Consider the following 124,332-nt stretch of genomic DNA (forward strand, 5'->3'; position numbering starts at 1 on the left):
GAAGGCCACCAAGATAAGTAGTTCGGATAACATTTTGAACACAAGAAATCTTAGAATAATTTATATGAAACAGTAGCAACAGCAGAAGAGCGTGCAAGATCAGGGGGAGAAAGCAGGTCTCAAACGAAGGGTACTGCCACGATTCAAAAGGAGAAAATAACCTTCTTAGGGGAGGAACAGTCATCTCAGAAGATCCTGCTAATGGCAGGATCTAACCCTTAAAATCTAGAAAACTGGGGGTCTCCAATATAAGTATTTATTCACAGGCTTTCTGCTTATTTTCTGATGTGCTGCTAACCTCGGGGCCAATGTAAAAAGGCTTTCTGAAACGCATAACTGGAATGATGCACACTTTTTTGCAATATCTACAGTAAAGATACCTTAGCTACTCGTGGCTAAACTCACATCAAGACCACGCCCAGCTGATCAGGAGCCTCAGGTGCTCAACTTGTCTGAGGATCACCCTCTGACTCGTCTATAACAAGACTTCCTCTCCTTCCAGGTGAAGCAAGACATCAGTCCTACTTTCAGGAAAAGAGATGCCACAGCAGAAGGATTGCTCAAACGCTTACCTAGCAGCTAGAGAGACCTCACCCAGGACATTTGTCCTGGTTTGGGCCAGGATAAAGGTGATTTTCTGTCTTGTACTTTTGCTTTCAGCTAAGTCTCTTGTAAGTAGCTGCACTTGCTGAAATTAACAGCAAGTTTCTCAGACAGTGTCTACTTCTGGGACTGGTAACACTCGATGTTTATAGTTACTGCTAGAGACTGGTGTGCAGAGTCAAGGACACTGCTCAGCTCTGAGGAAAACTTTTACCCTCCAAAAGGAAGAAAGAGGTCCCACCTGCAGCCCTCCTTTGGGGAGGAACGGACAAGAGAGATGCCAGAATTGACCAAACAGAGTATTCCATCCCATACACGTCATACTCAGGATAAATTTGAGGCATCACAAGGGCCAAGTCAGATTTCCTGCTTCCGGCTGCCTGCTCTTCCTGCCTTTCCTGCTTCCCTTCCTTCACCCAGCATCCTGGGAGGATTCCATCCGTTCCTCTGCCTGTGGTCCTGATCCGTGCCAGCCCATATCTGTGTGTTCCTGCCTCCAGTTCCCAACTGCTGCCGACTCCAGGAGTCCAGCCTGGACTTTCCCAGGGCTGCCCTGCAGCCTCCGGGGTGACATGAGAGTTATTGGGGGAAAAGGAGGGAAGGAATGTGGTTTCTATTTTCCTGTATATTTGTCTATATTTAGTAATTTTTCCTATTTATCATTACTGTTTCATTAAAGTTGTGTAGTTTAGTTCCCAACCCATAAGTCTCTCTCCCTTATTCTCTCTGCTTTCTTTATCAGGGAGGAGAGAGAGATTAATAGAGAGCATCTGTCACTCGGTTTAATTTCCAGGCCAGTGTTAAACTGTGACAACACTGCATCCAGTTCTGGCATCCCCTGTTCCATGGGGACAAGGAAATCCTTGACAGAGTACAACAGAGGGCTACAAGGATGATCAAGGGACTGCAACACCTGCCTTAGAGAGGCTGAGAGACCTGGGGCTTTTTAGTATGGAGAGGAGAAGACAGAGGGGATCTAATTAATGTGTATAAGTACGGGGGCTGGGCATCAAACAGGAAGGGACAACCTCTTCTCACTTGTGCCCTGTGATAGGACAAGGGGCAACAGATTCAAGATAGAGCACAGGAAGTTCCACCTCAACACAAGGAGGAATTTTTTCTTTACTGTAAGGGTTACAGGGTTTACTGTAAGGGAACAGGCTCCCCAGAGAGGCTGTGGAGTCTCCTCTCTGGAGACTTTCAGGACCCATCTGGATGCATTTCTGAGTGACCTGCCCCAGTTTTGGTCCTGCTCTGCCAGAGGGGTTGGACTCTGATCGTCAGAGGTCTTTTCCAGCCCCTGACATTCTACGATTCTCGGGCACTACATCAAAGCAGATACAGACACATCCATGTGCAGAACCCTCTGGGTGAGATAAGCTCTCTGTTGCAAGCCACTCCTGATGTAAGGATGCTATGAAGGAATTAACAGGTATTCACACCTCCCAGAGATTCTGCTTGCAGCTGCCTTAAACTGAAACAGACAATGGGTTCACCCAAATAACCCAAATTTATAAATAACTATGCAGTCTAGAGCTTTGTTTCCATTTAAAAAAACATAAAAATAAAAATAATTCAAGTCTCCTGACTGGAAACAGTTTTGAGGTTTAAAAAGGGATTGAGTTTATAAATCAGCATTTGGAGCCAAAAATCTTAACCCTGTTCTTAGCACACTCTGGTGAGCTGCCAAATCACAGCTTGTCACACAGCTGGTGAACACCATCCTGCCCTCCAGCTGTGAAGCCCAGTGCCACACTGCAGGACAACCACAGGCTTCACCTTCATTCCTAGAGGAATTCCAAAGCCATCTTTGCCATATCCCTGTGATCCAGCAGGTTATTTATAAGCACAGCCGCTAATGTGGGCACCACCTACATGGAGACCAAGTTGGACTTCGGTTTTGAGATGAGCACAGCGTCCACTAGATGGAGATAAAAGAAAGAAAAGGCCACAGCTCGGGTGCCAAGACGGGAGAGGGGAGACAAAATGAGGGACTTGGAGAAAATGAGAGGCTAACAAGACAATTTTACACTTTCTTGGTTTCTTTTTTCTGTGACACCTCTGTAACAGAAGCTGGCAGCATACTGCGTGCTGTACTTATCCAGTCCTTCCCTGGAGGCCACCTCAAAAACCCCCTCTGCCATCAGTCCTGAGGGCAACAGCAAGAATTGGGAAACTAAGCAGGGTTTGCTGGTTGGGCACTATTTTGAAGAGTGACTCTTTGCTTTCACTCACTGACACTTAACATTTGGCAACTTCATTTTTGAATGAGGATCAGTGAAACAAAAGAAATTGCTGAAGTGAGAAAAAAAAATGAAATCACAAGCATATTTCTTCCACATTGCTACTTATTGTCTCAAATTTTCATAGAATCATAGAATTGGCTGGGTTGGAAGGGACCTCAGAGATCATCGAGTCCAACCCTTGAACCACTACTGCTGCAGTTACCAGACCATGGCACTGAGTGCCACATCCAGTCTCTTTTTAAATATCTCCAGGGATGGAGAATCCACTACTTCCCTGGGCAGCCCATTCCAATGCCTGATCACCCTCTCCGTAAAGAAATTCTTTCTAATGTCCAACCTAAACCTCCTCTGGCACAACTTAAGACCATGCCCTCTTGTCTTGTTGAAAGTCGTCTGGCAAAAGAGACCAGAAGATTTGTTAGAAGACTTATTTGGACGGCCAAAAAGTAACTCTAACCTTTTAGGTACTGCCTCCACAGTTTATCCATGTAAATCTTACTTCCATACACTAGCAAGACTAAGATTGCTTTGGTCAGTATTTGTCCTTGTCAAGATGGCAGCTTTCTGTTTTTTATATAGGACTTACAACAATTAGAGGGCAGACGTGTAGAATTGAACACTTCAGACCTTTGCCCAATCCAGAACATACATAGCAAGGTGGGCTGGTTGGAGGACATTGCAGGAGTACAACATAATCCTGATGATTCAGGATTCACCCTGTCTGGGTGACTGATCACTAAGATTTCACTGCTAAATGACAGCAATACTCCAGGTAATGTGCTAGCAATGTCCCCATTAGCTAGAAATCATCCTGATTTGGGTAATCATTTATAAACATCATTCTAGCTTCAAACTAAAGCAGAATATCTATGACCCATTTGTAGGACTACATTTCTTATTCCTATTTAGAAAAGAGTAATGGCTCTCATCAGTTTTATACAATTGTATTTGGTCTGGCTGTGATAGAGTTAATTTTCTCACAGCAGCTTTTGTGGTGCTGTGTTTCACAAAAGTGACCAAAAAACAACACTGATAACACACTTGGTTTAGCTGTGGCTGATAAGTGCTTTCACAGCATTGGGGCCTTCTCTGTTTCTCACTCTGCACCCCCCAGTGAACAGACTGGGGGTACACAAAATGTTGGAAGGGAACAGTATGGGCAGATAACCCAAACTGGCAAATAAGCTATTCCATGCCACATAGCACCATGCTCACCAATGGAGAGGGGGGTTCTAGGGTAGGTTAGTCATCTTTTGGTCAGTAACAGGCTGGGAACCAGTTTGCCCATGGGAGGTGATGAGTGATTGGCTTTGATTTACTTTTCCTTACTTTGTTGAGGGAAGCAAGCAAACAGATGTGTGCTACTTTACTGCCTTCTGGGGTTAACCTACAACAAAGACAAAAAGCTAACAGAGTCAGAAAAGGTTAAAAAGTGACACAGTAATTTTTACCTCCTTACTCATAAGGCCCAACAAGCACAGAGCCACGTGTTTCACTTTGGGATTCAGACAGAATTGCCAATTCTCACAATACCTGTGAGAAAAACCCCTGCCTGGGCTTTGAAACAGCCCCCAAAGGCCTTCAGTAGTCATGACAGGGCTGACAGCAGGTTACAGCAGCATCTAGAACCTTGACACTAGAGCCATGAGAAACCCCAAGATGCAGTTACCGGTAGAGCAAGGCAAGACAAAGGATACAGAAAACATTACTGTCAGTGCCCTTTGGTATGTGCAATACTTGTGTGGCAGATCCTGTAGAGACACAGAGGACTCCAAAATGCTCCCTCTACTAGAGCACACATTCTAGTCTCACCTGTTCAGACCCACAACCAGTACCAAGGGTCCCACCAAGTTTTAAGACAGACCCCAACATTAAGGACTATCCCAGGTTCCTTGTCAAGTTCCTGCTATGTAGGTACACCTGCAATTCCCTAAACCATTCTTGATGAACAGGACAACAGCTATAACATTCAAATAAAGCCGAAGTGTGAAAGTTTGTAAGCAACTGGACACAGCCATCATAAAACTACCACAGACATGGACACAACTGGCAGATATCATACAAAATTGTCTCAAAAGAGGAAGGGGCAGGAATTACCACAGAAATTGGCTTTGCATGGAAATGGACAATTACAAGCTACCTCCTGACACAAATTTTGCTAGACTCAAGTTAATTCTGGCTGTGGATGCTGGCTGCTTTTTATTCATATTTCTTTTAGGAATACTGGATAAAAATTATTCAGTTGAAAAAATTTTCTTCCTAGAAAAATTTTCAGTGGAACTATAACTTTATTTTTCAAAATACCTCAAGGTATTTTGCTCTGAAGTCTTTGACAACAACTTTCGTGCTTCAAACAGAGTCAGTAAAGTTAGACTAAACCAGAGGATTTTAGAATTTGAGCCTGCTGTGAAAACGTGCTACGTACCTGCAAATTAATATCAGCTCTTTATAGCAAAAATATAGAAAACCAAAGCCATGACATACATCAGATTTAGGTCTCATCTTAGAATCATAGAACAGCCAGGGTTAGAAGGGACCCTAAAGATCATCTAGTTCCATCTCCCCTGCCATGGATAGGCACACCTTCCACTAGATCAGGTTTGAACTTGAACACTTCTACTTAGGAGGCAACCACAACTTCCTTGGTCAACCTGTTCCACTGTCTCACAAGCCTCTAAGAAGTACAACACCAAGAAAAGGCTGAATGCTGCATTAGGTACCTCACACTGATGCTACTGGGGCTGCACAGATTATGTTGCAAAATATTTTTTTTTTAATGGGGCAGATCCTTGGCCCATGCAAAACATACATTTCCAGCAGCTTTGCTTCTCCTCTAGGTAGTTGGAATAGCCTAAAAGGGACATCAGAAACATCTGGGTGATTATATGCAAGGCACAGGAGAACATACACTGAAGCATGCAATTCTATACCCAAATTATGAAAAGCGTGGGAGGGAAGAAAACTGAGGGAGGATTCACCTTTGTAGCTGTTCCATTACTGCTAATGGAACATAGCTGTTTGTTGCAGCTATATGTATTTACACTTAGAGCTAATAATAACTAATAAGTTCCCTTGAAGACCAACTGCAACTTAATAACAGCTCAAAACAATAATCTCTAGTCATGTTGTAAAAAAAAAACAGTGTCAGGCTTTAAATGTAATTAAGCCCTTGATAAGCAAACATGAGTCACAAGTGATGACAGCAGCTACAGAAAAGCAGGTTCCTCTCCCTGATGGTAAGGGCAAGCAGACCAGAAAGACCTCCATAATTTAGAGGAAAAAAACAGAAACCAATGAGAAAATTCAGACACAGAAGTATATCCATAACATTCCTCTTACATTTTAATAAATATCACATAAACACATTAACCCTATACAGAAAGAAGACCTTCATCCTTTACTATAATAATAAGGGAATATCTTATTCCCAGCAGCAAAAGCCCACAAAGTAACAGGTGGGCTGTTCTGGTACATGGTATTGATGGCATCCAGTCTCATCACCTGCTTCCCCTTCCCCAGCAGACCAAAAGAGAGATTTTCCTGAGCTGCAACACAAGAAAATCACTGTAGTAAGTCACCCCACTGTCCTTTCAGCCCAGGACACTGCCTGGAACCATGGAAAAGCCCTCCCAAAATGAGTAGTATCAGCAGAGGTGCATAGCTATAATTTCCTCAGAATAGGTTCTTACCTGCCACAAACTAATTTGAAAACAATCACAGAAATTAAACAAAATAGGATGAGCCTTTTTTACTCAGGAAGGAGACTGAAACTTTCACTTAGAAAACTGCAGATGTGCAAACACTACTTTTTTATTTACATTACTCATACACCATCTATGGACCTGCCTGCTCTCCAAAACAATCACAATACAGCTAGATTTTCTACCCCAGGAACTCAGTGTACAGTAGTCTGGAGCTGCTGAAGCTTGGATAATTACACTATGCATCCAGCCCAGCCAGGTCTTTTTGTGATCCTTAGGCCTTCAAAGGAATCATTTGAATATCAACAAGCCATGAATGGAACTCTGCTGCACAGATAATAACCAAAGTGCTATTTGCACATTTACTAGAGCGAAATACTCTTAAGTTTGCAGCTTTGGCTCACCAAAAAGAAAAAACATTAACACAGAACTGCCAAATGCATTGGCAGGGATTTTATTATTCCTTTTCTCTGGACTTTTAAATTCAAAGTTTAACTAGACTCCAAATTTCGCCAATGAAGAGCTGGGTGAGCCTCGTGGTCTTAGTGTCTTTTCAGAATGCACTAGGCAACTAAATACAGATCTCATGAAAAAGGAAAACACATCACAAAATACGTAGTGAAATGAGGCAACCAGGTGCCACTAATTGCCAGGGAGTGAGCATGAGCTTGTGTCAAGCCCACCTGTGCCTGATTAGGGTGGGCCCCCACGGCGCATGAGCAGGACCAGGGGGCCAATAGAAGGCCCCAATAAAAGGCCCACCCTAATCAGGCACAGGTGGGCTTGACACAAGCTCATGCTCACTCCCTGGCAATTAGTGGCACCTGGTTGCCTCATTTCACTACAAAATACATAATCAAAGCCTCTGAAATGCTTCATTCCACACATGATATGTTCTCAGTAGTCACTGGGAGTGTCTGAGTAGGTTCTGCAAGCTTGAATTCACCACCAAGAAAGAAGCCTTGTGTTTTGCACATAAAGCACTGGAGTTATTGCTCATAAGCAATCAATAGACACTCCTCACTGTATTTCTGCTCAGGGCTTAGCAAGAACATGAAGGGCATTTTCACTGCAGGTCAGGGGCATCCCATTATCCATATGCAGATCTGCCATAATATCCCAGCTTCCATAAAGGGTTATATGATCTGGTAGATACAGTATCTTAATAAAAGAGGAAAGAACCAATTTCTGTGCCCATTGGCCACAAACCTTGGCCAAGTTGCCCCAGTCCTGAAGCCCAGGACATGTATATCTGCTACTGTCCAGCTGCAGATGGTAGATCCTTAAGATACAATTCCCGTTCCCTTTCAACCAGGTGCTACACTTTGATGTCCCCATCCTTCAAAAAGATGCAATGATATTTACTTTCCTTAGAAAGCATTACAGTCTAGCTATTGCTTAAAATGAGGATCTTTGCTTCTATTCAGGCTACAGAAAAAGGCATTTCATTCCTTAAAGCACTACTCTGGGATCAAAACGAGGTCACAGCTTCACCCTAGGGCTGCATGACAGGCAGCAGTGTACTGCAGCACAATTGCTCCTTGCCCCCGACCCCATCCTGCCCTTACAGCAAATGTTTCCAAGCACTCTATCTCAAAAACTAAAGACAAGGAAAAAGATGCCATGAAACAAAGAACACCCTGAAGTGCTGCTCAGCCCTAGGAACACCTGGTCATCCCCTACAGAAGGCACTTTTATGCCATGTGGCCTAAGCAAGGTAGACCATGGTGTGAGACTATGAACCGTGCTGACTCCACAAGCCTGTATCAAAATGGCGCAACTGCATTTGGGTGAAGCCACGCCCAGAGTAATCAGTCCAATTTAAGATAATTAGCCAAGCATGGTTGGTTCTGGAGTTGCTACTGCATAGGGAACTAGCTCAAACCTCCCAAGACTCAGAAGACAGACTTCCCTTAAATATCCTCAGGCTCCAACCTGTCCAACTCCGGTAATGCCAGTACCCTCAATAAGTTTCATGATTCAGCTATTGTCAGAGCTTTGTCCTACTCTAGAGACCTTGGTTTTTCAAAATATTATTAAAAAAAAAAACAAACAAAAAAAACAATAAACATCTTTCAACTGCCCAAAAAACCCACACCAAAACAAAGTAAAAAAAAAAAAAAAAAAAAAAAAAGAAAAGAAAGAAAAAAAAAGTTCCACCAAACCAAAAACTTTCTGCTACCATATCGACACACCAGGGCTGATCTAAACTGCACTGCCTCATCTCTAGAAGCAGGCTGAAAGAGAACTTACCCGTCCAGGCACAGCAAGAGCTGGCTTCTTCTCAAGCCCTGTGGATCTCCAATCCAGCAGAGCCTGTCTGACATCTCCAGTGAGACAGTGGAACAGCCCCAAAGGTGGCTACAAGTCCAGGTCACCAGGCAAGCACCTGGTGACAACACAGATCCGATACCAAGCCAGGAAGTTAAATGGGAAACGCGTCCTGCCAGCGAAGCCAAAGTTGGACGCGGTCCCACGGTGGCCAAGCGGGTCCACACAGCGACAAGAAAGCCGATAAACAGCGGGCTGGGGTCTGAAGAAACCCCAGGACTCCTGGAGAAGAGCCCAGGGAAGAAGGGATAGCCCTAGGCTGAGTTTTAAAATGGAGCTTTTGTGCTGTGGGGGCAGGGGTGGGTGGAGGCCCCAGGAGAAGCTAATGAGGGTAATTAAGGCTGTTAGCGCCCTCGGGGCCTCGGCGCTGAAGGCTCCCCGCAGAGGCAAAAAAAAAAAGTGTTTTAAAAGATAGAACAAATACTCATATGTAACGATGAGGAAGGCAGTCCTACTTCGTCTAACAGGCACTGGATACCTTTCACTGAGCTAAGATTAAATGTATAACAAGAAAGCTCCCTCCTACTAATCCTGAGGCCCTGGCTTGCCCAGTGTGGATCTGCCGTGACTGGAGTGTCCCACATGAGGAAAGGCTGAGGGAGCTGGGACTGGGACTCCTGGGGAAGAGAAGGCTCAGAGAGATCCCATCAGTGCACACAAACACCTGAAAGGAGGGGGGGAAGATGACAGAGCCATCCCCTTTTCAGTGGTGCTATGAAGGACAAGGGGCAATGGGCACACACTCAAACACAGGAGGTGTCCTTGTAATATCGAGAAACACTTTTTTACTCTGAAGGTGACCAAGGTTGCTCAGGGAGGTCGTGGAGCCTTCATCCTTGGAGATATTCTAAAGCCTTCTGGAGTTGGGCTCTGGGCAACCAGCTCCAGACAGACCATTTAGAGAGCAGGAGCATTTGAGCAGGATGACTTCCAGAGGTCTTTTCTAACCTCAACCGTTCAGTGAGTCTAAACACTACCTGAACTGACAAGGTCCCCATCCTTGGAATGCAAGAAACAACAGCACCCAGGTTTGTCCATGTGCTGTTGGATGTAGTAACTGGGCTTTCTAGAGTGATCAGAGTTGTGCCCTAGAGGGGTCTGTGCATTGCAACCGCTAAATTATAAGGTCTGTCTCCAAGCATGAACAGCAGAGTTCTTAGAAAAGGAGAGCAGTTCCCTATCCAAGTATTTTTTGTTCAAAGAGAAGCAGTGCTGACCTGAAACTCTTGGACTAGGACTTCATATCCTCCACTAGAAGGTTGTATTTCTTTTCATTCACAGTCTTTACTACTAGGAAAATAACTATATTCACAGGGATTGTAAGTATCAGGGGATTTCAAATGAGACACTAAGAACAAGGAGAGTCTAATATTTAAACATAAAACTAATCTATTTTAATCCTGTCTTTTACACTACATGCTTTCTCAAACTATGATTCTAACCACATTTTCCACCATCAAGATAAAATGCAAGCTTCCTGCTATCCACTGTTATATCTTCTATAATCTTGTCTAATATGTTGTTATACATAAATTATTGATCTAAAAAAATGCATTGTGCACATTATAAGCTCAGAAGGTAATAAAGTATTGACTGCTGCATTATTTGTTTCATTAGCTAAATATTGGAGATCTGTGTTTTGGACTAGAAGGCTGTGGGCACACCAACCATTGACTAAATGGTATGTTTTCTGGAAATCCTGTATTAGCATTTTGGCAACATGCCCCCACTACTCTGAGAGCCAGACATCACCACTTTGAAATAACGTCAGCCATTCAGTTTTCCACAGCAATAACTCAGCCACATAATTAGCAAAAGCCTTCAGATAAAAGCAGTGTTTAACTGGGTTTGCTCATTTTCAGCTAGTTGATGGACTGGATTCTGATCTTCCATATTTTGTAGCAGTAACCACATTGCTAGCCAGTAATTAACAAGTTTTATCAGCACTGCATGGTCTTATCCTGAAACAGTCCCCAAGAGCCCAATTTAGAGACACACATCTCACTTGTTTAATACAAATTTAGCCTCCTAAATTATTCTTCTTTTTCCATAAACAACCAGCAGTAGAGCCTTGAGGCACTGTAAGTAAGTAATTAATATAGATGCATTTTTAAACTATTTTTGTATGCACATATTGCCAGAAGTCAAATGCTTTCTGTAGATTTGCGTTCATTCTGGGATATAGTTCTGGATGCCTTACAAAATTATCTACTGGAGTCAGTAGAGAAGTAGACAAAAATAGAAAAAAAAACCTAATAAAAATCCATGAAAAGAACATAGCATGTAAAGAATGGAAGGTGCCTGGGGAAATGTCTGTTAACAGCAAAAGGGCTTCAAAGTTCTCAACTCAAAGAATACTGTTTCCATAAAAATCAAATTAAAACTTCCAGGTATTTTTGTTGATATTAGGAAGCTTTTTTCATACTTGTGCTTGTAGATCAGATCCCTGGAAGTCAAAATGCCCTGCCAACCCCACCTCATTCCTCCCTCCCCCTCCTATTTTCTCAGTGGAATTGTATATAAATCACTCCTTGATTTGATAGAGATAACAATGCAGCTAACAAATAGTGCCACAGAGTCCAACGGATGAAAACTTGACAACAAAACTATCTCCAGCTTTCATGAAACTGCACTCTAGGCCTTTAGGACTTTGAAGTGCTGCCCATTTTTCTAAAGTATGTGAGCACAACTCCAGCCTAATAATGTGCTCCACATATTAGATGAAATGTTTTACAGATGTAAAAAAAAAAAAAAAAAATCCAGAATAAATGTATTGCATTTCAACCATAGACTAACCACGGATAACAGACTCCCAAGAATACTAATATTCCTACATAACCTTTTTCACTCAGGTGAAATCACCCAAATCAGAACCTCACTAATGAATGAGTTCTTTGACTGTAAGGACTGGGATTGTTTGGAACCTGGGCAGAGAAACAAAGCAACTCACTAAGCCCTCTCACCCTTCATATTCATTGTGGATAATGTGTTGGGTTCTCCTCATTTTATGGATGAGGTGGGAAGTGTAACGTTTGTGATTAAACATGAAAAAGCAATTTAACATCTGAGGGCTCTATCAAGGATGGTGAGGTTGCTAGGAGACAACATGGGATGTTTGTTTGCATGCTAAACATGGGAACTTTTCAGGTCCTTGTCTGAGAGCCAGGAAAAGGCTCTGAAAGTATCAGGGAAACCCATGGCTGGAGTTTGGTTAATAGAAACAGCAGTAAATTCAACAGAACAAAGCTGGAGGCCAAGCAGTCATTGATAGTGATATATGAATCAGTTTTTCAGTAAAAAAAAAAGAGATCCTGTGCTTGAAATGCAGAAGAATGAAGGAGTTCATTCATAATTTTTAGCAGTAATTAATAAATGAGGGCTGGACTATTTTCCTACATTTATTTTGTGTGATGAAAAGTGGATGGTAGCTCCTGTGATAATTTTTTTTTCCTCTGCTGTCTGATTGATATGTCTCTTCAAAAAATCATTAGAGCTAAGCTAAGAGCCCATTACTTTATGCTTTTTGTATTATTCATTTACCACACTCTAAACATAAAGTGTGCCAGCCATCATAGCATCCTGATGCAATCATATGCAGTCATGTAGTATGCATAGGATTGCATTATGCTTCTGTGACTTAAAGGCTAGGCCTTAAGATCCATAAAACCATCAGAAGGTACTTTGCAATATATTGAAACATATTTTGCTCTTGAGTAGATGAAAACATTTCTAAGTGGAAAGGCCAGATGCTGGCACTTGTGAAAATCCAGGATGAATTGTGTCAGGTCCTTGCTTTGACATATATGATGGGAACTGAGCAAAAAATTCATTTCCCACCAGTCCTCTCCCCATGCTTCCCAGACCTTGGGAAGCTACCAGAGAAGTCCCTGGAGTGGCTGGAGAGCTGCCCAGCAGAAAGAGACCTGGGAGTCTGGATTGACAGGAAGCTGAACATGAGCCAGCAGTGTGCCCAGGTGGCCAAGAGGACCAATGGCATCCTGGCCTGTATCAGGAACAGCGTGGCCAGCAGGTCCAGGGAGGTGATCTTACCCCTGTACTGGGCACTGGTGAGACCACACCTCAAGTACTGTGTTCAGTTTTGGGCCCCTCGCTACAGAAAAGACATTGAGCTACTAAAGCTTGTCTAAAGAAGGGCAACAAAGCTGTTGAAGGGTTTGGAGGACCATCTGAGGGAGCTGGGGTTGTTTAGTCTAGAGAAGAGGAGGCTGAAGACCTTATCACTCTCTACAACTACCTTAGAGGAGGTTGTAAAGAAGTAGGGATTGGTCTGTTTAGTGAAGTTACAAATGATAGGATAAGAGGTAATGGGCTCAAGTTGTACCAGGGAAGTTTTATATTGGATGTTACGAAGAATTCCTTCAATGAAAGGGTTATCAGGCATTGGAACAGGCTGCCAGGGCAGTGGTTGAGTCACCATCCCTGGAGGTATTTAAAGAGTCAAGTGGATTGCACTTGGAGACATAACTACAGGACATGAAGTGAAAAGACCAGTGAGTCAGTAACTTATAAAAAAATGATGGGACATAAAAACAGTTGCTCCAACTCATCTAATGTCAGAAAGAGGAAATACTAAAAGAGGTAGAAAGGAGGGATGGTGTGAATGATGAGAAAGTCACCGTGGTCAAGCCTTCTTATTATAGATCTTGCATTTAAAAGTGAAGAGCCACACCTTGCTTTTAGTGGGATTAGTATACTTAAACTTTGTTGGACTATTGATTGCAAACTGTTACATGCCTGGTCTAAAGAGAAGACACAACAAGAGAGAGCTATGAAACAAGCCTCAATGAAAAATTACAGTCACCATCTAATGTAATTGGAGGCATAGGAACAAGTGAGAGCTGAAGGTAAGCCACATAAAAATCAGGTTATTTACTTCCCCTGAGTATGTAACTTTGTTTTCATATGAGATTACATGCCTTTCATATGAGATTACATGCCTGCCTTCGTTTGCAATTTATTAAAGATTTTTTTAACGGAAACATCTGCATCCAGACTTTCTCTCTCTCTCTCTTTTTTTTTTTTTTTTTTTTTTTTTTTTTTTGTGTGTGTGTGTGTGTGTGTGTGAATAAAACACACTAATCATTTCAAACATTTCAAATCACCCAAAAAATATGTCATAATGTTTTGAAATTGAAGGACAGCAATGGGAAAAATTTTGTGCAGGCCTGCACATTGAGACCAGAAGCCTAGATGAGCAAGTTTTGACACAGGGAGCGACTTCAAACAGCGTCCCGGGAGGAAACTCATGATACTGACCAAGGTCGTTCCTCATCCTACAGCATTACCCAGGCGTAACACAAATTCCAGCGATCTGCCTCCTCACAATTAACCAGGTGCCCTCCCCACCTTATAAGGATCTGGGACACTTTGTCCATAAATCTTCCTGCTCCCCGCCGCACGCAGTTACAGCAAGTGGCGCTCGGTTTCTAAACAAGCCCCGTGCAGGAGGGCGATAACCGAGGGTGGTGGGCTTTGCTCTCCGCGTTCCCTCGGGGAACCCCCTGCCCTCTCCCGCGGGGCTCCCTGCCACCGCCGAAACAGCGGTAGCAGCAGCGGGGTGCCGGTACCGGGGACCCCCGTCGGTTCCGCGTCCCCCCCGCTCCCCCGCCCCGCAGACACTCACGGGCGCCGGGGTTGCTGCGGGGCGCCGGGGACTCTGCCGGGCGGCCCGCCTCCGCCTCCTCCGCGCCGCGGGGGTTCAGCACCGCGGACAGCGGCGGCTGCGGGGCTGGCGGGGCCCGGCGGGGAGCGGCGGGGGTGGGCTCGGCGCCCACCCGCACCAGGGCTCTCCGCGGGCGGCCCAGCGCCGAGGCGACGGAGCCCATGGTCTGCGCCCCTCTGAGCGGGCAGCGGACCCCGGGCACGGCCGGTGAGCCGATGGCCTGGCCCCACCTCCCTTGCAGGAAGAAAAGCCCCGCTCCCGGCGCGGCCGGGCTCCGCCTTGGTTTCCCCTTCCCTTCCTCCCCCCTCCTTCCCGCCGGCAAAAAGTGTGGAGAGACGGGAGTGAGAACTAACCCCGAGCACCTCCGGACCTGCGCGCACTCCTCCCGCCTGCCTCCCCGGGAGCAAGTCCGCTGCGGGGTGACAGCCTCGCTGCCACCGAGCAGCCCCCGTCCCCCCGCGGGTACGGGCTGCGGCGTGAGGGCGGTCGGCACCAGGGAGCTCAAGGCACCCGGGCAGCAGCTGCGCCTTGGGGGAGTCTGAAATGATAGTCATGGTGCTCTTCATAAGGGAACGGGAGTAAACTTAACACTTTTTACTGCTTCTTAATACCCTCATTTTTTTAATTTAGCATTCTCTCTCGCTACCAATAAAAGGGTCGCCTTGTCACAGACAGAGGGAAAGTTTAGTGTACTCAACACTGTGCACCCTGCTCCCGCTGACCCAGCCTTGGGCAGGTGTTTGGATGAGACCATCTCAGAAGCACCTTCTGACCTCAGTTATTCTCTTAACCGTGACGGCATCACTGACCATGCTGTATTGACAGCATCTAACTGTAGAGCTGGCTGTGGAGATAGTCACCAACTATAACAGCACCACAAGAACGGGTCTTGTACCATCTGAACGCAGCTCTCCACTGCTGGAGGATTCCAAAGTTGATTTTAATTTCGGATGTGTAAAATATGTCATAATACGTCACCAGGGGACTGCCAGTTGCAAAGGTACCTTTGTAATATGGGACTGAGATACAGATTTCCTTAGGTGTTTAAAATGGCAGTAAAATATAGATACACACTACAATATGTGACAGCATATTGGTTTTACTTCACGTCACCCTTCAGCAACAACAGTTAGCAACACGAAAGTAACAACTGGATACATCTCTACCAAGCACAGAAACCAATTAGCTGCAGCCTGCTACCCCACTTCTCTCTCATGCAAGGAAAGAATCTGCCTATCCCAAGCAGCTCTGTTCCTCGGAGCTCACTGTGGCTGGCTGCTTCACTCCCTTCTTGTTATGCTCTTAAAGTGAGATCCCAAGGCAACTCAACACTGACGTAATAAACTGTGAATGGGAATTCCCTTTGCTAGGGCAGTCTTCCTTTTCTGGATGAACACAGTGCCACTGTTCCATCGAAAAGCAAGAAATTAAAGACACATGCTGCCTGCTCATCTTACCCATCAGCAATTATTTCTTTTTTGTCTCCATGTGGCTTCCTGTATTTTCTTTTTGCTTCTCCTTGCAGGGAAGACAGCTTCAGCACAAAGTAGCATGTCAGGAAGAGAACACATCTTGCTCCCTGGGGATGTTGCTTAATCAGGAAGAACTTTTCAAAAGCAAGAAAAGATGGGACTGAAAATAAAAAGTATTTGCCTACCTTCTCGAACAGCCCCATCTCTCCATTTTCCTTGGTTTTGGGGTGTGGTAAAGGAAAGCTTGTTTTACTCAAATATTCATTTTCTAAAAGATTAATAAGTTGAAGGAGTAAAAGTATTAATGACATGCTGCATTGCAGAATCATATGCAGGCAAACAAATTTAACAAATGTGAAAATAAAGCTTGACAGCCCAACATAAAATCAAATTGCACACAAGCATCACACTTCCTATGCATCTGGTTTTTCTCACAGCATCACCAGCAAGCTGTAAATACAGGAATTCCATACAGTTCCTTCAGACACAGTACACAGGACCTGCACATACAGCTTAAAAAGTCACAGGTAATTTATTCTTTAGTTGGGCCATCTCAGATTTTAAAGGGGTACATGACAAATAACTTGGTTTTGGTGACTCAACAGCTAAAAGTTGCCTTCCAGTCATGATACCATCATAATGGCAGGAGCAGCTGTTGCAGAGTTAAGGACTGATAGTATTTTTTTCTGCAGCACCAAGCAGGTGAAATTGGGGTCTGCCACAATGCAAGATCTGAGTTCTCCTTCCAGCTCTGCCTGAAACAATCTACTGTTGCTGTATTTCAGCTTAAGGGAAAACTTATAGGATCCCTGACTTCCTCATGATTGTTTAACTCTGAGATTTGCCTGAATCCACAAGTGGATTCAGTTGCACTTCTGCATTCAGAACTGTTGCACTCCAACATGGACAACTAATGCAAGTTTCATGAAAAGATTTGTAGAATTAAGTGACAAAACCTTCTCTCTGCTGTGGGAGAAGACTGCAGCCTTAAATTTTTTTTTTTTTTTTTTTTAATCAGGCATCAGCTTCTAAATTCAAGACCCAAACTGACAGGAAATGAGGCTACACAAGTTCATAGAACAGTTAACATCAGGGATACCTGCTTCCCTCTTATCAGCTGTCAGGGCTGCGCCCAGTCTGTGAGCAGAAACATTTACCAGCAGAGTTAGAGAGATGCACCTGCCAACAGATGCCCTTCCTGTCAGCCAAGTGACAAGTCTTTTGTCAGGAGCTATGACATTTCATCTGTGGTGCAGGGAGACAGAGCAGGACCAGCAGATATATGACACCAAAGCCTGCCCTGGTACAAAGACAGAAAGAAGAGCATTGCTCAGCAACCAAAGAACAATTGTGGGGGAGGAAGACTAATGGGGAAAGGGAAGTGCACTCATTCTGATCTACCAGCAGCCCAACCATTTTAACTACAGCTATGTGGAGAAGTACTAAAACATACACAGTGTGTATGTGTGTGTATATGTGTAATATATATATATATCATAGTGGCTGCATTTCAAAGCCAGGCCCACAACACAGGGTGGATTGTGCCTTTGTATTCTTCCTCCATTTGCTGGTTTTCTCTCTCCTCAAGAGCACAAACCACATCTTCCACCTTTAGCTTGGTCTTCCTCTCTCCTCCCACCGCCCCCTCAACCTTGAGAGGCTCAGCAGCAAACCTACAATTGCACCATTCAACAGATACAAATCCTCCTGACTGTGCTACTCCCCTGGACTGTACATCTTTGTAGCATTTCTATGCCACAGCTAGCAGCCTTTCAACACTCACAAGTTACACAATGGACTAGTCTAAGTTTTCAAGCAAATGGAACCCACTTACATGGATTAAATTTTAATTTTATTTACACTGAAAACTCATTAATCCTTATTTCTAGCCTTTGACCAGCATTTTAGGAGGATTCCTTTGTCAGATTTGAATGACTTGGAAGACAACAAACATCCAGTCACAGATCAAGAGGTTTAATGTATTTATTTAGAAAATTTATTGCCGTTGAAGCTTCTTAAGTATCTGATTTTAACAAGCTGTGGGCCTTCCCTCATCTACTGAAAAATAAGTTTCAAAGTGAAAATTTAATTCCATCTCCAAAGTTGAAGCTTATTTAAAAAAAAATTAAAATCTAGTTGAGATCAAGAATTTTTTAGCTCTGGGTAGTTTTTCCAGGAGAATGCAAGCCAGGCTCCAAGCCTCTCTTGCCCTCTCAAGACAACCATTCCTCATTTCCTTTGTGCCCAGTGAAGGTATGAAATGCCAGGAGAAGGCAGCAGGAACTCACTTAGTACTTTCTCAGCAGGACACAAAACAAGCTGAGGAAGTTCTGGGGTATTAAAAATAAATAAATAAACAAACAAACAAATAAATAAATAAGTCCTTAGCTACTTATGCAAACAAGTGGGATTAAGTGGGGTTAAATAACCACCAGGACTTTTAAAAAGGCATGTTCTGATCCATCAGTCTGACATTCAGTTTCTAACGTAACAGGCTGTAAACTATGATTTATTCTGCCTACTTGTTGTCCAGAGAGATTTAATCCAAATGTGAGTTACTACTGTGTTTTCCACAGGCAGATTGAATTCAGAAGCACTGGTTACCTCAAATGTTAAGAATGAACTGTCACTTCCCCTACTGCAAATAACTGTGAACTATTTACCTAGATGCATATCATACTTAGGAGATCAGAGGCTGTTAACCTGTGACAGACTCATAATGCCTAAGAACACTGCTGTGTCAGATAAATGATAAATTTCTGCTAATAAACTGTCTATATTGCAGTTCTCAGACCTGACATATTCCTTTATGTGTTTAGCTACAGGAAATTCAAGTAAGACAAAACAACTCTGTGGAATTCTGGACAGAACACGCAAACCAATATACACACAGAGCAGAAAACTAAACTGCCTGGAAGATTCTGGAGAACTGACAAGAGGCATAAACAAAGAGTAGAGATATATTGCAAATATTTTTTTTCATTGGATGTTACCCTACTGCTTTCTTATATATATTATTTTAAAATAAAGCTTTTGTATTTTTGTCTTCCTGAGCTTCCCACTCTTTGTGCACTGTGAAAAACTGACACCATCATTTTAATTTTACACTCTGATATTAAAAGAAAATGCCATAAAATTTTGATTAACAACATTTGTTGTATTAGTGGTTGTCTTTCCTCTGAGAAAAATAAATCTTCCAAGGTGGTGGCTCTCTTCTGCAAGTTTAAAATTTCAGCACTGATTTCTCCAGATATTTACAGTATATAGCACCAAGCCATTGAAACTCTGTACACAAAGGTGTACAAACACTACTAAGTATGTGAATTTTCGTTATACATTACATACTGCGTGTTCAGTACAAAGGAAAAGGAGAAATTCAACCACTTTTTTTTTCCATTTATACAGCCATGATGTAGTTTTGGTTCATCCCTAGTAGTTACCATAATAAACAACAATCATACTAAGTTGGGCACAAACCTCTTTCATGGTATACTGGAGTGCAGACTAACAGCTCCCCTTGCCTTGAAACCCATTAATGTTCCCATTTTGAGCCTGCCTTGTTATTTGATTTTTGATATAAGCTTGACAGGAAATGGGATGGGGAAAGCAGCAATGCAAGAGAGATTTAATTAAACCAACAGACCCATCCGCTTTGTCTCTTGGGACTATTGCCATAGTGAAATGCTTTTTATAGGCAGCAGCCTAAGAAACACATGCCAATTATTTGAACTGAAGTGGTTATGTTGTGCCTGAGTACTCATGACACCATTCCATCCTCTGGGAGACTCCAGCATGTCAGAAAAGCAAAAAGAAAGATGGAGAAAAAAAACCATAATCAACATCAGTAGCAAGTAGAGTATCATCTCTTATTTGTTGGGCAAAAATCTGGATTAAATTATAACAGCTCTCCCCTAAGAGCTTCACTTTCAGAGCTCTGACCAAGGTTCCAGAACCAGGCAGTTTTCACCCTCAGACCCACTGTTAAGGGCAGAGGACTAATTTATCAGAGAATAGCTTTCCTTCAGCTAGATATTTAATGTTTAATGAGAAAACATACCTACAGCTAGCTGAGAAATTTTATTTTTGCAAAATTACTCTTTGACATCAGTTTGGCATGTAGAAAAAAACTCACTGAATTTGTTTGCTTTTCTTTAGATTAGCACGAGTCCTACAGCTAGCATGTAAGGCAGGTAAGTTTATAGTATACATAGCTATTCTCTGTAGGAACAATTCCCTTTTAATCTCACAGGGTAGCAACTTTCCCCCAAGGTACAGTTAAACCTTTGCAAGAGGAAACTATTCGTTTTAAATTTGGTGTAGCTTTCAACTATTTACAGGTCTTAACAGTATTGATGACTTCAGCAGGAAATAATGAAGGGTTTCACTTTTAAAACCGCCCCTGCTGTTTGCATAAACTGCTAATTTAATCTTGGAGCAAGAATTATATGCCCCTTTTGGCACACAGGTTAGAAAATTACTCAACTTAATTTGACATTTTTTTTTATATCCAATCTGAAACGTCCAGAACAAACACAGTGAAATTTTATGTGAAAACTTGAATTCAGCTTAATATTAGTTCCTTCATGTTCAATAATACATTCTTCTTTGCTTATGTGTTTCAATTAGCTACTGAAAATTCACATCTTCACAAGTGAAGGAAACTGTAGATTTGGCAGCATCTTGGGCTTCTTCCTGACAAAATTCTCCTGCCATGGTTTTGAGGTAAATTATAATGCCCTGCAACGTGCCATTTGGTTCTTCTGTTGTAATGAAACTTTCATTTCAACTTAGTAGCCATAGGGCACCATGGAATACACATAGCATAGCACCCACAGGAAGTTTGAAACTGAACATAGGATTAAAAAAAATACCTACCATATGGTATGTCCTGGTTTGGGCCAGGATAAAGGTGATTTTCTGTCTTGTACTTCTGCTTTCAGCTAAGTCTCTTGTAAGGAGTTGCACTTGCTGAAATTAACAGCAAGGTTCTCAGACAGTGTCTGCTTCTGGGACTGATAACACTCGATGTTTATAGTTACTGCTAGAGACTGGTGTGCAGAGCCAAGGACACTGCTCAGCTCTGAGGAAAACTTTTACCCTCCAAAAGGAAGAAAGAGGTCCCACCTGCAGCCCTCCTTTGGGGAGGAACGGACAAGACAGATGCCAGAATTGACCAAACAGAGTATTCCATCCCATACACGTCATACTCAGTGTAAATTCGAGGGATCACAAGGGCCAAGTCAGATTTCCCGCTTCCAGCTTCCAGCTGCCTGCCTTTCCTGCTTCCCTTCCTTCACCCGGCATCCTGGAAGGATTCCGTCCATTCCTCTGCCTGTGGTCCTGATCCATGCCAGCCCACATCTGCACGTTCCTGCCTCCAGCTCCCGACTGCTGCCGACTCCAGGAGTCCAGCCTGGACTTTCCCAGGGCTGCCCTGCAGCCTTGGTGGTGACGTGAGAGTTATTGGGGGGGAGGGGGGAGGAATGTGGTATCCATTTTCCTGTATATTTGTATATATTTAGCAATTTTTCCTATTTATCATTACTGTTTCATTAAAGTTGTGTAGTTTAGTTTCCAACCCATAAGTCTCTCTCCCTTATTCTCTCTCCTTTCTTTATCAGGGAGGAGAGAGAGATTAATAGAGAGCGTCTGTCACTCAGTTTAATTGCCAGGCCAGTGTTAAACTGTGACATGGTAAAAGCAGCTGGTTACAGCTAAGCTTGCAACCTGTAAGGTACTGTTCATTCCGACTTCAGTCCAACAAAGTGTAGAAACTGTAGTTCACTTCTCATTATTATTAGATCTGTGCACTAGTGGATCAACTAGAAGTTGAAATTTCCTCTTAATGTGGCATAAGCAAATTTCTTTTGATTGAGACAGAACTTAATGAGACTTTTTATGTTTTATGTGGGAGGAAACGGTGCATGACCCATCACAGAACCTGTAAGGAGAAATTGCTCATTCAAAATTTATTAATTAAAAAAAACAAAAAACCATAAGAGCAACTTCACATGATTTCACTACTTTGCATCATGTGGGCACAGTATTTCTAAACTAGTGTTGAGTGTACTAGAACCAGATGTGCCATTTCACAAAAGCGTGGTCCCACTTAAATTCATTAGGGTTTCTTCTGCTCTTAAACATGAATCAGGCACTTAAAAGCTTCAGAAGACTTGTAAACTCTCTTGTTGTCCATCCCATAAAATAAGAAATAGATTATTATGGAAGAGCTCATAAGAGAAGAACTTAATACTTTGGACTAGCTGTGATACAAAAGTTATTTGTGATGCATTTATGTTTGAACTTCTGATGAATTACCTAGTTGTTTACAACTTCTCTCAGTAGTAAAATGCTGGCAATGTGCATGAACACAAGAAATTATTGATGGACAAACGGGACACATTTATCCTTTATACAGTAAAAGGAGTTTTTAAAGCACAAAAAAACAGTGAGATTTTTTGCCTCTCTTTAAAGTGGTATGAAAATTACTTTCTCTAAAACTATGTTCCATTTATTACTAAGTTTTCTTTCCTGAAAACAATAATAATTTTTTTCAAGTTTTTTCTTCTAATGAGCATCAACACAGAAAAATTCAAAATTGTTTAAGCAAAATTATTTCCTAGAGTTGCTCTTGATCAACATCCCCTTTTTTTCCAACAAGTGAATGAGTGCAACCACGTTCCTTTCAAGAGCCAGACAAAAGGATAAAGTAGAGATTCTGCTTTGTATGCTAACCAGTGTGTGAAGGAGCTGCTACCACTTTGAAAATTATGTAGGCTCTGCTGTGCCAGTTTTGAAATGAGGAAGAAAATCATCCTTCATTGGTACAATATTTATGTCCATATTTTCACATTAGCAAAGCAGATCAATTGTTTAAAGATGCTGACTAGGATTACCTGGTGCAAATATTACTTTAGAATTCAATCTGTTTGTTAGCTAATAGTACTATTGATGTGTCTTCATTACTGATACGACATGATTTCATCAACAAATTTCTCTCTGAAGGGGCCCAGCTATATTTTATTTTCCAGTAACACATCTGTACCCAATTCTTATCTCTCACTTAGAGATGAGCAGTGTGCTATTTCTTCAGTGCCTACTTATCATATGAGCAAGTCAACAAATCTCTTTTGCAAACAGTTTGCAAAGATATGGCAGCTCATTCCAGTCATGAACTGACCCTGAACAACAAGAATACAAAAGGATCAATGCGAGAAAGACCTTTGGAATTACAGAATCCAGACAAACTGGTACAACTTTCTTAATTTGAAAAGAATTCCGTTTGACAGCTGCTTATACTGCTAATCCACAAATTATTTTCTACTCTTTTTAAACAAAGGGCTAAGGCGGTGCCATTGGCAACTTCAGAACAAACACCGAAACAAAAATCAGGTCAAAGTCTGATGAAGCAGCACCAGTGATTAAGACAGCTGTAACATGGAAGGCATAGCAAGCAACAGTTGTGTAAGTCATTAATAATTTACCATGACTCTGTTTCAAATACTGACACTTTCCATTACCTCAATTATGCCTATTATGAGATGATTACATCAGCTACCACACAAGTGTAACCTTGTTAGCTTTGAAGTAAAATCTGACAGACAACACAAAACACAAAGTTACACAAACAAGGCTAGTACACAGTGATGTCTCAGACCATTTGGAATTGGGCACTGGGCTTTAATTTCTGGCTTTGGAAACCCCTCCCCACATCCTTTACTATCTTTCACTAAGTCTGTCAGCAGTTCCCTCGTGTGCCTCATGCTTTTAATTTAGCCATCCAGAGCCCATGGATCTGCACTGCAACCTGGGAGACCAGTATGCTAGCCTCCTGTCTCAAGTCACCCAGTTTTTATGTACCATTTCTCACAAAGGCCGAGTGATTCTCTGTCACACATCACACTTGAGTTACTACACCCACACATTATTTTTGCAGCGTTTTATCTGCATGGATTAGCTGCTGAACCCCTCAGATGATGTACTACATTTCAGGAAGGGTGTAGTATGACTGCTGAGTCCACTGGAAGTCCAAGAGGGTGCTCAATGATCTACCAAAATCTGACTTCAAAGTACGATTTGAAAAACAGCTGCCTAACCTGGAAAAGGAAGCACTGAAAAGAAACAACTATGTTTAATCATCTCAAAAAGTAGCTATAAAGAAAAATTCGTGAACATCCACTGCACAATATGCAGAAATGGTAAGAAAAGGAACCTGGAACACATTACTTGCAATCCACTGAAACTACACCTACAACAACAGAACATTGGCACACTAGCTTTTCTATTCCAAATCAATACACATTGCCTGTTGTCATTTGCAAACCAACACATTACAATCAGTAGAAGCATGTAGGGCACCAAAAATGAAACTTAAATATGTTACAGGTAAGATGCTTGTTCTCAGTACAGTTTACAAGGTTATACAATTGTAAAACAGCTTGTGAGAATGAGAATCCTGGTATCTGCCTTGAGTTAAATTTCAAATTGTGTGTAGATTCAAATTGTTTGGTTATTTCCAAATGTTTTAGAAATAAAAACCTTGGCAAAGTGACTGTCTCACACACTGCAGAAACACAAGTGTTTCTCCCACTGTGAAAGGAGTATAAAAATACTCTTATCTATATGCTAAGCAGCATGGCTGAGGTCACAGGAGAATTTGTACTTTTCCACTGAGTAAAAGGAAGGGACCAGGTGCTTTGTGCCTCCTATGTAGCCAGAGCATGCAGTTGCCTGGTAACTTGCTTTGAGCTATTGCATATTAATCACACACACATGTAGAGAGACAAAGGTGACCCCTCAGGCTGATCTGCCAAAATAGCTTAGAGCAACACAACAGCTCATAGCAATTCAGGTATTTTAACAGTAAATTTCATGGAATTTATGTGTGTGCTGATACTGCTTGATGCACAGAGCTTTTATAAATAAAAAAAACAGTAAAAGTTATCTGTGTGTGACTTTACAGCATACAAAAGGCATAGTTTACAAACAGAGTATCTATTACTAGCAGTATTTACCTGCTCACCAGGCATCATGTAATGAATGCCTCAGGCTCAACAAGCATGAACTGACAGACCCTTATGATTTGAAAAATTTACATAAATTCTAGTAGGGTACCCAAAACTGAGGTGTTTCAGTGTTTGGGCTAGACTCATTGTAAATATGAGAAAATATGTAAATAACTTAATTCTAACACAGGATAAAACTGATCTATACATGTCCTCTTCTAAAACTGAAACTGCTCCAATTATACTGTTCACTCACTTTTAAGATACTAAATTGTGGTAATAAGCAACTTAAATCAATCTCTCTCACCCAGCTACAAACCATAACCATATACAGTATTTGCATCAAACTACACAAGATCTTGTTTTGTATCCAGCCACATAACCTGTGCAAATCCATTAAATAAACAAGTTTTTAAGTAATAAAAGCAGAGTCCGACAGCATCCACACCATGTCTTACAACTGAAAAAGTTAATACTTCCATCACTGATGACAGTACCCTAAGGAAAAAAGATTGGGTCTTCATTGTCCTCAATCAACTTGAGGGGCTGCAAGAAATTAGTGAAGTCGTGGACATGGATTCTAAAGCATCACTATCAGTATAATTTACAGATCAAAGATGATTCAGCCTCCAGTTAAGATGATCAAAGACAACTTTCATTTCAGATGACAAGTCATCACAATACAGGAGAGTATAAAATCTTATTACCAGGTTCTTAGCTAGCTTAAGTAAGTGTATTCTGATGAAGTAAATGAAACCAAACACGCCATCATATGAAAGAAATCTCTTGGTGTGTCTTAGACCTCGAAAAGTTTAACTTTAAAACCGAATTCTCTATTTCCCACATTCTCACAACACCAAGCAGTAGTAGTACCATAATATTTACTTCCAATTTATTTTAGTTTTTACTTTAAATTAAAAAGGGACCACAGATAAACAAGATTTTCATAGCTCCTCAGAAACAGAATAGCTTACCTTTCCCTTTGAGAAGCTGCTTTTGAGTAAAGGTCTGATCTTTCTTTCTCCCAAGCATGAAACCTCTCTTCAGTTTAAGATCGTTTTCAAAATACTGAGTAAAGCAGAAATTAAGTGCACATACTGGAATGTTTAATAGCATCTTACAAAAAAAAAAAAACAACAAAACACAACAACAACAACATAATAAACTGTCCTGATATCCTCTAAGTGTTCTGATGAAAAGACTTGACTTATGGCTAGGAAATACAGTGTTTGGGGCCCAAACCAAGAGATGATGTTCCAATCAAATTTAAGTTGTTGGTTGGTTTGTTGGGTGTTTTTTTCGTTTTTTTGGTTTTTTTTAACAAAAACAAAAACAAAAAACCAAACAAACAACTTAATGTATTAAAAAAAGCTGGAGAAGGAAACTGCGACAGAAATGAGAAACTATTCCAGGAGTCAATTGTACAGATTGTAACCCTGCAATTTAAAAATTACATTTACAGATCATATGTTTGGAACAAGTGAGTGAAAACTAAGATGCTTCAAGGGAAAGATGAGGGAGTCGTCTCCTCCTTTAACAAGCTAAATAAGTTCTCACTGTATTTTGGGCTAAAAGCCAGCTAGCAGAAATCAGCATTTCTGTCTGATAAAGCAAGGCAAAAGAATCTTGCAACTTCCTTGCAGTTTCTTGCTCCCAAGACCCCTTCTCCAACTCTTCTTTCTTCTTCTGGTGATGGGAAGGCAAAGCATGTCCTGTCCCTGTGAGCCCATACGTACTATACTGTACCCTCCTTCTCTACAGTTACAGCAGGCACCTGGGATTCCTCTCCTCCAAAGATATTTACACATAGAAATGAGCTGAGTGGTGTATTATGAAAGCATCATCTGCAGTAGTTGTGACTAAGAAACAGCTGGGTTTTGTCTGTCACCACAAAATAGAAACTCTTCTAAAGCAGTAGTTGCACACAAAATCTGCCAGGCTTTTGTATCACAGAACAGATGCAGCTGAATGAAGGAACACTTACTCTAAAACGACTTCTTCCAACTCTACAAGCAGGCACGGGCAGTCTGCCTTAATTATTTGCACAGCACCACTCAGTGGTGAAAGCGGAGTCACCACTGACATGAATGAGATGTTTTAACACCACTTTTTTTTTTCTTTTTGTTTATTTCCCCCACACCCCAAGAACAAACTAGGTCTGGGTTGTCTGTCCCTGCTTGCCAAGTACCCTTACAGCACCTTGACTATAAAAAAGTACATCTACCAAGCAAAAGACCAAGAGAGCTGAACCAGGCCAGCAGAACATCAAAGAAGTGCATACACTTTGAAGCACTTTCAGGATTCTACAGCACTCAAAATAGATGGCTTGAAGCTGTGCCCAAAAAACAATCCAGCTTAACACCTGCCTGTACACCAACAGTGAGCAACACCAGCTCACAACTTGTGTTTTATACAGACTTGGGCCCTAAACAAATGCAGCGGATGTAGAAAAACTGAAAACTGTCAGCAACTGAAGCATAACCATTATTTTTCCATTCCATCAACCAGTTATAAAACTATCAATAATTTGTGCACTTCCAAAACAGAACACGGTAACTAACAAAAAGTCTTTTATTCAGAACAGACTAGTGCATCTTTACAAGAAAGTCATTATTTCAAATAACAAAAATCAGCATTATCATTAGCAATGCACCTTTCCTGCAGAGGAAATCCTTGTATCAAATGTCAACTGCAAGAGTGTGTAAACACAAAAAAACCAAAATCAAAACCAACCCGTACAAAAACCTACCCAGATCCATACCCCAATAGCTCTCTTTAGATTATTTATATAAAAAACATGTCTTCAGAGATGAAAAGTATCTCAATTTACACTTCAGGTCCTTCTCCTCCAGGAACCAGCTATAAAAGAACAAGACAATTTTGTGTTAGTGCTATAGGTTTGAGTTTTACAAGCCTTTCTGTGACAGCTCTTGCTTTACATTTTAGAAGATGGAAGCTTCATGATAGAACACAAAAGTGTTTATAGATTCAATATTATCTTCATCTACCAACAGAAGTGGTCAGTTATTGCCAGAAAAGTACATGCCAGAAAATGGTCCCAAAACATAGACAACGTTTAACAAAACACAAAGGGGATCCTGGATAACACACTAGCACTCATTTTGAGTTTTGTCTTTGTTATTCACTTCAAGGAGATTATTCCGTCTAGAAACACTACAGCTGGTTTTTAAAAGCACAAAGAACAGACTTCCTTCCATGAAGCATTTCTACAGTTGCTGTTTCTTCTCTAGACCATCACTATACTGGGGAGGTGGTTCCCTTTTTCCACTTCTATTGCTATGCTAAGCAGCATAGCATTTTCCTTTGAAGAAAGAACAATTGAAAAAGAAAACCCAAAGAAAAATAAGAATATGGGAAAAAAAAAGGGGGAAAACCATTCATTTTACTGATACATTCTTAGTAATTTGCTGAGCACTTCCAGAGACAAAGAGCTGTCTTGCTTTGGGGACTGAAGTAAGAAAAAGTCTAAAGCATGGTCTTCCTGACATGGGAAGACACAAGATACAGAAACATGTCTATGTTTTGCAGAAAATTTGCACTCTAAGAACCCCCAGCTTCTGCTTCAAGAGCACTTTACCACCAGCTTAACTGTACAGCAGTAATTTTATCCCATGTAAGTCAAAACATGCATTATTCTTTAAGGACACAGAACAATAAGCAAAGCAGAAAAAGGCTTTAAAATCAGGTCAATCATAGAATCATAGGGGTTAGAAGGGACCTCGAAAGATCATCTAGTCCAACCCCCTCTGCCAGAGCAGGGCCACCTAGAGTACATCGTGCAGGAACGTGTCCAAGCGGGTTTTGAATGTCTCCAGTGAAGGAGACTCCACGACCCCCCTGGGCAGCCTGTTCCAGGGCTCTGTCACCCTTACAGTAAAAAAATTTTTTCGAATATTCAACTTGAACCTCCTGTGCTCCAATTTACACCCATTACCCCTTGTCCTATCACTGGTCATCACTGAGAAAAGCCTAACTCCATCTCCCTGACACTCACTCCTTACATATTTGAAAACATTGATGAGGTCACCCCTCAGTCTCCTTTTCTCCAAACTAAAGAGACCCAACTCCCTCAGCCTTTCCTCATAAGGGAGATGTTCCACTCCCTTAATCATCTTAGCAGCTCTGCGCTGGACTCTTTCAAGCACTTCCCTGTCCTTCTTGAACTGAGGGGCCCAGAACTGGACACAATACTCCAGGTGCGGCCTCACCAATACAGAATAGAGGGGGAGGAGAACCTCTCTTGACCTACTAACCACACCCTTTCTAATGCACCCCAGGATGCCATTGGCCTTCTTGGCCACAAGGGCACATTGCTGGCTCATGGTCATCCTCTTGTCTACCAGGACCCCCAGGTCTCTTTCACCTACACTGCTCTCCAGCAGGTCAGCCCCCAACCTATACTGGGACATCGTGTTGTTCTTCCCCAAATGCAAAACTCTACACTTCCCCTTGTTGAACTTCATCATGTTTCTCTCTGCCCAACTCTCCAGCCTGTCTAAGTCTCTCTGAATGGCAGCACGGCCTTCCGGTGTGTCAGCCACTCCTCCCAGCTTAGTGTCATCAGCAAACTTGCTGAGGGTACACTCTATACCCTCATCCAAGTCGTTGATGAAGATATTGAACAACACCGGTCCCAGTACCGACCCCTGAGGGACTCCACTAGTCATACACCTCCAACCAGATTCAGCCCCATTGACTACAACTCTCTGACTCCTTCCTTTCAACCAGTTCCTGATCCACCTCACTACCTGATCACCAAACCCATACTTGGTCAACTTATCTACAAGGATGCTGTGAGAGACGGTGTCAAATGCTTTACTGAAATCAAGATAAACCACATCTACCGCTCTTCCATCATCTATCCACCTAGTAATTTCCTCATAGAAGGCTATGAGGTTAGTCAAACATGATTTACCCTTGATAAAACCATGCTGACTGCTCTTGATGACCCCCATGTCCTTGATATGCCTGGAGATAGTGACAAGAACAAGTTGTTCCATCACCTTTCCAGGGATGGAGGTGAGGCTGACCGGTCTATAGTTACCCGGGTCCTCCTTCTTGCCCTTCTTGTAGACTGGGGTGACATTTGCTATTCTCCAGTCCTCAGGCACCTCTCCTGTTACCCATGACTTACTGAAGATGATGGAGAGTGGCCTAGCAATGACCTCCGCCAGCTCCCTCAGCACCCTTGGATGCATTCCATCGGGACCCATCGACTTATGGATGTCCAGATTACTCAGCTGATCCCTAACCCAATCCTCATCTACTACGTCAAATTCCTTATCTATCTTGACTACTTCTGGGGCTAAATGAATCTGGGGCTCATGTGGAAACCCTGCAGGAGTAAAGACAGAGGCAAAGAAGACGTTCAGCACCTCTGCCTTCTTTATATCCTCTGTCACCAGGGCTCCCATCTCATCCCTTAGTGGGCCAAGATGGCACTTGCTCAGATACATAGTAAGGAGGTGCAAGGTAGGTAAGGCAGACACAAAATGGAGATTCTTCCTCATTGACACAGAGCCAATTTAGATCAGTCCTCCTCCTCTCTTCCCACAAAATTAGCTGTACCCTTATGTAGGAAGTCTAGGTCCTGTTGCCATTTATGCAGACAAAATAACTACTGTGGATCTGCTTTTGTGGTATTTAGGAAGTTGAACAATTCAGCCTAGGGATGCATAACCACAGTATTTAATGACTATTTCAGTACTGATCTACATACATTAGCACAAACTAAACTAAACTAAAAATCATGGTGCTACTGATTTGATGTAGTCCAACAGCACTCACTCCAGAGTTTTTTTTTCCAGAGTACATCAAGGTACAGCTTTCCAGGTATCACACAGAATCAGAATTACCAAATGACTTGACAAGCTTGTAAGCATCCAAACTGCTGCAAACAGATCTATACACACGATAATGGATGAAATGCAGATGTATCCATCCCTAAACATTTACCCAGGCAAACACTCATGAGTTAAAAGCCAGTGTATGAACCAGCCTACAGAGTAGGCAACAATGCCAGGGATACCTTTGCACACATGAAGACCAGAAAAGCATTCACCAAAATAAAACTAGGGTTATACTCTTTTCATGCTTGTTTCTATAATGCTTTTTTTTTTGTATGAGTTGTTGTTGTGTTTGTTTGGTTGGTCTTTTTGGTTTTTAACTATAAAATGTACCAAGTAAGGTTATAAGACCATTTTTCCAGCAGCATTCATACACACATATGCTGAGGAAGCTACTTGACAGTAGCTTACGCAATGGAACAGTCTGGAAAGCTCAGCTTCAAAGTAGTTATACTCAATTACTGAGCAATTCACAGACACAGAATGTAAATGCATGCAGCCTTTTAACAGCTATGACTTACCATTGTTATGTTATTCCCATTTAGCAAAATCTGGTCTAGCTTTGTGATTCTTCTGCCCTCAGGTGTAATCTCACTGGAGTACCAACAAAAAAAGTAAGAAAGAACACATAATCAGGAACAGTGATTACAGTTTTGACCACAGAACTGACATAAAACCCTGGATGAAGATGACATTTGTTGGAAATAACAAATGAATTACTGCAGAGTGGTCTTGATAAACTCACCATGTGGGCAAAGAAAGCTACCTGGCAACTAAGATCCATTGTACTTTTCTGCTCAGTACAAAAAGATACAGATTCAACCTCTAAATCTTGGCCACTTCTTGAATACCACCTATCATGTACTGAATACCACCCCAAAAGAGGATCAAATAGCAACACATCATTGCAAAGTAGTAAATACTTAGGTCTGCAAACTTTGTAAAACTGCCTAGACCTTAAGGAAATGTAAAAGCAAACAAACTTCTGGAAATTTCAACACACAACCCATGCAAAATTAAGGCTACAGTTTAGGAGTCTGATTAATAATAAAAGTCATGCAACTGCTACTGTATGACATAGCTGTCCTGAATAAGTCACCCTCTATTGTTAATCAATGGTATAAACTGTACAGCTGGCAAATACTCCAAAAATATAAAAAAAATCTTCGCTTATAGTTTTTATACAATTCCTTCCCTCAGGAAAACAAACTATCAACAGGAGGCAAAAACAGCACTTACAATTCTGTAACATCTTCTAACACCATATCTGAAAATCCAGTTTCAAGGAAAATAAGGCCCAGAAATACTTAATGCTATTCTAATTTCATAATGAACTGACATTTTATATACATAATAAAAGTATGAAAATAACACAACTGTTCATACACAAGAGGTCTATCCCATGAACTCGGGAGTTCTCAAAAGCAGCAAAGAAATCCAGCCGAAGCATAAAGGGGACGGCTTTAAGCACCCCAGTCAAAGGATACTGACAAAGTCATCAAACCCTAGCAGCGTTCCGACAATCTCTTTATCACTCTTCATCACAATATGAATGCGCGAACCTATGCACTTGTCCACGAGCTCTGTAAATAAAAACAAAACAAAACAAAAAACCCGAAAGGTACAAGAGATGGTTTTACAGGATTCTTCGAACAAAATCCCTGACATTGGGAAGGTAAAAAAAAAAAAACCACAAAACCCATATAAATTTTTAAAAGCATCCTTGCACCTGGCCCACCCCCTTCAAGCTTCCCGCCATGTGACCGCGCTGGCACCACCCAGAGGCTCCACCAAATGGCGCCTCCCTGCCCCTCGCCGCTCGGTCGGACACTAGACGGGTTCCCCCATCCACCCTCGCCCCCCGGCCCTGTCCCGGAGAGCGCGGAGGCCCCGGGGCCGCGGTTACCGAGGGGCAGCAGCTGGGAGGGGTTGGTGGTCGCGTTGGCCGCCATGATGGACCCAGACCTCACCAATCGCTGTCCCTCACCACAGATGGGAAGTGCTGCCTGCAGCCCCGACCAGCGGATGGCAGAGCAGTCGCCCCGCCCCGGCCTCGGCTCCGCCCTCCTACAATTTTTTTCCTTTTTTTTTTTTTTTTTTCCCCGCACTTCCCTCCCCAAGGCCGGGCAGCACCGCCTTATGCAGTCACCCGTGCAGCCGACCCGGCGCAGCCCGGCGCAGCCCGGCGGCCCCCAGGTGCCGCTCCACCCTTCACCGAAGCCTTCTTCTGGTGTGAGGTGTGGGTTTTATGCGCTGGGTGACATCGCTGGTTTATGTGCTTTTTGGTTTTTTCCTCCCAGATCTGCTTGTTATTCTCAAGAGGGCTGTTGCAGGAGGGGCTTTTGGAAGCCCCTTTTTCACGTGTGCTCAATTGGCTTAAAGCTGCAAACCCTTAAAGCTGTTTAATCACAGTTTGGTTGCTTGCTTAATGACACGGCACCAAATAAACCTGGTACTTCAGCTTCTAGAGCCATGGTGTATATGGTGACAGGATTCTTCGACAGAAGAATTGTAATGTATGTTGATGAATTTGTATTCCTAACCAGTAAAATTCAGGAAAAGAATTCAACTGAGTAAGAAGTGAATGTGGGGCTAAGCAAAGCAGTTGAGACATGTAATTTTTCCACTGAAACAGTGTGAACAAAACAAGGCCCTAACGAGACTAACTTCTGTCTCGAAGATAATTAAAAATGTAGGTCCTGTTCTTAAAACAAGACACTGCCAAGGCCAACTAGGCACCAAAGGAATGTGAACGTCTGCATAAGAAGAACATAAAGATGTCATAACCAGCAGATAAGGGGAAAATTATGACTAGGTAGGGTCTGATATCACCTTGTAACAATATAATGAAGTCAGCAAAATCAAGAAAGGTAAAAAGTTCAAGCTGGAGGAAGACCTCTTACTTCATCCAAAGACCCCCTGACAACCCCTGTATATGTCCCCAAAAGAAGACTCTGCCCAGACTCCGCCTATCATGAATAATGAATGATATAAACCTATGAATATGTATGTAAACCCACCTTCTTTTGAATATGCATAGAATTGTAATCAATAAAAGGTAACTCCAGAGCTTTAAGTGCGTGCATGTGAGTGGAGCGGAGACTCCCCACGCACCCAGCGCTGTTTTGCTTATTGCAATTTTATTTAATTAAACTATTAACAGAATATTGAGTCTTGGTCATTTGTAACAAGAATCAAGCTTGAATATGCTCCCCCCTCTGCCCTGCAAGGCAGTGGTGCCTCCAGAAACACAGACACCTTCCAAAGGATGAAGAGCTGCTGGCATCAAAGGGCTACTTGCTGGGTTCCTACAGGCACTCAGTTAATTCCCTGGTGACTCCAAACACTTGGTCCTGTTCCTGAAGTGAAATACAACCTCTGACATCTGGAGATGTCACTGCCCCGCTGGGGTCCGTGCAGGAGCACTGCACTGTGACTGGGACAGAGATGGAACACTGGGCTGGAGTAGATGGAACACTGGGCTGGTGTGAATCGGTGTGTCCCCAGTGAACTGGTGTGTCCCCAGTGAGCTGGTGTGATCCCAGTGAGCGGGTGTGTCCCCAGTGAGCTGGTGTGTCCCCAGTGAGCTGGTGTGATCCCAGTGAGCAGGGGCTGTGTGAAGTGCCAGCTGGGACAGGACAATGCCTGGGTGCAACAGCACAGGCAGAACATGGGAACCACTGCAAAAACGTGGATCAGACGTGAAGAGTAAAGTTATTTCTTTTTGTTACCTCAGACGGGATGCCCAAAGCAGCACCAGGTAAAGGGACACTAAGGTGGGAATGCACACACTGTGGAGCTCAGAGAGGACCACAGACCCTTCTGGTTTTGCCTGGAAATTTCAGGGAATCAACAGACAAGGTCTATGCCTGTGCTTTGATCTTCTCCATAGCAGGGCAAGAATCTCAAGCATGTTTGACAGGGTCCCTCTGAGTCCATCACAGGCCTATGTTATCTGAACACACATGTTCTACTTGTCAAGTGCACATGGATAAACAGTTTGTATAGTATACATATTTTTCTACACCCCAGCTGCAAGTAACTTGAGCATGTTTATAATTTTCCTCAACAATCTTCCATTAGTAACTCACATTCCACCCCCTTGCTCAAGAAACCACTTCTGCTGGGGCTGGCAAAGCTAGAAGTGTCCACTTGGATTTGTGGGATGTAGAGCAGGGTAATTTGGGGGCATGTCTATAAACATGTATAGAAAAAGGAATAAACTTATCCCTACAATAATGCTTTGAAACAGGTGTCACATCCATCCTGTCAGGGAATTAAACCACTCAGCCAGCCAGGCACCACCAGCAGATTGTTTCATTTAATGCATTAAATCCTGGAGGTGTTGAATGTTGTCCTCTCTGCTGGCTGATTCATCTGTTGTGTTGGAGCAACACACGCCTTCAAAACTGGAGCAGCATTTATGGTGCTGGAGAAGGAGCTAGTCCACTGCCAATCGATTTTGTAAGGTTCCTTGGCACACAGCTCTTATGGGGAAAGAATAACTATGAGGAACATGATTATCAAAAGCATTTAACATAGTATAATTCTGTAATGCAGCTACTGGGGTTGGCATGCCAATAAAACATTGTCAAAAGATCTGCAGTTATTAATCAGTAAAATACAAAATCCAGATGATTTAGTTACAGCAGAGGCCAACCAAATTCAACTACTCACAGGCTGATCTTCAGAAATGTATTCAGGGCATGTGCTTGTTGTACAGAACTACAAAGCACAATGAGCCAGCCTGTGGTAAGGGAGGAAAAGAGAAATGTCATCTCCCCCCAGTCATACATACATCATTGCTCCAGCTCCTTCTGCTAATATTACTTCAGGTTTGATAGTGCAGTGTAGGTTAATTGCCCACACAGACTGAAGTGCCGCAGCTTGCATTTTTCCAGATTCAATGTTGTATTCAATTCAGTCTTAGTTTTTTGATAGCTATTGCACCATTCCAGTGCTATATCCTCTAGGTAAGGCACAGGTATTCAAAGATACCTGAAATACTAAAACTTGAGATTCTGGTAGCAACAAAGGATGTAAAATAAGAGAAGTTGAGCTACAGAACCATACAGCGTTCTCAGGGGGTTTCATATGAATCATCATGTCTAGATTAACAGGTCCTAGTCCCACCATACTATCTCTTGGTATAAACAATTCCATTTGCCCTGTAGTTACTATTTTGGGAGATATTTACTGGAAGAATTGCAATCCTCAGCATGTTTTGTACTGGACCTGATGTAATATGATCATAGGGTGCTTCATTTCAATAGTATTCCCCAAAAAAAAGGGGGTTTGATACCTGTTTGCTATTGATAAGAGAAGTAGTCTAAGAAGAAAGGAACAGCAAACACAGCCCTTCATCATATGTTTATTACATGTTGTTTTGTTGTTTCTATTGCTCTTTCCTCTCCCAGGGGGAGGACTCCTCACACTCTTCCCCTGCTCTAGCATGGGGTCCCTCCAACATGAGACAGTCCTACATTAAGTTCTTCGTGAGCCCTTCCCACAGTTCTTGATGAAATACTCCAGTACAGGAATACCTACTGAGTGTAAGATAAAGGCAACTCAAAGAAATGTATGATTGGTGTGGGAACAGACTGACCAGAGAGGTGGTGGAGTCACCAGCCCTGAAATATTTAAAAAACATGTAGATATGAGGCAGTTTAGCACATGCTATAACGGGCAGGGTGATACAGATGTTGATATATTCATATTAGTTATTTGACTGGGGGGGGGGATGTTGACAGTTGGACGTGGTGATAACTTAGAGGTCTTTTCCAACTGTGACAATTCTGTGAGTCTGTATTACAAACAGTTCATTTCAGGTTGTAGCCCTAAGCATCACTTTTAAAAATGGTGTTTTGATGTTTTTCTAATTGCATGCTTAGCATTACTTTTAGAAAACAGCTCACATTTGATTTAGTAGCCTTTACTTCACTGTTTTGTGTTACAAAATGGGACTCACACACTTGAACTCCCCCACATATACACAGTTTTCCTGCAGAAATCAGAGCCCCATGAGCAGAGCTGGCTGTTTCCTGAGGGTCTGTTCATGAGTTGAGGATGATGAATAAGCATCAACCTGCAGCTGTCCCAGCAGTGGTGCAGAGGTATCCAGTGATCAGTTGTCAGAGTTCAGTGGGCAGTGGTGAGTTGTTGGCAGCTAGCTGGCCCTTTCCTTGTGAAAGGAATCTAAATTTAGAGCTGAGTCATGAGGCCCTTTGCCAGCTCTTGTCTGTGTTGCTCTCATATTAAAGCCCAACCATACCCAAGTAAGCAATTGCAAAATATGCCCCAATACCACTTTCAGAACAGCAAATTGGCTGTTTTTCCATCATATGAGCACTCAGACAATACTGCCAGAGGGGTAAGGAAAGACCAAAGGTACTGCATGCCTTATTTTAAGCTCCAGGACATATATCTGAGATTGATGAATGGCTAAACTGGTCTGAAGACAAAGTTCTTTCTGGAAGTTAATGGCAACAGGTGAGTACGATTTGTTACAGTCCCCACTCAGTTCTGGTTCCCAGATAGCAGTGTATATATTTTTCTCTCTTGAAACTTTACCCCCTCTGATGTTCAGTGTTACAGCAATTCAATTACAACTATTCTTCACAGAATTCTTCTATGAGTATTTGGGAAATACAGCAGATCCCTAAATCTTGCACGCATGAATCTGTAAGAAGTGGAGTGTAACTTGGCCCAGAACAGAGACAGAAACTTCCTTTGATGTTCCCAAGCTTTTCAGAGCATATGTGTGATTTATCCTAGCAGCACTTATAGATCCATGATACGCAGCTAACATACTCTAGACATCTAATTCAGGGTAAGATGCTATGCTTCTTAGAAATGCTCAAGTGTGCAGTGTCAGCTGAGGACATCTAGACATTGTCATTGCTACCAGTACACTCCCATTGTCAAAATAATAAACAGATGTTAGTGCCCAATTATCAGTGCAACCAGAGACTTCACAATCTGCTCATCTCTGATGTTACTTCCAGACATAAACTATCATACTGCCTGGGCAAGGAATATCTGTTTCAGGAAGTCTCACTACACATAAACCAAGTTGAGAAATCCTTGTCTTTGTTATGAAATGCAGAATGGCTAACAAGTTGTCATTTCCATGGTAATGATAGAATACCTGGTGGTTGTGCAGTAAAATCTTACCTGTGAGTAACAGAAGAATTGTAGGGCTGAGTTTCCACTGCTGTTTGTTGGGTATGCATTGCAAACGCAAATTCCATTAGGAAAATTCTGAGTGAGACTTTTCCAAGAGCTTCTGTTTCATAGCAGCTCTCACCTGCCTTTGTTTCTCATAAATATGCACAGTGTGAGCTGAGAAAGGAAACATATATGTCAACCAGTTAGTCTTCCTAGAACAGACTGATGTTGTCAGTCCAACATTTTTATTGCCTTAGCAGGAAAGAAAAATTCAAAAAGAAAAAAACCTCTAATAACATATACAGAGAATAAATAGGCCCCAGTTGCCCATCAGGATCACTTGAATACCTCTACAATGCAAAATCCAGAGAGCACCCAGAGTGATGCCAGAGTGCCCTTTCCTCAATCAACAGACTAAGAGATATAAACACTCTTACTTATCTTTGGGGGGGGGATATCTGATTATGGCAGGAGATAATGGCAAATATTTAATATTTTTTTCTTTTTGAAATTCTAACAAGAATCTAAATCTAACAAGAAATAATTCACTTGCCAGAGCTGCGGTGTTTTTGATAGCTTATCCTGTGTTGTCAGATTGTTATAATCTGAGCCTCTGGGTATTGTGTTAGTGATCAGATTTTCTCAGAGCACTACTCTTTTCAAAGTTCTTTCAAAAGAATCTCTTCTTCCAATTTCCACACAGATTCTTAATAATTAAGAGTGTAATCTCTAGCAAATGCTGCCAATTTAAATAACCAGAACTCAATCATAGCAAAGGTGGAGCATGCTCCAAGTGCAGCAATATAAAGAATTTTAGATCTTTTTCTCTTACTAGATTTGCCTGTGCTCTTTTGTCAAGCCTTTAAACTGCCTTTCTAGTGTAGCGTATTGTATGTTTAGCAGCAGATGGATGCTAACAAAAGAAGCCGTAGGTTTATTTTTCACATTTTTAGCCTTCAGCAACCCACCTGGCATACCTGGACTGAAGCAATCCCACACTTCATTTTGGGCGGCCACTCATTCACCTGCCCGACTTCACACTGGTGGGGGGACACGCAGTCCCTCTTGCGCTTCACGTGGGCTTTGGGAGGAGATTTTCTCAGAAAAGACAACCAGAAGGAGGAGGAGGAGGCGGAGGCAGCGTTACCGCCCCTGCTGGCAGCAGCCGTGCCTGCAGTGGGTCGGGGAAAGGGGCGGGAAGGCCTCAGCCGAGACCCAGGGGGTCTGCCCCAGCCCGGCCCGACTCCACTACCAAGCGGCGATGCATTTTCCTGGCCGGGGATTAAAACGAAGCCGCTCGGCCCTGGGAACCCGTCCGATGAAGCAAACCTCCCCGGGTGACATCCGTGCGGAGCAGGAGGAGTCTGACACCACCGCTGCTCCAGGACTGCCCTGCCCACAGCGCTGGCACCTCCTCCAGGGACGGGACGAAGCGAAACCCTGCCCCGCCTGCCGTGGAGAGGAAGGGAGAGAGGGAGAGAAGGAGGAGCGACAAGAGGGAGGGAAGGAGGAGCAGCAAGAGGCAGGGTGATGCCAGCGGCGCCCCGCCCTCCCCTGCTCGGGCCCTGCGGAAGCGCAGGCAGCCGGGGCTGTGTCCCTGTGGGACCCTGGGCGCCTGGAGGCGGAGCGAGAACCCGAGCACGGCGGCATCCTCCAGAGCGGCCATCGCAGGGGCTCCATGGAGAAGAGGGGCGGTCCGCCGGCCGCCCCAACTCGGGGCCCGGTGCTGCACATCGTGGTGGTGGGTTTCCACCACAAGAAGGGCTGCCAGGTGAGGGGGCGCGGGTGCCGCTCCTCTCCTGCCTCTTCCCTCCGCTCCTGCGCTTCCTCCCTGCTCTCCCCCGGGTCCCCTCCCCCGCGGTGAGAGGCGCCTGCCCGGCTGCTGCCCTCGGCGTGGGGCGGGGAGCCTCCGCTCTGGCCCCGCGGGGAAAGCTTGAGCCCCTCTGCGGGAGAGGTTGCGCCTTAAGGGGCCGAAGGGGGCGGCTGTGCCTGGGGTCCAGGGGGCGGGTAAAGGAGCAGTTTGAAGCCGGCTGAGCGCCTTAGGGCCCCAGCTGGCCGCGGCCTCCCCATTCCTCCGCGGGGGTTCCCGCAAGCAGCAGTGGCGGGGTGGGGGCTGCCTGGCAGGGCCGTGACCGGGCGGTTCATGTTTATGGAGCTGCGTACGTGACCGCGGCTCCCGGCCCTGCCTCGGCGGTGTCAGGCGGAGCGGGGGCCGGCACGGCGAGCCCCCCGCCACCGGGCCTCACCACTCCCCGATAATAAATGCGGGGAGGCGGCTCAGGTCGTGGCACCCGTATCTACTGAGAGTCGTGTGTGGTTAAGGCATTCGGACAAATAGTTAAGAGAAATACAATTTAAAAAAAAAAAATCAGTCTTTGTGTTCCTGCTGGCCCCCAGTGTTGGGCTCTCACATACGCACTAACAGCCTGACGGCCCCAGGTTATAAATCCACCCCAGACTTAATTTTTCTTTCCGTGTCTCTTCCCACGTTTGACATCCTCGTGTGATCTGTAAGGTATAAAAATCCTCTGTTTGGTGTTTCGTAGGTATCTTATGCTCCGGTTTTACTTATTTATTTAACCCTGGGAACAGGAGGTGGTGTTGCCCGGCTGGGATGCACATTTAACTGCTTTGCAGATGCATACAATGTTGGACTGGCAGTGAGTCCTCTCCCACGGAGGTGTTCTTACTCTTTGCAAAAGTTGCCATTGAACGGGATGGCATTATGCAAGAATAGGTCTGACATGAATGCGTTTCATACAAAGTACCAGAGAGTTAAATTGGTATTTGTTAATGCTTCAAGAAGGAAAACTAGCACAGCATAGTAAGCTGTGCTTACTATGTACTAACAGAGTACTGAACAGAGTTACTTCGTACTAACAGAGGCTGAAGCAGAAGAGCAGTAACCCCTTGTATGTGGTCCTCCATCTCTTTTTCCGAAAGGTCTGTGTGGCTTTGTGATGTATTCTTTTCCTCAGGGTGTCTGTGGGCTTTTCTTCTGTCGAGTTTGCAGGATCAGTTCCTGTGAAGTAATTAGATACTCTGGGTTGCAAGGTTGCAATGTTTATCAGTCATTTTCTTGCTAAAAACAGTAAGGAGGTAAGCATTACTTGGGTGTCAATTGGAGAAGAGTGTGTTTTTGCCCTCACCTTTTCATCTTCTTGGGAAAGACGTAGGTTGGAGACAAAAGCAGAGGTGTTTTTTGTTGCTTCTCTTTTGCGGCCTATATATTTGTTCCTGTAATGTTACTCAGTGTTGATGCAAAGCAAAAAAACCAAAAAAGAACCCCAGAGCAAGCAAACAAACAAAAAACCATGCAAAAAACCCAGACCACCTCAAACTGCAAATTAGTAGCTGTGAATTTTATCTTGCTGTGAGTGAAATGCTTGTAAAAGCATGTTTTCAGGTGGTGTCAAAAATAGGGGCAGAATATCTCTGACCCAATGTCATCTTTAAGCATTTCAAAAGTGAACTGGGGACGTTGGAGAGGAAAATTGTTGGGGAAGGGGAATGGGTAACTTTGTCACAGGGAAAAGAACTGCAGGAATATGAGGACAGTTAGGAGAACCACAAACAGCCAGCCTTCCTAAGGGAAATCTAATGAGAAATCTAGTTTAAAATTATATATTCTACCTCTGACTTAGCAAATTTGTTACTGAACTATAAAAATAATTTACTAAAGGAGCTGCAGGCAGGGAGCTGCACAGCTGAGTCTAATGAGCTTGACATCAGTAGTATGTAAGTCTCTAGAGAATTTGTGAGGGAAAAAATTAATTAACATGAAACTAAGTAGACTGAGTCCTATCTGCATTCACTAAAGATAGATCATGCCTGATTGACCTGCATCTTTTGTAAGAATAAATTATTGATTTACTTTCTCTGTTAAAGAAACAGAGTAGCTCAGATCTGCCTGGAACTTAATAACTACTTACACAGCAGTTAAAGAAAAAAAAAAAATATATTTTTTTAAGGTAGAAATGCTGGAAAGTTATTAGAAGCGCTGGTACTTGGGTAAGGAACAATATGAAGAAGAGGAAGCAGCAACAAATTTGTGTCAGAAGCGGAACTGACACGTATGAATGATGTATTTCTCAAGACTTAATTTGGGCCCATGTAGGTGGTACTGGAGTCATTTAAACAGTAAAATCTAACTATGATAAGCAAACTTGAGGAATCAGTGTTACAAAGGAAGTCTGGTGTGTCATGCAAGAGCAAGATAATTTTACCTGGTTTGTCTGAAAAGGCTCCTTTTGGGTTCTGTTTCCGACTCTTGTTTTCTCAAAAGGGCTTATTAGTGAATGCATGTGGAATTCAGTGTTTTGAAGAATTGATGCTAGATGCTTTTAATATCTGACTTTCCCTCTGTAGCTGGTGTAAAGCTGATGATTACAGAGGTGTGTAAATTGAAACTGGTCTCTGATGTTGTATACTCCATGTCTGGGATTGATGTTGGTAACAGACATAAATGGATTATCACACAGCATTAGATGAGTGTTGTTCTGGTCTTACCCTGATGTCTGAAGTGCACAGCTCTTCCTCTTGATTAACTTACAGTATACAAAATGTTTAAGCTAGAGAGCAGACTTTTATGTGCAGTTTGGGAATCTATAGGAACATCTTTTTCTTGCATGGACTTGAAAAACAATCTCTATGTGTTTGCTTACAAAAGAGGAGTGTCTGGGAGTTGGACTTTTTAAAACTGATAGCACAGGAGTGATGATTGCTCCACATGCTCCTTCCAGGGGCCCACTGTTTGACCATGAGTCTTTCTGCTGTGTGAAGGAGGCTTGTGTAAGAGTCAAAGTTTCCTGGGCAGTTGTTAAAAACTTGGGGCTGCTGCTCACTGTCATGAAGGCATTGTGCTGTGTGAAAGGAGCATGTTGCATTTTGCAACTAAAAATCCTGAAAACACTGGAAGGAGTTTCTTCTAAGAAGCATGGAGTAAGCTTTTGGAGAAGCTGTAGACTTCAGTTTGTTTACACCATCAGGTTACCAGCCTCCTTCTTCGGACCTTTCAGTAAGCGATTTGTAGTGTGTTCCCAGTGAGGTGTTCAAAAGTGCTGATTGCTGTGTCTCTTTGCCAAGAAGAGGTAGTTACAGCAGAGTCCTCAAAGTATGGGAGGATCTTGGTGTGAAACTAGGTCCGCCCAGTATTTGACAGGCTCTCAACAGGCCCATTGAAGAAGAGAAGGACAATTGGCATGCAGTAGGCATCTTGTTTGGGTTGCTTTGTACAAACTATCTGACTTGTTATGAGAACCCTTCTCAGTGTGTAATTATGTAGCAAATGTCCCAAAACAGGCAGAGGTGGTGGGCAGTCTTCGTTTGATCATGGTTTTCATTCATCTGAAATGAAATGGCAAACATTTTGTTAGTATTCAAAAAAATGCCTTGCTTTTTTGATATCTGTTTGCTGCTGATAAGAGGAGTAACCTGAGGAGAAACAGCAAACACAGCCCTTTGTTTTGTGTCTCTTGGTGCTCATCCTCTTGTCTATTAATGTGTAACAAATGGTTTGGGTGTGGTAAGAGTTTCTAGACACCTGTAAGGCTCCACAGGAATCAAGTCATAAAAGCACTGGCGTGTAAACTGGTAGTCCTGCCACAGAAATGGTGTGATATGTTTTGGGGTATCTGTAGCTACTTGTCTCATTATTTACTGCAGCAGGGTACTTGTCCAGCATTCTGGCTTGTTAGGTTCTGTTGATCTCCTAATTCAGTGTAGGATGATAAGACATGGATTTCAGTGTAGTTTCTGCCCTTCCTCTGGAGCAGCTGATTATCATCAAATCATAGAATAATTTGGATTTGAAGGGACCTCTAAAGGTCATCCAGTCAAAATTCCTCAGTAGTTTTCACGAGCTTTAGGAGTTAGTGGTGAGTAGTTTGAGAGCAACTAAAGGGAGGGGATGTGAGGTGTTGTTGTTTGGGTTTGGGGTTTTTTTTCTTCACAATCATGGAATGCTTCCTCTCGTTACAAGTAAGAAATACAGTACTTAATATACCTTACAACATTTTAATATTTGAAAGCATTAGATGGCATGGAAAGTCCTTATCAAGCAAGAACTCATTAGCAAGAATGTAACCTGAACAGAGCTTGACTTGTAAACGCAAGGTGTGTGTCAAACTCCATGGAGAGACCTTTCCTTTATGATGAAGGTGAAAGACTGAGAGTCAGGTGTAGTTCTCTGGTAGTGATCCTGTGTGCTGTGATCACCATTTGAGCTTTCTGTTTCAAAGCTTTATTTACATGGAGAGGCAGAGAGATAATAATAGCCTCTGAGGGTGTAGGAAGGCTTAAAATATAGTGATTATTCTAAAAATCATGAATTTTGAAGGCAAAATGAGAACTGATATATTTGAAAATGAGAGGAAAGTTTCAGCCAAGCTGGAAAAAGTGACAGGTGAGAGAGCTGTACACAAGTCCCTGTTAGCCCCCTGGTTGCTGCCGGAAGCAGGTGGTCCCTTTTCTAGTTGGACTGACACGAGAATCTCTGTCCTGTTTTGATGCTATGAGGCTATTATATCTGAGTGAACCCTGGCCTTGTGTCACCACCAGTCAGGCCACACATTGTGGCCTGACACAGTCACTTCACTGGGGGCAAGGCCCATCTTTCCTGCACTCAGTGTCCTGAGCATTTCTGTGTGTTGTCTCTGACCTCGTGCAGTGGGAGACCATTGTTTCCTATGCTCTCAAGATGTGACTGTCTTCCAAACTGCTCTTGATCAAACATAGGCATTTCTAACTGCATTGTGGAAAAGAAAAAATTGTGGTTAGTTAGGGGGAAGTGCTGTGTGTGTCATGAAATGCTCGCATAGCTGGTCACTTTTGTTTGCTTTGGATCCTTGTTCTGTAGAATTGTGGTAGCTGAAGTTGACCTGCTGCTTTCTACACCAGTGAAGAATGACATTGGGGAATGACATTTTAAATTAGGTGTCACAGACAAGGGAGCAGATTATGGCAAATACTGAAAGCCTATTTCAGTGAAATCTCAAAATTTGTCTTAAGGATCTTCAAAGTACTTTAACTTTGTAATATAAATATGTTTACTTTCTCCAAAGCAGTGCCTGAGTTGCCTCTCTATGTAGGTATTTTTTTATGTGTGGGCTGTGTTTGAAGACCAATCTGCCATCTCTTGCCTGACCATAGATTTTCTTTCTGGCATGCAAAGGAAACTTCATTTCAGGAATGAAACAGCTGTTAAGTTTTAGAGAAGAGCCAGAATCTGATCTTTGAGAGGAAAGAATTCCCTTCCTGAATAGTGTATGTGCTCCTCCTTGTCATTTGAGAGCTTCAAGTACTTCAGCTCCAGAAGGTAATGCTTGCACATAACATGGCTTGAGCAATCTGTGCACATGGCCTGTTTTATGTATACCTTGGAAGCATATGTCTCCCAGCAGAATGGTTGGCAAGTTAGGCTTGACTTTGTTTGCAGAATTAGGAGGTTTCTAAGGAATGAGTGAGTTCATTCTGCTGTGTTTATCAACTCTTTTGAGAACTGCCTACATTCCAGGTCTCTTGTGGTCTCTTCTGTAGACCGTGTATTGAAATTTGCTCTCTTCCCTCAGTTCTGCAGGCAGCCTTTATGGAGGCATCTTTTTTTTCTTTTGTTAAGGGAAACACTTGTAGCCTGTCTCAGTCCCCATTTTCTGCTACCTGTCATCTAAGACTCTACTTTATTGGAGAAAAAATTTTTCTCCTCTTGATCTCTGCCAGCCAAGAGTTGCTGGTTTTCTGTTACATATGTTTGATGCTTTTTTAAGCATATAAGTGAAGTATATGCTTTGTTGTCTGTAAAGTCCTTGCATCTTTATTTTGGGGGAACACTTTAAGACAGATATTATGCAACAGGTGATATTCTCTAGTGATTATACAAGATCTTGTTAAGTGACCAACAGGAACAAAAAATAACTTGAAAAGGATCTAGGCCAGAATCAAACCAAAGGGCTTTGTTCCTGGCTCTGTTGATGGTAACCTGTAAGCAATGGTGCAGTTTCTTTTGTTATAGTTCCCTGCTTGTAACAGTATTACTTAATCACTTTAAAGGACCATCATGAGCATGAAGTCTTTTGATGATGCTTATTAAATCAAAGCATAAATCAAGTATCGAAGATTAGCCTGTTGTCTAAAATATTAAATGGATTTGTGTATGTTCAGCAGGTTGAAACTTTGAAAAGAGCTTTTAGCTTTTATTAGGAAGGCTGCTCAAATTAACGTGGGTTGCTAATTGTTTTAAATACACAATGCATTGTGGAGTGCACATGTAATTGCTTATATCCCACTTCTTTAAATAATACATGGATTCTGCTTTTGTGTGTAGAATTAATTATGTGTTTCACTCTTTGCATGTCTATGTAATCCACTTATTTAGTATTTTATGCTCATTGTTCAAGAAAAATTCCCAAGTGTGGTGGATTTTTGTTTTGTTTCTTTGTTTAGCTTTTTAAGTTTTAAAGAGCACTAGGCTTCAGTCTTGCAGTGACCTCCTTGAAGCCCTGGACAGGAATTATTTTTTTGAAGGTTTCCACACTGGATATTTTCTCTTTAATTGCCCTGATGTCTGAGTTGAGAAAAGGTTCCTAAATACCTGTCCCCAGTTATGTGACACTTTCCATAGTCATCACTGTTAACTTTTGGCTTATGGTCTGTGTTCATAATATCTGAGTAGTTATTTAAACATTGTGTAAGAGGAATCTTGAACTCTGTGTTGAATAAATGAATGAATGCTAAATGAGTAAGATACATATTTCTGTACCTCTGTTGCATCTTTTATCTATGTATGACAGAATGCTTCCAAATAGTAACTTCAGCTTTCAGGACTTGTATAAAGATGCCAATGTAATTCATAGAGGGAAGTTCAAAGCTGTAAAATCACAGAACAGAGGTCATGCAGGCTGGAGTAAGTTGGAACTTGCATGTCTCAGTTTTGTGTTCCCTGTTCTAATACTGCATTATTTTATGATGTGTCTAATTTTGGTAATCCATCAAATAGCTTGTATGTGGTGCTGTTGCTTCTAAAAAATTGAGGATACAAGATGTGAAAGCAGGTTTCTTGCCTGTTCTGATGTGCTAGTGGATAGGGCATGGGGCTGCCTGCTTCTTGGGGGTTACCTGGAGCAGACCGTGTTCTGTATTTCATGAATTTATTGTATTTGTATAGCTTCATATTTGGTAGTGGGTTAGATTTGTCTGCTCTCAGGAGTACATCTAATGCTGAAACTTTTAAGGAAGGAGCATATGCACTAAGAGCTCTTCTGGGACCATCAGATGTCCCATGGTGGAGGACCTGAATGTTTTTTTGGCTTTTTAGACAAGGTGATTTCTTGCTGGAACTCCATCAGTTCAGCAGTATATGCTGTATGAACTACACACAGTGGCTGTTCCTAAACTGACAAGTAAATGTGCTTTAAAGCATGCCTACGGTACCGGTCCTACTTTTTCCCAGGAAAAGGAAGATTTCCTGTGGCATTTGACAGCACCCTGCCAGCCTTCCTGGACTACTTCCCATTGGGAACCAGGGCATGCAGCACTGCTGAGGAAAGGATGCAGATCTGACTCCCGTGTGTGATGAAGTCTGGGTGCTGTCCTGGGGAGAGGAAAGGCCACCAGTTCCCTTGACTGAGTGTGGCCATTAAAAGCAGAAAGATAGGTGGGGCAGGTAGTGTGGGTGGAAAAGGGGCTGCTGGAGCTGCTGACCCCGGGCTGTTACAGATGTGTTTTGGACAGGGGTAAGTTAGGAGGAGAGCTGAGGGTTGCTCTCTCTTGTTTCATCGATAAAGCTGCCTGTTCTGTTGCCTCATATCTTTAGATACACTGGATAAACTCTTAACTCGCTTTCTCTAAGACCAGAAAGTCTTGGGAGCACTGAGTTCCCTAGCAAGTCCCTTAGGATGGAAAGCTTGTAATAGTGTTACAATTCTTTTCTAGGAGAGGGGTTTTGTTTGGTTTTATTATCTTTCTTTGAGGAGACATTTAAGTGGTAAAGTTCCAAAGCCCATGTTTTATATCTGACTTGAACTATATGACTATAAAAATAAAGGGTTAAGTAATTGGAAAGACTGTCTAAAGTACACACTAGCATGAGGTGGAAAACAAACATGAACGTTTCAGTGTTTCAGGTTATTCTACCTTTTGAGAGACTAAGAGTTCAAATTTCACTAGCCTGGTTACAGTTTTCAAAGCAAACTTGAATGGATTTTCTTTCACGTCTGTAGCAACACAATAGACCTTGTGTAAGTGGCTGCTCTATAGATTTAGTGATACGGGAAAGTGAGGAAGTCCCAGCTTCAGGAAGTAGAAAGAGAAAATGTTGTGACCTACCCCTTTGTAATCCATAGATTTCCTTAGCTGTTGCTGTGTGTATGTAATGGATTTAAAAATATATATTTATATAAACACCATATATCTTTAGTCTACACATACATATTTTTATATCTATGCATATTATAGATAATTATTGAACATACACATTATTATATAGATATATGCATTATATTTAAAAATCTGTTGCTAGAGGTTAATAAATTACTGCATAGGCATTATTTTTACATGAGAGGGGTTCTTCACCTCCTACATCATGATCTGTTGGTTCTGTCCTACAAAAATGGAGAAAGTTTGTAATTTAAATCTTGTTAAGTCATTTAAATAATAAATTGTTTTCAGTGCTGGAAGGCTTATTATTCCTAGCTTTCATTTAACTGCATGCTGCAGTTGTTATGGTGATTCAGATTAAGTGAGTGCTGTGCTAGTTTTCTCTAGTTCTGGCTATGTTAAAAGTAATATATCAAGCAAACTGCTAAAACTCCTTACTGTGAGTTAGCTGCTGTTTAGTGTTACACACAATACTTAACATCCTTCTGCTGTTCTTTTTTACATGAGGAAGAATTGGTATTCTCAAAATTAAATGTGTTGAAATGATTCACGAAGGGAAAAGTTTCTAAATATGAATGTAATGTTTCTTCATTTGAAGCCTGTTGATGGAGTATAAGCAGTAGTAGAGATCACCAAAGCAATTGTTTGGAAAATACAATGGATTTGGTCCCTTTAAACTAGATTCTGCAACTTATTTAAAGCACCCTTGCCCCTACTGTAGTACTGTCATTCTAATGTCAGATTTTTTTGAGATTAAATTCTCCCCTCATTGAACCAATGGAAAAACTTTTTTTGGTCCAGTTTTGTAAAAATTTCTGGTCTGAAGAGAAATCTTTTAAAATACCCATATTAAAGAGAAAAGCTTGTATTGAGTGCTTTACACTGTGCTGAGTAAGAATGGTTAACTTGCATGTGGAGTAATTGAAACGTGACAATAGATGGGGTGGGGAGGATGGGGAGTTTATACTGGCTTGCCAGCACATTGTAAATTACCAGTTTTAGTGCTCACTGAGGATCTTACTTTTCCTGTGATTGCTAACACTTAACACTTCGCACAGATGAGGAAAACAACCTTACCCCAGTATTAAGTTCACCAGAAATTGACGCCAACTACCTGTCTAATGTTTGCATGTACCACTTCAGGTGGACATGCATGTGTTTTGGAAATTCTTTTTAAACCAGTGTCCTTATTTAACCTCTCTTCTGATTGTGTTCTTGTAATTTAGTAAAGACAATATCAGTGCATTTTTTAAAAAAAAAGGAAAACTGTCTTGTTAGTTTGTAAATGTTGGAGCTCAAGTAGATTTCCTTTTGCCTGCACTCACCTTTTCATATGAGGAGTCTAAGAATGTCTAATATATTTATTCTGTCTAGAAACTCCCTTTAAAGACACTAAACTTTAAAGACATGTTGCCTGCACTTAGTTTTCATTCGACAGATAGGCTAGAAATGTATCAGTAGGTGGTTTGCATCCAAACTGTGAGATGCAATTACAAATGGCATATAAAAGGTTAGTAAAAAACAAACCAAAATTACAGAAAAAAAAAAATATCAGTCCTAGAAATTCAATTTTACTTTGGTTTAGGGTTTTGTTTTAGTTTTAACTTAGTAATCCACAAGTTTTTAAAAGCTTTGTGTAGTGGAAGGCACCATTATTTATTCTCTACTCTATCACAAAGCAGTATCGTGTCTGAAATCCATCAAGAGTTATCTACTTACAGAATAAGGCAGTCTGAGCTGGCAGAAAGTATTGCCATCAATACCCCATTGACAGCCACAGTCAATATTTTCAGCTTTAATGAAGATCTCTGACAACTGAAAGAGTAAGAACTGAGTCGAGATTCTAGTTCATGCTTTATGTGGTTTATTCTGAAGTCTCTGAGGAGTTCAGTTTTGAATTTTTGTTGAGGACCCTTTTTTTTGTTGACAAAACCCCATAAAATGTGCTCTGGCAGTCAGCTCTGAAAACTTGCATGTATTTCACTTCTTTGTTCCCATTGACTACTGAGCTTTATTAGAAGACTATTTCTGGTATTTTCAGGCATTTTTTGTAATGCATATATGTATTAATGACAAAGGGGAAAATTGAAGTGCATGTTTTTACATGCACATCTGTGTGGATTTACATAAAAATGCATTGTATTTAAATAAAAAATGAGCTCTTTCTTCATTCTGTGAAAAGTGAGAAAAAGAGCTGTGAGGCAGGTCTCTTTGGTAGTCCCATTCCATCCTTCTGTTATGGTTGGTTTTAGGTTTAAAGTTGAAAATTATTTGAAAAAAATTTTTTTGAAGTTGCCTTAGGCAAGAACATTACACACACAAGCTGAGAGAGCAATTTTACTGAAGCTCCAATTTTAACAAAACTCAGAAGTGATAGAATTGAGATTCTCTCTGCCCTGTTATTACCACTTCTGTTACACGTGCTCTGCTCTGTTTCAAGATTTTCAAGAATTGTGGTGTTTAGTCTTTTTTTAAAGTTACTCAATATTGTTGTAATATTTGGGTTTTGAAATACTGTTTTTTCTATGCAGAGGATTCATAACTGCAGTTGGTGCAAGTCTGTAAATTGAACTGAGGAAATCAAGCATGATGCCTAGAAGATAAGAAATAGGGCAAGTTTCATCTGCATTTGTTCAGTCACCTGCAAGTTAGACTTAGACTTCTGAACTAGCTCTCTTCACAGGTGATGGAAAGAAATAGAGTACATGAATCATCCTGTGCAGGTGTCTGTTTTTTCTAACTATGCAGAGTGCTTAGGAAGATCTTGATTTTTTGATATGCAAGCTGATATGAATCCCACCTGCAGTGATAACTTGTGGAAAAACTTTACTTTGTTTTTTGAAGTTAAATCACTGGGAACTCTGCAGTCAGAGTTCTTCCACTGGAAGCCATTCTTCCACTGGAGTTGGAATTCAAACTGTTCAGTCAAATTAGTCAAAATTTAAACTGGACTCGAGCCAATTAGCTCGAGCCCCACGTTGGGTGCCCAGCTTGCCCTCCAATGGGGCAAGTAATCATCATGACTGCTGATGACTACTGTTTCATGTTTCTCCTGAGAAAAAGAGTCCAGGCAGAATAGGAGCACTACAGAAGTAGTGCAGTCAGAGGAGTGGTAGAAGGAGGATCTCCTGGGCATTGCATACTGTCCTTCCTGTTGGATTTTCCTTTTAATTTTTCATGCTTCTTTGTTACTTCCCCTCTTTCATATTGCCTCTGCAACACGAGGTGGTATTTATATGACTGCTGATTTATTAAACTGCACAAATGTGATTCTTCCTTAGAAATTAGGTTGCTTCCTACATTGATCCTCTCGGGGAAGGGAAGGAACAGAATGTCATAATGCAAATCAGATTTATCACAAAGTATATATATGAAATAGATTATTTAGGACCACTTAACAAATCTTAGTTCTGGTTTATCTAAGTTTTGCGATCCTTTCTTGCTCTACACACACACGAATACAGAAACTTGTATATTACAACAAATTTTTAACAGCAGATGACTAATACAAAGAAAGATGATCATCAGTGTCACTAATGGCTCTTCAGTTTTTTTAAGATTGGAACAATCAGTACCTGCAGAAATCCATGTTGCTGGGAGTGTCTGATAGAAGTTGAGGTTCTGATAGCATATTGTGAGCTAAAAGAGCAAAGTAGTTCTTCAGCAAATTTCATGCTAGTGAAAGAACACAGGAGCCAGATGTCTTAGCTCTATTCTGAACCTTAAAAAGGGGAGTATACATGTTTTTCAAATAGCTTAAACTGCCCTACCTTTCTTTACTTTAGCTTTGACTTCTAATTTATTATTTTGGTTAGAATGCAAAATACAAATGTAATTCTGTAAGTGCTTGGAAGTTATTATGTTCTAGATAACCTGTTTAGAGTTTTGTCTGCCAGGGATGATGCTTGAAGGTATTCACTGAAGTCTAAGGGACCCAGGTTTTCCTCTGTGTTCAAAAGAAAGATGCTCCTGCAGTGCTTGAATCTGAACCCCTCTGTATTGGCCATCTAGTGAAATAAAACACCTGAATCAGAATGTTTATGCTGATGCTTCTTGATTTTCTCTATGTTTTAAAACCTAGGAATTATGCTTTATTCGTTGCTAAGGTTACTCATTCTGTAAGAATGTAGAAACAATTATGTAAACAGTAGTTTTCAGTCAGCCAGTTTGAATCTGAACAGCAATCAGATTTTATGGTACAATTCTCTTCTGTGTTGCAGATATTTATATGAAACTTTTTAAAAATTTCTTGTAATCTGTGATTTGAAAAGGACAGCAGAGAATTCTCAGGATTTATGTCTGTACTAAGTGACAGGCAGTTTCTCTGCTCCTTGTGTAGATACTGATGCCAATATTTGTCTCTCCTTTGGAAGTCAGATGCTCTTCTGTTTTGCTTACTGGCATATTTTGCTTAAAAGGCTCTAAGGATTCTTTATAACTAATTACAAGTCAAGGTCTGGATTCTCTCCTACCCCTGCTGAAATGAATTCTTTTTCTATTGCATGTCTCTTTTTCCCCACTCCCTTGTGTAATTATTATTCGTATGTTACTTACTTTTAGCTCAGTTCTTCGGTAATTCACCAGACCTCTAGTTTTTTGTGTGTGTATATTTTCAAGATCTCTTCTATAATGCGAGAATAAGTAAACTTGAAATGCATTCAGCAAGTAGTAAGAATGACTTCTTGTGGCATTTTCTTGTCCTTTGTGGTTTTTTCCAAGTTGCCAACAATTGTAGAAAGAGTGACACCTTGTGTTCAGGTGAAGAATTTCACTTGATTTATTTCCCATTTTTTCTTCAGTTATCCTTTCCGGTGTTTTTATTGTATCGTCTATCACATGTGAAGAATTTTTGTATGCTTGTGCTGTCATGTTTTTTATTTTTCATTTATACATACATAGAAAATTTCCATGCATACATTGTACAGCTCACTAGTTTATCATTAAATGTCTTTCAAGAAAAGCTGCAGCATCATTAAGTAGTTTCTTTTTCTGACAAAGTTGTCCTTAGATTTTGTTCAGTCATCCAAGATGACAAACAAGCCTGGAAAAAAGAGTTTGTTATAGTGTCTGGAAACCCAGAGGGACCTTCATAGGAAAAGGAGATGAGGATAATACTGTGAAGATGCTGATTAGGGGGATCTGTGGTAGACATGTAGCATAATACAGGAAATAGAAAGGTTGTCTGTTTCTAGGAAAAACAGAGAAACAGCAAATAAATGAAAGGTGAAAACAGCAAGCAAGATCTCTTGAGGAAAGAAAATGGAGGTACTTTAGGCCAATTTGGAGAACACACTATGGTCAAGGACATAACACTATTTAAAAGCAGTGTTTTACTGTTATTACAGTTTCTGAGATTATTCAACATCTTGCAGGGTAAAATAGAGGCTTGCATTTGTTAGTGTTCCGTAGTCATGAGCACTTGAGGGGCTGAGAAGCCAAATCTAGTTTCAGGATGTGTTTGCTTCAGAAGTTTACCCTGTTGACATTGAAGGTGCAGCAATGTGCTGCTAGATACAGGGGAGAAGGTATTCAGCTGCTGGGTGATGTTTTCTGCTTGAAGATCTGTTTCATGTTTCTCCTGAGAAAAAGATTCCAGGCAGAATAGGAGCACTACAGAAGCCAAATCATCCCAGGGCCTGTGGGTTAAACCACACCTGAGTCAGTCAGTCTGTGGGTGCTTTGGAGGAAGAAACAAGTAATGCTAGTTTCTTCCTAAAATTTTATTTCATACTGTTGCTAAAGAAGAGGTACTAGGCTGAATCACAGAGCCTCGCTTGGTTGGTAACAGTAATGTATTCTCACTTTGCCTCCACTGTTTTTGTTTCCTTGTTTAGGTTGAATTTTCCTATCCTTCCCTAAAACCTGGAGAAGGACATGACAGCCACAGTTTACCAGAGGAATGGAAGTACTTGCCATTTCTTGCCTTACCAGATGGTGCTCACAACTATCAGGAAGGTAAGAAACAGAAGAGGAAATTATATGTGTTATAAAATATGTTATAATATGTATGTGTTAGTATGTGTTGAGCAACTAAAAGAGAAATCTAGATATCTGAACAGTTGATCAATGATTCATTTCACTATTAAGCTTCCTGTACTTTTCTTTTAAGCTGCAAGATGTGTTGGCAATTATGTTTCTTGAGAATTTAAAGAGAAAGTAGATTGTGAAGGTGTACCTTCTACATCAAGAAATTGTATGTCAATAAGAGTTTAAGGGTTACATATCACCTGTGCGTAGTACTAAACCAAAACAAGGCTACCAGATTTCTAAGAGGTTCTTTGTAGGGGAAATAAACTATTGAGTAAAACCTAATCCAGTTTTAAGGTAAGGGAAAAGTGATATTCTAAAATTCATCTGTGTAATCTATGTAGTCATGGTGATAGTATGGTTTTTTTTCCCCACTAATTTAGGGATTCTTAGAATGACATACAAGTCATTCAGTGTCTGTAGAATGACTTATATTGAAAACCAGCAATTGTAAAGGGAAAGAACAGGAACTTAAGTGTGGTTTTCAGCAGAGAAAATGATAATTTGACACACAGTTAACAGCAGGTTCACTATGGTTATTTTTTGTTGTTTTTCTTCAGTATTGCATTTATCTCTTTGTCTATCTGACAACAGTTCAGTTAATCACTGCAACATTTATATGCATCTTCAGGTTTCTTTCTGCAGAGCAGTGAACAAGGAAGTTGCTTAAAACAGGAAAATCACAGAAAATCTCTAGTTCTACTTTTCATAAGAAATTCTTCTTTTTTAACTTGAGGTACTTAGCTTCCTATTCTCCAGCTTCCAGAGACCTCACTTGGAAGCAAAGGAGTTTGTATCAAAGTAATCCTCTTCCTAGCAGCAATAAAAGTCTCTATGATTGTGCTCTAGGTAATGATTTTTGTTTAGTTTCTGCGTTATTAAATACAGAAGGTGAAGCAGGCTACACTGAAAACCAGGAAAATAATATTCATCTGCACTTATCTGTTCTCACTTGTCTCAAGTTAATGCTCAACTTTGAGCATTTTTATTACTGCACTAAAATGTTATCAGTGTGTATTGTTTTGTAATAAAATATGTATCCTTGTGTTTTGTAGGCAAGAATACACATGAACTTTAAATAGGCAAATATGTTTCAGACAATAGTTATATTTACTGTAACTATTAGATACCTGGTTTTTGAGTTTGAAAGTAAATCTTTCTGATAGTTGCATTTTTGCAAAGAGGATGACTTGGTACAGGAAATATCCTCAAAGGCTTTCTAAAACCCTAAGTGATCTCCGTAGTATAATCAAATTTGTTCCAGGGAGTAAGTGTTGTAACAGTCCCTGTTTCTGTTGGGATTTTTTCTTCTGTTCATTTTATAATTATGAAGCAAACAAACAAAGTTGGTTTCGAAACAGATTTCGCTTGTGTTCTGAGAGGCTGTCATAATGTCCTCCTTTACTTAGTATTTAGCAACTCTTTTGCAGTATTAGCAAGTGTGTGCATGTATATCTCAAGCCATAAAAGCCTTTCTTTTGTCATCTTTATATTATAGAGAGTTTTTCTTTTCATGTCACACTTGCCCAGAGATAGTAATTTTTTTGGTGTCAGACTGGGGCTCACAAAACCTTTTTGTTAGTATAGTGGTGCTGATGCATAGGTATCTCCTTTGGCAATTTAGTTGCTACTCTAATCTTTCAACTTTAGATCCTCCTTGGTGGTTTTTTCTTCTCTGTCTTCACTGCATTCACCTCCTTAGTGGTATCATATTCCAGCTGCAAACCTTGCCTCACAGTGCTTTGCCTTTGTTCCTCTGTATGGAATTTGAAGAGCAGCACACCTATAGGTTTCAATAGTGCTTCTCTGCTATCAGTAGCTGCTGCTGAGACCCTGTCAGTGGGCTTATAGGAGCTTTGTCAGACAACATGAGTCTGTTTTCAGAATATCCATGTTAGCAGAGCTGGAACTTCTCCTGCAATGCATCTTGCAATTTGGAAGCTGATTTGGGTGCAGGTATAGCTTTATAGACAACTTTTTCTTTCTTTTAAAGCCACAGGAAATAAGTGTTCCAGTATTTTCAGTATTAAAATTTGTATAAGTAAATGATGGTGAAAATAAAAATACTGAATTCTTGTTTGTGACTTGTGAAACAGTCTTTTCTTTTTCATAGATACTGTGTTTTTCCATTTGCCACCAAGATGTGGGGATCGAACCACAGTATATGGCGTCTCTTGTTATAGGCAAATTGAAGCAAAGGTAACGTTCTGAGTTGTGACTTATATTAGTGAAATAATAGGCTTGATGCATTAATGACCTTGAAATTCAATGATTTACATTTCACCAACAGTAAAATTGCATGATCAGCTTACATTTAAAAAATCTATGAAAATGTGCATGGTAAGTAGATACAGAACTTGAGAACTATTTCTTTCCCTTGTGTCAGCAGGCATATTGTGATCTTTTAAAACGTTCAGTGGAATTGAAAAATACAGTCTGGTTCTTGAGAGCTAATCCAAGCATCAGCAGCAAGTAGCAATATGAAGCTGACATCCAAGTCATGTTTCCAAGACAGTAGAAAAGTGGAAAAAGTTTGAATTTTTCCAGTGTGTGACCATGAAGAATTTTAGTGTATTTCCTGGGATCTGACAATGTAAGGATAGAGATATCTCTCTTCATCTACTGTCTTGCCAAAAGTACACTTGCAGAATAGACCAGAATCTTCCTGGTCATTGTAGTTGCCTACTGAAAGTGAACTTTTAGCATTAAAGCTGAAAAATTGGTTAGAGCTGCAGTGTGCACCTGACACAGTGAGGAAATCGTCCTTGATCTACTAGAGCCTCCACATACTGTCAGAAGTAGTAATGGTAGTATAACTATGGACTTACAATTGAGAAGTTATTAAAATTTCTTTAAAAATTACTCCCTTTTCTAGTGAAATGCCAAGAATCTGGAATACTATGTGAGTCTGAGTTTTAAATGAGTCTTGTATTCAGAAGATGTAAATTATGTACTCTGGTTTAGTGTTAATCATAACTTGATTGTATTTCAGGTTCCTGTTTATGTTGTAAGAGAAATGTTACACATGCAGATTTAAATTTCATTTCTTTTACACTAAATCCAGGTTGATTTAAGCTCACTCATTTTTCCATCTGCAGTACAGTCTGTACTGTGTTCTATGATTTAGAATCTTGTTCAATTTAACTATGGAATAACTTGGCTTTATTGTGCTCTTGTTTCCAGTTTATGTTGTTTAGTAACCAATTAAGAAGATAACTAGTTGTTTAAAATGAACTCTTTGGAACAAGCAGAACATAAACCAATGTGTTTTGTATGACAGCTCTGGCACTCTTTACCGTCTGTCCCTTCTGATGAGTGGGCTGCAGTCTGCACATTTGCTGTTTTGTAGTTAAATGAATCACTTGGCTGTAGTTCTGCTCCCACCCTTTCTGTGTCTGCTGCTAAGTGCTGGGAGCATTTAGTCTGGCTGAGAATGTAGTTGATTCTGCATATGATAACTCCTTTACTTTATGGATTGCTCAAACAAAATCCCTGAATATAAAGCAAACAATTTCTAGGTAAAGACTTTTCAGCCTGGTCTGTTTTCACAGATAGTGTCAGAGAAGAATGAGTGATGTTGTGGCTTCTCTTCTTTTTCATTACCCTGAGGTAAAAAGCCATTGCCTTTTTCTCATGCCAGTGGCCTCTAAACAGTCCTCTGCCTATTATCAGAGCTGTATTTGAGTCTTTGATGTGCCCAGTGAGATGAGAACACAAGGCTGACCTATCAGTGAGTGTTATGAAAGTTTTTACTGAGTAAGGACACATTATTGCATAATTTGGATATTCTGCCACTGGATGCATTTTAGGCAGTTTAGGCATTTTAGGATTTTGTTTAAATGGAAGAGTGATGTGTGGCCACTAGACCTGTGAAAAAATTATTTTTTTAACTGTATGTGGGTAAAAATACTGTAACCCTTCTCTTCCTTAGGCATTAAAAGTACGGCAAGCAGACATCACCCGAGAAACAGTGCAGAAAAGTGTCTGTGTTCTCAGTCAGCTGGTAAGAATGTTTAACTCCCCAAGCACTATCAAATAGCATATTAAAATTGTTTTCCATAATCTTATTTGGAACTTTTGGCTCCAAACATCTGCCTTTAAATCATTGCAGAAAACAGCAAATGACTGAAGTAAAATTGAAACATAAGGCTACGGCATTTTAATGAGCTGCCTTGAGCTGGTACCTCCTTGTAAGGGTAATTGTAAAAGTATCTGCCTGTTGTCAGGGACCAGGAGGATATCTAGTTGCACTTTTAATTGTTCTTAAGTGCTACTGACTATTTCATGTAGTAGGATTGAGAGGATTGGCCATTATAATAACTGGAGACAGTGGCTATTGACAGTTGTGGAAGAGGTTTTAAGATAGTCATGGATACAGCATGTGGATGTTTTGAAGAAGCATCTTGTATTTCTGTCTATTTAGAAAAAGCTATTGGTCACCAGGCAGGGAACAGAGATTTTTTCTGTGCTTAAAGCTGAAGACAGAACTGTTACTGGAGCTGCCTAAGCAGTGTTAAAGCAGGAAAGTACTTTTCCAGAAAGATGTTCAGTGATGTTCTGGTGTGTGCAAATAGAAAGAAAATAGAATTATCATAATTTAAAATGAGTGCAGGAGAAAAATGCTGTGAGTTTGCGACTCTCCATGGACTTTGTGTATAACAAGAATCGGAGAATCTTGAAGGATTTTCTTTGAATCTTGGATTTAAAATAAGTGACTGAATAACTTGTCTTTACTTTCTTTTATCTTTGCTTTTCTTCCAAGCCTTTGTATGGGCTACTTCAGGCAAAGCTGCAACTCATTACACACGCGTATTTTGAAGAAAAAGACTTCTCACAAATTTCAATTCTAAAGGTAACTTTTAAGTAAGAGCCGCACAGAAAACTGTCAGTGTGTAACTACAACCCTTAGTGTTTTTTTAATTACTGCTCAAATATTTCATTTGCATAGGTCGTTCAGATTCTCAGTTTTTGTCTTAACTTAATGTGAACTAAAGGAATTACTCTAATCTGGTAAAGGGTCAGCTTTCTGTTTTGTAATGAAATACAAGAATGAACATGACTTTCAGCCTGTATCTCTGTTGACTCCATTAGTGAAGTTTTACTTTCTAGAATAAGACATTGAAGTCCTTGAGTAAGTGCATTTTATTTATTCTGGGTTTTTTTTGTGTGGCCATGTGCCATTAACAGCTTCTGGTTTCTCCCCCCCACTTTATTCAAACTTTTACAGGAGCTGTATGATCATATGAATAGTTCCTTGGGCAGTACTTTGCTAGAAGGGTCACAAGTTTATCTCGGTAAGTGAATCTTTTTGTTCAAGCAGCAGGCACAGTAGATTAATCAGACCATTCCCTTCCTGAGATAATTTGTTCGTGTGCATTAACAGAATAAGCACCAGAGGACTGTATGCCTGCACAGTATTCCGTTATGCTGTTCTTTATTACTCAATTTAAGTGCCTATCAGATGTGGTGTTGCTTTCATAATAGGAGTTAGTTATATGTTGAAAGCCATGTTACCTCTTCACCTAAGACTGACAAGCAACTTCTTGGCTGCTTTTGGGAAACATTACTTTCTTAATTTTTAAATGGCACTCACTGGTGTGGGGTGCTCAAGCTTACCTCTACCTGTTATTTGGTATATCTCCCGTTTGATTCACTCTTGCTTGTGCTTTCTGAATTCACAGTGTAGTATTTACTTCAGTGTTTCCATATTGCCATCTGGCAGCCAACAAGAGTAACTGAGAGCATCACTACTCGCATTATTGTCTCTGTTGTAGGTTTAACTCTTGCTCCTGCTCAAAAGAAAGAATTTCTGCTCTTGAAACAATCAGGTTCACATAGAATGCATAGTGGCTGTCCCTCTCCCCCTAAAAAACAGTGACAAGAAGGAAGTTAATATCTCTAATGGCTATTAAACTGTAATGATTTTTCTCTTTTTGGTATCTCAGGTCTGTCTCCTCGGGATCTTGTTCTCCATTTTAGACACAAGGTAGGTTTTCTCAGCTACGTATGTAAGGTACAGCTCTTAGTTTGTGGAATAAACTGCTTTGTGAGGAAGTGAAAAAAAACAAACCAGGACAATGAAACCTGTCTAGTTGCACCTGAACTAGGATTAAAATGACTGTTTCCTAAATACTTCTGGTTACAGCCTCCTAATTTCCCTTCCCATTCTGTTTACATAACTTTAGTGAAATGAGTTCTCGACTGAGAAGTTTTGTCTGTCTGCTGGATTCCCTGGAGATGCCTCTGGGAGATACTTCTTTAGTCCTGTCCCAAAGTGCAAGTGATATCTCAGTTATGATCTTGTTTTTATTTCCTGCTTCTCATCAGATGAATATTATGGAACAAGATTTCTGAAGTCCATTCAGATGCAACTTGGAGCATTTTTCCAAGTATCATGTAATTTTTGCAGCAACTGCCATCATAGAACCTGAGGGGACTTGCACTTTTCCATTTTCCTAATGACTATTGAAACTTGAATTTGTACCTTGTAGCTAAGGTATAAACAGCATTAAGAATCTTTTATTATCTGGGAGGCATCAAGGAAACAAATACAAGAAATTGAATTTCACAGTGTATTTGCACCTGCTTAGTAAATTTTTGGGGTAGAACTCATTTTTGTTTCACTCCAAATGTCTTCCCCAGAAGCACCTGGGTTTTTATTTGAGTGCAGAGAGTCTGGACAGCCACTTCTCATCTATATGCCTAGAGTTAGGTGAGGTGAATGCTATTCTTGGTATTTTGCTGAATTACTTTCTGTATCTCTGTGGAGAAACTTTTAACCGGTGTACTGTGTAATTATGGAATTACACAACACATTTCTGATAAGTTCTGCATGATCCAAAAGAAAAAATTCTTGCTTGTGCAGGTTTTTCTGTGTGCATCTCAAATATTATTTTAAAATGAGTGCGTAGATGCAGAAAGGTACTGGAACACTGTTTTTACTAGTCAAATGTATTTGATTGTGTGACAGTTATGCAGTGATTAACATGAAATCTTGAATTTGAGATTCTGCTTGCATGGTATTCTTAATAAATGGCACCAGCTCATGCACCATGTTTTCCCTTTGTGTTTCTTTTTCAGGTCTTGATTCTTTTTAAATTGATTCTTCTAGAGAAAAAGGTAACGTGTTGTAGGCTGAGGCAGGTAATTGAAAAAGAAATTACATCATTAATTTTTTTCTATATGAACCTATTTAGAATATACCAATGAAAACCAAAATAAAACAAAGAAAAGTATCTGAAGCTGTATTATCAACATTGCATTTGTATATAAAATGGAAAATTATGCTTAGAGTAATTGTTGTGTATTGATGTATAACTTGCCTCTACTTTTGTTGTGTCTACACTTCTTGTTAAAAGTTGTCCCAGCTAGAATAACTAAAATTTGGTTAAACATGAGTGGAGAAGCTGAACACTGTAAGACAGGAATACAAATACATAATGCAAATAGGTACCTGTGTGAACAAATGTCTAGACAAGGGAGTGTGCAGCTTTACAGTAAGTAAAATTTTTCAATAAATAGAACTTCTGGTTCAGGCTTTATGTAGACACATCACATGAAAAGAGTGCTTCAAGCATCCGTCAGACCTGAATTGTGTGGACTCCTGCAGGTGATGGTATAAAGAGCTGTATCTGTTAGGACAGGCTAAACTCATAAATTGGTAAAAACTGTAGAATTCTAGTTTCATATTTTTCTTTGGGCTACCTTACTGCCTCAGAAGGGATGCTATTATAGCAGTTTAAGTGGAATATGCAAAAGGTACAACAGATTTGGCCTCGATAAATTTTGTTGGTTTTACCTGTATGTATTAATAACCTGGAACAAGATCCTCCACTGAAATTACTATGTATCAGCTCTCAGAAACACTTCTGCAGGAATTTTCGTTTATCTTGCTTTTCTAAATTTTTGTTTAGAGTTTTGTTTCAGTTTCCCAAATTCCACCTTTTCTTCATTGAGCCTGCTCTGTTACAACACAGTTTCCTCAGAGTACTGAGGAGTATTTGCATTTCCCATTAGCTGCAGCAGGAAAGTCAGTAGGACTTAATCTATAAGATAGCAAACCCTAGGTGTCTTTTTATTTAAAAAATAGAAATAGCAGCTTCTCCAAAGCTTTTGCACTTGCCATTTAATTTTCTAAGTTAGATGTACCTTGACAGTTCTAAGTATTTATTGATGAAAATAAATGACGTTTCTGCATTCAAAAGCCATATGCTAAAGACTGCTGTATTACAGGCTATGCAAAAGGTGTACTTGAGAAGACGTGATTATGACATAGTAGGAGTAAACATATAGAATATAAACATATGGAAATGTGTGTAATCATGACTTGATATGAAAGCTTTTACCCCAAAAATTACTTAGTACATTGTGAAAATCTGTAATACTTTATTGTTTTAAACATAAGTGAAAGCAATATTTTCCAGATAGGATTTTGTAAAATATCTCTAATCATCTGTTTAAAAACTTGTGATAGCATTTCACCAGGTACAACATTTGGTCATATATAAACTAAATACTTGACTGAGCTACAATGCTTTTCTGAAGCTGCTCAAACCACAAGACATAAATGCACAGGGAGGGGAACAAGGGTTTCCTGAGCATGTTCATATGACTCAGTCATATGAAACTGTTTTGAAAATAACTTGATGCTTATTGAATAAACCTGCAGGTTTTTGTTTTTCCCTAAGTTCAAGCAGGAAGAAAACACTTTCAATTTCAAAAGGAAGAGTTTTGGCTTTCTGACACTGCCTGTTTTCTTGCAGATGTTAAGGTTTTGGAATAACTGTGGGAATCTGTATGTTCAAAGGCCTTAAATAGAATATGCAAGAAGCCATTGGTAATGCCAATATTCTTTGAGCTGAAAAACATCTGAGTACCACAGAGACTGCTTTCTTCAATCCTCAGCAATTTCCACAGGCTAAAGGAATTTTTTTTCACCTCCCAGCTGTTGTTAGGCTGGAAGACTGCTTCCAGATGGGTGATCATTTGACTTTCTGATGCCAGGACCACCCAGTTTGCTGATGTAAATGTTGGAGGCCATCTAATGAGATTGGCAGGAGTAAGGAAGTGTGCATCCATATAGACAGAAAGATGGCAGAGGGACTGGATGGGACAGTAATAGTAAGCAGTGAGCTTAAGTAAGCAGTATGCCCAGACAAAAACCTAGCTTGGAATAGATTTCTTGAAAACAAGGTGGTACATTATAGGTTGAATTTTTTCAGTAGGCTTAAAAATAAATTTGGCTAGGAGTGCATGTTATCTGAGAATCTAAACCTCTAGGGCTATCACAGGGTTTCTGTTGTAGTTCATTCCTATTCTATCATGAGTCTTTCATACATGCATTACAGAGCAGCATCTTAAAAGCAATTAGACTTTTATTCTCATTGGAGTCAGCCCAGATTCTTTCCTCAGATAGGCTGCTTGTTCTTCTCATCATCCTTTTCTTCTGGCTGTTGCAATTTGAATTCACTTATTTCTCTTGAACAGAGAAAAAAGAAAAGTTTTACAAGATCATATAAGTAGTCTTCTTTCTAGTTGAAGTACCAGTAAGCATCATTTGGTGTGTTAAGACTGCACAGGTCTTTCTCTTGGTTCCATCAATTCGCTGGCTTTTAGACCTGCAAATAGTAGTGGAACACAAGTTATTATTCATCAGTCATTTCTAAAGTGTCTTTCTAGCTTACAGCAGAAATCTTCTATTAAGTCTAACTCTGCAAACTCGCATTTTTTATTTCATCATATACCCAGTCAGCTGGCCTGCAAAAGCAACCAGTTAGATCATTCTGAGTTCCTTTGCATTGTTGATTCCTTGTAATGCTCATGTATTTTTTTACTAGTGTTACACTGCCTGAGGATGTAAAAATGGCACTGTTTAACAAATTGACTTTCATGGGGGGTTTTGTGCTTTGGTTTAGGTTGTTTTGCTTTTAATTTCCTCCCCCCTCAGGCCTGTCTTGGAGGAATTCCAGTAGTAGTATTCAGTCTGTGTTGTCTCTTTCACTGTTAGTCTTTAACCCACCTCCATTTTGAATTCCTAACTAATTTACTAATTCCAGTCTCTCTGATTTAATTAAGGGGATTCTATTTTCCCATGTTATGCCGTAAGTGCTTTACCAAAATTAGTATCAGTCATGCCTTCTCTTTCAAAAAAATATTTTTTTAATCATAGGAAGATACCTGTAAGAAATACATGCTACATTTATCCTGTTTTTCATTTATCTGCATGCCTTTAATGTATTTTCTTAGAAGACTGTTTTTTGCATATGTTTCTGTCAGAATCCTGGAAGGGAAATGATTTGGGCTCTTTGATTTATAACAGAGGTTTTGAAGTACTACAAATGAACAAGAATTTATGTGGCATGCCAGGAACAACTATTTTCTGTCAGTCATTCAGGAACTGGATCAATTTAGAAAAAAATCTGAATGAGTGACAGAACAATTTGAATGACTGACAAGTATATCCTACATAAAGTTATACATAACATATATCTTATAATATTTTCAATACATAAGGATACAATAGATGGATTTAAATACTTAATTGTTGGAAGAGCTTTTTTTGATGAGCAGACTTTCTAAAATAACACAAAAAGCAGTTTGCATGTGCTCTTTGTCATTAGATGTGTTTTATTTTTCTCATTCTTTCATTCATTGTTCCCCTTCCCCACCCTTCTCTCTTCTGTCACCAGGTGCTGTTTTATATTTCTCCAGTAAATAGACTGGTGGGAGCTCTGATGACTGTTCTGTCACTCTTTCCTGGTAAGATGAGATATTTGGATTTCTTTTTATATGGTTTCTGGTGATAACTGGGACTGGATGTACTGTTTCATTTGGAAAACAACTTATGTGATAATACAGTTCTGTTGATATGTTGCCTGAAAAATGGGTGACTTGTATGCATGTCCATGTACTTACGTACACATTTCCTAATACTTACTGCTTGCACTCTGAGTTATTTCTTATGCTTTATTGGAGCCACTGGGTCTTCTGTATTGCCTGTGGGGAACATAGGTGGGCCCCTGAATATGTCACACACTTCTGTGAAATTTCTTAAAAAACAAAATTTAAAAACCTCTCTTGTCCTTTGGCCTGTGCTCTTCTAAAATACAACAAAACAGAACAAAAACCCCAAACAAAACCAAAACCCCTAATCTTGCCAATTTGTAGCTTCTAACCAGTCTTCTCAAAATGAAAACGATTATGGAAGGTTCTCTTGGAGATAAAATGTGGATATTGGTTTTTTAACACCCTTCTCCCTCACCCCCTCTGATAGTGTTCTAAAATGTGTTTTATATACTAGGTACACAAGACAACTTTGTTAATTTTTATTGACAAAATTTACTTATACTTCTACTGACTTGCTGATATTTATGCAAGCTATCACTTTCCAGGTATGATTGAACATGGTCTTACTGACTGCTCACAGTATAAACCAAGAAAGAGCATATCAGAGGATTCTGGCTTGCAGGAAAACACACCACGGTTAGATGACTCTGTGTCTGCTGCTGATACTTCAAATACAAACTTAAGAATGGGAGAGGGAGGCAGGAAGACAGCAGGAAACCACACACTGGAAGGTCAAAAAGCAAAAGTGCCTTTCTCCCCATTAGAGAAGACTTGCAATGGAGCTCAGTCCTCCAATGGTACAGTGCAGCGCTTGAAAGTTCCTTCTCGGGCTTCTCCAGCCTCCTCTGAAAGTGACTGGGAGACCTTAGATCCTAGTGTTTTGGAGGACTTGAATCTGAAAGAAGGTGAACATGAAACTACAGCATCAGAACAGGCTGGTAATCTTCCAAGTGAAGGCATGAGCTCAGAAAGCCTTCCAATCACTGTGCAGCCCCAAGCGAATACAGGACACGCGGTGCTTGCTCCAGGACTGATATCTGGATTAGAAGAGGACCAGTATGGTATGCCATTGGCTATTTTTACAAAGGTAAACACGTTGTTCATGGCATCTGGTAACTCACAGACACCTGTTTTTCAGAAGTGGCTAATAATTTTGGTTACCCAACTCCAAGTCGACAGTAGGGTACTTCAGACTCTGTAAGTACAGTTTCTGGCAAGTGACTTTTCTTAGGCAGGTGGAAAGTGTAAGGGAACATCTGAGAAGTGTGCTTGTATACACACACTTTCCACTTTCCTTTACATACATACTTGCAGTCCTACACAATGGCAATCTGCAACCCCTATGTGGCTAGTAAATAATATGTATCAGTAACTCTTGGGGTTTTTTTTACCCTGAAGAATTGTTGATCTAACCTGTATGGGGCAAGATCAGAGTACTCAAGCTACCTAAGATAAGATTACCTCAGAGTACCTAAACTAAGATTATGAACACTGTATCTTAGCTGACACCTAAACCTATGTTTTCCTCTTTTAATTTGCATATATATATATATATTTATAAATGTGTATATATGCACAAAATATATATGAATGTGTATACACACACACACATAAAATATATGAAATTTTACCCTTTTTTTTTTTTTTTACATGATGACTGTTCCTGGCTGCCTGTGACTTTTTCTGTGCACAGTACATTGATAAGATGCTGAATTGTGAGCTTGCTCTGATGCGTAACTGAACTCCAGGTATTTCGGTCTCTCTAAGGACTCTGATGGAGAGTCAGGGAGAATGCATCCATTTTAAAGAAAATTTTGCCAGTTAAAAAAGTTATGTAATATGGGTTTTTTAATTATTTTATTGTAATACCATTTAGATTAACATTTGCCCAGAAAGTAGAAGGTTCAGATTAATTTCCTCCAGCTGATGAGGTTCAAAATGGTGTGACTTCCTTTGGAGGTGCTTATTTGCATTTGCTTGCGTTTGAGCATCTCACAGTAACTTCCACTGGAAATAGTATGCTATGTGGGGCTCAGGCAAGCAGCTCAAATGTTACTGCCCTGTGTTGCTTTGTGTCACTGTTAGAAATGTTTTCTCAACAGACATTTGCAGTCTGGTATTTGTCCTTATGGTCTGTCTAATGAAAAGAATGGCCTGCAAATTCTATTTGATCTAGTTCTATTGAAAATACTAGATCAAAAGCAAGAAGAAAATAATTGATAAGGGAGCCTGTGAGTACAAACTCAGTTTGCTGCTAAGCTCCTAAAATAGGAAAGTAAACAATTTCAAGGAAGCTGATAGTTTCTACGTGTTTACTTTCTGTTCCATAAAGGCACTTTTCATTTGAGTTCATCCAGTGTAATTAAAGCAGAAAAGGCTTTACACATTTCTCAGTTATCACAAAAATGTAATTCAAAGTTAAAGTTTAACCACTTACTGGAAAGTTTAAATCTCTTTTAGATCTTTTGTCTCAGGGTTGTTTTATGCCATGCCACGTCAAGACTTGTAAATCTGACAAATTTGAATGTGAGGAGATTTTGCAGTATAGCATAATGCACTATTCAAGTATAACTGAGAGTAAGGAAAAATTGGTTGTGATACTTCCTCTTTAGTATCAGTTCTGTAAGATCTTGTATGCATTTCATTTGCACTTGTGGTGGCTAAATGCCAGCCAGCAGCTAAACACCACAGAACTGCTAACTCATTGCCTCTGCACAGAATGGGGAGAGAACCAGAAGAGTGAAAGAAACCTCACTTTTTGGGTTGAGATAAGTAAATTAATAAGTAATGCTAATGCCATGTGCACAAGCAAAGCAAAAGAAGGAAATTATTTCCTCCCTCACTTCCCCTTGGCACACAGCTGGTGTTTAGCCATCTCCAGGAAAGCAGGGCTCCATCACACCTGGTGGTTGCTTGGAGAGATAAATGTCATCACTCTGAACGTTCCCCCCTATCCTCCTTCTTCCCCCAGCTTCCTCCATCATATGGTGTGGAATATCTCTTTGGTCAATTGGGGTCAGCTGTCCCAGCTGTGTCCCCTCACAACTTCTTGTGCACCTCCAGCCTCCTCATTGATGGGTTAAGTAAGAAGCAAAAAAACTCCTTGACTCTGTGTAAGCACAGCTCAGCAGTAACTAAAACATCTCTGCATTATCCATTCTGTTTCCAGCACAAACCCAAAACACAGCCCCATACCAGCTACTATGAAGAAAATTAACTCTACTCCTGCCAAAACCAGAACAGCAGTCTTAAAAAGAATACAACACATTCATAACAATGAAAGCTTTTGTACCTAGAAACAAATGTGAATTTGGAAACTGATATTTGATACTTTAAATATTGAAAGATTTCCAAGAGTTTGCTACCTGAGTATACAGCAATTAAACCATCCCTTCCCAGTTTCTGAAGCCAGATTATTATTTTTTAATTTTCCATTTTAGGTTGGTGATTCTCTCAAAGCACTGTTGTTCCTTTGACACAGGCTGTTTGTTTTCAGCTGATAAGTGCTTGTCATCTGGAAAGCCATCCCTGCATCTAATGTAACAAAAGGGAATAGTTGTGCTCCTTCCTTCCATATGTTTCCAATTCCCATATACTGTGTTATAAAGTGTGTGTGCTCTTTGTCTGTAGCATGCCTCTAGCCCTTCTGGGTTTCTGCTAGTGAATACGTTGCTTTGTGCTTTATTCAATTGAACATCTGTAATTAGACTATAGTAATAGACTTCAGGGGTATGTTGATCCTACATTTAAAAATGTTAAAAATGACCAAGACTCAATATTCTGTGGTGCATGTGAGTGGAGCAGAGACTCCCCATGCACCCATGTTTTGCTCATTACAATTTCAATCTTATTAGTTAAATTAAACCATTAACAGAATATTGAGTCTCAGTCATTTTTAACAAAAAGAAATCACAATACCTACAGCTGCGTCTCAGTGATCTCTCAGTGACTTATCTCAAAGCCTTTTTTCAAAATGTTTGGGGTGTTTTTTAGTTACAATGTAGGATGTGCTAAAAAGCACGATGTATTGCTTTCTGTCCTGCTCTTAAAGCAGGCATGCATATGCTTCTTAAAAATTGATTGCTCTCTCTGGAGCCTGGAAGTCTCCACCTACAAAACGTGGACAGTGGTCTGTAGCTTTCCTGCATTGTGCACCTCAGGACTAGCAGAAGGCATCGTGGTGTGCAAGTGGAGAGGTGATTCTTTCTATTGGTGACTTGTCTCTGAACACACCTGAGACCTCAGTCTTGTTTTGTAGTGCTTATGCTGTTGCTCTGTAAACACAACTTGATTCCTGCCCTTTGCATTGTGTTTCAGTTTGAGTCCTGAGACTGAAAGGCAACACAGCCTCTTGAAAAATTTAATTCATGTAGAATCTGGCTGCCCTGCTTTGTAGATGTAATGCAGCAAAACAATAGGTAATCATGGCTGAAATTGTAATTACTGAAGTTCATGCTGGGTGGAATTTGCTGGCTCTTTTAAGAAAAAAATGTTAAATAAAAACTCTTCTTTTTGCCTTATGTTAATCCTCTGAATATCTCTGTTACTTTAGGGGTACCTTTGTTTGCCATACATGGCACTGCAGCAGCATCATCTCCTCTCAGATGTAACAGTCCGCGGCTTTGTTGCGGGAGCCACCAATATCCTGTTCCGTCAGCAGAAACATCTGAGTGATGCCATTGTGGAAGTATGAACCTTTGCATCTGAACCTCCTGAACTAGAGAGGAGGGAAAGGGGGGAAGCAGAGCTTGCATTTTAAATACAGCTTTAAAGTTTCAGGTTCACACCCAAATTTTGAATTGTATCTCTATTATATAAATTTGTTAAATTTGTATCATTTTTTTAGGGTAGGATTAGATAAACTGCAAAGCTAATAAGTTTTTCGTATATCCAGAATTTGCATTTGCAGGGCACTTCTTGAATTTTTATTTTGTTGCTGCTGTAATTTCACTTTTCGTGTCATGGCCTTTGTCATGACTTTGTAATAAGGTCATTAAAAAATAAATGCTTGCAGATGAGAAATGGACACAGTTGGATCATAAAGCACATTGCTGTTGACACCTTCTGATTTAATCAAGAGGCATAAGAATAGTATCTAAGTGTGTCAGTTCTAGTGAATAAGTACAACTATCTAATCAGCATTTAGTAACATAAGATAGCTACGTATAGGTAACCAGCTTAACAAACTGAAGTGATAATCAAAGAACTTGTAGGGGAATATATTGTGGGCACCAAATTTCCCCTGCCAAATACTAGCAAATAAGCAGGTTTTACTATGTGCCATTAAGATAAGATTCTGGTTATATCAGAGCAATATGTGACTTCCTGAGAACACCTAATTCATTATTTCTTTGAGCATGTATTTTTTCTTCTTGATATTTTAGGGCACTGTGGGTTTAGTTTTGGGTATCTGTATATAGTAGTATCGATAAGCAGTTTTCTTTAGATAAATTATTAACCTTGGAATTATTTCAAACAGATAGAAGATGCTCAGGTACAAATCCACGATCCAGAACTCCGCAAGATCCTCAACCCAACAACTGCTGACCTACGATTTGCAGATTACTTGGTGAAGCACGTAACTGAGAACAGAGATGATGTTTTCCTTGATGGCACAGGATGGGAAGGAGGAGATGAGTGGATCAGGGCTCAGTTCAGTGCTTATCTTCATGCACTTCTTGCTGCTGTGCTACAACCAGGTAGAACAGATACCTTGTCTAAGAACTGTGTAATAAGCACTTGCTTGGTTGCATTAAATGTGTGGCTCATCATTGGATTTCCCTCTGCCTCATATTTCATTTTAGGTTGCTTTTTTGCTTGTCCATGGCTGTCCTTCTCATTACTTCACAAGCTTATTACTAACTTTTACTCCATAGCCATATACATACTTTCTTCTTTGGCTGTCTCCTGGTTTTAATTAAGCTTTCTTCATAAGTTAAAGTACCTGAAACCCCATATATGATGAGATTTTCATGAAATTAGGTGTATTAAAGACTATTGCAACCTGAAGTTTTTGTCTAAACTCAGAGGGAATTCATATTCCATATTTTTGTGAATGAATGTAAAAGAAATAATTAGGATTCTATTTGTGGAAAAAGTTTAGTTTGCCCAGCACTGACCCTGGTAACTTCATCCTCAGCATGATTGTTTATTAACAGTTAATTTATTCAAATCTTGTTCTGTGGTATTTGTGAGAAAATATAGGATCGAGAACTTTTTTTTAAAGCAAATTAAATGCGAAGTTCTTTGACAGCTTGAATGTTCTAAGATGATTTCCTGGTTGACATGCAATATCAGGGTTTTCTGGGAACTTAAACTACTTCACTGTCTGGCTTGAAAATTATTTCCTGTGCTCTTCATATTTTTTTAAGGGGAGGTTGTTATGATAAGTTTATTCCACAGTAGTTCATACTGCAGTTTTGGAGTGGATTTGGGGTTTACTGAATTTGAATGAATAATAACATGGTTCAGTAAAGCCTGATATATCTGACCAAGACCAGTGCAAATAATGTTTTTGTTCTTAGTTGCTATGGGGCCAGTCTCTCCCCTTTCCTGTCTTTACCCAGCAAAGTAGTTCAAGAGGCCTATGTTTGGATGGCTTTTTTTTTACCAGTGGAGTTCTTTACTTAGAACTTTATAAATTAATTAAAAATAAGAAAAGTATTTTTAAGCTTTTTTTTGTTCCTCAGCTCAGTCTGGTATTCTATATTGGGAACACTTTAGAATGAAAATAATAAAGTGTTTTTGAAGTGACCAGTTCTTAGTACTAGAGTTTTAGTTGCCTTTGATTTGATAAGAGGCTGGAAAATGTGAATATTTCCTTGCAAGAAAGTAGTATATCTTGTATTAAATTTTTCAGACAATGAAAAGACCTTGGCAGACTTTGGAACAGCATTTGTAGCAGCCTGGAAAAATACACACAACTACAGAGTATGGAATAGCAACAAGCATCCAGCTCTTGCAGAGGTAAATTCTAGGTAAGGAAACCTTGGGGCGTCTTGAGGTTTTATTTGGTTGGTTTGGGTTCTTTCATTTTGTTTTGTTTTAGCATTTGACATGAAGAGCTCCTGATAGGCATAGTCAGGTACACCTTTCTGTAGAATTACAGTGTTCCCCTTGTTCCTGCTGTAAATTCCCAAGGGTGAAACTTTGGGGTCCTATTCTGTAAATACAGAAACTGAGTATTTCTTTTCTTCAGTACTTTAATTCTGAGATAGTTTTATGAAGAAAAGCATATCTAGAGTCAGAAGCAGTAAAACTTGCTCAAGTTCATTGTTGGCTGTCCCCAGCTATAGAAAGTTTGTCATTCCTTAGGAATTATTCTCAGATGGTTCTGTTTTTTTATTAATTGCTTCCAGGTGCTTAGGGAATAGCTGTGTCCAGCATTAATATTGATGGGGATGAAGGGGGGGCTGGCTGGTTTATGTTGCATCTTCTGTATTTTGGATTGTTTCACATGTATTTTCACTCACAGATTAGATGATGCCAGGCTTGGTAACACTGCTGGTTGTGAATATGTTTTGTTGAGCATGGGTTATTACTGTACTGCAGGGGGTTTTGTTTGCTTTTGCTTTGTCAGCTGCTGTAGTCTGAAGAAGGTTTTTTTTAGTCCTACAATGGTCTACTTAAGGGATCTTTTTTTTTCATTTTTATTTGCTGTGTGTTGCTGGAAGGAGGTGCTTCTACCTTGTGTGCAAACGTTAATATCCAGTCTTTAAGCAGAAGGCTCTTTTTTAGGTAGCTCATTAGAAATCTAAGGTTGAATAGTCACTGGGACCAAGCCTTCTGTTAAGTGATATAGTAGACTATTTATAAAATGTTTTTATTTTTGTAAGCCACAGAGAACATTACAACTAATGATTTTAGATTTATAGTGAAAAAGCAAATACTTAATGTTTTCCTGTTTTTTTCCTCCTTTTGTAGCCATCCATTCCAGGGACAGTACTCTGTATCAGATGTGAAGTTAAGATTGTCACAGTAAGTATATAGCACTTTGGTTTGTATTTTTATAAAACATGTGGTCAGATGTTCATAACTGTAACTAAATAACGATTTAAATTGGCCATGTAAGTGCAACTATATTGAATGTACTCTTGCAAAACATCACCACATCTAAAGATGGAAGATTTGCCTGAAATAGGGAGAAGCAGTGCTGATGCACTATTTTGTGTTGGGCTTTACATAGCAGAGCCTTGATTTTTTGCACTGCAATTATAAGGCTTTTGTATATTTACTTAGAAATCGTAAGTTAATGCTATTAAAGCTTTAATAAGTATTTTTTCTTTATGTTAGGTCTTATTATTAGGAGAAAGAAGCTTTTTTAAAAGAAATTGCTGGGTTTTTTTATGCAGCATTATTCTAAAGCTCTCAAATTTTCACTGTGTGTGTTCTGAGAAATGGTTGTTTCTTCAGTTTAGATGTTTAAAATGAGTTCTTCAGAATCCTATTGCACCACACTTAACTGAACTTTAAGGTGTCTCAGCTCTTACCTGTAGTATTGAGGACTTCAGAATTCAGAGTGGGCGTTGCAGTTAATTATCTCTTCTTTATGCACCAAGCAAAATAGATTGTGTTCTCAGCTACATTGACCATATAAGTTCAGGGACTGGTCCTTTTAAGAAGCCTGTAAATTAACAATAGATCCATGCTGCTGGTGCTGCACCTGCCTTGATTGTAGACCATTATTTTCAGTACACTGTGTGTAAACCTAAAACATATGGAACAGTCTGAGGAATAAAAAGGTTCAGATTTCAGCCTGCTGAATCCTTTTGTTGCTTTTCCTGACCAATGCCAGATTATATTTCCGTGATGGTGATTGAAAATGAATCAAGATTTATTGTGAGGTGATTGCCTTCAAGAAGGTGCATACTGATAGCAGCTTGTTATTAATGGTTGGTATTTGTCAAAAGACTTAATTTGAAAGATGTGGAGGTGTCTGTGATCTTTTTTTTATTTGCCCTGTTTTTGTGTTTGAAAGGGGAGATATGAACTCTTCTGAGTAGCCTGAAATTAATGTAAAAAGACCAGTAGTTCTTAGTGTTTCTCTATTAACAAATATTTTATTTTATAAATATGAAAGTACCTTTATTCTCCAGGTATAACTTTGCTATCAGATACTCAGACTGACTTGCTTGTTCCAACTGAGCCTAAATTTTCTTCTTGCTGTACTCAGTTCTTTCTGCTTTTTGTATCTACAGTCAAGATTGGGAAAGTGGGAAAAGAATGTGGCATGTTGAGTCATTAAGTTTTACATTAATGGGTTTGCAAAGCCTGAAATCTGAACTTGAATGTTACAGATTAAAATTGAGATTATTTTCAAGTAATTATGCTTGTGCAGTAGAACTGATTGCTTCTGTGCTTTTCTTTCCAAATGATGACAGTATCATCTTTTTTCACTTCTTTAACTAAAGTTTGAGTGTAAAATATACTTGATCAAAAATGTAATCTTAAAGCAAGAACTTAAATCTTAAAGCAAAGCGAACTCTGTTTAAAAAAAAAAAAAAGCCTTTTGTTAAGGCTCAAACTTCTCAAAACTACTGCAAATCTGACTTTATAATTTAGAACAGAAATGCATTTTGCTAAACATTTAGGGAAGGTATAAAGTGTGCTGTATAAGAATGAACCACTGGGCATTTTGACTTCTGCCTTGCTAAGAGTTTCTTTTCTTTGAGAAGCTTGCCTAGCTGGTCTGTGTGGATAAGAGGCATGCAGGAATTATAGGCTTGATCAACTAGATATTTGTATGTTGTGTAAATCTGTGTGTGTGTTGAGATGTATTTTAACTATGTATTTGATTTACACTTGGAAGTATTAAGAAGTCAGTCAGCTAACAGTCTTCAGTATCTCTCTTCTTTAGCTCTGTGCAAAACAGTGAACGTGGAAAGAAGATTGGAAACGCGATGGTTTCTACAAGCAGAAATGTTGTACAAACAGGAAAAGCTGTAGGTAAGGAATTTATTTAAAATGAGCTTGCATCCAAGACATATCTGTTTTGAAGAAGCATCCTGTATCTCAGTTATATTTTGTTTTAAACCTAATATTCCTTATAACGTACACACATACAAAACAGAGCAACATTTTGAGAGGTACAGCTGCTGACTGAGGCCCTGTATATTATGTAGTAGTAGAAAGAGAAGCAGCTATGCAAAGAAATTAGTGTAACTTCCTCTCCCAGTGTGGACTGGAGATGAATGTGGGAAGAAAAATGTTGAAGTAAATGCTTTCATGCAATCTGGAAATGCTTACACCAGAACACCACCTTCTGTTCTGCATTTTTGATTTTCTGTTCTGTTTTTTGATATCAGTTTGGCTGAAACTGTCCAGAGCTGGTTCAAGTCAGAGGAAAAACCTTGTGTCAGTTTCTGCAGGTTTTGGAATAGTTTATAACTTTCTGGTAAAGCACTTGCTGCACTTAAATAGGAGCAGCATAACACTGTCATCTGTCAGTCAGAGATAACATGAGTTCACACATTGAAGAATCTGATAGTTGGTCTGCAGTTGCTTTGCCAAAAATTGTTCAGCTTTTTTTTTTTTTTTTTCCTCCATTGGAGATTCTCTATTTTTTTTGCTGCTGTACACTTTGGCAAGGAGCACCTTTGGGCCCAAAGTTTAGCAAGCTTTCCAGAGAGAAGAAGAATATAGTTTATTTCTGCTGAGCTACTGTGTTCAAGTTTTATGGATGTTCTCTGACAGTGTCTCTGAATTTGGATTTTTAAATCCCAAATTGGACAAAATTGTGTGATTATTTTTTTTCCTTTTAATATTTATTTGCAGTAGGTTAATAATAACACTACACTATTGACTTTTGCTTTGTAATGCAGGTCAGTCAGTTGGAGGAGCCTTCACAAGTGCAAAATCAGCTATGTCATCATGGTTTTCCACTTTTACTCAGTCAACCCAAAGCCTCGGGGACTAAATGATGGTTTTGCAAAATGCTGCTGAATATTTCAGGTGCAATGTTTTTCTCCAAGCTGTCAAGAGACTGCTCCAAAACACAGGAGTGGATATTAACTATCCAGGACCAAAACAAGGTATTGCAAGCAGATATGGAAAGTTATGCAGTTTCACTAGAAGTGCAGAATGGTGAGTGTCTCCATACAATGGGATGGCATTTGCAGTATATATTGGTTGTATTTAATATGACTAATTTTGTTTAAAACTGAGCCTTTATAAAGACATTAGCAAACAGGGCTTCTTGCAAGCCAAATGTGTTCAACTTTAGATTTGTACATTTTCTTGGATGTTGAAAATATTTATGTAAACTAGTTATATTTTTTTGATCCAAATAGCAAAATGTTTGTGAAGTCTTGTTAGAAATAAGCAGTGTATAAATATTGATTCTTCTTTCAGGTTGGGCTTTAGAGCATTGCTGCAAAAAGTACATGGTGGAAACTCTTAAAGGGTTCTGCTGTAGGGTGGAACAAACTTCCAACTAAAATTGGCAGGGTGCAGTGTAAGACTGTGGCTGATGTAAGGATTTTTTTCCTTTCTCCTCTGTGTGCAGCCATGTACAGTTGTTTGCAATAACCTGTCTCTAGTTCTCTGTGTCCACAGATCTGTGTTACAGTTGCAAAAGCAGTATTATCTTGCTGTTATGCTGTAGGCCTTCGTAAATTTGCAGATGTTTTGGCCGTGTTTTTACCCTGGGATGAGAATGTGATTCCAGTTGCAGAGCTCTCTTCAGGAAAAGTATTAGGAAAGAATTCTCCCAAATTGGGATTGGATCATAGACAGAATTGTGAGGACTTGCTCTATTGGGTTACAATTACATATATATAAAAGCAAAGTACTAAAACCCACTTAAAACTAGCACAATAGCAAGCTATGTTTTGGTTTGGTTTTTTGCTGGTAAGTTTATGAAGATTCTTCCAAATTAAAATCGGCTATACAGATTTTCTATCTTGACTCAGGGAATGTTCTATTTGGATAACTACTTTCTCACAAGGGAAGGAAAACCAGAATTGAGAGATGAAATAAAATGGCTCAGTTCATGTTCTTGTGTCAATGTAATAGCTTATATGGAAAGATGGAGCATAAATGCTGTATTTCCTTTGTAACATGCATGTGGTATCTTCTGTATGCAAGGGTGTTCCACTTCCTACATTTCCTTATTCTGAGAGAGGTTATTTCCAGATTACTGCAATATGCATTGTCTATATGCTTTGTGACATCCCCACATGGTAGCTCTTAACACTGTCTACATCACACTACCAAATGTTACAACTTTCTGTAGTTCATGGTCTCATCAGTATCTGCCAGCATTTTGCCACGTTCTTTTCCAGGGCCAAGATTTCAAGTCATGGTTATTTCTTTTATTCCTCAAATAAAATAAAAGCAGCTGTACAAGAGATAAACCAGAAGGCTTAAATATATATTTAAGTTCTAATTTCTATAGGTGCATTTGAAAAGCTGATAGAAAAGCCACACTTGTATCACATAGTTACTCTCCAAAAACTTAGTCTTCAATTTTCTTTCTTCAAACAGCAATTAAAAACCACAGGATCTGGTTTAAAGCCTTCACCAATTTTTTTCCAGGATAAGTTAGATTGAATGGCCATGGAAAAACCTGAGAATATACGGTTAGTTGGAGAAATTTCATTATGGTAGGGAAAAAAAAACCCTCAAGCTCTCTGACTTGCTGCTTCTGATACATAAGTAAAACATACCTATACAACCACAACTATTTGTCTTGGTCTCTTGTGTGTATTTGTCTACCTTCTAAAACTTCTGATTTACTTTCCTGTTTTATCCTATAACTCTGTAATAGACATTTATATATTTTCCAGACTGAGTAATACTTGATATGCAGGAACAGCTCTGGTGAAATAAAACTAGGGCTGCATTTATTTATGATGTGTCTAGAGCTTTCTGATTAATTTCTGATGCAGTTAAGAAAATAATAATAAATAATTGCTTGCTTTTATGAAATGGCTAATATCTGTTGTCTGGGATTTAAATGGTCAGGCTTCATTTTGTAGTGAAAACTGAACAAAGATACGTAAAGGATTTAAGCAACTGTAAAGCTACACTATGTTTAAGCCACACTATGTAAGTATAGGAACTCATGATGTTGAGATCTAGGAGTCCAGCAAGTGATTGGTGTTTAAGTGTACAAGGTATAGAAACAGGACCTTAAAGGATCTCTTTTCAATATTCTTGTCATTGCCACCTCCTCATCTAAATTTCTTCTGTAGAATTCTCCTGTGCTCCAAGTTTGTATAGGAGATTTTTTAGGTTTCTGCATTCCCCTACCTCCCACAGATGCCCTTGCTGGATCAGGGTTATTAAAAAGCTGAGTTTTGTTTTCACTGGTTTATTTATTTATCTTTGGTAGATTTATCAGAGGGAAGGCAGAATGAGGTCCTCTCTGCGGTGCTAAGCTGCTTGCTGCTTTTTACTGGGAGTCTGTTATAACTTCAGTATTCCTCCTATGGGCAGGACAACCAGACAGATCTTTCTCTGAAGTCTTTTTCCCACAGTCCTAACTGTCACTGTTGTGGAACCAAACACATCACCTGGTTAATAGTATTTTTCTGTCTTTATAAATGATAGAATAAGAAACTTGTATTAATTTTCAGTCTTTTTAAGAACTGGCATCCTGCTAGCAAGTTGGAGTGGGATTTAAATTCATGCAGTGATTAAGGCTCATGAAGCAGGTGGAGATGAAGTGATCTTCATAATATGTGATCTTCATTAACATGTATGTTTGCTTTTTAATATTTGCTTAAGTTTGCTTTGGAGCTGTTGGAAGGCATGCAGCCACTGAGGTTCATCTAAGTTCATGTAGTCCTCTTAATTTAATGGTTGTAACCTCTTTAGTTAAATCCAATGCAAATGCAAGTTATTTTCCTCCCCTCTGTATTAAAAGTTTACGAGCAGGCATTATTACTTGCTCAGAAAGATTTAAGCAGTCAGCTTCCATTTCAAAAGACCCCAAAATCCATCTCTACTCTGCAAGAAACACAGAGACCTAAATGAATGGGTGATGGTGCTTTAGACGAGTCAACTGTGAAGCTGCTGTTACAGTTCTGTCATGATGTATGTTGCAAAGGTATTTCTGGCTGTCAATGTGCAGCATGAAATGACTTAAAGGCAATACAGTAGCACACCTCTAGACTTTCCAAGGTATCAACCTTTGCTTTTTGTATATGCCAGTGTTTGTAGAATTGCCTATTGAGCACAGATTTAAGTTCAAAAACCCCCAAGACTAAATATTGTTGACCTAATATTTCATTCAACTGAAATGTTTGGCATTTTCATCAATCTTTTTGATGTCATAACCTTAATTTCTGTACACAGCTGACACCAGTTTCCTCAAATACCACAAAATAATTATCATTTTTAGATCAGTGTTCTAGTACATTGCACTTGTTTGACCCTGTATGTCTGTTTTAATCACCTTTGTAATTAGGCAAAATACTACGTCTAAACTAGCTTCCTATTTCCATAGAAATTATTACTAAGCAGAGAAACTAATGTGGCAGTATTTAATTGTAAAAATGAAGGCATGAACACAATTTCTAAACACATAAACTGTTGCTTGATAATTGAACATACCAGCAATGTATTGGATTTTTCTTGTGTTGCTTGAAAAATAAATACATCCAGCCTGTTTAAAGTTCTGTCTGCTCTAAAAGCTGCATTATATTAAGAAATTGATCCCACCAGAAGACACATGCAGACGTCTGGTTTTGACATTAGTAGCTGCTTGCAATACACTGTCAGTCTTTCTGAAATTTGTGTTCTATTTAAACTCATTGTGGATTGATTTTTGCAAATTTGGGACAAGAGGATCCTCCAGTGTGACCTTTTATTCTGTATTGGGTACTGAATCATTGGGAATTGGTTAAAGTCTTCAGAAGGTCATAGACCTCTCTCTCCCATCAGTAAGAATGATGGTGAAGTGTTGATGTTGATGTAGATTTAGCTTCAAAATAGCACACAGTTCATGTGTATTGTTGACACCTGGTTAAAATCAGGATGCTAAACGAATTAATTGCTGCACATCCAGTTCTCTGCCATAGTGAGCTATTTTAAAACTTTCAGATTTCCACTGTAGCTGTCACTGTACCTAGCTGAGAATGACTTGGCATATTGCTGTTTCCAGCAGGAGCAATCTAACCGCCTTAAATAAGATTCAGATGTGAAATAGATGAAGCTTATCTCTAGAAAATAGTTGCAGTTCTCTAAAACTTGTTTAGATTTTTCCAACCATATGCAAGTAGTTGTGCAAGCACACTGAAAGGTAAATTTGCATCATGTGTTTATGTGGTGTAATTTTACTTTCTTGCAAGTATTTAGTTTTCATAAAAAAGGGCAATATGGAAAGTACTATTTAAAGGAAGAAACACTACATTACTGTACTATGATTAAAGACGCATGACAAACTGCTTCAAGGTGTTTTGAGTCTTTAATTCCATAACAGGAGAGACTTGACTTTAAAAAGCATGCAGAGAGCTTCTGTTCTCTAAGTTTCTGGTCTTGACCCCATTCTTTATCAAACACCAGAAGCAGAGTTTGGGTTCATTTAAGGTGTCAGTTAAAGAGTGAACTTTATCAAATTACTTCATTCTCTGTAAATCATCATATGTGCTTAACATCTGTACAAAGGTGGCTTGATCTTGGTTACAATGGAACTTGGATGTGTCGCTGTCTTGTTGAGTCCTTTCATAGTTTCAAAATTGCCTAATTATATGTTGCTCCTCTTGTAATACTGTTCCAAAATCAACAGATAGAAAACAAGATACTTTTGTTACTTCCCTCCATGAATTTACTGAGTAAAATTAATGGAAGTGTAATTACTATTTGCCTTAGTAGTAGCGGAGAATTATCTACAAAATCTTCGTTCTCACCTTATAGATCACTGAGGAAGTAGCACTGCTTTCTAGATCAGGTGAGCATAAAGACAATGAAGTAAGAATGTATAGACTGAAAGAAAGATTTACCTAAGGGGAAGACGGGTGCAGAGGTATTTTGTTATCTTAAAAACAATCTTAAGGGATAACATCACTTGCATGTTATGAAATTGATGAAGCAGCAAACTCAATTGGTCTCTCATCTCTGAATTCAGAGACTTGATGAAATGAGCACATAATGAGCACAGTGGAGAATTTAACAGTTCAGGCATACCAGAGGGGCAAAAAAATAGTGCTGAACTTAATGTGTTGCCTAGTAAGACCTTTGCTGGTCTTTTGTCTACGAATTTTGACATGTGTCAAAGAGCTGTCTGAAGACGACGTCAGCTTTTGTATTGTGGAACTGATTTCTTAGTTTTGTTTTTTTTTTTCCTGTTCAATAAAAATGTGCTCAGAGTTAAAATAGCTAGCCATACCTCTTCAGTTTTCTAAATAAAATCTCAGTATCAACTTGTAGCTTGATGCTTGGCTGAAAAGACATCAAGGTCTGCATTACATCACTACGTTTTTAGTACCTTTTATTGTCCTGTTTACTGTCTCTCATCACATTAATGCAGTGGAGGTGCCCAAGAATGCATTTAGGTATTCAGTTTATTGTTTTAATAGATGAAGTCATGCAATTCTTCAGGTGAGCAGTCAGACTTGAGAACTTCATTACGGGTGTATGCACAATGCTGAATCCATTTTTGCCAAGAAGGTGTCTGGTTTTGTGAGTTAGAGCAGGCCCCAGGAGAGCTGAATGTTTTTAGAGCACGAGGGGAGAAAAGCACACAAGAGATTTTTATTACTGTTTCACCTCTATACGTGTTCCCTCTCCCCTGTTAATTCTTTCTTCCATGTCAAAGTTGCTGTAGCCTGGTATTGACCTCCGTTGTGTTCTCAGCTGCTGGTCCAGGCTGTTGACCAACCTCTTCCATACTGGAAGCAGGGAGGTGTGTGGAGAGGTATGGATTTCACAGACTGCCTCCTGGCATCATGAGTGATCCCTACTTTTTACTCAGACTGCTCATACTCCTACTCCAGGCTGAGTAAGAAGGCTGCCTTGCTGAATTATACTCACGATAAATGTTGTAGGAGGGAGATGCTTTAAATAATTCTGTAGTGGAACGAAACATAATTTTAGCTAATGTTGAGCACTGAAGTAGAAACTGGTTTTGAGGGTGAACCTGCTTCAGAGTCTGCCTAAATTAAAGCTCCTTTCATGTAGGAATCCAGAGCTAAAAATAAAAAAGTAACTTGAAGGCAGCTGTATATGGGAGACTGAGGGAAAAAAAACAGTAGCCTGCTAGTAAGTTGTGATCTGCATGTTTGTCTGCAGGTGTTCCTTAGCTGCACTGTGATGTGGCATGTGTTATTTCATCTCAACAGAAGCAGAGAAGTGAAAGGAAAACCAGGCAGTGCTTTCAAAAGTGCTTTTAAAAGAATCCTCTTTAGAATTTTAGGAAATTATTTCCCCCCATAATTTAACTATCCTTCTGATCCTGTTCTGTGTAGTTTGACACAGTTCACTGGTCCCCCAAGGTATGTATTTAAACAGCTGTAAAAATTACTGGATGCATTAAAAATTAACAGAGGCCAGATCACTTTTTTTTTATTACTTGAGGTACAGGGAACTTAAAATTATGAAGGTCCGACTTAAAAGTAGTTTGAACAGAAAAGAAGCAAACACTTAGCAAATATAGCAAAGCTTGAGGACATGCAAAGCTGATTCTTTGGAAGTTGTATGTAAATGTACTTCAAAGCTAAGTATGGGTGGAATAGGCTACTATTGAGCTGAAACTTTGTAGTAAGGTACTTGTTTAGAACTTCATGAAGGCTTTCATTGTATTTCCTGTATCTATGAAATGAGAACTGCATTTTATTTCAGCTGTTGTCTTTGTTCCTACAGAAACCTTTCTCTAAATCTACCACTAGTGACCCTTTCCAGGCACATCAGAATGTCTGCAGCTTTCTCCTCACATTATGCAAGGAAAGAATTTAGTCTTGAGAATAGCAGGTGCCTGCTTTGTTTTCCTTTGGGGTTGAATACTGACTGGAGCAACAAGTTGTGTAAGTAGTGAAAAAGAGTAAATATGTCTTTAGCAGAGTTGCTAGATAGAGACTGGATGTGGCACTCAGTGCCATGGTCTAGCAACTGCAACGGTGGTTCAAGGGTTGGACTTGATGATCTCTGAGGTCCCTTCCAACCCAGCCAATTCTATGATTCTATGATAGCTGTTCAACACCTGTCTAGGGTTGTCTGAAAGTACTGTATTAAGAGTTAATTTTAAATAAGGTACTGCATCATCATCTCAGGTCATAAAAACACAAGAAATGCATATAATATCTAATAATATTTAATACTCATGTATAAAAAATGCGGTCTAGCAGGAAGTCATGTATTTTAAAAAGGTATCTGCATCTTAAAAGATATTCTTAAATGGGTAAAATCATAGAATCAAGGACAGTTCTTCCAGGTTCTGTGAGTAGTATCCCTTTTCCTTTTAATGTATACTCCCTTCCTTGAGCAGGCTTGCAACTCAATGCCCTAGGTTACAGGAAAGAATATAGACAGACCAATCAGCAGCATCTTCTGAGGTACTTTGCCCCTCTTATCTAAGCAATTCAGATGTGGTTTTTTTTTTTTTTTTTAAAGTTAATGTAATGGTAAGTGTAAACATGCTATGTCACCTTCATTAAAAAATAAGTGGCTTGTCTCTTTCTGTTAAAGCCATCATTATTCTTCATCCCATAACTCCCAAATGCCAAACAAAGCATTAGAAAGAATTTTATATAAGGCAGGTTTTTTAGCTAACATCCCTTTTCCAGTCCTAACCCTTTAATAATTGTACAAAACTATGTAAAAATCTACTTGAGACTTAACCTCAAGAACATAGTTGTCTGTCTTGTTGAAAGCTTGAATTCTGTTTACTGGAATAAAAAAAGAAAAAAACAACCCACAAAATTCAGGAAAAGCCAGTGACATTATGGGTAACGAAGTAAGTAAAGTTACTCTTAACATTAAAGATTGAAAATAGGCCTCCTATCTCTGGAGCTTATGGAGAAGAACTTTATTACCACCTTAATGCCTTTCTTTGCTTGCAGTAGAGCAGAATCTGTCCCACAACAGGAGAAATGCTGATTTACAGAAATCACAGTAGGGGATTCAAGTTTTCTATAATCCTCAGCTTTACTTCAATGCCTAATTTCCAGCTTTGAGTGACCAGTAAGCAGAGTCAACTAAACATGCATGTCTCCAAGCTTTTTGCAGCTTAATTAAATCAAATTGCCTTCAACAAACTACCTGCTAGAAGTGTGCATGTGTTGGGGAGGGGGGGGGGGAGGAGGTGTGTGTTACAACTATAGGTACACTTCAAGCAGAAAGCACACTTAAACTCGGTTGGATTCAGTCTTTTTTAATAAATTAATGTCATTTAAAGTACAGTGCCAGAACATGATGCAGCTGAACATGCTAGTAAGGTTTGTCATGAAGCACCTGTGTTGATGTTAGGTTGGCGGCGCCCTGCTACTGCTAGTGGTTCCTGGGATTAATGCCAGAGCAGCACCAGTCAGCTGCTCTCCTGCACACAGAGCACAGGGTATTCCTGAACAGTTTGCTCCCCAGCCCCCCTCCCCCCCAAAGTAAAAAACCTGATAGCTACGGGATGTCTATACACAATCACACTACAGTAATGCTTGTTATTAAATTAACAGAAAATAAAGACCTGGTTAATCCACACTAGAACTTTTGTTTTACAATGGAAAAATACATCAGCAGCAGGAAGTAATATACATGAGCCAATGTTACTGTAATACAGAGTGTGGAGGCATTTACTGATTAAAGCTCCACATAGACCCGCACTATGAGGGCTGACAATTCCTATTGCAAGCCCAGCAACTTAAGTCCACACCTGGTAAACTACCAGCTGCTTGGAAGACCTGTATTCTAAATAGACAGGTATAAGTTAGTGAAAATAGAATACATGCACCTAATAATACAGCTTGACTGAACCTGCAGTCATTTTGCCCTGCATGTTACCATACAATGGAAGATCTACCCTTCCTACCACAGGTAGATCCATGGGATTTGTTTCTTTTTCTTTTAACGGCATTACTATGCCAACACGGATATTAGTATTAAGTAAGTGCAGCACAGTCCTTTAATTAGGCCACGCTGACAAGTATAGAACTAGCACTTAAGTAGAATATCCAGAAGTAGTTCAAATATAATTAGAAGATACTTTCAAAAGAGTTGTGACATCATCCTAGAAACTGTAACTACTTTTTTCTGAAGCTAATTTTCCTGAACTGAGACCTCATAGAACTAGGAATTAATCCATTAGACAGGTCAGATGCTTAAGCTGATGATACACATATATGTTTCTCAATTATTAGATAGTATTTCAGATTATGGAAGCATATCTGCTCATTTCACTAATTCATACTGAAGGGTGGCAAATATTAGGTAGGGCATAAAAATACCACTCATGAAAGACAGGTGTGAAACTTCTGTTCCCAGACCCGTTCTCTCACAATCCTTTATTTCAAGGTAACTGAGCACAGAATCAGGTGTGCAGTCTAGTCTGGGAGCTATACAGGCGGTAAAGTAACCATCTCTCCATCCAGCTCAAATTCGTCAGCTCCATCTGGTGAGAAGAGGTACGTTGGCGGTTTCCAAGGGGACTCCTCAAGGCAGGATGGATACAGCTTTCCTACAGTGCACCGGAAGTCTTTCCCCAAGTCCCACAGCACACGTTCTGATATGTGCTGCCTCAGAAACCAGCGATCAAGTTCCAGGTCATATTGGTAGGTGGCGTACTTGGCTCTCTCGTTCATGTGGGTTTCTCGTATAAAGACGCACAAAGAATTCGAGATGACGACAGCTCTGACGCAGGGGTCAGAATACCGCTTGGCGGGGATATTGGCTGCCATTCTCCACTCATTTTTATTCACATCATAGATTTCCACGGTCACAGAAGACCCATCTACAGTACTGCTCGGGAGCCTTAAACCAGAATTGCTAGCAATGTGCAGTCCTCCGATATAGAATATTTTATCGCCAAAAGCAGCAGCTGAAGCAAAACATCTGCTTGTCTGTCGCATAGCCATTTCCACCCAAGCATCTGACCTGGGAAAATAACAGTACATCAAGTTGTGTGCCATGACATAGATGCAGTTGTGAACTGCTACCGCCGTGCTCCACTGCCACGCGCAAGGCAAGGGGCTGACCATGGTCCACTCATCTTTCTCGGTATCGTATCTCTCCACAGTTCTCCTGTTGAGCTCCCCCCCGACGCTGTCTCCTCCGATTGCATAGATGTATCCTTCACAGCAGACCAGCGATGGCTTTATACGAACAAAGAGCATCGGCGTCTTTGGGAACCAAGTGTTCTGCTGCGCATCGAACCAGTAAAAGCAGTTCACAGTTCTGAAGGCAGCCTGGAGTTTGCTGCTTTTACTGTGATTGGTTTTTGTGTTTTTCAGAGGAACTTGCCCACCTGCTATATAGATGTCATTATCAGGAGTTACAAGCGTCCCGACCTTATGCAGGTCGGCAGGAGGGTTGCAGAGTTTGTAAACTTTTTCTGCCTGGGGGCTGTAACAGACAGAAGAATAAAGACTACCAGGGTTTTCAGCAGCAGCTTCAATGAATATCATCATCTCTTCTTTTGTCATACCAAGCCTGGGCTTGAAGAACTTGGGCATCGATTTGTACAGTCCTTGCACAACCACTGATTTATCATTAGGGGGTAAGCCTTGAAACCAGGCTCTCTGTGTCACTTCTGAGAGTGCGTCGATTCGGATTTGGCTAAGAACAGAGGACAAATACTGTGACCGTGATTCTGTGTTGTACTCCAGCCATAACATAGCAGCTTCACGAACTGTCTCCTCCTTCTCCACATTTAAATTGTCGCTGCTTAAAATATCTATCAGTAGATCGTGTGACAGTTGCATGAAAGCCTCCTGGTGGTACACAGCCGTGAACTTGTGTTCTACCATTCTTTTAGCACTCTGTTTCAACTCTTCACAGCTGAAGAGATCAGCAAAACTTAAAAGACGCACGCAGTTTTCTGCGTTAATTTTTTTGATTAAGTATTCTCTACACCGTTGCAACACATCATCTACCTGAAATGGAAAGAAACACAGTAAGTATCACTATATACAACCTATTTCCTAGCATGCCAGCAGCAGGTAAAAGTATCTGCATTTAATATGAGTTTAGGCCTGGAACATTATATATATTCAGAAGTACAGCAGTTACTCACTTACTCAACTGACTCATACAGATCAAGTACCGCACGCGATTACGTCTGCTGGAGACACTGGTTTTCTAAATGTCAGAAGTGCACTGGTTCACTCCCACCCTCCAAAGAGGGGAAAGCAAGGAGGGATGGGTACATGAAATGTATCTGGCAAGCAACTGCTGCCTGTACTGAGCACACCAAACAAGAGGAGGTTGAAATCACTAAACAGAAAATACTATTTAACAAGATTAAAGAAAAAAAGAGAGATTTAGAGATTAGAAGCAGTTATTTCATACTCAAAATAAAACATGCCTACCTGTAAGAAGCAGGCAGTTTCATACAGCTGTTCTACCGTGCTGTCACTTATTGCCAAGTTACCCGTGTATGCATAAGTTATGATAATTTGCAACGTAGCTGCATCCACATTCCTCAGGTGTACGTGTGTTTGTTTACTTTCACTTAGCCCGCTCATGAACATGGCTCTGAAGAAAAATACACGTATTAAGACAAGGACCAACAGTAAGTACAATAATTATAGTCATTTATCACATTTATCACCTGTAATCTGTCAGTGATTACATGCCAAAAAGTGAACAGTGTTTTGGTTGCCTGTTGATAGGTATAAATACCTTAGGCTACCTTCTCAGATGTTCTGTACAAGTGCTTGATCTTAAACACTGGAAGTGCCGTTAGTGCCTTCTGTAGAAAAATGTTAGGCAAACTCTTCTGTCTTAATCAGAAGAGAACTCTAATGACTTCAGGGCATTCTACACCAGATGATGATAAGAGGGGAAAAAACATCCTCCACAAAATAAAAGCAGCACATTTATGCAATGGACTGAGCAAAGTCAGATCAAAATGCATGTTCCTCTGGAAGGAAGAAGAAGTTAGCTCAGAAAAAGGCACAAGTACTAGCACTCCATGAAGTGTTCCTAATACACCATACAAAATAACATGCAGTAAACCTCTGAAGTTTGTAGACAAAGTTCAGTGCCAGAAAAAACGGTCCAATTTGGTCTGAAAAAAAAGGAATTTCCATTACATCTTCCTATGGGTTATTGTTTCCATAATGCTTTATATTGTATTGCCCATTCTGTTTTTTTAACTGCAACACAGTTAAGAACTAACTGGATTTCTATTGTTAAGCCAGGTACTTGCCAATTTTGTTAAAATGAAGAACATTGGTTTTAAGAGCTTTATATCAATCCACGTTTTGCATTTATGGTTATACTGAAAGTTCAGCTGAAGGCTCTTTATATTTATATGGGTCTTTTTAGGAAGCCAGATGTGAGAGGAGTTAGTATGGATAATGGGTGCACCCTGTAGTCCTGCCTCCAGCTGTACAGGTGAAGGAGACATGGAGATACATACCCTGCCCAAGCAAAGCCATTCAGGGAAGCACCTGACACAAAAACAGTACCCCACCCCTCTGACCTTCCCTCCTGCCCCATCACTATCTCTCAGTCTTCTTCCAAGTTCCTTAACTCAGGGCAATTGCATTTCAGGAGGGATCAAAGACAGTAAAAGTGCCAGGAAAGACTCCTCTTCACAGAAATGAAGAGGTAGCTATTGGTGATTTGGCAGAAATATGGAAAGAAGGTAAGCTGGCTGCAGCTGGCTACACGATGGCTGGATCAAGCTAAGAGATGCTGTTCTGTTCTTCCCCGTCACAACCTCTTTCAGGGCTATCAGTTTTTCATAATAAACCTAAATTTAGGAAGCTGAGCATCTTTTTGTAAACCAAAGTAGAGAAGAAAACCAGAACATGACAAAACCACAAGCTTGATTTCTTTTAACCAGTGCCAAAACCTCAATCTATAAATAATAAACACATATGAATAAGAGTTCTGACTGAATATTCCACTGCAGCACCCTGCATGGACTCATGACAACTTACATGATTAGCCACCTGCATTAAATCAGGCTACATTTCCAGTGGCCATTATTTTACAGACTGTTGAAACTGTGTCATCTGCAGAAGGCCAAGAGCAACAACCATTATCTAGTGATCACGTGTTGCTGAAAATTATACCAGACTCATCTGAGATGAAAAAATTAACCCAAAAAAACCCCATCATCAAAAACTTGAAGTAATAAATTATTCCTCCTTCCATTAGTATTTCCTTGTATTAGAAGTAAATATATTTTTCTATACAAGAAGGCAAACAAAACACATTTTGGAAGTGTTTGGTACATTTGTAGTGATCCCATCTCAACAAGAAAACAGGATTTGCAAACCTCCCCTTGATTAACCAGGAAAGAAAACTTACAAACCCTCCTTAATGCATCAGGAAGGTAGAACATACATGGATGTCACCAAGAATAGTTTCAACCTTCAAAATTCCTTCCCGACACACAGATTAATTGCATCATGTACTAACAAAAAATTACTAATCACTGCAGAAAATTCAGGGTAACCCATCTTTTAGGACATACTATGCAAGTATCTGCAAAAAGTAGTAGCACTTGATGTATCTTTTTTTATTAATAAAAAGTTTTGAAAAGGCAAAAAACAGAACTGCTGGGAAGCAGAAGTTACCGAATTAAAAAAAACAGCAGCAGCTCAGTGGGGGATAAAAACCCACACAACCCCTCCCAAATAAAATAAAACAACCCACCACAAACACAAAAAATAAACCTGTTGCATTGCAGCAAGACTCTCAGGCAAGAGAGGAATATTTACTTCCTGCTGAACACAGAAAACCAGATGATTCAGGAAAGAAAGCCATGAGCCTGCACAGGAATGCCTACTTTTAGCAGAGGCTTCTGCTAAGAAACGACAACTAATAAATGTGACAATGGAACTCACATAGTCAAGTCTCAATAATCCCTTGTTACCCAATTTAGGAAATTAAAAAAAATAATAATAATCTAAAGAGTAAGAAATTTGCCGATTATTCAGGCTTGATTAACTCCATAAAGAAAACAAACTATCAGAAGAAGTGTGATTTATTTTTCCTCCCACTTACTGTAAAAACGAGAGTACCTACTCAGTAGGTCACAAGATGCTGGAAAATTAATTTTACTCTTCTGGTGTTGGCAAGTAATTATGTTTTTTACTTACTCCACTGATCTTTAAAATTCTCTGCAACGTGTTAATTGTTAATCAATTGAGTAATACTACATTCAAAAACAGGTATCTCAGATTCTCTGGAATTAACAGATCCTGCTTTGAATACTTACCTGAAATATGAGCTGCATGTTGCAAGAACCATCTTATGGCAAGGAAATTCAGTGCCCTCAACAATCAAGACTATATCAGTCAGCAACTGCTGTTCATAAAAGAATTTTAACTGCTCCAGCAAGGATACAGCATACTCGGTGTTTATCTGCCTCTCCTCTTGGGTAGACATGACTGTATTCCATTAATATTTCCAGGATCAGAGAGAAAAGTCAAGATCTTTTTGCCAGAGAAGTGTCAGTTGAATGTTTCTGAAGTAATCAAGGAAGGATCGGCAGGAAGTCTGTAGCCTTCAGAAGTGATACTGATAAAAAAAGGCAGTGTTATCTTGGTTTTGATGAATCAATGTTTCAGATTTTGACCAGCTATTAGGTCATCATGCTTTGATTTGATGTCACAGTCTGGTCAGACTTTCAAGAGCATCTGCAGAGCTCCTCTTGAGATCTAGGATGCAGGAAACGACTGAGCAAAAGCGAAGCCTGAGGTAGATTTCGTGGCAACATCTCGTGATCAATGGCTGCACTTGAAAGACTGAAAACAGGAAAATAAAATTAATTTATACATTACCACATTCAAAAACCTTTCATAGTTACCCCTTTAAAGAGACTGTCTAACAAACTTATTTCTAAATTATTACTTGATTTCTTGCACAAAAGCACTTTTGAGGAAAAAATTACAGTATCAAAGAGAAATAAAAAGCAGATGAGTTTGTACATTAACCTTCATCGAGGCCTAGACTCACAAATTGAAATAATATATTTATCAATACAGCTTTTTAGACTTAAGAGTTAAAATGTGGTTCAGGAAGACATAATTTCTCTTCCAAGAATTACACAGTCTATCTACTGAGTACACTTGTTCATTTCCTTCAAAATAAGAAGATAAGATAGCCACATTTTTTCATTTTCATATTAAACATCTACTTTTTCTGCTCCAGTGTTTTTGTCTATTGGATGCTTACCAATACCAGGCCACTAAAAATATAAATGCAGTTTCTTCAACATTCCATCATTTTCCAGCTAAACTCTTGATATCATTATCAACCCATTTAACTCTTTGCATTCTACTAGAAAACAAGCAGAACCACAGCTAAGGCTCAAAAATCCTAACAATCTATAGTCCCAACGTTTATTTGATTAATTTTCTCTATGCAGAAGGGCTTCATATTTCACATTCCTTTTTTTTTTTTTCATTCTGAGCCACTTCTATACAGAAATAACAAGTAAACATCACTGCTGCAGGCAAGAGAAAACAAAAAGAAGATGATAACAGGAGCAAAAGGATGCTGGAATAAGGCTGTAGAATACCTGCCAGCCATATATAAAAATATGCTAATCCATCCGAGCCTGTCTGTAATACAACTCATAGGCAGCTGTCTTTTAACATTCACCCACTTGAAACAGATATGCTTAATTTATGCCACTGTAATTACTACTAATTTAGTGACACTGATCTTCAGTTAAGTATATACACAAACCCCAAACTCTTGGTTTTAACTGGTGTGTAACTGGAAAACAGTTAAAACAGTCAAGCCCAATGTTCACTGTTTGTTCAGGTGAAGTCACTTAATTATGGGAAATACAAAAGGTGGTAAAATTTGGGGAAGGAAGAGGGAGAAACTATCTGCTATAATAACAGCTGTTAGCATAAGTTTTACTTAAGACTTCCTCAAGTGCAGCTAACTGCCAAAGCCACTAAACTACAAGTATATCAAGGATATACACCCAAAAAAATTGCTTATCTAAAAGCAATGTCCTTCTGCTTCAAGTCACAGCTTCTTTCCACTGAATCAGTGTGCATCCCATCTCTCTGCAACACTGACCACTATCCTGGTTATCTGATAGCAGCGTAACATGCAACCTAATCCACTGACAGATTTTGCACTGAACTTTAAATGGTGAGAGGGACACACAGGCTCCCTAAGTGTGTCAGGCCCACAAAAATTAATAGTTAGTGGCTTTACTGGTATCCCTACAGCATCGTTTTTCCTGGCTTAGGAGTAAAGTTTCAAGAACAATACAAGCCAGTGGATTAAGCTCCATTTGGGCACAGCATCAGTAGTACTAGGCTTTTGCTAAAGAAGTCATTAATACCATAACTTGGTATTCTGATGTAATTTTAAAGAATATAAATCTTCAGAAACAGAAAATACAATCAAAACTAATCTGCACCAGATTATTCATTAGGTTACAGAATCAGTCAAGGATCCCATGCAGAAATGTATATGTACCCTCTAGTAAGATTAAAGACATTTTTGGCAGCATGAGGCTGACAGTAAATAACTGAAAAAGCAGACCTGTTCAACTGAAGACAAGTTGAAACTGTGAAATTAATTACTATAAATAGCTGGAACATTTGAGTATGACCTCAGTAGTAAAAAGACTGAGAAGATGACAGGAGTCTTGTTGCAGAACATTTGTGTGATGTGAACCACTTTTGAACTGTAAATTTATAAAGCTGGACTCCTTAGTTTATAGATGATCTGAAACTACCTTATTTCCATAACGTGCTCCAGGGTGGTGCACATGGCAGGAACACAGTGTACAGTAGTCCTGTTTTCCACATCTAAACTGTGTTTCACTGACAGTGATAACCATTCTCTGAATGGTTACAAAATTTTGTATTTGTCACAAAGTCAGGAGTCACATCCCATTCCCTTCTAGTGAAACCATACTAAATACTCCTGGGGAGAACAAGAAGCAAATCAATTCTGAAACTCTGGTTTCAAAATGCCATAATTTGTATTTTCATTTTCCCAAGCAAGTATTTTCAAAACATTAGGATACGTGGTACGGGATCATAATTTTGTGTCTGGAAAGTTATCCAGGACTACCTTCCTCCCTCACACCTCTCTGAAGAGTTCAAGGTAATTTTAAGAGATATTCTCCTCATTTTAGAGGCTGAAAAACTGTAGCACTGAAATCACCATCAGCCTGTCAAAAGCCCCTTACTTGCCACAGGAGAATTGAGAGGCTCAGTTCTTCCCAGTCCCAACCTAACATCACTCTCACTGCATTGTGCTTGGTTGGAATACAGCTGTTACATTGCAGCTCTCAGAAACTGTGAACTTGAAAAGATGGATGCACTACAGTCTCCTGTACTTCTCATAGCCAGAGTGATGAGTATTTCAGAATTGTGGATAGAAAGATCTATGGCAGAAGTCAGCTTAATATCCTGAAGTGAAATTCTGACAAGATAAAAACAACCCTTGAAGGTAAGTTCTATGAATAAGATTTTTCCATTCAATGGTCTTACTGGAAGGACTGTTTTATTTGGGTACCTTCTTGGAAGTCAGCTATTTAAATCAGGACTGGTAGGTAGCTGCTGGAAGGCCGCAGTAGTACCGGATTGCAAACTATTACTGGGTGATCCAAAGTAACCCCCTTTGAAGCAGGAGAGCAACATTAAGTAACAGGTTGATAAGAGGGTTTGATTTTAAGTAATTAGTCCTTTCAGCTTACATAATTTTAATTGGGTGGCTTTAACACTTGTTCATGTACTTAAAATCTGAATGGGACCATTCCAAATATTAGTCAGCAAATGTCCATGAGGATTGGGACAGGTTATTTATGCCTTCCTTGAATCTGTTTATCTTCTGAGGCTAGGCAAAATCTGATAAACAGATACATACTGCACTACACACATGAAGTGCTAACACTATATTTCAATGTATAAAGTAGAATAAATATATTGACTATTTCCAATTTAATTAGCGTGGGAAGGTGTAAGATATATAGACATAAGATTCTTTAAGTGAACTAGTTAGAAACCAAAATTTTGCTTTATTTTGTACAATTTAGAAAGAAAGGCAAAGTAGATATATATAGACATGCAATTTTAATTTTGTTTTTAACTTTAAGATATTGCAAATCCCATTAAGAAATCTGGCAAATTAGATGCCTAGATTCCAATATATTCTACAAAACACTCAAAAGACCTATGAAAATCCCACAGGTTCCTAACTCCTTCTTCAGCCAACTGAACACCTCTTGAATTCTAACTTCACTAAATACAACAACCGTTTCAATAAACCTAAATCTCTGTTTGGAAGAAAAAGAAAAGAAACAACCAAAACCTATTTCTATGGACATTCAACTAGTTTGATCTACTTTTAAATAATAATAATAAAAAGCTTTAAAATTCTACTTTTGTGCACTTTAAATAAAATTTCCATTTCCATCCAAGGACAGCTTCACACAAATAACAAGTAAAAACACGTCTAAAGAAGTGAGTCATTCACTATTTTTATCATAATAAAAAGTCAGAATTAAGAACTGAACAACAAAGCCAAACTACACAAGCATTCATGTTTATAGAGATAGCAATCCTCCCAGCTAGCAATGAAAGTAGCAAGCTCAGGCACTTTAATATTTAGGTACTATTACTATTGATGTGTTACAAATCCACGTTTTAAAATTATTATGCCACCTAGTAGCACAGGGGAATAAAAGTACTAACTATTAAAATAAATCATATAAATCAGTGTAGCTAGCCAACAGATGGGGAGGACAGAGGAGGGAGGGAGAGATGGAGGGAGAGAGGGGAGAAAAGAGAAAGTTGGAAGCTCTAGAGTCTTGGGTAATGTATCAAATTTGCATCCTTGGCAGAGAAAAAGAAATAGGTAATTGATGAAGCAGTTACAGACTTGGAAGTTTTCCTCTCTTTTAAAGCCATCAAAGGTGGCTTTGATAGCACTGTAGTCCAGAAACTGAAACATCATGGAGATTCTAAGGCCACAACATGAAATTTCACAAAAAACAAGGACTCATTTATCCCTGCAATATTATTATCTTGAAAATTACTATTCACTTGGAAACTGTTACTATTTTTCATATATATTATGCTTGGGAGTTACAATTTTGAGGTGAGCAAATGTACTGAAACTACACTGAAGCTAGAAGCAAAAAGTGTCAGACTGTGCTAACAACATGTTTGGTCACAGTGCATTCATTACCGGTTTCTTTCCTGTTTTTCTGCTCCTTAAGGAAGTTATACACTAAAGGAAATACCTGCTCAGAAATAAAATTAGCAGAAGATAAACCAACAACTTAACTTGGCAACTGGCCTTCTGAGCAGAGGTAGTTTCCATCCCCAAGGGCGTTTCTGTTTTGTGGAAAGACTTGACCTTGTTTTGGAAAATCAGTGTTTGAAAAAAAGTGGGCCAGAGATGTCTGCAGTAAGATCCAGCCATGTATTATGTGTGGATAGAAAAGTGGAGGTTTTCTTTATTAACTCTAAAATGTTAATGAAGCTAGTCTGTTTTATATAACAAATTCTAATCCACAGGTATAGATTAAATATTCACTACGAGATATGATGACGTTCAACCATAATTTCAAGCATTTCCACATGAAGAGATTAGATTAACAATTTATGTAGTTTAACTAACTCTTAGTTCCTGAAAGGTTAAGAATCTTAAAATGGGTACCTTATCAAAAATTTATTCTCAAATTATAACCACCACTAAATAGAGGAGAAAAAATTTTAGAAATTGCACCAATTCTGGTCTGTTTCATAATCACATGACCAAAAAGCCTGTTCCTGCAAGAAGCTCCTTATGCAGCACCAAGTATAAGAGGACCCTTCTATTCCACACACAAAATTATTAGGAAAGAGGTGTGACACCTATACCCAGATCATGAGACTACGTTCTTTACACATTTCAGTACATTAAAAATTGCCTATTTCTCCTCCTGGTACATTTATAAGAAGCTGCACTAAGTTAATTATTTATTCCTAATGAAACTAATGTAGAAACAGCCTTAGGTAAACTCAGACCAGAATGCAGCATTTCACAGTGACAATGGAGTAACACAGAAAGCTGTGACTTTGAAAGAAAACATCTAAAAATCCGGATGCTAACTATAACACAAATCCATTTCTAAATCACAACTGTAGTTATTTCAAAGTAAGCAGGTACCTATCCTATTCATAACGAAATAATAGTAATACTAGAAAAATCTTAGGAATGCAGATGGTTAACTTCAAGGCTATACTATACATATATTTCGTCTATAAAAGTTCACTAAGAAGTCTGACTATTCAAATCTACATAACAACACTGACACCAACCCTCACTCGGTAAATGTTAATACTACACGTACACACACACACACAGCTAGACATATCGGCAAGCAGAGGGGGGGGGGCAACTACAAGAGCCGGCAACGCCGCTACAGTACTGTTATCCTAGAAAACTTCGTCGCTTCTGCTGCCCCTTCAAACACCTCCTGAAAGATACACACAAGCTGCAAACATCCCAGCCTGCTCAGCTAAGAGAAGCACGGAGGCCTGGAAGCCCCACTACCCACCCCATTACAGCCCGGAGTCACTGTCCCCTCCTGCATGCGACACAGTATTAGAAAGAGAATACTTTCCACCCCCCCTCTTCCTGACACCCAGGTGCGCCGTCCCCTCCTTCCGCTACTTTAATTCCTTTCCCGCTTCCCTAACAAGACCCTCGCCAGCCCTAAGGAAGGGGGCACCTTCCTGCTTCACCCGTGTCGCCGCAGTCCAGAGGCTGAAAGCCCAGCGCGCTTCCCTCGCCTCTCTCCTCCACGCCCTCCCGAGCTCCGCCGCGCCGGCTGCCGGCCCGGGCCAAGGGCGCGGAAGCGGCCCCAGCAGCCACCTCGCCTTCTTCCTCGGGGGGCCTCCGCCGCCAGACTCCGCCGGTGTCCGGCGGGCCCGGAGCCGCAGCTGCCAGGGCGGGAGCGGCCGCAGGTCTCGCAGGGAGCCGCACCCAAGCGGGGAGGGGAGCGGCGGGCCGCCGCAGAGCCCCCCGCGGAGGGACGGCCTAACCCCACGCCGGCCCGGCAGGCCGCCGCCGGCGAGGAGACGGGAAGCGGCCCGGCGGCCGCGCCAGAGGAGGGCGGGAGACGAACGCGGGAGAACCGCCACCATCCCGCCCCCCCCCCCAGCACACACACACACACACACACACACCCGACAAACCTCTGACCGCCGCTTCCTCTTCTGCCTCAGCGTTCCTACCGCGGGCGGGCAGGGGCGAAAGGGCCGAAGAAGCGGGGGAGGAGGAGGAGAAGGTGGCGGTGGCGGAGGAGGATCCGGTCTCACCCAGGCTGCGGAGGCGGCGGCCACTGGGCGCGCAGGCGCGCGCTGCCCTTCGCCGCCTCACCCCCGCAACATCACCGCCGCGCGCCGGCCGTTACGCTGCGCCCCGCCTCTCCCTGCGCGCGCTCGGAACGGGGAGAGGCGCGGAAGGGGAAGGAGAGGAAGGGAGGGTGCGGGAGCGCGAAGGCCGGTCCCGCCCCGAGTCCGCCCTCGGTTCCGGTCCCTCTCCTCACACGGCCAGCGCCAGGGGCGGGGCAGCAGAGGGGCCCCGAGAGGAGCCGCGGGAGCTCGAGGAGGGGCGGAGGGCACAGCGCCCTCTGTTGGCGGGAGCGGGCACTGCATCCCTAAGGCCCCGCTGCCCAGCGGCGAAGGGCCCAGCGCCGGGGGCAGCACGGGCCGAGCTCGGCTCCTGCCTGCCTCACAGCCTTCCTTCCTTCTTCCCGTTGTTTCCTTCTGCGGGAGGAGGCCCCAGGCAGCTGTAACTTTTTTTTATGACCGAATGCGGGAGCCTCAGAGGCGAGGTTTGCCTGCCCGTGGAGCGAGCGAGCGAACGAACCAATGAACGAACGAGCCCTGAGGCTTGAGAGGCCTTGAGGCTGCGGCCCGGGGGGGGAGCAACAGGCAAGGGAGGCGGGAGAAGGCTGAAGGCTGAAGTCTTGACTGAGGGAAAGAAAAATCCTTAAGCAACTTTTTGAATCTAAGGAGTAGGTTGGGTTGTTTTTTTGTTTGTTTGTTTAGGGGGGAGTTGTTTGTTTTTTGTTTTTCAAATTCCCATTATATCTATCTGCCAAGAAAAAGGCCAGGAATTTTAAAAGGTGAAAGCCTAATCTGATGACTGCAGGAATTAAAGATTTAAAATACCCCATGCAAATCACACAAGTGACCTGCACACAGCGCAAGAGCTGCTGTCATTGGAAAAGGAAAGCTTTGTCTTGGGAAGTCTGTGAGCACCATAACCAGTAATGCTTCCCAGGCGTTTTATAATTCGTGTCACAGTGCAAAGCACAAATTTAACCTGAACATTACAGGAAGCAAGAAACAGAAATTACAGGAATATCCCAACCTACAAATGTAAACAGTCTCTAGGCATCCACACCTGTTTTTCTCCAGTCACTTCCCTGCTTGGACTGTCCTTCCTTCTCTCACCATCTCTCCAACATTGGTGCTCTGACATTCAGGTAAGTAGGTGAAGTTTCTAAGTGGCCACTCAGATTCTCATCTCTGTATGTAAAGAGGCAGAGCAGAATCAAATAAAAACTTACTGTTTCATAAATTTCTGTTATAATAGAATTTTCAGGGTTGGAAGGGACCTTTAAAGTCATCCAGTTCCAACCCCCCTGCCATGGGCAGGGACACCTCCCACTAGATCAGGTTGCTCAGAGCCCTCTCCATCCTGGCCTTAAAAACTTCCAGGGATGGGGCTTCCACCACCTCTCTGGGCAACCTGTTCCAGTGTCTCACTACCCTCATGGTGAAGAACTTCTTCCTAACTTCCAATCTAAACCTGTCCTACTCTAGTTTGTGTCCATTCCCCCAAGTCCCATTACTACCCGACATTGCAAAGAGTCCCTCACCAGCTTTCCTGTAGCCCCCTTCAGATACTGGAAGGCTACAATAAGGTCTCCTTGGAGCCTTCTCCTCTTCAGATGAATAACCCCAACTCTCTCAGTCTGTCTTCACAGGAGAGGTGCTCCAGCCCTCTGAGCATCCTCTTGGCCGTTCTCTTGACACACTCCAGCACATCCATGTCCCTCCTGTAACAGGGGCTCCAGAACTGGATGCAGTACCCCAGGTGGGGTCTCACAAATGCAGAGTAGAGGGGGAGAATCACTCCCCTTGACCTGCTGGCCACACTTATCTTGATGCAGCCAAGGATCCAGTTGGCTCGCTGGGCTGCAAGTGTACACTGACAGCTCATGTTGAACTTCTCATCCACCAGAACCCCCAAGTCCTTTTCCTCAGGGCTGCTCTCAAGCCAGTCACTGCCCAGCAGTGTTGGTGCTTGGGATTGCCTCTATCCAGATGCAGGACCTTGCACTTGGTCTTGTTGAACTTTATGAGGTTAGCATGGGCCCACCTCTCCAGCCTGTTAAGGGTTGAAAAAGCATTGCTAAGTCCGAAGGAACAGATAAACTTTAAAAACAAATGTAAATCAAACTTGGGTTGTCTGATTTGTTTTTCTCCCCGCTAGAAGTGCCTTTAACATTCGTTTTAAGCAGAAGATGGGTAATAAATACTTCCCTTTGACAACCATGATTTTCTTAATGTAAGTTCCAGTCTTGCAAAAGGGATACAGATATACACTGGATTCACTTAGGGATGCAGCTTGAATGTCTGCATGACCAGGCTACTGGCTTTCTCTGCACAACAGCTGAAGGCTTTTAGCAGTATTCTTGTCCTTTTGTTTCAATTCTCCCTCCCACACTTTGATGGACAAAGCCCCCACCCGCCTCCATCAGTGTTAAATGAGCCTCAGGTGGAAGGGGAAGAGCACAAGCAGCAGCTGCCTGCATAAAGAAGGGGAGCTGAGGGCTTGTTTAGTTCTTGCTGGGCTATAAACAGCAGCATGGACGTTAGTTTTGAGGGGCTCTAATAGGGTAGGAATAGCTTGGGTTTTGTAGAGCTTCTTTATTTAATTTTTTTTCTTTCCTCCATTACTAAAATTAAATAATTCTCGGAGGTTTGGGCCTGGGAGAGTGAGAGTCTGCTTTTTGGTGCTTCCAAGAGCTGTCTGTTCTAGATGGGAACTGAAGAGGGCTCCAGTGTTCTGGAAGTTTTCTGAATTTCTAGGCTGAACTGCTTGCTATTTTGTAACAGGTCTTCAAGCCAATGTGGTTTGGGGTTTTTTCTGTAACTTTGAAGGGTTTAAATTTTCTTAAAGAGCGGGGCTCCTGTCTTTTATTCTTCTGTGTTCTTTGATTTCTTTTTTTTCTTTTTTACAAGCTAGGTGTGACAGGGTTTTATCACTTGCATGGCTTGGGATGGAATGAACTTAACTGTTAAGTTACCTAGGGAAATACATAGGTGTGGGAGGAAGGTTCCTTTGTCTTGTGAATTTTGTATGCATCTAAATGAACTTATACATAGGAATTTAGTTTCTTTTTGTTAACTATCCTTTAACTTAAGCACAAGAATCATGGCGCCACTGAAATATTTGGTTTGTTACCCTAGCTGTAATTAAGTGTTGTATAGTAAAAATCCCAAATTGATAGAGCTGTTATTATGTTTTGAAATACAATGTATGTGTTTGCATTAGGTATGCTTTCTTCACAAAGCACCAAAGCTCTGTTTGTGTAAAACCTTCTATTGCTTTTTGGTGGTTTTTGTTGAGGGGGCCTCTTACCCAAGGTTATTGACTGAAGGATGGTTTTAAACAGATTGGAATCCTACTTATATGGATGTGTGCATATAAGAGTACATTAAAGCTACTGGTCCTGCGAGTGTCCTGTGGATTTAAACTGTATTACAAGATGCGTTTAAAGTGACAATATTGAGAGCTGCCTATAAAGAGCTTGCTTAGTTTAGGAGAACTAAAGCTTTTGACCTTGATAGTAATGTCAGTTTTCTACTTTCAGTTTGGAAAATGTTTGTTTTCTGGAAAGATATGATTTTATTTGGCTGGTAGAGAAATATCTGCTGAATTCTGACACAGCTTAAAAATCATGAAGTCCCACAATTTGAAAGTGGCTGATTCTGATTATTTATCTCTTTCAGTGTTTAATCAAAAAATGAATACTGCTTCAACTTCAGAAAGTGGATCATATTCCACAAACAACACCCGACCCTTTTTTTATGCGCACCCAACAGCACAACAGCCTTTTCCAAATCCGTGGTACCTCAGTCATGCATACAATCCATACTATGTACCTGCTTCAGGTAAGGTAAATAACAGCTGTCTGTCATAGTTTTGCTTAGTAAATTACTTCTAGAGTGAAGTGTAGCTATGTTAACAAGCTTCTTGGGAGTTTAGGGGGAAATTAAGTTAATGTTTTAGTTTTCAAAGATGTGGTTTATGAAGTGTGGTATGAATATGTAATTTGTGTGCTGGAAAGCTTCTGTTTCTGGGAAATGGAAACTAAGCCAAGTAATAAGTGGCTGTCAGAGTTCTGAAGTGGGCCTAACAATTAGTACGTGCATATGTGTTGTGTATATATTTGCATGTGTTGTAAGTATGGATAAATATAGGCAACCCCCACAGAAAAAAATATTGGTAAATACATCTTGTAAATAGTGTACCTAGTTAACTTTTATCTGGAGCTGTCTCTTCAAGGGACTATTCTATAACAATAGCAACAACAACAAAAGTACAGAAAGTCAATTGGTGTGTGTTTCAAGGAAAAAAGTCAAGCTCTGAGGAGTAGCTGTCCAGATAAGTTATTCTGTAAAAAGAAACTCTCTAGGACTTTCTACCAAATGTGCTTCTGAACATTGAAAGCTGGAGTGGTTTACTTGTATATGTGTCTTATATGGTGGCTGTCTCTGTGTATACCAGCACTTATTATTTAGAAATACTTATTTCAGGAAGAAAACATATTTGCCCTTATGTTTTTTTTTCTTCTCCTCCTCCTCAATATCTAGGCTTCCGAAGTGGAAATCCATATTTTCCATATTATTCTGTTGCACTTCATGAGTACCCTGGATTTTTTGTTCCCCAGCATCCAGCGCATGCAAGAATTAACAGAAGAGCTTTTTTTAATGCTCCCCCACCTTCCCCTATGTTTTATCATGCAACAAGATTTAGACACTATAGTACCCCTGGGAGAAAAATGGAGACAAAAGAAACGCAGACTGATCCTAGACAGCCTGAAAACAAGCAAAAAAAGCATCAAGATATCCATATGGAAACGAAAGGTTGTGATGCAGGAAATATGGCCTGTGTTTCTTCTGGTATAGGAACGGAGACTGAAAGTACCTCAGAGAAACAAGACTCATCTGGATCTTCCATTGCAGTAGACAGAGAGTTTCCTAACAAGAGCCCTTCCAAGTCTACACAGTATAGAAATCTCCCTACTGGAAGCTATGCCTTTGAGAAGGAAGAAGTGAGGATAGAATATGGAAATGGCTCTCCAGCTATTCAACTGTGGAAGTCCTTTAAAGAAACTATCCCTTTGTATGATGTGGCCAGTGGCAAACCAGTCCCAGACAATATAGTGCAGCGTGATTTATTTTCTGTTAGCTCATGTGAAGGAATGCTATATAGCCCTCATGAAGGGGAGAAAAGGGTACCAGGAGCTTACTTAGATGAGAGAAAAGCTGTTCTCACCTCAAAACAGGGTGCTGAAACTGTGCAAGAAAAAGAGGTCAAAAATAATGAAGTGCAGCTGGATGCAGAAAAACAGGGGAATACAAGTCAGTGGGGAAAATCTCCCCCAGGTGAGGCTGTGGTGGTGCAAATGGCAGAACTGGCAAGATCTATTAGCATGGATGAACCAGTAGTAAGACAGGATGTGGCTGCAGCTAAGAAATCTAGCTCTAAAAAATCTACAGGCTCAAAAACCTCTCAAGAAGAGCCCAGCTCTAATCAACAAGCAGGACAATTTCCATCTAGTATAGAGGTAATGAGTGACTTGAGTTTTCAGCAGAAAAGGCTGAATTTAAGCCACAATGTAACCAATGAAAGTCAAACAGATAAAAGTATTTGGTGTGAGGAATCAATTGATTATGTTCCCTCTAGCAGCTGGCTGGCTTGCTTGGACAGTATGGATACAAACTACACCTATAATGTTTGTTTGCCACAAAGGAAACGTCAAAGTGTACTCAGTATTTCTTCTGATGACATGTCCTCTAGAGACGAAGGCTCATCAATTGATAATGCCCCAGTATCTTTTTTTGTCCCTGACTGTGTGCTTCAGAAGAGCACATATACTTTCCAGAAAAGTACAGAGGGCTTGGAGAAAGAAAAAATAAAAAGTGGTGGGTCCCTTAATGAGGATGAAGTTGTAGGAAGGGAGCAGGTGAACAGCTTGAATGACCAATATGTCAAAAACTCTTCAACCGTGAAGATTAAAGAGGCTTCCTGTAAAGGAAAAAAGTTGGCACCTCATCCCAAGTCTTCTAGTCAGAAAAAAATTGATTCCCTCAAGCAAAAAACAGCTAAGAGTTTGTCAGAAGTTGAGGACTCTGAAGAATACCCTGTAAGGGGAGAAGAGAATGATGAAGATGGAGAGGAGAACGACAATGAGGAAGAGGAGGAGGAAGATGATGATGACAACATGGATGAAATTGAGTATTTCTTTGAAGAAGCCACTCCATTTGGAATCTTGACATCTAGTAAAGGACGTTTCTACCAAGTTGGGCAGAGGCTACTTTGGAAACCACCTAAAAATGTTATACCAGCTCAATTAATTAGCTGGCCTGCTCAAGAGAAAATAAAAACTAGGAGTGGGCTTGGTGAAAGCATTGGTGTAGTTTACAAGCCAAAGGAGAAAGGACAAGATGAAGCTGTGTACAGTGACTGTGGGTATTATGGAAGAAAGAGGCCTATGGCAAGAAAAGGACTTGAACACCAGCGAATGCTACGGAAATTCTTGGGAGGTAAGCAGATTGCTCAACAGAACACACAAAGAACACCTAATTGCAGTTGCAAATTGTAGTTTGAACCAGGGGTACAAGTGGAGCTTCAGGTCTGGCTTAAGGGTGAGAAGTACTGCAGAATAGCTTATTTTGAGGCAGAGGGTGTTTCTTATGATTGGTTTTTTAACTGTTGCATGAGGATTCTGCATTGTCACAACCAGCAGAGAATTTTGCAGAAACTCCTGTGAGTTAGATTTGATATACTTGCCTTTCTGATGAGTATGGCAATTAATAAATTGCCACTAATTAATAAATTGCCATTTGAAAAGACTCTTAGCTATGCATTTACCATTGTTTAACAATAGCTCATAAATCCAGCAGTTAAATTTACACAGACATTCTCACTTTCCCATCAAAGACCCATGCCAGGTGGATTAAACAGGATTAAGATCATTATAATGTGGTGGCCATGCCCTGTGTAGTGGAGTCAAACTTTTTTTTTTTTGTGGTTATTGCTCTTGTACTGGTAGCAAAAAAAATTCTGATTTGTTTTCATAAAGTGTGAAACTATTAAACATTATCTGGAGAAGAATGATTAATCAAAGGTAGATATTGGTAGAAATTGGATTAATCTGAACTGAGAATAAGCAGTTATGTTATCAGTTGGGGCTCATAAGTGCTTCAGTTCATGGCTGCTGATTTGTGTCTTGTATTGTGAACAGCATCAACTAATGATAGTATAGAACAGCATCTACAAATAATAGACTCTATATTATTTTCTTTCTGCACAATGTGTAAACTAAGCAGCTTGTAAGTTTTGTCAAGTGGGGTCTCCTAAAAAACAAGGTTTTTATTTTTATAGAAGCTTACAATTAGATTTTGTAGCTAGCTTTACATTCCGAGTGGTGAATCAAACAGTATATTGACATTAGCAAAACTAAGTACTGACTTTAAATCAACTTTTTTTTCATTAGGAAGGCTTTTAAGGGAGAACATGGGGATGCCACCTGAAGAGTACTGGATTAGAAGTGGTGCTAAACCCAAATTTACCAGCCAAACACATGGTAATCTCTCACCCTCAGCCAAAAACACAGAACAAGGTACAACTTACAACTTCCTTTCTCCATGTTTTTCTGTTCTTAAGGAATATGATAGAAAACAGCAAGCTTATGATACTTGGATAAGATATTAAGATAACATCGATTCCATTGGTTTAATATTGATTAGATGCACATCTCAGGTTATGTTTATATCCTTTTCAAACACAGACATGTAAAAAAAGATGCATTATAGATACTTTCTTAAAAGTACCATGGGAAATTAAAGCATCAAATGCTTTGTGGCCAAGTAAAGCCCTTCTTTGCCCAAAGTTGCTGCTTCTGTGAACTGTAGTATTAATAATTTCCCCAGCTAATGCTTCTCTTGAGTGCACATGCAGTGGTAGTTCCTAATTTTGATGAGTAGAACATATAGGATGTCCTATGTGATTATTACAGAGGCCAATGTTGAGAGAAACCAGCATGGACCAATCATGGTCATCTGAGTGCAAATAATGTTTGTGATTAAGGAAGAGATGAACAAATCAAAGTTAGTCTGACAAAGTGAAAGGCTAGATAGCTGTAAAGCGTTCTGCTTCAGGAAGAAATGAAGAGATACAGAAACTAAGGTCTACTTGGAATTACCTGTTTCTAGATACTCTCCAAGGGTGTTTCTTGGTGCAAGTGCTGTTGGAACAACTGCAGAATTTGGTGTACTATGAGTATATTTACTTCCCTGTGTCACATGCTTTCAAGGAACAGTCTATCAAATAATAGAGCAGGAAGTTATCTTCAGAACACTCTTGCTTCTCTTCTGTTCAGTGATAATCTACATCAGGTTTCCTGTACCAACAGCCCAGTAGATTATTCTTTAATGTGTATTCCTTTGCTCTCTGCATTGCTTCACTGCTTGAACATGTTGGGGTTTGGGCTTTGCCTCCTGTATTGGAGGCTTTCTAACCTTTCTATCTATAGACTTTAAATTGTTTTTTTGTTTTTTTTTTGCTATCCTGCACAGTAGAAGCTGAAAACACTTCAACAGCACCTCTCCTAGGTCCTTACAACAACTCATAATAATGTAGTTCTAAAATAGTTTTGTTACCTTTAACATTCAGCATGTCCCTCTTATTTCTTCTCATGACCTAAATTACTTTCTTCCCTTCTATGACTTCATAAATAGTGCAATGTACTAAGGGTGCTTGGCCTTTGGTACTCCCTGCTTTTTCTTCCTCCTTCTTCAGCATACGTAGTTTGAAGAAGCTATCACATTCAAGTGGTAGGATGCAGGAGTCTTCCTTATGGAATGCTGTCCATGTCAATGGATGCCTTGGAAATGCTAGTAGAAGTACATCCTCTTGAAAATGTCACTAAACTTAGAACTAGTTTCTTCAAATGTCTTAAATTCAAGTGTCCTGCAAGTAAGGGGGTTTGGCTAAACAAGATGTGCTGCTTTGACAGTAATACTGTATGATAAAATGGGCTTTCTGAAGTGTTTACCTGTGGCATGTAACTGAGCAAGTCTGAAGCACTGAGGTTTTTCAAGACTGGGTGAGCTGTATTCTTGGACAGCTATTGAGTAGTTTTAACACTTGAAAATTGAACTAGAGTAGAATTAGACAACTCACTTTTTTTTTTTTTTTTGTGAGCTTATACCTATCCAAGTTATGACCCAAAATATGATGCATCCAAAATTCTGGTTAAACAGTGATTAAATATTGTAGACATGCAAGTCTGTTGCTTGACATATGTAGTGTTGGTTTTATGTGCCACTGAAACAGGCAACTAGAGGGAGGGGAGAAAAAACACTCCAAAGCAGGAGGGGAAAGCCAAGCTTAAACTTGCTCTCTGACTATGGTTTGCAGAATTAACACTACTTGTGTCTTGCTATTTAGGGTGCCCACCTTTGGTTAAGCCAAAGAAGAAAAGAGTAGGCAAGCCACCTTCAAAGCGCAGAGACACGAGATCTGAGGTGGAAGAAGTGTGGGAGGTGCCAAGGAGCAGTGTACACAGAGGTTGGTGTACAGTGACAGCTATAACCATTACAGGGATTTTTTCATTACTCTCTTGGGTACTAATGGTTCTTGGCTTGAACTGCAAGGATACTGGATAGCTTGTGACATAACAGCGAATGCTATGTATGCAGTTGAGCAAAAAAAAAAATGCTAAACTTTGAACACTTACCTTATTGTGAATACTGTTGTAGCTTTGACTAGGTTAGGTTCCTTATTTCAGGGTGAAGGGGAGTCATCAAAACCCACTGTTTTACACACAGCTTTTCAAACTGTTCTAAGTTAAAGCTATTGAATTCTGTATCAGTTTGCAATATATTATTTTCTTTAAGATAGAGATCTGCCTTAGCTGGAATACTGTAACTTGATACAACATAAATGTATATAGATAATTTTAAAAACCTCAGCTTCATGGAGTAGGACCTTCTTGCTGCTTTGGAGGAAGACAGGGAAGACAACAGAGGGTAAAATCTCAGTAGGTTCAGTAATAAATATGCTTTTGTGCATTTGTGGGAGAATATGTAAATTTTATAAATTGAAAATGGTCAGCAGGTATAAGAAGTTACCTAAAAGATCAGAGTTCCTTCTGGAAAAGAACAATCTGGAATAGTAAAGCTAACTTGAATATCTGCCCAGGAAGTATATGAATTAAAGACCATCTCTTATTTATTAAGCAAAGGATTATAAATCCTTGTGTTTTTGGAAATAAAAGCTTACATCTTATTAGTAAAAATTGGCATCAGTCATTAAGTCAGATTATTTGAACATCAGTGTTAAATTGTTGGTCCTTTTCAGCAAAAGCATCTAGCAAAACTTGCATAATCCCAAAATACTGCTTATATTTGCCCCAGAAATAGTTGGTGTTTCTTGTATGCATTTAATAGTATAGTTACAAAAGCACGCTCAAAATACGGTACAAGTTTCATATGGAAATCTGTTGGCTGGCAGACAATCCCAGTACAACCCCATTCCTGCAGAACTTATCCTTGCTGGGAAGCTGAGTACATCATTCTAGTATCAACCATCAGTGCCCTCTCTTGCAATTAGGGTAAGGCAATCACTGATGCCTAGTCTGTCTTTAGAAGCAAATTGACATGTATTATTTGGAGGGAGAATACATATCTTAATCTTTTTGTTGCTTGGGGGTTTTTTGTTTGCTTTTTCCTTAGGGCGTGGAGCAAGGAAGTCCCTCTATAAGAGAAGATAACTTCAAATATGGGGGAAGAAGGGGAAAAATGTATCAAAGGTTTGCATAAATCCAAAACTCTATTTCTTCTCTTGTATATTTTGTAAATTGCTGTGCTCTCAAGTAGCACTGTAGACTGAGGACACTATTAAAATGGAATTAAGTATTTGACACTACAGACACCTTTTTACGATTAGCACATCCACTATTTAAATAAATTTAAGAGAATTGCACTTTGAGACTGCTTGTATTCCATCTGTACATAGAAGCTTGTGATAGGGATGCATGTGCATCAATACTGTTACAGCATACTGTTTGCTGCTGCCCTGTTCTGCAGGAGCCTATCTGATGGGGAAATGGGTAAATAATTTCCTTCCATCAGCTGGATTTTTGGCTGATTTGTTTTTGTTAAAATGTAAAAATACAGTTAAATCTGTATCCAGTACCAACTTGAAGTTTCAACACAGTTCCTCAGATTTTACTCTTCTAAAGCATCTTTGAGTACTAAAGCTAAAGCACCAGTTGATGTGTGCTGCCTTCTCCTCCCCCTCTTTTTCTGTGGAGACTTTTAAGGGTCTTCTGTAAAGCCCCTAAGATGGTGAGGTGGACTAAGAAGGTGAAATGTTTTTACAGGTGAAGTTCTTATAGCAGAAGTGTGCCCAGTTTCCTGACTTCTTCCTAATGACTTCTATTACAGTTGATGTTGTCCTTGGTAACTATTTACAGAGAAGTCTCTATAGAACCAAGATGATAAAACTAGGCCTCTTTCTTTAATATGGGGTGGACAGACAGCACTTGTCCTGTGTCTCCTCTCTGTGTTGTCTATGCCCTACAGTTACCTTCTAGATAAAATTAGCATTTTCTGTAACTGCATTCAAGTTTTGTGCTTACCTGTTACTAGTCTGACCTGTAACTGAGATTATGCTGTTTTCCCACAGCAATGAATATTGATGTTTACCTGCCCAACTCATCCTTGATCTTTCTCTCATTTTAATAATACTTTCTTGGTCAATAGCTACTTTAATTGTAGTCTTTACTCCAAGTTGTTAGAAGAGAGGATACACATTAACTCTGATGGATTTCCTCTCTACCCTGAGCAATGCAAGAAAATAAGGGGTGCAAATTCTTAATTGGTGTTTAGTGCTGCACAAAACCTCTGTTCCATCAGAACTTCAAAGAAAAAAGAGGAACAGAATTACTTCAAGCATGGAGCTTTTTAACTTTGGAAAATGTAGAACTGCTGCTCTTGTATATCTGATACAGGAATCTGCTGCACTTAGAGGGCGATAGACTTCATTCTGATGTGGGAAAATGAGTGGTAGAATGTCTTCAATTGAAGACTACAAATAATGACCTAGGAATAATCCTGAACTATCATAGACCTACAGATAAGGATTGATCTTTTCCCTGAACTTAAGTTTTGGGAATTAGCTTTGGGATTCAATACTAAGCCAATCCTGATGATAGACTTAATTGTTTGTCTTTTGCTGCTTGTCTGATAAAGTAACATTCATGACCTCACTGTTAGGTGGCACTCTCATTTTTGCGAACGGCTAGTATCTCACAAGATCATGCTAGTCATCCTTTCACAGGTACTTGTGATTTCTATGGAGATGTCAGAAGCAATTTGGGGCCTGGTGATGCCAGCTCCCAAGAATATGAGGGAGTAGCAGTAGGAGTGTTTAGACAGCTCTTCACCTGAAAACAAATACTATGTAAAACTAGAAATGCTTAACTGTAGAGAGACATTGTCAACCAGGTGCCTCGAATTGCCAGTGAGTGGGTGTGAGTCCACCTGTGCCTGATTAGGACAGGCCCCTATTGGGCATGAGCAAGGCCAGGGGGCCAATAAAGGTGGGACACACACCCACAGAAAAAGCTCAGCTCACTCTGATGCGAGGCATGGAGAGGTCAGCAGCTCGTCGAGCCTCTGGAGCAAGAAAGGCTCTTCCCGCTACACTTCTACCCTGGAAGCGCTGTGTGGTGGCTGGAGTCCTGGAAGAGACCAGCAGCTCGTCGAGCTTCAGGAGCAAGAATGGCTCCTCCTGCTACACTTAACATCTTGTAGTGTGCCAGTGCTATGGATCCACACCAATGCTTAAAGTAACGTGGATGTTTTCATGCCCTAGAAATGCTTCTTTGATAATGTTGTATTTGGTGTGCTCTGACAGTACTAGTCCTGAGACTTTGAAGCTAAATTTTCTGCTTGGTTTCATCTTCACTCTGCACCACGGATGATCTGTGAACTACATCTTAAATCAGCTGGCCTACAATTATGTTTAACGTTGCAGTGGTTAAAAGGGCCATGCTTCAGAAAGGCTGCGAAAGACAAAACTGCATTTTAAAAGGCTGTGAGTTGAAGTCCAGGCTCTTTTTATTTGGCCAGGTAACTAGCCATAGTGATATTTGAGCTTTAACCTGCAACTGATGCACATACGTGTCAGCTTCTGTTAGCACTGAAGCTGGATGGCCCGGTGATGAGTAACTGCTGTGCTGGCAGTACTATCAGCTTGTAACTGTAGTAGCACTGCAGAGCCTCTGGAGATTTCACATGCTCCCTGCAGCATCTACTGAAGGGCAGCTGAAGAATCTATTTGCTGCTTGGCACACAAGTATCAAGCCTTAGAAGCCTCTGAGACTGCCAAACTGGGAGCTTCGTTTGGACAGATTTACTGTCCAAAATTTACTGTCTGTGATTCAGAATTTCCGAATCATTATTTGTAGTTAACTAAAACCTCTGCAAAGTGGGTGTGGTATAATCACTGGGATGTGCAGTGGGTTACTTTGCCAGGTTTTAATTTTCAATTTGGTACCATATGTGTGGCATAATGCTTTCCCTTTCACAGTGCCTTGTTTTCTGCCTTATGTTGGAAAAGATTTAGAGATCTTTGTTAAAATCAAAGAATAGGAGACAGGAGCCAATGGCAAAAAAACCCCTCACTGCATGCTAACTGTAGCCATACAAAGGAAAAGCAAATGCCCTGTTGAAAGAAAAAATTCCCCTGACTGACTCACTGCCATCAGCCATCTCAGTCAACAAGGCTATAAACCCTTAGTAATGTTATGGCCAAAGAAGTTAAACAGATGTCAGTGGTTTTTTCTGAAATAATCTTTCTGAGAAGGATGGATCAATGTATTAAGATAAACAGGTGTGGGAGCTGAAGACCAGTCCATCTGTATTACCTATGAGGCATGCTGTAGCTGCATTTCACACTTACTTAGATTCATGGGACTATAAAATTACACTGTTACTGCTACTAAGGCTTCAAAAGAACTTTCAAATGAAAATATACATGTTTACAAAGACAGCAAGGATTGCTAGGAGGAAAAAAAAGTTTCTTTGGACAAACAGTTCAATGTTTAAGGTCTAAAAAGCTTCATCAGTCTTTCTACCCTGCTTTCTGGATTTGTCTACACAAAAATTTCCATTACTATAAATACATGTTGGTATTTCTCTCTAGTCTACGTATTTCTAAAAGACCTACAGTTTCTTAAATGACAGCTTTCATGCTACTTAAAATGCCAAATGATGAAATGAATCATGCTTGCCAGCACTCCAGCACTGGCTGTCAGTAAGCACTACTTAATACCTTACTCTATTGAAACTGTTAGCTTTAATTTTGAAATTCTCTGTTCTTAGGAGTTTCAACAGAGAACTACTAAAGTCTCCATGGGACATGATAGAGAACTATACTAACTGGTAATGATAAAGTGAAAATGTGCAAGAAATAGTTGTTCACATGCCTTCCATGACAAGACCTAGGGTGTACAGAGGAAAACTGGCAGGGAGCAGTTTGAAAGCAAATCAGTTTTTTTCACTGTTAATTAATCTTTAGAGTTCCTTGCTGAAGGAAACTGCAAAGCTTAGAAGCAATTGGATGTAAAAGAAAAAAATAACATCCAAAGCCACTGTACTCTAAAACCGTAACCTGTACTGCAAAGTATCTGCACTATAAGCTGAAGAGGCTGAAAGAGCATCCTGGTGAAATGATGGAAATAACAAAGAGTTTGCACTGCTTTGTTGCACAGGCACACACTATTGACCAGGAGCAGAAAAAGATGCTGGGTTAAAAAGACCTTCAGTACGGTATAAAACAGCAATTTGGTGTCTCAAAGTTCCATTTGACAGAAACTGGAGCCTGGTCTTTCACAGTATTTTTCTTGATTGTTCAAAGACTCTAGAAGGTAATTTGCCAAGGACCCATTAGCCAGGGAATGGGATAACAGTTGAGGAGTTTGTTTTATGTTTTAAATGGTAAAAGCTAAAGTAACTGAAGAAATCTTTAGAGTAGCTCTGCTCTACACAAACTTGAGTACAATTTCTCTTGGCCTGTATCTGCCCAACAATCACCAATACTATAAACACCAGAGTTTTCTAAGCACCAAATTTGGCAATACACAAGAACCACACTATTATAAATCTCATTCTGTTTCTGCTGTTAAATCTTTTTTCTGGTGAAAGAGCCAGGAGCTTTGAATTTGTTGGTGATGGTGCTGGTACAGGGAAATAATAGGAGTCACCACTAAATCCCATCACTGGGAGGCCTGCTAAATAATAAAGCACAATTATACATTCAAGCTCTAAAAATTTTTTTTTCTTCCTCCTTTTGTGCAGAGTATCCATACACATCATCCAGGTCCTCAAGTTGCAGCTTTGTACCACTCTGCCTTGACGCTTCAAAAAGTTGCTTGTTCCAATGCAGTTTATAGTTATTTCAATCTTTCTAGTCAAGTCTGCCTTGCAAGCTTATTTAAAATAAAAGAATGGTCACCCCATAAGGTTAATTAAACACATTTCTTCCTGCTTACACGTTCTTTACTACTGTTTACTACTTGACTAGCTTACATGTCTGTAGCTGAAAGTAATTTTGAAAGCCTTACTCACTTGTATTCTTGTGAGATGATTCATAAATTACTAAATAATGCTAGTAAATGTAAGTTTACTTCCCTGAGCCTTTTTAAAAGGAAGAAACCTCAAATGTATCAAAACAACTGATACTGAACTGTATATAGAAATTACTCTTTTAATTTCTAACATGAGCCCCCCTATTAAATAACTAAACCCACTACCTTTGTACAATAAAACTGAACATCGAACACCATTAAAGTTGGCTACCAAGTGAAGAACACTTTAGGTATTGTAGAATTGTATTAACAGTGACATTGAGATTTTTACTACACACAAAAAAACTCAAGTCTTGCTGACACAGCAGTTTTGTTGGAAAGTAAATCCCCCTTGGTTAGCTTTTTCTCCCCCTTCAGCAGTGCTTTTTTATTTCCCTAGTGGCCAGTACTAGAATAAGTACAACAAACTTCAGCACATAGGCAGTATGCAGAGAAAAAAACCCAAAATGCAGTACAACCTGCTTACTGTAAGTGAAATGTAACTGCTCTGCACAGTGCAAACTGAAGTCCTGTTACAATGAGGCGTTTGTATATAATAAAATAACTTCATGGAGGAAAGAGACTTCGATGGACGGGCTGCTGGGTTCTGCAGATTTGTAGGTGATACCTTCATAGTTGCCACTTTTCTGCTCATAGTCACACATGGGTGACAAAGCAGAGGCCAAACTTGAGCAAGACGGATGACTGCTAGCACAGGCTTTACAGTACCAAGATATGGATGACTGAGTGTTATTTAATGCAGCTCTCTCCTTTCTGACTGCTGCACTGCAGAGGGGCAGAAGAGGCCAGCCAGTGTAGGATGCTGTATGTATCCATATGGATGATCTAAGCTTAATAAACCCTTTCTGGTAATTTCTTCCTCATTCTTTGGATCTTTCCTTGAATTTCACAAGTAAATGTCAATAAGCATGCAGCAGGAGACTGCTGTCAGTCAGATTCTGACTTGTCATTAGACTTAGATGATTTTCGCTTTCTCTTTTTCTTCTTCTTCTTTTCTTTTTTTTTCTTTTCTTTCTTTCTCTTTTTTTTCTTATGTTTACTTCCCGAGGAAGTGGAGCTGCTGCTATCTTCATCATCACTGTTACCATCATCTTCTGAGGTAGAGTCCTCCAGGAGCTGCTTCAGTTGCTGTATCCTGAATTTAAAAAACATGAATGAGAATTTCCTCTACCTGTAACAGTTTATCCTAGCTTTCATCTGTTTCCCTCCTAGTCTGAGAAATGGAAGCTGCATGCAAAGGGCAAGGTAACATTTCCTCTCCTGCTGAATTACACTCCTGATGTAGTTTTCTCAGACCTCCTTTTTGAGAGGAACAGATTGGTCTGTTTTCAGGGACTTTCCATCCCATAGGATATCAAAGACAGACCTGCTTATTGGCCAATATTTACCTGTGAAAATAAGGAGGCAACAGCTACCTCCAGACCACCATAAAAACTTCTATTCTTACCCATATAGATGAATATTGGGATTACGATGTTATGATGTTCATTGCTCTGATGGTACAGAGATGATGCCAGTGAAACTGACAGAGAAGCCTCTGCTTGGGATGCAGAGATATTTAGGCAGGCAATCTTCCTTTGGATTCCCTTTGTGTTTATTGAAGGCACTCTGATGTATCAAATTTTAGAAACCATCTCAATGAAGTCAGTGAAATAAAAAAAACCAAAAACCTCAAACTGTCTTTTCAGTCCTAAACCAAAACTAACCTCCAGTACCTTAATATTATGTCATAAATGAATATGACTCCTCTTTTAGCTTTCTTTTGGGAAATATATAGAAGCTAAAAGAATTAAAGAGGTAGGAAGTACTACCGATTGATTACTGAGAAAGTAGAAAAGCATTACTGTCTGACAACATAAAGAAATTACCATTTTAAGATGTTCTGAGCTGGTAAGGGTAGCTTAAATCAAAATTTCACCTATACAGTAGTATCATGTTATCAAACGAAAATAAACTGAAAATGCAGCTTACTACAGAAACACACTTACCTCATTTCTTTTTCATGACGTTTATTTTCCCTTATTATATCATACATTGGATCTTCATGTGCCTTTAAAGTGGAAAACAGAAAATCCAGTGTTGATAAAAAAAGTATATATCAAGTATTTTCCTACAAAAATCAACCAAAGCAATCCAATCCAACAGGCTTTTATCAAAAGATAAAATACATTTACCAAGCTCTTAATTCACAAGTATACTCTCAGACTTAAAATTGTTCATTTGTTGTTTATCTTTTTTTTTTAACTTCAGGAAAAGCTTGTCTAGTTACTTTACTAATGAAGGGGACTTCTCCTCTGGGTATACCTCCCTCCCTCTCCGATCACAGCTAGCTGAGAGAACTCTATACATATAGAAATAGAAATAGGAATAGGAATATAGGAATATAGGAATAGCAAGACATAGAAGGAACATTTGAATTCAAAATAATGAGTTGTGCACTTACAGCATATTTTAAAAACTTGAATACAAAAAGAGAGGAATAAAGAAGCAAGGACTGCAAGACAAACAGATAATGAAGATGGACTTGCTTTAACATGTTATATGCTACCATTACTGGTTCTTAAATCAGTAATTTTTAAATTAAACGGACATTGCAGCAAAACTGTTGTTCAAGAAGATAGCATATTTTCCAGATATTTAAGGTGCTCATGCTATGCAAGAATGCAGCAAAAGATCAAGTCCAACCCTTAATCCACTACCACTGTGGTTACCAGACCATGGATAGCACTGAGTGCCACATCATTTCTTTTGAAAGACTGAGCAAACAAGTTCAACACAGAGCAGATACCAGATGCTGACCCAAGGTGGGAATTAAAATGTCAGTAGCAAATGGAAGATGTTGCAAATGCTTTGGACATATGGCACGAGTTTGATGCAACAAAGAAGCCTGAGGAAAAATGAAGAAGCAATCTGATCATGAAAGGGGGCAGAAAATATTCTTTGCAGTAGCATTGTCATTGGACAAAGTTAAGTCCAGCTTGCATTTTTCAAGGACAGAAATAAGGACATAAGACTCAAAGTGATGAGAGGAGGTCATGCAGAAAAAATCTGCAGAACGGTGATGTAGCCTCATGTAACAAGAGATCAGACTTGTAGACAATGACTGGATTAGACCTAGACAACAGGCTTCATGATGTGATTGTTCACAGTGAGAGTGGAAGGCCTGAAGCAACTGTAATGTGGGTAGTTCAAGCCTGACTAAACATTTTTTGTTGTATTGGCATTTTAATCACAAAAACTGAATATATAGGTTGATACAGGTTCCTGAAGATTTCCAATTTAAATGTAAAAATTACTGATTTTCCTCTCAAAAAGCAGACTTCCTGCATAGTAATCAAACATCCAACTACATCTGTAGTTTCCTTTATTAGGAGATTTTCGGCATCTCTATTATACTAGAAGCAGAGGAAAAGTCCTTAATAAAGCATTGTCTAGCAGGCTTCTCTTCATTTGCAAGATTCCACATCACCAATACCAAAACACACAAGCAATAACACTGCAGTATCTGTACTCACTACTCGAAACTGCTCCAATTTCTGGTTGCCTTTAATAAAGAATGGGCATTCTTTGTCTCCCGTTCTGTGTCCGTAACGTTTACATCTCCAGCCTTTAAAGATTAGAAGCAAGGAGTGAATTGCTCTTTTAAGCCAGACCAGAATAAGAAAAAAAAAAAAAGGTATTTATGCAAAATATTCTCAATTTTTTGGAACAAACAGGTAAAATTATTATGCTGGTAAATGTAATGGCCATAAAATCCGAGGCTATTACAGCCTTCAAGGTATTGGTTGCTTTTATATCAGTATGATGCCAATCTACCTGGACCTTGTCATCTGTCCACCAGGCATTCTGCCCTCCCCCAGAGTAAATGGATGGCTACATGAAAGTCCAATGACATCTGGCATATTTTCAGCCTTACACTGCATGACTTTGACTTCTTTTCCCAATGGCATCCAAAGCCCCTTGGTTGGGGCATGTGCCAGGAATTCTCGTGCACTTTCATTGCCTGGAACATCAGGTATGCAGTCTTCTGGTTTTGTTTCATTCTCCTACAGAAGAAGATAAGGACAAAAAAATTATTGTTTGTTAACGTTATAAAAATTAATATTTAAAGTATGTAGGCCTTCACTTAACATGGAACCTACTTACCCTGTAGCATTTCTTTTTCTTGTAACACATGAAGAATCTAAAATACCTGATCCTCTTAATAGCATTTTTTCCCTGATCCTTGAATTTCTCCTAAAGTCTGAACTTTATTGCCACATTAGTTCCAGTCCTGCCCATTTGTTTTAGTAATTTATTTAAATAAACAATATAAACGTAAACCTAACAGACAAGGAGAAATTATTCTTTCCTCTTCCTGCTAATGACATAACAAAAACAGCCTTTACAATACAAAACAGATTATGGCTTAGATATAGAATCATAGAATCATAGAATTGGCTGGGTTGGAAGGGACCTCAGAGATCACCGAGTCCAACCCATGAACCACCGTTGCAGTTGCTAGACCATGGCACTGAGTGCCACATCCAGTCTCTTTTTAAATATCTCCAGGGACGGAGAATCCACTGCTTCCCTGGGCAGCCCATTCCAATGCCTGATCACTCTCTCTGTAAAGAAATTCTTTCTAATATCTAACCTAAACTTCCCCTGGCACAACTTAAGACCATGCCCTCTTGTCTTGCTGAGAGTTGCCTGGGAAAAGAGCCCAACCCCCACCTGGCTACACCCTCCTTTCAGGGAGTTGTAGAGAGTGATGAGGTCTCCCCTGAGCCTCCTCTTCTCCAGGCTGAACAGCCCCACACATTTGCCAAATATACGCATTTGGCAAAAGTAATTATTATTATTATGAAAGCAAAGCATTTTTACACATAAGCAATGGAGAATATTGAAAATACATCATTCAAACTGAAAATCTGCTTCACCATCAATGGTTCCCCTCTATCTGCACTATTAGGTACTGCATTACGTGCACACTAAAAGGTGATGAAAAAACTGGTATCCTATCTGATTCTGGGTATTTCATTCTAGGTACTTCACTATGGATTCTCCAAATCAAAGAGATTGGCTACTAGCAGGAAATCTGAGTTTTCCCTTGGAGGCCACTACTTCTCTCTGTAATTTACATAGGCAACCTAGACACTTAAGATAAAAGCTAAAAGACAGGTTGTGTGAAAACCCCTTATAATACTGAAAATTTACTGTAATATATGTACCAACCTTAATTAGCCCTGGGGGAGGTTTCTCATAGCTGAAAAACAACAGAAATATTGTTACTCTGCAGCTTAGTACAGACAAATAATTTGATAAAAAATACAGTATTTCAATGGCGCAAAGTCAAAACCTTCACCTCACCCTTTCCCTTGTATTTTGCACCATCAGTAATCACCAAGAGCTGTGTAAGAACACTGATACATGGACGCAAAGCAACTGAGATGAAGTATTTGTCATATTAACACACACACATCTTGGAAACATCCTTCAGATTCATGTTCCTGTGGGAGAATAACTACTTTCATTGCATTGTTTTACAGGGATATGTGGTACATCCAACTTAGCTTCAGCTACCAGACACACAATTCTCCCTTTTTTCTGTAGCATTCACCTCAAAATCTCATTGATCCAGATTTCTTTACAACATCACTGCTGTATCATTGACATTATCAGCCGCTCATGTCAAGTCCTTATGTTTATCTCTGCCAGCCAAACCTAGTATATATGAATAATTTCATCATCTTCTGTGTACTAAGCCTAAAGACAGAACCTTACCCACCAATCTGAGATCCTTCCTGCAGCATTTCTCTCGAGTTAAAAGTAGATGCAAGATTTTACTAAACTCCAAGTAGCCAGCAGGTGCTATGTGGAGCACTGCAACTGAGAAAGTGCATCTGCTGAAGAGTTAAATGCCACGACCTAACAAAACTGTCTTTGTAACAGTAACTTTATTAGTGCGATGTAGTGCATAGCAGATTTTTTTACTCTCATATGGGAAGGAGAAAACCATATTCTTGTGAACCTTCATATTTTCTTATTCCATTGAACCCGTTGCAATGACATAGTATAAACCTTTCACAGCAGCACAGGTTGCTGGTGGAGTCACTGGGCATATTTCAAACCTTTTATCTTATTTTTTTCTGTAGTCCACTCGAGTGGAAACTGGCTGAGCAACCTCGACTTCTGTGCTTCAACTCCCAGACTTCTAGGAACCTGAGGAGACCCATTCCCCCGCCGCCCTCGCCCCAAATCGCGGTTAAGTCACCGAGCGGTCCTGCAAGCGGCCCCGCAGGGAGCACGGCGCTGCCGGAACCCGCCGCCGGCTCTGGGGTGGCCGAGGACACCGGCGAGGCCGCCCGGTACCGCTCGGAGAGACACTGGAGGGGCACAACTGAAGCACAGACCCACGTGTGTGGGACGCTTTTAAAATCTGACGAAGATGGAGCAACCACAGCGAGAAGGGAACGGGCCTCTGCCTTCCGCGGGGCCAGGGGTACAATAAAAACAAACGAACAAAAAAGTCAGCCCCGACCCTGCACTTAGAACAAGCCCCAAACGCCGCCGGGGTGGGATTCAGGGCAGAGGCGGGGGGTGAGCGGGCGCCCAGGCGAGACCCGAGGCCTGCGCGGCCTCCTGGGCAGGGGCGGGAGCCCCGGGCTGCCTTGCCCTCCCCTCCTCCTCCTTCTCCTCCTTACAAGGACTCCAGGTGCTGGAGCTTCTGGAGCTGCTGCGCCTCCTGCCTCTTCCGTTTCCTCTCATGCCGGTCCTGGGTCCTGCCGCCGCTCGCCGTGGATTCCGGATGGCTCCTGGGCCGCGCCTGGCTGCCCCTCGCCGCCGCGGCTGCTGCTTCCTCCTCCACCCCCTGCGCCTCCACCTCCTCCTGCCCCCTTCGCGCCCTGTGGGACATGGGCCCGGCGGGCAGAGCCGCGGCGGACGGCGAGGTCGCGGCGACGCCGCCTCCGCTCCCCGCCCTCCACGTTGCGCATTTCGGTTTCACTTCCCCTGCCGGGCGGGGCGCGGCGCGGCAGGCTCAGCGCAGACTTCCTCCGGAGGCGGCTGCGCGGTGCTGCCGGGCAGCTCCCCTTCCGCAGTGCCCTCACCTCTGCCCTGTCCCGTATCCCGGCGGTGCCTGAGGTGGTGAGGCACCAGGGGCGGTCCCGCCAAGCTGCTTACTGCTCCCTGCCACCTCACAGAACCTTAGAGTCATACGTGTTGGAAGGGACCTCAGAGATCATCGAGTCCAACCCTTGATCCACTACCACTGTGGTTACCAGACCATGGCACTGAGTGCCACATCCAGTCTCTTTTTAAATATCTCCAGGGATGGAGAATCCACTACTTCCCGGGGCAGCCCATTCCAATGCCTGATCACCCTCTCTGTAAATAATTTCTTCCCAATATCCAACCTAAACCTCCCCTGGCAGAGCTTAAGTCCATGCCCTCCTGTCTTACTGTGAGCTACTTGGGAGAAGAGACCAACCCCCCCTGGCTACACCCTCCTTTCAGGGAGCTGTAGAGAGTGATGAGGTCTCCCCTGAGCCTCCTCCTCCAGACTGAACACCCCCAGCTCCCTCAGCCCTTCCTCACAGGACTTGTGCTTGAGTCCCTTCACCAGCCTGGTTGCCCTCCTTTGGACCCACTCCAGCACCTCAATCTCCTTCCTGAACTGAGGGGCCCAGAACTGGACACAGTACTCGAGGTGTGGCCTCACCAGTGCTGAGTACAGGGGCAGAATCACTTCCTTGGACCTGCTGGCCACGCTGTTCCTGATACAGACCAGGATGCCATTGGCCTTCTTGGCCACCTGGGCACACTGCTGGCTCATGTTCAGCTTCCTGTCAATTCAGACTCCCAGGTCCCTTTCTGTCTGGCTGCTCTCAGCCACTCTGTGCCCAGCCTGTAGCACTGAGCCTCGCACCCTTCCTGGGTATTCAGAACAACGTGCTGGGTGCTGTGACCTCAAAACACCGTTATTAAAAATAACCGGAGCACCTCAGTGCCTCAAGCCCTTACACTCTGGGGCTGGAGGGAGGATATGGCTGGGCCGCGGGGCAATGTGGCAGTGGGCTGGCCTGGAGTGGGAGGCCCATGGAGGAGAAGGAGGCTGAGCACATGGCAGGGCTGGGATGGCAGCAAGGGGCTTGCTGCCCTCACCAAGGGTTTGGGCATGGTTGGAGATGCATCTGAGGGGCACTGTAGAGAGGGAGAGCAGCCCCTAACATGGAGGTGACAAGGCTACAATTGGCAGAGGCCGAAAGGCATGCTGATAGTGGAGAAGGTCAGCGTTGTCTCTTGCAGCATTCAGAAGGCAAAGGTTTGGTTTATTTGATGTCTTTTTTTCTTTAAATGGGTGCGTTGGTTCCATGGGATGTACACATTGGTTGTGGGCCAGGGTGTAGGCACATGCGCACAGGGCTAGGGCTTCACTGCATTTGGAGCTGCATTTCACTGCTGCATTTGGAGCTGCCAGATCAGCAAACCACACATTGTCTTCACAGAATCACAGAAACTTAGGGGTTGGAAGGGACCTCAAAAGGCCATCTAGTCCAACTCCCCCTGCCAGAGCAGGGTCACCTTCAGTGTATGAGTATCCCTAGAGAGCTAAATCTTCCCCAGGGTTTTCCAGTTTCCTGCCCCAGCCATGGTCTTTCTAATGGCAGGATGAGGAATGGAGGTAGATCAGGGGTGGAGGGGCAAAACTTAAATTGCTGCTTTACCTTCAGGCTGAAGTTCAAGGGCACACAAGATTTCTGGGATTGTGCAAGAGCTGAGTGAAATACAGAAAAAGTGTATCTTAAAAGTCTAGGAATCACGGGTGATTTTGACTGATCATCCTAGCACTTGTAGCACTTCTAAAGGGTGCATCACAGGCGAAGGATGATGTTTGCTGTGTTTACCTGCACACCTGTTTCTAAAGTACAGTAAGATGGAAACAGCAATTTAAACTTGTATTTTGCTAGGGTAGTACAAACTTTGTGTTTATTAAACAATGAAATAGTAATAAACAAGCACGACTTTAATGGTATTTTAGATTTTACTTGGGAAAACCTTACTTATTTAGGATGAAAGTTCATGTCTCATTTCTCACTTTCATTCAACAAACTGGCTGCCTTTGTAACTTCAGATCCTGGGAAAGAGTTTTTGTCTGGTCAATCCTGCCACAATGCAAGGATTCAGTTCTTATCTGAAGATTTAAATAAAATATTCTATTTTTTGCATGTCCTACCACTAATATATTGATGAAGATTTTTATTTCACACACCAAATTTTGTAGGTTTATTGGCACTGGAAAGAATGCAGTGGTCATATTACCACAAAAAAGCACTCAGCAGCAAAGTGACAATCTTGCAGATACTCTTCTGAAAAAAAACAACTTCTGCTTTTCACAAACCAATTCCAACACATTCATCTGGCGGAGGTGTCAAAAGATGGCACATAAGCTGTGAGAAAACCTTTTTCATTCATCCCATAGGTCTGCAGTTAGATTGCATATTTTGCTTAGTGGTGGGCCTTTCCTTTCCTTCTCTGCCTAATCTGGAAATAAATGGCTGAGCTGCTGCTATCTCTGGAAATGGCAGATTACAGCAATTGACCCGAGGTGCAAAACACACTGAAGTCCTCTTGTCTAAAGGCTCAGCAAGTAAATCAGTTTATTTACTGATCTGAGTTAAATACCTTTGTGCCTATGCTTAGTATGAGGCAAGTGGAAGGTAATGTCATTTAAGGTAATCCACTGTAGAGGAGGTTAAGCAGATGCCTTGATGTTTGCTGGAGTCTGAGATTTGCCACCAGCTTGTGGCAAGACATCACATTGCAACTGGTCCCTTACATGGTATCTTCAAGCAACAAGTGAGGAAGGAGAGACACTTAGAGGTGATGCAATTACATTTAAGTTGTTTGAAAGTACTTAAGTGAGGCAGTATAAAATTTTCACTCTATTTAGGGAATTGGCAATAGTTACTAAAATTTAAGTACCAGCTAGGCTGGTGCTTGCTAAATAGAGACTTTATTTTGGCAGCAAGCTCAAGTGATATAATGGACTTTTTTTTGGCCCCCTTTAATTCCAGTGTTATTTTGCTATTTTCACGTGCCTTTGTACTTCACATTTTTAGACCAACAAATCAGTCAGACTCTGAAATGGCTTTCCAGCACTTTAGGACCATGACAGAAAACCTAATTAATTCTAATATGGAGAGTTTCCAGTTTATGCATAATAGTCTCTGAGAGGGATCCGTGTGATAGCAAAAGAGACAGGAGTTCTCTAGAAACCTTACCAGTTTCAGTTTTGTATACTCTTGACTGTCCTGTCTTGGCTGAAGGAAGAGGGGTTCTGACAGCTGGGAGTAGGCAAGGGACTGGCTTAAATAACCTCTGATTCAATAGTTTCAGCCTGGACAGGATAATTGACACAAATTCAGGAGCTAAGCACATAATCTCAAAGAAAGTCTGGGGTTGCAAGTGGAGGCAGAAGGACAGACCATGGTATATTGTCCTCTTCTTACTGTTAAGTCAGTGAGAGCTTGCCTGCGTTATTTGCATCTAAGTGCCTTGTACATCCAGGCCTTAATTTCTGACTCAGGACTTTTTTCCTGACAGGAAATTTCAGATCAGGACTTCTGTGTCATACTCCTTAATGCAGTAACTTAATGGGGCACACAGAAGAGAGAAGATAAAATTAGAAAGGTACATAAATCTTCTCAGCCACAGTGGCTTAAATGTGTTCTTTCTTTCAGTCTGTACAAGTTATTTTCTACTGCATTAACTTGAACTACTTTTTTTTTTTGACCCCCACTTTAATAGATTATTTAAAGCTGTAGATAGCTCCAGAATTAATTTTTCCTCCTTTCCAGGGAAAAGCCCAGGATTTCTGTGACCATTGTACACTTACCCAAGGAGACAATTGCTTTTGTATCAGTCTGTTGTAAAGATCAAAGCAAACGAATTCTGAAGAAAGAGGGAGCAGAAAAAAGTGTAGTGGTTATT

At 40.5% G+C, this 124,332-nt stretch overlaps 5 protein-coding genes and 1 long non-coding RNA gene across 11 annotated transcripts; 2 read left to right on the forward strand and 4 right to left on the reverse strand.

Moving 5' to 3' along the window:
* Positions 1–27,592: 27,592 nt before the first annotated feature.
* LSM5 (LSM5 homolog, U6 small nuclear RNA and mRNA degradation associated) lies at positions 27,593–32,878 on the reverse strand. The gene is made up of 5 exons (XM_030445543.1): positions 32,815–32,878; positions 32,396–32,491; positions 32,148–32,175; positions 31,430–31,502; positions 27,593–27,900 (listed from the first exon to the last, which is right to left on the reverse strand). Exons 1-5 carry the CDS (start codon positions 32,858–32,860, stop codon positions 27,868–27,870), a joined length of 276 nt encoding a protein of 91 aa, XP_030301403.1. The 5' UTR covers positions 32,861–32,878; the 3' UTR covers positions 27,593–27,867.
* A 1,184-nt stretch (positions 32,879–34,062) lies between these two features.
* LOC115597874 lies at positions 34,063–39,511 on the reverse strand. Of its 3 annotated transcripts, XR_003987215.1 has the most exons (4): positions 39,044–39,511; positions 38,082–38,249; positions 35,586–35,655; positions 34,063–35,395 (listed from the first exon to the last, which is right to left on the reverse strand). It is a non-coding gene; the product is annotated as an uncharacterized LOC115597874 (long non-coding RNA). The 3 variants fall into 3 exon arrangements; XR_003987216.1 differs by having other exon boundaries at positions 34,063–35,655; positions 39,053–39,511; XR_003987214.1 differs by having other exon boundaries at positions 34,063–35,655.
* A 34-nt stretch (positions 39,512–39,545) lies between these two features.
* On the forward strand, positions 39,546–78,293 carry AVL9 (AVL9 cell migration associated). Of its 3 annotated transcripts, none has more exons than XM_030446298.1 (16): positions 39,546–39,846; positions 54,281–54,401; positions 56,587–56,672; positions 58,405–58,476; positions 59,236–59,325; positions 59,701–59,767; positions 60,419–60,459; positions 61,554–61,592; positions 65,162–65,231; positions 65,864–66,405; positions 69,871–70,005; positions 70,798–71,017; positions 72,178–72,295; positions 73,242–73,295; positions 75,175–75,263; positions 76,139–78,293. In XM_030446298.1, the coding sequence occupies exons 1-16, from the start codon at positions 39,754–39,756 to the stop codon at positions 76,231–76,233; spliced, it is 1,932 nt and encodes a 643-aa protein (XP_030302158.1). In that variant the 5' UTR covers positions 39,546–39,753; the 3' UTR covers positions 76,234–78,293. The 3 variants fall into 3 exon arrangements, with proteins under 3 accessions (XP_030302158.1, XP_030302159.1, XP_030302160.1); XM_030446299.1 differs by having other exon boundaries at positions 39,645–39,846; positions 72,178–72,284; positions 75,159–75,263; positions 76,139–76,220; XM_030446300.1 differs by lacking the exon at positions 76,139–78,293 and having other exon boundaries at positions 39,645–39,846; positions 75,159–75,233.
* A 6,318-nt stretch (positions 78,294–84,611) lies between these two features.
* On the reverse strand, positions 84,612–97,786 carry KBTBD2 (kelch repeat and BTB domain containing 2). Of its 2 annotated transcripts, none has more exons than XM_030444997.1 (4): positions 97,580–97,786; positions 90,640–91,168; positions 87,773–87,938; positions 84,612–87,337 (listed from the first exon to the last, which is right to left on the reverse strand). In XM_030444997.1, the coding sequence occupies exons 2-4, from the start codon at positions 90,807–90,809 to the stop codon at positions 85,802–85,804; spliced, it is 1,872 nt and encodes a 623-aa protein (XP_030300857.1). In that variant the 5' UTR covers positions 90,810–91,168; positions 97,580–97,786; the 3' UTR covers positions 84,612–85,801. The 2 variants fall into 2 exon arrangements, with proteins under 2 accessions (XP_030300857.1, XP_030300856.1); XM_030444996.1 differs by having other exon boundaries at positions 97,589–97,772.
* Positions 97,787–101,436: 3,650 nt separating this feature from the next.
* On the forward strand, positions 101,437–108,495 carry LOC103537128. The gene is made up of 5 exons (XM_008503388.2): positions 101,437–101,584; positions 102,287–104,242; positions 105,196–105,321; positions 107,151–107,270; positions 108,437–108,495. Exons 1-5 carry the CDS (start codon positions 101,437–101,439, stop codon positions 108,472–108,474), a joined length of 2,388 nt encoding a protein of 795 aa, XP_008501610.1. The 3' UTR covers positions 108,475–108,495.
* A 4,605-nt stretch (positions 108,496–113,100) lies between these two features.
* On the reverse strand, positions 113,101–120,267 carry RP9 (RP9 pre-mRNA splicing factor). Its single transcript, XM_030445030.1, has 6 exons — positions 120,045–120,267; positions 118,576–118,606; positions 117,275–117,404; positions 116,874–116,965; positions 115,347–115,408; positions 113,101–114,493 (listed from the first exon to the last, which is right to left on the reverse strand). Exons 1-6 carry the CDS (start codon positions 120,254–120,256, stop codon positions 114,286–114,288), a joined length of 735 nt encoding a protein of 244 aa, XP_030300890.1. The 5' UTR covers positions 120,257–120,267; the 3' UTR covers positions 113,101–114,285.
* Between the last annotated feature and the right edge of the window lie 4,065 nt (positions 120,268–124,332).

Source organism: Calypte anna, chromosome 2 (genome assembly GCF_003957555.1).
Source record: "Calypte anna isolate BGI_N300 chromosome 2, bCalAnn1_v1.p, whole genome shotgun sequence".
Classification (NCBI taxonomy): Eukaryota; Metazoa; Chordata; class Aves; order Apodiformes; family Trochilidae; genus Calypte; species Calypte anna.

What these genes read in the sequence shown, in the direction of transcription:
- LOC103537128 (XM_008503388.2), top strand. Translation starts at nt 101,437, where the DNA reads ATGAATACTGCTTCAACTTCAGAAAGTGGATCATATTCCACAAACAAC. An exon ending in GCTACGGAAATTCTTGGGAG is followed by an intron (nt 104,243 to 105,195) that starts GTAAGCAGATTG and finishes TTTTTTCATTAG; the next exon opens with GAAGGCTTTTAAGGGAGAAC. An exon ending in AAGGAGCAGTGTACACAGAG is followed by an intron (nt 107,271 to 108,436) that starts GTTGGTGTACAG and finishes CTTTTTCCTTAG; the next exon opens with GGCGTGGAGCAAGGAAGTCC.
- LSM5 (XM_030445543.1), bottom strand. Translation starts at nt 32,860, where the DNA reads ATGGCGGCCAACGCGACCACCAACCCCTCCCAGCTGCTGCCCCTCG. An exon ending in CTCCCAGCTGCTGCCCCTCG is followed by an intron (nt 32,492 to 32,814) that starts GTAACCGCGGCC and finishes TTTTATTTACAG; the next exon opens with AGCTCGTGGACAAGTGCATA. An exon ending in AGGGTTTGATGACTTTGTCA is followed by an intron (nt 32,176 to 32,395) that starts GTATCCTTTGAC and finishes CTGGATTTTCAG; the next exon opens with ATATGGTGTTAGAAGATGTT.
- RP9 (XM_030445030.1), bottom strand. Translation starts at nt 120,256, where the DNA reads ATGTCCCACAGGGCGCGAAGGGGGCAGGAGGAGGTGGAGGCGCAGGGG. An exon ending in CTCCAGCACCTGGAGTCCTT is followed by an intron (nt 118,607 to 120,044) that starts GTAAGGAGGAGA and finishes GTTGTTTTTCAG; the next exon opens with CTATGAGAAACCTCCCCCAG. An exon ending in CTCCCCCAGGGCTAATTAAG is followed by an intron (nt 117,405 to 118,575) that starts GTTGGTACATAT and finishes CTTCTTCTGTAG; the next exon opens with GAGAATGAAACAAAACCAGA.
- KBTBD2 (XM_030444997.1), bottom strand. Translation starts at nt 90,809, where the DNA reads ATGTCTACCCAAGAGGAGAGGCAGATAAACACCGAGTATGCTGTATCC. An exon ending in ACATGCAGCTCATATTTCAG is followed by an intron (nt 87,939 to 90,639) that starts GTAAGTATTCAA and finishes ATTTTTCTTCAG; the next exon opens with AGCCATGTTCATGAGCGGGC. An exon ending in AAACTGCCTGCTTCTTACAG is followed by an intron (nt 87,338 to 87,772) that starts GTAGGCATGTTT and finishes TTTCCATTTCAG; the next exon opens with GTAGATGATGTGTTGCAACG.
- AVL9 (XM_030446298.1), top strand. Translation starts at nt 39,754, where the DNA reads ATGGAGAAGAGGGGCGGTCCGCCGGCCGCCCCAACTCGGGGCCCGGTG. An exon ending in ACCACAAGAAGGGCTGCCAG is followed by an intron (nt 39,847 to 54,280) that starts GTGAGGGGGCGC and finishes TTCCTTGTTTAG; the next exon opens with GTTGAATTTTCCTATCCTTC. An exon ending in CATTGGCTATTTTTACAAAG is followed by an intron (nt 66,406 to 69,870) that starts GTAAACACGTTG and finishes CTGTTACTTTAG; the next exon opens with GGGTACCTTTGTTTGCCATA.